General features: G+C 42.7%; 1 protein-coding gene across 4 annotated transcripts; it reads right to left on the reverse strand.

Annotated features, from left to right (window-relative positions):
• Window positions 1-754: 754 nt before the first annotated feature.
• Window positions 755-104322, reverse strand: PIK3CB (phosphatidylinositol-4,5-bisphosphate 3-kinase catalytic subunit beta). 4 transcript variants are annotated; one of them, XM_053389978.1, is made up of 24 exons: window positions 104038-104322; window positions 52290-52429; window positions 40748-40931; window positions 38530-38755; window positions 35268-35491; window positions 33336-33518; window positions 32719-32880; window positions 31889-31975; window positions 29765-30016; window positions 28297-28393; window positions 26186-26316; window positions 24654-24707; window positions 23244-23432; window positions 21560-21681; window positions 19767-19910; window positions 18557-18656; window positions 16357-16535; window positions 15182-15291; window positions 14409-14487; window positions 8076-8243; window positions 6404-6527; window positions 4971-5116; window positions 3540-3672; window positions 755-2224 (listed from the first exon to the last, which is right to left on the reverse strand). In XM_053389978.1, exons 3-24 carry the CDS (start codon window positions 40898-40900, stop codon window positions 2087-2089), a joined length of 3201 nt encoding a protein of 1066 aa, XP_053245953.1. In that variant the 5' UTR covers window positions 40901-40931; window positions 52290-52429; window positions 104038-104322; the 3' UTR covers window positions 755-2086. The 4 variants fall into 4 exon arrangements, with proteins under 4 accessions (XP_053245953.1, XP_053245954.1, XP_053245952.1 ...); XM_053389979.1 differs by lacking the exon at window positions 104038-104322 and adding an exon at window positions 73586-73939 and having other exon boundaries at window positions 52311-52429; XM_053389977.1 differs by lacking the exon at window positions 104038-104322 and adding an exon at window positions 73586-73939.
• Between the last annotated feature and the right edge of the window lie 39857 nt (window positions 104323-144179).

A 144179-nucleotide genomic window follows, 5' to 3' on the forward strand; every position in this document is an offset into this window, starting at 1 on the left:
CAAACTCCCATCACCCCGATAACTGGTCATGCAGTTGGGAGTCCAGCAACAGCTGGAGAGCCACAGGTTAGGCACACCTGGTGTGAGGTCCGCCTCTTAGAATTACATATAAAACTGAAACTGTCCAATGAAAAGCACTATATCTGATGCACATGGTATGTGTTGCATAGTAGTTAGAGTGCTGAGACCAGGGTTCAAATATCCACCCACAAAGTTTACTGGGTGACCTAGGTGTAGCCACACACACTCTCAACCTAACATCTCACTGGGTTATTAGTGAGGATAAAATTGAGAACCATTTGCACCATGCTTGGAGAAAAGGTGGAAGATGATAGATGATAGATGATAGATAGATGATAGATAGCTTCATGCCACTTAGATGGGATGTTTCACTGTCATAGGCACCAGAATACAAGCTGGATCTCCCATTGAAACACAAACATGGGAATAATTAAGCAGCTGGATTCCAGACTGATGATACAGTATAGTAAACGACAATACTGAAATAAATGAAATTTTACATCATGGAAAGAGTAATTGAAAGCTTCTCAGTGCTACTGTGTGTATGCTCACACACTTGTGCATGATTATTGTAATTAGTATAATTTCACATTTATGACATATTCCTCATTAAGCTTTGGCCTCTTAGCATATTCACAAATTGTGAATCCCCAACATGATTGCAGCTTAATATTAACACAGAACTCTATCCAACTGAATATAGTATACTTTAGAGAAACACAAACACATCTGACAAAGTAAAATAGACTTTAATGCAATTCCTATTTAAAATCATTGTTCTGATTCAAAGACAACTTTATATATAATTACTTTCATTCAATCATCACCAAAGTTAAGAACTACCAGTGTTCTTTGGCGAGTAAGCAGTAGTTAGAAGTCCACCTCGCCACTGTTTTAAAACATTTTATGTTTACATCTTTAAACAAGCAGTTCCTATTGCACTTTTAACTTGAATTACTCTTTTGTTATAAGCACCTTAAAGTATGGTACCTCATTGGATAAATTAAAATAAATCCAGTTTCTCCCATGTATCAACTTAGGCAAAATACAAACTTCCTTGACAAAACAAACAGTGCTGCAGGCATTTAAGTAGTAAAGAACAGGTCTGACTCCCTTCTGGAGTACTGTTTAAAAATGCTATAATATAGCATTTTTTAAAATCACAATCTCTTGGTTTTGAACATACACTTCCCTTAGTTTGAGCTGCATATAAAAAACCTGACTATGATGCTTAATGCTTTCCGTTTTGTGATTTACACAAATGTGTGCAGATAATATAGTTGTTATGGGTGGCCTGTTGGTTTTCCAGTGACAAACTCTTTATTGAAGTGTCTTCAAAAGCTTAGATGTTGCAGGCTTTCGCTGAACGTTCAATAAAATTCAAAAAGGCAGTAAATGTTGAGGTGGAATTTCCAAGAGCAAAAGGTTGTCCCAAACATATATGCTCTACATACATTCCAATACATTTATATCAACACAGAGCACTTGGGGCAAAAGAGTCTCTTTAAATTTTTTTCTTTTCATTATTAAATGTAGAAACCTCTCTTCTTCTGGCAGTAGTTCAAGACAATAAAGCAGCACCCTGCTGTACAATGAATGATCTGGCAGTTATTTACAGCAGAACAAATATGTTTGTGCCAGAAAAAAAAGTATATATACACACAACAATGTTCAGTTGCAGCAGAATTAAAGACATCAGAAACATCTCTGATGCTGTTTAGCAATCAGATCTTCAAAAAGTCTCTACCCATCTAGACCAAGTTAGAGAACACTGTCCAAACATAAAAAATCTCAAATATTTACAGCTTCTCAATGTATCAAAATAATAATAATATAAAAGCTTAGTGGTAGCTTTCAGCGTGCAAAGTCAGCAGAAGCGATCGAGGAATCTGCTAATGTTACAAAATCCCGAATCTTGTTGAAGCATTCCAAAGCAGAGTGCAAAATAAAATCAGGAATCGTTCAGGCAATTTCCTTGGGTCTGTTTTGAGAAAGAGTCTGTTGTTTCCCTTTTAATACTTTATTGTCAGGGTAACATTAAGCTTAGTGCAAATTCATGAACCACCTAGGATCGGTAATCCTTCCGGACTGTGTGTGCCATCCAGTTCACTTTAGTAGTCCAGCTTTCTCGGAGCGCTTCGTCAAATTTCTGCTTAAATTGCTTTAGTGCCTCTTCATCATTCTTTCCTAAGGCAAGGGAGTCCTAGGAACAAAAAGTAGTATTAAGAAGATTGCTATTTGCCTTGAATAACCAACCCTTGAGAATTATTTACTTGCCAATACTGCTATTCCATGGCAAACTGCCACTGTTTTGCTGCACACAGTAAGAATATGCTTCTTATACTCTATGAACAGTATTGTTTCTTCAGTCTGATACAAAAACAAATCTGCCCAATTTGAGGACTAAATAGCAGTGGTTTTCAACCAGTGTGCTGTGACACCCTAGGGTGCCATGGGCAACACTGGCCTCTGTCCCTCTTTCCTTCTCTCCTCTAATGCCCTCTTGTATCTCTGCCTCCCAAAGGCTTGCACAGCTGTTTGTTGCAGCAGCCCTAGCTACAAGCTCTGCAGGAAAGTGGTGCCTCTGGGGCTGGGCAGGGGGTGCTTCCCAGGCCCCTATGGGGGCAGCATGAAAAGGCACCTCTCTTTGGGGCAGCGGGGGCAGCTCAGAGATCAGGGGCAGCAGCTGTGGCTGAATGAATGAATTTATTAATTTCAGTCACAGACCAGTTCCAGCTCACATACAACATCAGGGAAATAATAAAACACGACAGGGATACATTTGAATTTGCAATTGGGTATAACAGGGACAATACAGATAAAGAAGCAGTTAAAATATATACCGTATTTTTTGCACCATAACACTCACTTTTTTCCTCCTAGAAAGTAAGGGGAAATGTCTGTGCGTGTTATGGAGGGAATGCCTACGGGTGGCATGCCTACGGATTTTCCTCCTCTAAAAACTACATGCGTGTTATGGTCGGGTGCGTGTTATAGAGCGAAAAATACGGTATAAGTTAAATCTTAATCACTAAAATATAATCTAAAATTGTCAGTTAAGGCCTTAGAGCAGGTGTGGCTACCCAGAGGACTCCCAAGGAGAGGGGAGAAGAGAAGAGGCTGAGGGAACCCTCCACAAGGAAGGGGTGAGGGGCTGTCAGCTCTGCAAGCAAGGGGTGACATAACTGGGCTCCTAAACCCCACAGTGGTGCCGCAGAAAGAATGTAGTTGGTCAAGGGAGCCGTGGACTCAAAAAGGTTGAAAACCTCTGCTATGGAGTATAGAGTTATCTAGTATTCAGATGAAAGAAAACAAACCATGTTGTTTGAGGTCTTGGATAGCCATCGTCCTTTGAAGTAGACAGAACTAGACTAGAGGGACCAATGACCTCAGCTTTTTATGTTCACAGCATATGAGGAAGACCACACCAGTTACATTAGGAGCATCACAGTGAACAAACTTTGAACATGGTTAGGAAAAAGCACAAATATCACCTAAGGTGCCTATCAGAGTTTTACCTTTAGATACTGGATGTCTTTAACAGAGGTTAACTCTGGAAGCCCAGCTGTTAACATCAGTGCAAAGAGAGTGATAAATAGGTTTCCATGTTTTCGCAGAATCAAGTACGCTTCTTCACAACATTGGCGGAACCTTTAACATGCACAAACAAACACATACTGTAAAGCAGGGCAACAAAAAGTAGGCCAGACCCCAGGCAGCCTGATCTGGTTCAAGAGACATTTTTTTGAACAGGATTGACTCATTGCTGTTATCTGAGGTAAATGAACTTGCTAACCCATCACCTGCACCCATCTTGCAAATTGACGTGGACAAACCAAGGGCTGTTCCCTCTTTAGGTGAAAAAAGGGATCCCTTGCAAATCACTTGTTTTTCCTCCTGCGTAGCAACAGAAAATACAAGAGCGGCACAATTCCAGTTGCTAGAAGGAAGGAAGCCAATTATAGTCATTTGTACTGCAGCGCCAAAGCAGATTAATGTAGCCAAGGAACAGGTGGTGACTGTATGGTTTATGGGGCGTTGTTCTATGGCATGAAGGAGGGAGAGGAAGGGGGAGAGGGAGAGGGAGGGATGGATGGAGGGAGAGAGGGATTCACACATATTGTAGCCCATGTGAAAGTACCAGGTTAACTAGTTTGCAAGATTTGCAAAGGGTTGCGATGGATTATGGTGCAGCGGCAATGTAAAGGCCCTTCAAGAAAGACTTGACTGTAGCAGAAACTGTTACTTGGTTTAGGGAAAGTCATACTGGGGTGATTCCATGAAGGAGGATCAGAAAACTGGACATTATTGTGGATATGCTGTTATTGGAAGCAAACATGTCTAAACTGCTCCCTAGTAATAGGAATACATATTCCAAAGATACCATTTCTTACACTTAATTCCACATGTTTCTGAGTGTGTTTGTACCTTAATATGTCTTCTGAAATTAAATTCTCCAGTGTGTTTACTATGCCTAGTTTTTTTTAGCCTACTAACAGGAAGATTAAGAAATTAGACTTGATACAATGGGAGTGTTATGTATTCCTTTTAAGTGTTTTATACCATCCTTCAATTATATTTCCCAGGGAGGTTTACAAAAATAGCAGGAAATTTTCTTTTTTTCCCAACAAGGAGAATGAATGAAAGAAAACCTTCATGCGAACACAAGTAAGCTGTGAGACTGTGTGTACATCATATTATGACAGAGAAACAGAAAGTGAAAAGAGATAAGCTGTGTGACTGTAGAGGTAGTAGTCCACTAAATTTTACTCAGAGCAGACCCACTGAAATGAATGAATTGCTTTAACAAAATATCAGTTTCAACACTGAGATTATATTGTGTGATTTTGTTCATAATTATGGCTTTGTTTTTATTTTACTGTTTGATGACTTCATTTTGTGGTCCACTATGATATCTTAGGAAATTATTTTGAGAATTAAGGACTCACCGGCCAAACTTTTCAGTGTTTCCAGTTTTCCCCTGCTGAATGACATGTATAAAATCATAGGTAAGGATGAAAGGCACTCGCTCCCTTTTAATTCCAAATTTGGATTTGAAGTTTCCAAGAATATGGCCAAAATCTATGTGAAAGAGCTGCGAAAAGGAATAGGAAGAGAAGTTAGTGAATAAATCAGTAATTTCATAATTCGGTTGCTCTAATTGTTAAAGCATTATTACATGCATTTTCTCCAAAATGCAACATGAATAATTTTTCTTCTAGCCCCAATGCTCAGAAATGGTTTGTGACTTAAAAGTTACTTTATTAGCAAGTAAATCAGCACAGCACCAGACATATGGCCCTAGGCAGAAGCCACCATTACATATTAATGAAATGCAAAACAGAGCAGGTTTCATAGTCCCCAAACATGAAGTTATTTTTTACATTTAATACCTGTGTAGGAAAACACCATGTAGAAAGTGGTTCTTAGTATTTATAGAATGGTACATGATTCAGACCTGGGTGGCGCTGTGGGTTAAACCACAGAGCCTAGGGCTTGCCGATCAGAAGGTCAGCGGTTCGAATCCCCTCGATAGGGTGAGCTCCCATTGTTCGGTCCCAGCTCCTGCCCACCTAGCAGTTCGAAAGCACACCAAAGTGCAAGTAGATAAATAGGTACCGCTCCGGCGGGAAGGTAAACGGTGCTGCTCTGGTTCGCCAGAAGTGGCTTAGTCATGCTGGCCACGTGACCCGGAAGTTGTACGCCGGCTCCCTCGGCCAGTAAAGGGAGATGAGCGCCACAACCCCAGAGTCGTCTGCGACTGAACCTAATGGTCAGGAGTCCCTTTACCTTTACATGATTTAGAAGGGTATTACACTTTGAAAGTAGCATTGCTGTTCCATCACTGAGTGAAGCCCCATGTGCTTTAGTTTGGGATAAAGCCCAGCTGTGTAATGCTCTTCCCCTCCAATGTGTGGCTGATAGTTCAGCTTTTGCCACCAGCTGAAAACCCTTGTCTTCCTCCTTGCCTCTGGAGGAGATGGCAGTTGAGATAAGCAAACTAGGTGGTATTTTCATAAGAAGCAACTGAAGCAATACGGATTTTATTGCTTTACTGATTTCTGTATTGTTTTTAATTTAATGTGACCCGCTTGTGTGATTTGCTTGTGATGAATCATAAAATCATAGAATTGTAGAGTTGGAAGGGACCCCGAGGGTTATCAAGTCCAACCCCTGCAAGACAGAAATTCCAACATGCGGTCCTCCATCCAATATGAAACCATACTGGACCCAGCTTAGCTTTGCAACTGTGCTAGCAGTTTTATTTATAGGAGGGACAAAGGGTGGGATATAAATAAAATCAATACAGTACACTAGGTTCCAAGCAAAACATTTCCCCAAGAGGATCATGTAGTGCTTTGTTTGCCTACCATGACCTTACCTGGCCATTCTTCCTGACCATAATATTGTCACTATGTCTGTCTCCTATGCCCAGCACGTAAGTAGCTACACAGTAGCCAGCACAAGATAGAGTAAATGTCTCAATGGCTCGATCCAAATCATCTCTGAATTGAAAAGAAAAAATGGATTTTATTGGTATATTAATGCATTTTGTTCAAATCCATGCTGCTTAAAATTAAAAAAGAGAAACTGGCATTTCTTGAATTGCCCCTTGCACAGCATAAGGTAAGCATCTTCCTAGATAGAAGGCAAACACAAAATCTACCTTAGAGTCTCTTTGAATATAACCAGATAATGAAACATTGTGTGCTGTGTTTTTATGGGGGCCTTCCAATATGTGAAATTGCTGTGCAAATTTAATTCACAGAAAGAACACTGTAGAGAGCTACACTTGTCCTTTATGAGATTTACTGTGAAAACATACAATGAACAGGCAATATGTTCATTGTTTGGCAACGGTAACGCATCAAGCACCTTGCTGACAACACGGAACACGCCTCTCACAATTATTGCCTGCAACTTTCAAAACTCTACTCAGAAACACAGTGCTGAGGATCAGTTAAACTGGATCTCAGGATCTGAATGACTGCCTGGCTTGAAAAGACTGACTGCAGCTTTAAGAAGGACACTGAAAGGAATGGTGACAGGGGACACTTAAAGCATCAGTGGCCAATCTTTTTGGAAACTGGGTGGTATCCAATGCTCTGGGTTCTGTTGGTGCAAAGATTTCCATTCATGCCATAGAGTTTCCACCCCTCTCTGTTTCCCACACTACCCCCCAAATCTGTTCCAGAGGGCTGATTTAGGAGGCCTGTGGGAGGGTGAGCAGGGAAAGAAAAGGGAGGGGAAGTTCAGGTGCACCCCAAAACCCCACTGCAATATATGGCATCTGTGCCTTGTGTCAGTTAACTATGACTAAAATAAATTCTAAGGAAAGCAAAATAGAACTAGTGGACAGGACCAGGGCTACTACTCTCTTGCTTTTGACTGAAACTGAATCCCAGGAAGAACAAACAAAGCCATCCATTTAATAAAAGGGACGGGTGAGGGGAGGAATTTCTCAAGGGGAGCATTAATGAAGAATGTTGGTTTTGATTACAATTTTAGGTGAACACTATATGGGTGGAAATGATCTCTCCCTCCCTCCCTGGATGTCATGAAAGATCAGAGCATCCTTTATGCCTGATAGACCAGATTCCAACATGGAATTCTGGATGTGTTGAAAAGTTCCACAAGGGTGGAAGTCAGGAGTTCCACACAGCCTGACACAATGAGGATCTTTTGGGATTTATTTTCCTGGGAGATCATGTCAGATAGGTGCTGCTTTTTAAAGAAAAAGAAGAAAGGCAGAGAGAGGGGGTGTTTCCAGCTTTAATTTTTATGAGTTAAATCACCCTTAGTAATCTTGTTCAGCTGAATTTAATTCCATTCACTAACTTGCATTAGTTTATGGCTTCTGTTAAATATCTTGTTTTGCAATATGCTACTTGGAGAAAGTACTCAAGGCCTGTGCTAACACAGTTAGATCCCACCACCAACATGCAAATTATGATAGCTCACCTCTAATGCATTGTAAAGGTCATTCGTGTGAACTGTGAGATGTCAATGTTTTATGAAAAATCCAACATCATTAAAAAAAATTTACAGCTTACCCGGAATTGTATTCTTTAAGCCAATTTAAGAGAGCATCTTTGTTGAATGCAGCAGCAGCAGCAACATTACTACTATTTAGCTGAATGTCTGCAATTGTCTCAGAAGTAGAAACAACCTCAATTAAGCCAGAATGATCTCCTGTTGCTAAACACCCATAAGGTAATATTCTGAGGAAAACGGAGAAATTATAAACAAATCAGAAACATGCTTAAAAATATTTCTCGGGACAAATATATAGGTTAATTTGAAAGACTGGGTAAAAAAACAACAACTATTGGAAACTCAACACAACATGTTGTCCAAGTTCTAGCTTTTCAAAGCAGAGGGAGAAAAATCATAGTCTTGAAGTTCTAATATTCTGACAACAGATGGTGCTATTTCTTTTATTTATTCCTTCCAAGCTGCTACAATGGTATGTTGGCATAACGGACTATGTGGAAGAAGAAAGAAGCATGCAGACCTCACCAGCACAAAAGAGAGACTCTTTGCAGTGAACGCAGAAGCAAGAGCCTAACCCTTATTGATTTTGTAAGGAAATTCAGTCACTTAAATATATGTGTCCCATTCGCAACTGACAAGTGGATCTTGCCAATTTAAAATCAGTCACACCTTGTACTTAAAAGGCATTAAATAGCTTCTGGTGTACCAGCCACATGGAGAGTCATTTGGGGAGCTTCATGAGATGAAGCTACTTACTTTAGCAAGGAACACAATTGTGGAAGGATAAAGCATCTGTATTCTGAAAAATGGATACACAGGATGGGGCAGTTGAATGAAGAAGTTCTTCAGGCTTTACGGGCTGGATAGTTTCATGTTTTGAATGGCACTGGAATGGATTTTTGTTTGGGATTTGTGGTATAAATTTGATTTTCTGTTAAAGGGATGGGATAAAGAATGGCAGAATTGCCTGAAGTGGAAGGAAGTTTTTTTTTAAAAAAACCAATTACCAGGAGCCTACAGAGTAGGATATATAATGCAACTTTTGTGGAGGATTAGAACATTATAAGAGAATTAAATGGATAAAAGCTCGATCTCAGCTTGATTTTCAAATAAACAACAACCTTTTACAGATTGCAAACATTCCTTTTGAAGAACGTTCCCACCAAAGCCAAAGTTCAGTTCAATGTGTTTAAAACCAATGACCAATGCAGAGTTATATAAGAGAATCTGTTACTCCATCACTTAGGAAGCTGGATGTTAATGCAAACACAGCCAAGCCATGTTCATTGGACAATTCCATTTTCAAAAATGCTCAGAGTAGAAGTCCAGCTATCCTCCTCCCCACTTGCTCCAAGTTTCCTACACTGCAGGGCTGGCAAACCTCTGGCCATTCAGATGTTCTTTTGTCTCCACCTCCCATCACGCCAACAAACACAGCAAACAACATCTCAATCTCTGCCATCGTGCTCAATTCAACATTTCCCCACATAATAATAATGCTGAACCCCACCACCAACTCTAGGCGATCGCACAGCAGCTGCACTTCTGAAACTCCTGCTGCCACGATCTAAGGAAGTGCATTTGAGCCCTTATTACGGCCTGAGAATCTTTGGGCGGGTTTTGTGAGGTTAAAGTGTGACGCTTGCTGCCTGCTGCACTTCGTGACATTTCAACCCACCCTTACTTGCAGTTTTCGCTGGGCACACTTCCAACAACTTCCCCTTCAAAAGCAGGCAATGATGAAAGCTGCTCAGCCCCCTGAGGATGGCAAGCTCACAACCAGAGGAAAAAACATCCTCGTCAGAGAGACAGCTTGACAGGAGTCAAGCTGGGGACAAATCCTCAGGGCCCTGGTCCACCTCATCCTTGCCTTCAACATCTGTCAGAGGGATTCTTTCGTCCCTATAAAAGAACTATATAAAGATAGCCTACTGACAGATCTATAAGCCACCCTGAGAAACGACTGCTATTTTCCTTCTGCAATGTCCCCCTAAGGTCCACCTATCAGTTCAAGCCCTGCCTCTTTCAAATAAATTTGATGTGGTTTGGTGCTTTTCTTACATCAGAATTAATCTTTGAATTTATAATCTTCTTTGTAACAAAGACAATATTTTACCACAGGCTTGTTGCCATATTTTGAAAAGCAAAAAAGAGGGCACATTTGCTGACTTCTACTTTTAACTATGAATCGCTATGACAACTCTCATTTTACACACCCATCAAAAAGAGGACATGTCCTGGAAAAAGAGGACACATGGCAACCCTAAGTCTGCTATAAGTTTTGTTTATCAGCCTCCACAATGCATAACTTTATTCTTTCCTTCATGGATTGTTGGGAGTGTGGGGTAGAGGGGGTGAGTCAGCTCAGGAGTAAATTGCTTGCATTACACAGAACTTCATGATGCTGGCCTTGCCATTTCCCAAAGGCCAGGTTATCGGAGCACCCTAGAACCCATTAAATGTATTATATTTACCACTGTCTGTATCATTCTTCCCTGATTTGCCCACTTTTATTTGTTCCATAGATATATCCTTTCCATAGCCATGCCACATTTTTAAGAATAAAAAGGAAACTTATTGCTCATTATTAGTGTTGTCCCTTTTTCCTTAACAGAAGATCAATCCTTTAATGGCTACATGGCAGGCAGAAATTCAACAGGGGAAGCTTTAACCTTCCACCTCCATGCTAACAGAATAATATGTCCTGTATTTCTGACTTTGGGGCAATGGTTGAAAGCATAGAATGCCAATATAAAAAGGAAAAAGTTGGCAACCCTATTAATTGAAGGTAAAGGCAAAGGCAAAGGACCCCTGGATGGTTAAGCCCAGTCAAAGGCGACTATGGGGTTGCAGTGCTCATCTCGCTTCAGGCCAAGAGAGCCAGCATTTGTCCACAGACAGCTTTCTGGCCAGCATGACTAAGCTACTTCTGGCACAATGGAACACCGTGACAAGTGCCAGAGCGCACGGAAACACCATTTACCTTCCCGCTGCAGCGATACCTATTTATCTACTTGCACTGGTGTGTTTTCAAACTGCTAGGTTGGCAGAAGTTGGGACAAAGCAACAGGAGCTCACCCTGTTGCGCGGATTTGAATCACTGACCTTCTGATCTGCAAACAGAAGAGGCTCAGTGGTTTAGACCACAGTGCCACCCCGGTCCCCTTTACCTTTTACCCTATGAACTAGAGTTAGTCTGATGACACACATCTGTACCCACTTTATAGACATCATTGCCAAAACTGGATCAAAAGCAGATATGGTAGTGCCAGACCAAGGGACTGAAGGCATGGAAAGCCAGGTAAGATCACCTTCTCTCCATTTGTCTGAAAGGGTGCACAGCCATCACCAATGCCCTGGAGGTATTAGCAAAGTGAGCCCCAAGCATTTGGAGACTGAGTCACAAGAATCCTGTTCCTCCTTGCAGTGACTGCTTTTGGTAATGCAGCAGGATACTGAACAAAAGTATGAGAATGAGAATATACATTGAGGATGACATTATTCGGCAGACTCTTTAGTTTCATAATTTGTGGGGGTTTTTCCCCCTTGGAGGGGAATACTTAAGCACCAGAGCTTCACAGGCAGAGAATTCTTAGAGTATGCCACTTTCTCAGCAGATTGTAAAACTCCATAGTTCCAATATTCAGAGGCTGGCCTGGTCATTCTGCTCTCTGCTTCCCTCTCTATGGAGAACAGGGCTTCAATGCAGTCATTGTCTTAGACCAGGCACCCTCAAACTCGGCCCTCCAGATGTTTTGGGACTACAATTCCCATCATCCCTGACCACTGGGCCTGTTAGCTAGGGATGATCGGAGTTGTAGTTCCAAAACATCTGGAGGGCCGAGTTTGGGGATGCCTGTCTTAGACCAACCTTCTCCAACCTGTGGGCCTTCAGATATTCTCAGAGTACAACTACCACCATCCCCAAACATTAGGGCATGTTGGCTGGCTGATGGCAGCTATAGTAAAAAAATATCTAGAGGATACCAATATAATGTAGATGTAGTGTTAATGAGGACCACCCTCCCCAACTCCCCCCCCCCCCGAGAAAAGCCTGGACAAACATCTGCTGGGGTGGCAGCTGAGGAATCCAGCAGAAGGCTCTATGTCTGAGCAGAAGCAGACAATGCCCCATTTTCTCCAACCTAGATAAAAAAAGCATTCAGTCGCTCCTGTAGGTTTTGGCTAACTTAAACTCCTCTTACAGATTCCAACACTGCAATTAAAAGGGGGTATAAAAATAAGCACAAGGATTTCTGATGGAGTTTATCACAGCTCATTTAGCCTACCATTCCTTTTTAAAAACAAAACAAAAACCCTAACATTATTTGGGGGAAAAAGATTGACACATAAGACACTTATTATAACAGCTGGTCAATCATTTCCTGGAAGATTTAAAAAGCAACCTTTGAACTGCCTCATCCTACTCCACTTCCTTAAGTCGGCCTCAGATAAGAGTGAATCAGAGAAATCATTTCAAATAACTCTTCCAAACTCAGCGCTGATTGCCAACAAAGTATGTGGGCGAGATTTATAAGCTCCACCCTACGTTAGGGAGGCAGCAAATGCAAAACAACTGCTCAACTTTCTCATTTTTATTGTTTGACATGTGCCAGATAGGGAGACCTTACCCTAACTCTTAGCAAAATTCAAGCTGCTTATTTGGAAGAAAAATATCTCCAAATATTTTTCCTGTTACCAAAAGAGATGGTAAATCAATATATGACTTCAGAGAAAATAAACACTCATTTGTTTACCCTGAAGAAAGCAAATAAACTTCCTGAAATAATCTATATTTAAATTCTTCTGATACCAGAGACATAATTAAAGAGAACCTCTTCGTGAATAGCATATTTGCCTGATGGGTCACTGTTTTACAACTGCTGCTCTTATCTGCGTGGGCTATGGCTGTGTGTCTGAAGCTCATTCTGTTTGTTCAACTCCTACAAAAAATATTTAAGATATGAGCTTAAGATCACCATCTGGTGTGTCAGGAATACACTTCCTAGCCTTGTAAAACATTGTGCACAGTAGCAAGTAAAATAAGCAAATACTGTAGAGTCCTATTAACTTACAGCACAATAATACTCCTATGTAAGACACTCTGGTCCAGGAGACAAGGGACCATGTATGCGACAAACAGCCAACAGAAGCACTTCAGAGCATTTGGAAGCCACACTGTTTATTCTCATGAAATGTTAAGAACCACAGTTTAGTGCAGGAGCAGGGAACCAAATAGACTTCTCATCTGGCTCTCCCTCCCTATTCTCTGGTCCACACCCCTTTAGACTGCTGCCCATGACAGGGCCTTTTTACAATGGCACTGAAGCTCTGAAATTCCCTTCTGGAAGATGTTTATTCAGGACTCTTTTCTGTTGAGGCTATTCTGAAGTCAGGCAAAGGTTGACTTCAGGGTTATGTTTGCAGTTTCAGGGTATGTTTAGGATCTCTTCTGAAAGTTGCAGGGCTCCTCCCCAAAGCTCATATTTTGGGGTCTTTACATTTTTGTTTTTTTAATGCTAATTTGATTGATTTGGGTTTTATGTTTTAAAACGGAATGCAACTATTTTAGTAAGTAAAATAAAACAGTGATTTGGAGAGGGAAGTGACTGCAGGTGGAAAAAGGGGAAACCACTAAATTTCAAGAGCAGGATTCAAGATGCACGCATGCATTTTGTTTAAACGTTTTTATGTACTCTGACATTTACTTATATATTTTGTTTATTTGGGCTAATCAAGTTGACTTGTATTTGCAATTGCACCATTTACCAGGAGTAGCGTCTTTCCCCATTTTATTGCTAAGTGTGCTTTTTTTGCAACTGTGGCCCAGCTCTCACAGCAATCCTGCAGAGGGCTAGAACTTGTTACTGTGCAGAGAGATGTACTGCCTCCTAGATATCTTTGCAATATATAAGGTGTCCCACAATGGTGGGCATTTTGCTAGCGATTGAATATTGACAGCACAAACCATGGTATCATACAGAAACACCTACAATGTATGGAAGGCTCCAGGAGGAGGTGTAGTCACAGACAGCTCTGCAATGCAACACTCAAACAGCTGAGATGCTGCTGAAGATGAGGGGAACTCAGTTCACAACTTCCTTATAGCAAAGTGGGCAGCAGTGAATCTGCATAAAGCCATACGCAGCTCAGGACCCAAATGTTATTTGCACTGCCAAAACTAACACAAGAATATAGAATCATACAATAAAGAATAATATCACCCCCTACCAAGAAGTTAAAAATGAACAATATAAAAAGTGCAGTCATCTGAAGCAGACTCTTTGCCATTTGTATGTCGTGCCCAACATGTTCACAGTCTAATTATACATCTCTGAAAAGCAAGAGCTTGGCAAGAACACAGAAAATCTAGTAACTGCAGGCACTCTCACCGAAGATCTAGACCAGCCTCTTTCCAAAGTAAATCCATCAGGCGTAACATCTGAAGTGTTAACATGTCTTGCCGTAGATCTGCAAAACAGGAAGGCACGATTTTATCAAATAGCTGCTACTAAGAAATTTGAATTAGAGACCAACAGTGTTATGTGCATTGCAACGAACACAAATTAATTCAAGGCAATTTGTTCAAACCTCTAATTCAGGGACGGAGAACCTTTGGCCTTCTGGATGTTAAATCAGCCACACCCACCATGGTTAACGGTGAAGAATAATGGGAGCTATATGATGGAAGCTGTAGTCCAGAAATATCTAGAAAGCCACAGGTCCCTGACCCCTGCCTTAATCACAGTGGTGAAGTTAAATGGAGCCATGAATAAACCCTCTTCTTCCCAGACTGTACAGTAGTACCTCGGGTTACATACGCTTCAGGTTACAGACTCCGCTAACCCAGAAATAGTGCTTCAGGTTAAGAACTTTGCTTCAGGATGAGAACTGAAATCGTGCTCTAGCAGCGTGGCAGCAGCAGGAGGCCCCATTAGCTAAAGTGGTGCTTCAGGTTAAGAACAGTTTCAGGTTAAGTACGGACCTCTGGAACGAATTAAGTACTTAACCCAAGGTACCATTGTATTGTGGTACAAACAGCACCGAAATGATAGAATTTATCCAGTGCTCTTTCACTTAACAAAACTAAAGGATTGCAATGGTAACAGTAGCACAATTAAGATAATAGCAGTAAGGGGGGAGGGGAGCTGTTTTGTTTACTTACCATCTCCATTTTTAAAGATGATCCCTACCAGATCTCCCCCAAACACTTTGTTGTTGTATACGATCCATAAGGGCTTCATTTTAGAGTCCATGTATTTACATTTCTCCACACTAGGCCAAAGTATAATAAATAATGTTAGTGACTTAAAAAGGGAAATGAACAATCGCCCTAAATGTAGCAGGGTAAAAATAACTCTGAAGGTAACTCAGTAACAGAACACTGCAACTTGGACAAATGCCTTAAAAAACTTTCATTTTGCTGCTACTGTATAAGGTACACTGGCAAGTTGGCATGTTCTGTATATGGGGTATGTCGCATATATAGAGAGTCAACTCAACTGCTCCACTAGTGGAAGCCAGCACAAGGTCTCCTGCTAACATAAATAGAGTCCCCCTGTTCCCCCGCTTTCCCAAATCTAGAGGGCCGGGAGAACCCTCAGAATGGCATATCGGGGAGAAGACAGGAATTTGTTCCATCAGGCAAGCAGAAAAGCTTGCATGGATGGAATAACCTCCTTAGTGATACATTGAATTCCACACTGAAACCCATAGATCTTGGATCTCTATCTGGCAGCTACCAAGGCAAGAAAATAAGTGTCCATATTAACTTAGAAAACATATTTCATTTTTTACACACACACACACACACACACACACACACACACACACATTCTCCCTATCTGGATTAGGGTCTGAAAGACAAAGGGTAAGTGTGGGTGCGAAGGAAAATGTGTGACATTGATTAAATGTCAACACATCAGCCTTAGCTTTGCATTTTCAGGATTTGTGGAGCTTGTGCCAACATGAGATAGCCTTAAACTGGTAGGTTTTCTGATAATTTAATATATCTTTTGTCAGTCACTGATTGCTGACTTGAAGGTGGCACATTATTATTCAAGGTATTGTAAGAACACATTTTAAGTACGAAAGGTCAATCACAAAAATCTTTAGTCCAAACCAAAACAGGCATCTTAACCTTAGGAAGCCAGAGATTTGCTTACATAGCCAGGTCAAAGCATGAGGGAGTTGTCAGCCACATGAAGACATGCCGCCTTGTGTGCCAACGCGTCTGCTGAGCAATGCAGCCAACAGAAGTCAAAGAGCAAGAGCCTTCTGCTTGTCTGCTTCCACCTAAGAGCTACAGCATACATAAAAGCAAGAGACCACTCCACTTACTACAGTTCTGAAAGCAAAACGGAAGGATTCAGAGGGGACTGAAGATTGGAAAGGGCTTCTTTGTAGGTCCTTTGTTTTAAACAGGTGTGCATTGCATCTTTTCCTTTGGCTCTGCTTTGTTTCACAGCATTCAGTTTTATTATACTATTCAAAGTCTTCATCTTATTCAGTGCTTCAACCTGAAATAAATTTGCAAAATAGATTTTAATTTCTAAATCTCTGTGAGGTCAAAGACTAAGTCAATCAAAATGGAAGGGATCAATCTTGTAGAAAACACTGCATTACCCTCGATTCTGACTGGGCAGCAATGACATCGAAAGGACCCCCATTATCTGCACTGCCCATCTGGCGCAAAATGAGCACCATGGGATAAAGCTGCAAAAAAGCAGCTTCCACACAGGTGCTTTTTTTAATGTGAAAAGGATCCTTAAGTACCTAGATCAGGCATAGGCAAACTCCGGCCCTCCAGATGTTTTGGAACTACAATTCCCATCATCCCTAGCAAACAAGACCAGTGGTCAGGGATGATGGGAATTGTAGTCTCAAAACATCTGGGGGCCCAGAGTTTGCCTATGCCTGACCTAGATCCAAAAAAAGCTTAATGCTTATGTCATCTCGTCTGTCAGGATCACCAGGAAAATATTTTGCTCATTCCATTAATTCAGATGCATGCCTGATTGTTTCAATGTGATCACAAGACTTCCCATCCTTAGCTATTTCTATCTGCCCTTGTGCCTTCAAAACCCAGATGAAAGCTTACATGCTAAATCCAAGCCAAAATAGAGGCTCTGTTTTTGGCAAACGTCGGTCACAAACACAGACCCCACTGCAACTTCTGCTTTGCAGTTTCTCCCAATTATCTCCAACTGTTATCTACTTACTGTTGGGAGTTTCTAGGAGGAAGCAGCTGCGATGCCTTGAAAATAATTAAGTGTTAACACTGCGAAAGTGTTGTGCACCTCTCTGCAGCTCCAACATAGATCGATTCCCTTATTATTAAGCGAACTAAGTTTGGGATAGGAGGCTGAGTAGGTTTCTCTGCACCAGTACTGATTCACTTTCAAATTTACAGTTTTTATTTTGCTGTAAAATTTACCTTAATGCATCAGGCACAGTTCAAGGGCTGAAACTTTCTTACAGATAAGCTGATTTATGCCTGGCAGGATGCTGTGGAAGCTGTATGGAGTTTGATTACAGAAGAGAGGCAGTGGAGACCTGTCAGGTCAGCCATCTGTCAAAACCCAAAGCTCCCTAATTTCCACAATTCCAGGAGCTGTGCAAACATCAGCAACAAGGGAACAAAATGCAACCTGTGCTATACAAACAGGAACTTTTTGAAGTATTTCTACTTTGTATTTCTTCCGTGTTTGCACAGTTGGGAATTTTTTGCGCCCCTTCTTTGATTGCACTGACATGCACTTCCTCCTCTAAAGTGCACAGAAATGTCACAGTCCCAAAGCCTATCATTGCTGAAATATGCTTAAGACTCCCATTCTTTTTTAGGAGTTCATTCAAACACATTTGTAAGAAAGAAGACATTTTCAATACTCCAAAGCTAAATGGTTTTCTTTTGCAATGCAGATTCCATTAGAACTGCTGAATTCAGGTAACTATGGTTGCACAGGAAAAAACCACACACACCTAAATTTTTGCCAACCTACAAATCAACTATAAATAGCACCATTTTCAAAATTATTTCATTAGAAAAGACCAGTGCTCTTATTTAATTGCATGCATGCAAAGATTACGACTGCTATGCTAGGTGGTGTTTAAGCCTAACACCAAAGAGCAGAATCAGATTGACTGCTAAAATTCCAGATTATGTCCAGGACACCTGTTTACACATCATAGTACCCATCTATCCTCTCTCTGCTCATCTCATTCCTATTCACAGGCAGCATTTACATGTCTCAGTAAACCATAGTTAATGATTTACTATGAACATGGAGATGGCTCCTCTCCTAGGATGAGCAGACACAACAAACCATAATCCCTGTCTTAGTGTTATGCCATGAAACCACAATATTAATCCATACTTTGTTTTTGGTTTAGTATCATGGTTTGTCCGATAGGGGAACAGTGAAGTGGGAGCATTCTCCATGTACATAGTAAACTGTTTCTGCGATGTGCAGTGTGCAACCTGGACCATCATCGCATCTCCAGGAGTGACTTGAAGGTAAGGATTTAAAATAAGCAATACCTGTCTGGAAAGTACTTTCATGTGAGCAATGCTTCCACGGCAGTAAGCTTCAAGTATCACACCAAACTGCACTGAAATGGCAGGTATGTGCACTTCTGATCTACAAGAAAAGAGGGGAAAAACCCTCCATGTATAAATACGTCTCTCACAGTCATTCTACATAATTAGGGAGTTGTACGATGGATGTAACAATATCATGTCAGTGTCTTAAAAATAAAGAAATTCAGAGTCAAGTGGGCATGTACCCTTTCATATGGGATAGCATGATACAACTGTGACCTCAACTCCTTTGCAAAACAGCTGTCCATCCCATGCTCCATGTGAAGCATTCTGAACTCTCAAATCATACCTCTCTGAACTCTCAAATCAAAGGAATAAAAATGAGTAGACATGAGTCTTGTCATGAAGTCAGTCAAAAATACAGGAAACAGAGTGGGAGTCAAACGTTTTGGCAGGCACCTTCCTATGTGGGAGGGTTTTCCCCTGACTTCTCTTCTACATTGTTAGCTTATTTTGTAGTAGGAGGAATGAATGCTGGAGCCTTGCCAGAGAGATGGGTTTCTGATGGGTTACAGTGCCGCAGCAGCATCTACCATCTTTCTGAAGTCCTTCTTCACTGCTGTTCAACGTGGCAGTGAGACAACTGGGGAAGAGCATAGCTGGAAGGGAAATCTCAAGCACTCTCCCTCCCATAAGGCAGACTGTATCCTTCTCCCTAATAGCATCTCTTATTTTACATAGACAGGCTAGGACTGTTTCTTCTTTGAAGGCAGAGAACATGTCAAAAGGTGGCAAGAAGAAAGTTAATCTAAAGCCAGGAGGTAGGTGGAGTTTTAGTTATTTTTGCTTTTATTTTGTAGAATTTATATGCTACTTAATTGTAAAAAAGCAAGCAAACAAACAAAACAGCCTGAAAACGGTTTACAAATTTTCCTACACCCTTGCTGGAAGATTCATCTAGATCCCTTTTGGTGCCTGAGACATTGGCTCAGTCTTAAGAGTTTCTCATCACATCTATTAGGGCTAATAAACTTGGTCTCAGAAGAGGAGATTCTTCATTTTCCAGTTTTTCTGACAGAACATATAAATGAAGGGACGATGAGACTAGTCTCAAGGACACCAAAATCATGGTATCAGTAAATTGCTACAGGAGTTCTGTGGAAGAGAGATAATTTATACGTTTGCGTGTCAATAGATGAGCAAGCCTTACCTCAAATGCCAAAACAGCACCTGTCCTATCCTCCTATTTGCCAGAGCTTTCTCTAGCAGGAACCTGGAGAGAGCACAGTCGAGAAAAGGTTCATATTTCAATACTTGCACAAGCTGCAGAAGATACTGAGAAAGTTCTTCATCACTGGAAGAAGATAAAGAAAACCCAAGAAACTAGCTTAGTTGTGGGAAGATGCATTAAATCAACAGGAGGGAAATTCTCAACATGAAATGCATCAGATTAGAAACATGTTCATGATATATGAAGCAAATGGATGATGTGCAATGAATAAAAGCAGAGGATAGGAACCAGAAGGATTTAAACAGCAGCAACATTTATTATCATTCATAGCAGATATCTCTGATAGATGTACAAAGTATTCAATATCAGTCATATGAATTTGTCTTAAAGATCATCAGGCAAGTTCAGTAACTGCTTTCTGGCTTTCCTGTGCTTACAACATCTTTAAAAAAATAAAATAAAATAAAAAAGCTAGTTTGCAGCTGTTTGGGTTTGAAATGAAATTTGAAGTAATGGGTTGTTTGTTTTTTTAACCTAAGGAGGAAACATTGTTCACTCATTTATTTGTGAAAAGGAATAACTATTACAGGTGACAAAATAAAACACTGCTGAACTACCAAATAGTTCACTGTAACTTAAGGGATTCTTATCTACTTACAGCCCAGCAAAAAAAGAAAGAAAAGATGTCCAAACAAATTAACATGTTGTACAGTGACTAAAACTACTCTCCTGAAAAGTATGTCAAATGAAAAGTCCCCCCCCAAAAAAAAATTACATAGGCATTCAATTATTTGACCGCATCAAGGAGTTAATAATGAATATACCTAGAATGAATTCAAAGAAATCTAAGAACAACTCTGTCAGCAGTACTGGTTCATTACACAAGTCTAGACCAGCCTGACAGAGCAAATCACCTTGTTTACATTTTACTGAAGTCAAAATATGTTGTTAACAATTTAGCCTTGAAAATAATACAAAAATGTTGTACATCACATCCAGTACTCTTGAGAAGTCAAGGAAAATAGGAGCATAGCAGCATTGCAACTGATAATATCCCATTTCTTTCCTGGAGCAAAAATGGCATTAAGCCCATGAATATTTTAAGTAGATAAATAAAAATAAAAAAAACAGCTGAGAAGCTTCTTGAAAAGACATAGTTTTTAACATCCACAAGCAAATTGGATGTACGCATGGCAAACTTAAGCACACTTACTCAAAAGTACGTTTCACAATTTTCAGTGAAGCTTATTCCCAGATGTTTGGATAGGATTGTAGACAGAGGACATCAGTGACATACATAGGTACGGAGGAGGGAAAATAGATTCAATTCGCATTTAAAGATGAACCTACCAAATCCACACTTTCTGAAATAATGCACAAACTGAAGCTTTGTCCTCCTTCAAAATCTGCACTTCTCTGAGTTCTGCAAAGCAGTTCTCCAGTTAAGTAATGTGTGAAAGCATTATATTCTAGGCAAACCTTTAAAAACCCATCAGCTTTCCTTAAGGCTTTTGACCCAGATTCCAAAGGAAGCCTTCTTCTGTCTCAACTGGACAGCACTTCCCAAAGGAGGACCACCCACTCCGGTTCCACTGATACGATCAGTAAACTGGGATAGCAGCCTAGCCCACAGCTGGACACTGAAGAGGCTGCCTGCTCCTTAATTTGTAAGATTTATTTCATGCAGGGTGAAAGTCACCGAGTCTTTTCATTGTGGCTGCATTTTAATTCTTTGAGTCAGCTGTTGAAATAAAAGTTGCCAGCAAACTCACCTCATCTGCCTTAAACAGCCCACGGCATATTCTCTTACATATTGATCTGGATAATTGAAATCCAATAACTCTAATGCTTCTCTGGGAGGCAGCTTGGACCATATCTGGAGAAGAGCCTGAAGCTGTTAAGGAAAATAAACACACACATAACTAAGCAAGACTAAATAGATACATGTTTAAGAATATCCATGGGCAGATTTCCTGAGGAAGGAAGGTGAAATGTGTTCAACAACTATATAGCATAAATCACAGGTACCCTTCCCCACCCCCAACTTTAGAGAAAGCTGTAATTCAGGGGGTGCATTTCTATTTTCATCTAGGTGGAAATGCAATTGGGAAAAAGAGGCTGGGAATAGCTGGCTTTGCTTTTCTAGCAGCAGCAGCAAAACAACAACCGCCCACCAGAGGGCAGAACAGAACAAGCACAAAGATCCGAGTATGGCTAATGAAGCAGCAGAGGAAAAATGGGCAAAGGAGGTGTTTGTGGGGAGGGCAACAAATCGGATGTGGCATCAGATAAGACACTTAGGATTATCTGGAGCTCCTTCTATGATGTGTTGCCACTTGATAGAATCATTCATTTAGTATAGTTGTCTGATCTTGACTGTGACAGAGGCAGGCAATTTAGTTCAACCCTGAAGAATTAATTACAGATTCTAGAAAGCTTGGGGTACTGGCTAGTTTTATATGGCAAACTCTCATATGCATCAACCTGCTGTCCACACGTGGAACGTGAGGGTCTGTCTTTTGCAATGATCCAGGTTATCTGCTTAGGACTAATTAACTGTGGACATTAGGCCTGGCCCAGGTAATATCTGGTTTTCAACACTGAGATGTATCAACAGTTAAATACTGTGATATGCTGATATATCATGATGTCTGACTCTGGAATGTATCTTAGCTGTTTCTTCCTCCCCACCTTAGGGGAGTCAGAGGGGTGGGGGGGCTTCCTCAAAGGCAGGCAGGCAGAGCCTGAGAAGCTTCTGTTTAGTGTCGGAAAGATGCTAGTCTTCCTGGATTTCAGAAGCAGAGTCTGGAATAGTCTCTGATACTTGTGTGCAATGCTTGTGCATCTTCTATGAAGTGGCACAATTACTATATGTAGGAATACCATACAGGTGATACTGACCCACAAAATGCATGTTTGTTTGGAAATATGTATATGGGGAATTAGTATGTGTGTAGTATTTCCATAGGAGCTGGCAAACCTAAACTGGCAAAATGGAAGCTTTAGCAGTTAAGAGCAGGGATAGAGAATTTGTAGCCCTCCAGAGTTGGTGGATTGCTACTCTAATCACCCCTGATGGTTGGGCCAGGCTGACTTGGGGTGGTGTGTGTGCAATCAGGAAAACCACAGGCACCCACCCCTGAGTCAGTGCCTTGTTCACATTAGGTTGACCCTATCTATAACAGTAGGTAAACAATCTCTTCTTTTTCAGATCAAGCACTGCTGACAAAGAGGGTGCAGAGCAGTAGCTATGCAAAGTCCACTAAAAACAAGGAAGAATGTTGTGGCACCTTAGAAGACCTAAGAAAAACAAAATCCATTTAATGGCAGTTGGTTTCACTGATGAGCAGTTAACGGCAATTAAAATAAAATCTCCCACATTGCTCCCACAATTGCTCACATTCTGCCCCTGGCATTACTATTATTGCTGTACAGGTATTTCTTTTTCCTCCTTACCTGAGCGACATCTTCAAGTTTGTTCCATTTGACAGAGAGCAACAGCTTTGGTAGGGATTGTGGGAAGTTTTCACGACAGTCATACCGTAAAGTCCAAATGAGATCCATTTCATTTTCACACAGCTGAGACAAGGGGTCCCTTTCCATGATCTCCTTTAGCTCAATGTAGAACTTTTTGCCACCACGGCCCTTTGGTTAAAGGTCGAGAACCACTGTTTACAAGTTATGCATATAACACTGAGACAAATGTGCCTGTTTCTATACTGCATGTCCAAATGGCATGAAGCTAGAACAGCATGAACTCTCCTTGCTAGCAACTAATGTGCATTATACAGGGTGAGTCTTTTAAAAGAGGCCCCATGGAACATGTGTACTCTGTATCCACAGGGCCTCTTTTAAAGGACTAACCCTGTATATATTTTAACACTCAACTTTAGCAAATGTGCACTTCAGCACTAGAGGGCACTACTGCTATTTCCCCATTTAATCTGGGAAATATTTCTGCTGAGCCACGCTGGAGGCTTATATTTGCTGCACAGGCACTGTAGATGTCTCTAGACCCACACAACTAATGAAAATTGAGCATTTCTAGCAACTTAAATGCTAGTATGCAAATGATGAAAAAGAGCACATGAAGCCAAAGCCAAAACTGAGGAACAAGTCACTAATACTTTAAAACTAAAGCAGTTTTGCAGGTAATGCTAAAAACTGACTTTTCCACTTCCAACATCTGTTATTGAACTGTAACAACCACCACCACCATCACCAAAGAGTTAACGTTTTAAAACAACTATACCGTACATGCTATCTCTTCTGACTTTCTATTCCACATTAATTAAACATGTGTACAGAAGACATTTCAGTGAGTTTCAAATGGAGCTTTATATATCATAAGTGGTAAAAATTGTTTATAAAGTCTGTACATTCAAGAGGCTATTAGCATGTGAATTTATTATCTACGCTCAAGTTGTGTAAAATAGAATGGGGTATTCTTAGAAGATCAGTTATTCAGAGGAAATATTTTGTTGATATAATTAATTCTTATTATTTTGCACATTAGTGAGGAATTTGTGCACTATGCTGAATGGCATATTATTTAAGCTATAATTTCACAACATTAAAATTATAGGCTATGACAACCAAGCTGTTCAAATTTGTTTAGGATTCCAAATTTGTAATCATATTAAAAATATGACCGTAATGTGGACTTGGCCTTCAGTGGGTTGTAGGGAAATGAACAGGTTTTGTGTGTTTACCCTGTCCTTTAAAAATGTAATTTTGAAAGTGCAGAACAACTTCACTACACCTTGAAGAGATGCTTTCTGGACAAGCAACGGGAGGGTAATAAAAATACATCTTGTTCTAAGTCTTAAATGGGGGAAGGATAATTGTTTCACCTTTGATACTTACTGCCATACCAGAGCTATCATTATTTCTTGCAATTTCAGCTGCCTTTTCAAGTATCTGCAACAACAAACACCAGACAGGAATTAAATGACAATGTTGGAGAACAATGAAATTAAAGACGATCAAACGGTATGATCCCTATAGTTTGAAAAGCCATGTAAGTAAATAAAATATTTATGCTCTTCTTTCCTAACCCCTTTTGCTAAGTGCAGTATATAAATGCGTGTACCTTATGCCACAATATGCCTACATAAACAAAGTGCATAATTCAACAGGGACTGGATTAGTGCACTGCATCTTCTAACGCACAACAACAGAACTGAAAACAGCCTCATGTACGAAAAAAATTAGCCCAGGAGCACGTAGACTCTGAAACACTATGGTCCCCAAAAGGTCAGATTTATTTTGGCTAGAGTTGTGCACTCTATGATCCCCCAAGGTTAAAACATTTCTCTTACACATTTCCATTTGGCAGAACTGTAATAAAAAATCCTTGGGTTCAACAGCCTTGATACATTTGCAGTAGAAGTAGGAAAATGGACATGGGTCATCAGCTTGGCTCAGATTATACTCTGGTCTCCAAGATGGGTACGTTTGTTGACTGTTTCTTAAGATGGAGTTATATATCACCCTTGGTTTAAATTAGCACTAATAGGAGAAGGGCAGTTATGCTGAAACAGTGGAAAGCTCCAAAATGGGGTACTCTGAGGAGGGAGCTAAGCCAGCCCAAGATCTGCTGGATCCTGAGATGCTCTTATAGCTGGTACCAGCTGGCAACAAGCTTGATCACTGCACCAGTCTGGAGTGGGTACAGGGATCAGGGTTGATCTGCCTGTCCCCCAGCCTGCCACCATGAGTGGCCAGGATGTGGGTCTGCTGCTCTGCAGAGCTTTGGTGGCAGCAGCAGGGAACTGGGATTGTTCTGTTAGTGAATTACACTTAGTCATAACCAAGGGAAATGTTAGTCATGACTAACTTCATTCCCACTGATTTTTTGTGACTAACTTGCAGGCTAATCACATACATTTCTACTCAGAAGCCCCAGTGTGTATAGAATTGAATCCTTTGTGAGCACTGTATGTGTGCGTGTGCATGTGCATGTGCATGTGTGTGCACATGTGCATCTGCGTACATGCAGTTAGGCAAAATGTTTTCCAAGTTTAGTCAACTTTTTGTAGACACATATTCATATACAGTGGTACCTCGGTTTAAGAACTTAATTCGTTCTGGAGGTCTGTTCTTAGCCTGAAACTGTTCTTAACCTGAAGCACCACTTTAGCTAATGGGGCCTCCTGCTGCTGCTGTGCCACCACTGCACGATTTCTGTTCTCATCCTGAAGCAAAGTTCTTAACTTGAGGTAATATTTCTGGGTTAGTGGAGTCTGTAACCTGAAGCGTATGTAACCCGAGGTACCACTATACTTGAGTGTCGTTACAACAGCAACAACTGAGGAGCAACTCTGTAAAGTTAGAGAGAATGCATTCAGGATCATGCATGGAGGAAAAGAAAATACAAGAACCCATAACAATCTTACCTTATCAAAGGGAGGGTAATAAATAGGAAATTTGGAATATTCTTGAAATTTGATCTGCAAAGCTGTTGCATTTTCAGTGTATGGATTTGTCTGTACAGTTCCCATTGGATTCAACATTTCTTCAAGTTCATCTAGGCAACCAGAATACACATTTTGTGTTTATATTTTAAAGCATTCAATCTGCAGCATAGCTAAACAAAATTCAAGTCTGTGTTAAATGTATACTAACAAGGCATGCCAGCCACATTAGCAGAAAAGCTCCCAGAGCCACAGTAAGAGAGACAAATAAAACCATCAGCCTCAAGTAAGCAGAGCCCACTTTTATTTCCTATACAATTTTAATTTTAGAGGTTGGGTTTTAAAAGTCACAAGGCAAGCTGGGAGAGGTGGTCAATGACTTTCCAACACACATTCTAACCATCCATGGCCCCCCACCCTGAAACAAAGTGCAATAATTTCATCACACTGTGATGCACAGAAGTGTTCTTCTACTCCTGGACCATTCCCATCTGAGCGTAAGAGATACCTTCTAATTCAATGTAGAAACAAGTTTACAAATCCCAGAGGTTGGAAAAGTCTACAGTGGTCTATTTCTATTTTAAATCCATAATAAAAATGTAGCAGACTTGCTATAACAGAAGTGACGAGGACATGAATTAAGCTCCATTCAGGATTATCCTTACTGTGTTGGATTTCAAGTTCTGATATCCTGTTTCAGTGGTAGATGTTGGACATGTCATTAGCTTCATACCGAACATGGTGACTGGTGTACAGTTATACCTCATGTTACATTTGCTTCAGATTATGTTTTTTTCGGGTTGCGGACCACGGGAAACCCAGAAGTACCGGAACGGGTCACTTCTGGGTTTTGCCGCTCGCGCAGAAGCACCAAATCGTGCCGGCGCCTACACAGACGTGGCACTTCAGCTTGTGAACGTTGCAGGTTGCGGACATGCCTCCGTCACGGATTACGTCCATAACTCAAGGTTCCACTGTAGTTATAAAGCTATTGCCAAATGTATGGTACAACAGGCCTTGCTCCCAGTTAAGTGTACGTGGCAAGTGTAGCCAATGGGGCCCTCCAGATGTTGCCAGATGTGGTAAGGGATGTGGTCCAACAACATCTGAAGGGCACAGCGCTGGCTACCCTTTCTGTGCAGAAGACTGCAGCCTTCATGGACTTGAGGACCAGTGAGGTTTGGAATAATGTACTGGCAGAACAGAGATAACTCTTTCCTTTAAACCAAGGAGCACACACAAGTCAATGAAGTGGTTTGGCACTATTTTACCAGAAATTTGATGTGAGGGTGGGGATTACTTTTGGGGCTGGATTTGTTTCTTTTTCTAAAGAGAGAAAAAGCTAGCAATTCCATTCCAGGGATACGATATCTGTTATAAAAATACCGACATTCACTTTTTGCTATGTTCTGCATTTTAAAAGAACCTCAAATTGCAAAAAAGGCAAAATGTTTAGTCAGCAGGAACTGGTAAGGATCCATTGAATTAATAATGCCAATTCAGTCTGTAGTCATGCAGTGATTATCCTATAGAATGGCTACTATTCCAGACCAAGTTATTTCATGCATTCAGCCAAAGCTGCACCTTAGCTGAACAGTTGCTCCAAGCCCATGTCAGATGAGTTAAGTGGAAAACATTGGAGTCTAAATTTGCCATAATAGTGCTTTTCCTGCACAAAGAAATTTCTTTATTTTACCTCAAGGTAACATTTGCATTTTTTATATTGTTGTTGTTGTTGTTTAGTCGTTTAGTCGTGTCCGACTCTTCGTGACCCCATGGACCAGAGAACGCCAGGCACCTCTGTCCTCCACTGCCTCCCGCAGTTTTATATTACGAGGCATATTTTATTATCCATATTCTATTTGCGTTTTATAAGCATAATCATTATCTTCATGTGCTCAGGAGACACTGAACTCTGTATTACAGGAAGTACTGAATGGATTGTGATCTGATGTTACGAAGTCTTCATTCAATTTCAGAGGGGCTTTTGTGGAAGTCTAAGCAAGGCAGCCCCTCTGAAATGGACGGAGGCTGTGCAGTAGCACTGCATAGCTGATGGCACAAGCAGCTTCTTATCACAAATTAAGCCTTACCAGGAAATGACGACCAGCTGTACAGTACGAGGTCTCCAGTTTTCAATTGTCCTTTAAAATCAAACACCATAGTATTGACCCATGCGACAGGGTAGTGCTGCAATGAAAAATCATACTGTTTGAAGATGAGGCCATAGTGGATTCAAAACCTTAACACAATAGAACAACACACACACATAACATACACAGAGAAAAAGAAGTTGTGATGTGGATTTGGAAAAATCCTAAATGCAATGTGCAAAGAGTTTTCTATAATAAGAAACTACTAGTCTGAACTATTCTTGAAACTGAATGTCCACAAGCGTAAATTAATATATGCAGTTCAAGCTAATTGCTCTCATATAGTACAACAGGCATGTCCAACAGGTAAGTTGTGGAAGCATGTCTGTGGAAGCACAACAACATTGGCTCAAAAGTTTTGCCCCCCCCCAAAATGGCCTCCCTCCTTCTTCCTAAAAAAAAAAAAAAACCTCCAAGAAATGGGCCTTGCTCATTCCTTAAAAAAGCTCAACTTTGACCTGAACCCCCCAAAACAGGGCTTTCCTTCCCCAAAAAGGGGGTAGATCACTGCGAGTTTTTAACTCTGAGTAAATCGCAGTCTCTTGGGAATTGGCCACCCCTGTAGTATAAGATGCTGGAACTACATGACGGATGAGATGCATCATATTACCTCTGGAGCAGGGTTTCCCAAACAGGGAGAGGGGTCCCTCCAGCTGATTTTGGACTACAATTCCCATAACCCCTGACCACGGATGCTGCTAAGGATGATGGGAGTTGTAGTCCAAAAACAGCTCAAGTTTCGGAAACCCTGCTCTGGGTCATGAAAATAGTTTAGGGCGTACAACACAGACACAACAATGTTGAGTGCAATTTTGTTTGTAATGAGAAACACCATGGAAAAGCAAGCAAAGCCTCAGCAAACTTGACTTCTATGCACAGTGTGGAAAAACTCTTGAGAACTAGGCTGAACACAATTTGTGCAATCTAGAATGCCAGCAGAACTACAGCAAATTGAATCTATGCTTTTTAATGTTTTTCCAACGTGGCATTTATTATCCTCTGGCAGAAAGCAATATGTGAATATATATATATGAGAAGCATTCACCTTTATTCCTTTTATTGTATTCAAATGTAGAACGGTATGTGAAATTCACAAATGGTAGAAATAAGAATGAAGTAGAAAAAACAGTAAGGCAAGATTATTATTGTTTGGTCCTATACCCCTGTTTAAAAATGAATAGTACATACTCAAGTGTGTGTGTGTGTGTGTGTGTGTGTGTGTGTGTAAATATATATATTTCTCTCTCTCTCTCTGTATGCGTGTATGTGTGTATATATATCAGCATACATCCCAACTTTCAGTCTGAAGTTTAGAATTTTAAAAAGCTATGGAAATGAAAAGTATGCAAAACACATGCAGAGACTTCCCAGTACAACGAACAGGAATGTAAAGAAACGAATCCATTACCACTTTGCCAGCTTTCCTAATGGTCTGGTATTTGGACGGATTAAGTGTCTTGCTTGGATTATTTTTTTTCTTTTTATCCATCACAGCATAGACCACAAAGCACAGCCTAGCCATTCTTGGCAAATCACAGACGTTGATATCAAATTCCAAGGGTTCGTTCCAAACATGGTCATTTCTCCCAGATATTTCTGAGCTTACGATAGGTTTACAAAGGAGCTCAGTTCCATGGAAGAGACCAGCCCTGACATGAACCTGCAAGAGAGACATGACAGGGAAGTATCCAAACACATTCCAGAGAGTAAGGATTATTTACCTAGAAGTATTTCCTGCTTAGAAAGAAGGCAAGGCAGCTTTAGAATATTTGCCCTAATTAGTGTTCTTATGCTACGTGCTAGAGAATTAGCTACACTGAAGATCTAAGCAATCTGTGGGTATTGCTTCTCATGACTGGGCACAAAGTTTACCAATTAGGAGAGTGGATGGTGACAAGAAGCATAACTAACCTCACACACATATTTTTGCTTATATTTCTAGAACAGGAATGATAATGGCAATTCAGGATGCCTTTGAATCTTTGGAGGCAATTATTACAACTGGGAAATGGTTCAATTTGTTTTTGAATTGCAAATTAGTATGCATGTACGGTATGTGATTATTTTCAAGTGCATATAATTGGCACATGCCTTAATATTCTATACTGTGTCCTAATGGAGTGATATTCCTATGTAAACATAGCTTTTTTAAAAAAAAAACCACAACGTATTTCTAAAGCTGTAGTCCTTTCTCTTTAATATAATTAGCAAACTTTTGGGGGCTGTCTAAGGTACCTTTGCCAAAAAGCACTTTTCAAAATAGTAATACAAGCAAAAAAGTTAGTCACTCACAATCAGATTTCCTTCAGAGCTTACGGAATGGGTTTTAGCCAGAACTAATGCTAAATCTCCCTGATTTTAAATGTGGTTTATTATAGACAAATCTTTGTGGCAAAATTTTAAATAGCAGCTTAAATGAAGCACTGAGCACTTTTTTTGGAAAATGTAGACAAAAACTTGCTGCACACATTATTGGTCCATTTTTTAAACAGATCATTGCACAATGTCTTTTTTGTCTCTTTTCTGTTTTCAGGAAGAAAAAGATTGCTAGGATTATAAATATGCATAATTTCTGCAATATTCATCCAAAATAACAAACAGGGAAACAATATTATATATTAATTAACTTTGTATACCACCCTCCATCTGTAGATCTCAGGGCGGTTCACAACATAAAAATACAATATAAAAACACAGATTACATAAAACGCAAAATGGTAAAACACGTTTCTTAAGAATAGCTTTGTGGCATTCTGCTTCTCCTTAGCAATTACTGCATTTGTCTCCCTTTCAGTAGATAAAAACTTGAACTGATTTTTGTTCAAAACAATTTGTCCTGAAAGGTCAGTGAATTGTTTTAAATATCATGTCAGTCATGCCACACTATGAGCCCATTCATATATATTTTTTTGTCTTCTCTAGCTGAAAATTCATTCATTCACTTAACTGTATGCCAAACAAACAAGGGAAAAATGCATGCCATTCTATTTCATAGGCAAAATGCATAGGAAGGGGTTTGTGCAGTAAGCTCTTACATGTTACAACCTTGGTTTAAAATGCATTCTTTTTACAGGAAATACCATTTCATTTGCTTCTGCATTCAGCATCTTCATTGAACTAAGTACAGAGCAAAATGCTTAGTGGAACCCGATTATACTTGCAAATCTTTTAAAAGCTGGAAATTCATCTGAACATTAAAAAAACATTTACATATTAATGCCATAAAATTAGGAATATCTTTCAGTTAAATTGCAGATTGATTAAGAGTTCACATATCACCTTACGTCATATTTCTGTCTACCTAAATATTTTTTTCAAGACATTTAGCGTCACTCTGTAGCTTTTGATTTACAGTTCAGCCAGAGATTCAAGCCAATTCCCGATTGTAATCATGTAGTCATTTAGACTACTGGTATTTAAATCAGGCCCTTGTTTATTAAATAATCAAATCAAATGCAGCCTTGACAAACAAAGGAAATTTGTTAAGACAACCAGCAGAAACATCACTTGTGTTGGGGAGGAATTTAGTTACCTTAGCTGTCTCTTCTGTGTTCAACTTGTTGCCATTCACTAGGACTACCTTGAAAGGATTGTTAATATCCCATACACTTTGAGTCAACTGTTGTAGAAAGGAAACAGCGATGAGAGATTTCCAGGCTTTTTGAGAAACGCATACATTTCAAGATCATGCTGCTTTAAAAAAGCCCTGCGCTAAATCAATAACTAATGTCTCTCTTCCGCAAAGAATGTTTCTTTTTTGCCAAGAATGGCTTATGGAGGTAACAATACAAACAATTACCGTATTTTTCGCCCCATAGGGTGCACCGGCCCATAGGACGCACCTAGTTTTTTTTGGGGGGGAAATAAAGAAGAAAAAAAATTATTCCCCCCCCCCAGGTGCGGGGCTGGGGCGGGGGAAGCCCGAGCTTCCCCCGACCCCAGCCTGCAGAACAGGCTGCTATCCGCAAGCCGTAGGAGAGCTGCGCGAAGCCCAAAGCCTGGGGTGTGCTGAGCACAGTGCGCCCCAAGCTTCTGGGTGCAGGCAAGCTTTCTGCTAGCCGCGGGAGAGCTGCGCGACTTTGCGCAGCTCTCCCACGGCTAGCGGATAGCTTCCTGAAGCCTGGAGAGCGAGATGGGTCGGTGCGCACCGACCCCCCTCGCTCTCCAGGCTTCAGCGAAAGCCTGCATTCGCCCCATAGGACGCACACACATTTCCCCTTCATTTTTGGAGGGGGAAAAGTGCGTCCTATAGGGTGAAAAATACGGTAACTAACAGTCAACTTTAAGCTGCATTTTTAAATGATTTGCTTGTACCTTCCAGACATGAATGCAACAATTCTTAAAATGAATGAGAAAACTCACACGTGTTTTTTTGGGTGGTAGAGGAACAGGAGGGTTGCCTGGTTTTCGGTTTATGGCAGCTTCTATAGCCACCATTTCCTGATCACACATTTTTTTTATGGTGCTGCATTCAACAAGAGTGAGTTGAGGAAGAGCTCTGCTCATCACACAACGATGGATATACTGAGAAAGGAAGAGAGGCAATGAATCTGTTATTTGCATGCTGAAAATTAAACATGAAGTCCTTAAAGCATGTTTTATTTAGGTCCATATATATACTTCAAAAAGGAAGGGGGGGAAAATCATTTGGGGTCATTTATGCTTTCAAAAAAGCAATTAACCAGTCAAGCACATTCACACTTAAAATATTTGCTGCAACTCTTGATTCATTTTCAAAAATGTTTCATATATGTGGGTGCTTGGGCAACAAAGCACCTAGAATAGGTATTGTAGAGCAAAACACAGAGTTCACATCTGAATTGTCCAATTATATATTTCTTCATGTATGACATTACCAAAGAAGTAAAAAAATAGACATCTTGGGAGAAAACACAAACTTCCACCCACTCAATATCTGATATTTTTTTTAAGACACACCTCCTAAACAATCATATTGCTTTTTTTAAAAAAAAGAATACCTGGAACTGAATTAATGGATGGTCCCCAAAAACATATTCCAGTCTTCCACTAACTTGCAGAACATAGTCAGAAGGATCAACTTCTTCATCTTCTCTTCCATGGATAGTCAAACGTTTACGAATTGCTAGTTCATTCAGCTTGATAGGGTTTATATTAGGAGACACCTGAAAACTAAATACGTCCTATTAAAAAGAAGAAGTAATAGCTATTACTTTCAAGTATGAATGAATATAATAATTCATTTTACTTTAGAGAATAAAACCCCCAGTCTATGGGCCATATAGGTTTTAATAAAAATATTTCCTGATTTATATAAAAAAATAAACCTGGTAGGTACCCATTTTACTATTTAATACGCAATTGTGCAAGATAAAATACGTTTTTTTCACATGAATCCTCATCACAGAGTCTACGCACAAATGCTTTTATAAGAGTACATACAGAGCTTTTATTTTTTCGAACACACTAAGAAGATGCAGGAATTCAAAAGCAATTATTTACAAATGCCTGCTTTCATTTTACATTTTATGATGATTATTATTTTTTGTCTACAGGCCTATTTATATAGCAGCCTTCTGGTAGCAAGCCAAACCTTGCAATGGAAAATCATAACCATAATGAAGAAGTCTGTCAAAATCAATTCAATATTTTCTCAGTTTCAAAAGTTATCTGTCTCAAAAAAGCTACTTTCCCTGAAGTTAACTGCCAGATACAGAGGCCCTCGCAATTCAATTTTTTTTAAAAAGGAGACCTTCTTAAACACAGTGTTTCTATAGATTTTTTTTTTTTTTTAATGTTCTAAACACTAATGTATGAAGGTCAAAATAGACTTAGATTAATAGCATACATTGAATCTCATGCTTTGGAACCCTTCAGGAAGATGACTCAGAAACTTCAACTGGTCAAAAATACAGCAGTCAGATTACTGACTGAGGTTCAATTTAGATCTCATATAACCCACTTTAAAACTGCTGCACTGGTTGACAGCTCATTTCTGGGTCCATTCAAGGTGCCCAGAAATGTTTTAGGCCCAAAGAAAGAATTGCTGCCATTGCACCACATGGTCAACTAAGTGTTACAAATACAGCTTGCCACTGTATAAAGCTAAGTTTTTTTTTTAACTGACTGCTCGATCAGACTTGATTTTAACAGTGTATATATTTTTATATACTGTTATTTGTATATCTGTACTGAATATTTATTGTATTTGTATATTTGTACTGAAATGATTGCACGACAGGCAGTATATGAATAGCTTAATAAAGCAAACAAACAGTACTTCAAATAGGGCAGATACCACTGGACATAGATAAATGTTACACAGAGAGGTGTTTATATAGGGTACATAGCCCCCTCACCACCTACACTATACATTTAAAGCAGTATCATACCGCTTTAAACAGCCATGGCTTTTGCCAAAGAATCCTGGGCGCTGTAGTTAGTTAAAGGTGTTCAGAGCTATTAAAGGTAAAGGTAAAGGGACCCCTGACCATTAGGTCCAGTCATGACCGACTCTGGGGTTGCGGCGCTCATCTTGCTTTATTGGCCGCGGGAGCCGACGTACAGCTTCCAGGTCATGTGGCCAGCATGACTAAGCCACTTCTGGCGAACCAGAGCAGCACACGGAAATGCCGTTTACCTTCCAGCCGGAGCAGTACCTATTTATCTACTTGCACTTTGAGGTGCTTTCGAACTGCGAGGTTGGCAGGAGCAGGGACCGAGCAACAGGAGCTCACCCCGTCAAGGGGATTCGAACCGCAGACCTTCTGATCGGCAAGTCCTAGGCTCTGTGGTTTAACCAACAGCGCCACCCTATTCATCTCACAGCGACAACTTTCTGAGTGTTTGACAATGTACATTTTGCAACTTGCAAGTGGGAATTACTTGAGGTAGCTGTGGAAGTGTTTTCTAACTATGGCCAATAATCCTACCCGGCAGTTGTCAAAATGAACAGCCACAACTAGATTGCCACCATAAAGTTTATCTTGGAGGTTTTCTTGTGTTGGGGGCTCTAGGTGCGGTGGGTAAGTGTACTTCAACCAGTCCATCCAAGACAGCCCCACAAGTGACTGCATCTTCTCTTCACTGATTAGCCGCATTTTAATCCGGAATTCTTTGACTTCTGGGTCTTGTAGGGCATCAAACTCATGGAGGCCTGAAATGATTTAATTAAACAATACATATTTTTTAAAGTGTCAGAGGCAAAGAATCACATTGCACCACACGGCCAACTAAGGTTTACTCCGAGTAGACCCACTAAAATTAATGAGCCTAATTCCATTATAGACACTAATTTCAATGGGGCTACTCTGAGTAAAATTTAGCTGAACTTAGCTAAGTTAGCCCAAAAAGTTGTTTCTTCTTTTAGTGTTATTACACAAACCAATTCAATGCCACATTTTCCATTAAAAATCCATTTAATACACACACACACACACATATTCAAGATACTACCACAGCTGTCATTTTGAACTTTCCATGTAGATTATTCTGCTGAGGAAGTCTGAGATTTATTTATTTTTTTTGTAAATCACAGCTATAGGTTTACCTTGTCTTCCACGGAACACTGAAATCATATTTTGACTGAGTACTTTGATAAGTATTTTGACTTTTATAGGAAAAAGACACAAAAAGAGCAAAATTGATATAGGCTGCTCATTCAAAGGTTATGAATTGCACCTTACATATGCATAGTACAGTACTGGAGGTGTGGGAAGAAGAACATTACATTTTCCATTAATACTTTAGTAATAACTTCAGTTGTATTTGCCAATGTCTAAGGCGTTTAAACACAAGCCTTCACTGAGGAGCACACGGCATAAAGCGCAGGTCAAGCAGGTTCGAAGAGGAATAACTAATTCTACCCTGAGAAGTACAAAGAACCAGAGAACTTGCTTTGTTCAAAACGGGGAAAATTGCCCAGTCATTCTTTTTCGAAATAATCAGTTACAAAAATCTATAAAAGAACTCTGTGCGTCAGTAGAAGCCATTGTCAGCGCAGACAAGTTAGGGTTCAGTTTGCTGTTGAAAGCTAAAAAGAACTTGTAGATATTGTGCCAGGAACTAACAACTGTCCATTGTTTCTGATGGGAAGCATGGCCTGCCTATTGATTATTTTTAATTTCAACATAAAATGCATCATTCCCTTTGCAAGCATGAAAAATTTTATTATGTTAAAAATTCAACAGCAACTGACTGGATTATGCCTCTGTGTACCAGCTGCTGGGAATTGCAGGTGGGCAGAGTGCTGTTGTGCTTATGTCCATCTTGCAGCCTTCCCACAGGCATCTGGTCATTGGCATGATCCGGCAGGATCACCTTATATTCTTATGACTTGTAGTTTCTGAATTCTTCAATAAGTAAATTTCTAGCTGTATATGGCAAGACAACCACTTGCATGCCAATGGTGGGTGGGACCAGAGGCAAAAGCCAACAGAGAAAATAATGTAAAGCTTACTTTTGTACAGGCAAGTTTCTACAAACATTTGCATGACCCTCTCAACTCTCCATCTAGGCCAGCAGTTCTCAACCTGTGGGTCCCCAGATGTTGTTGGACTACAACTTCCATCATCCCTGAGCTCTGGTCTTGCTAGCTAGGGGTGATGGGAGTTGTAGTTCAACAACATCTGGGGACCCACAGGTTGAGAAAGGCTGATCTAGGCAAACAAGAAGCATTATCAAAGTTTAAGAGCTACGGGGGAGCAATACTTGGGGTGCAAAACACAGCCAGTAAAAGGGTGTGGCAAGGAAGAGTAGAAAGGCCCAAACAGAGAGGTCTTGCAGGCTGTATCCAGCCCCTGGATCTGAGCTTCACCCTAGCCCTGCCTTAAAGGCAGCTGAATCAGAACATCCAGAAGAATTTTAAATACACACATAGAAAACATATTGGTTATTCAAATGCTGAAGTAGCAATTTTATGGCCTTTGCTAATGCTGCTGCAAAGATGTTCCTCTCCCATGCAGTCTGCTGCAGATGGTAGAAAAAGAGGATTTTCTCTGGCTTGCCCTTCTCTTTTGAAAGGCATGTGCACAGCGATTGGTTACTACCACCACTAACATGAGGAGCACCTGGTTATAAGGAATTGCTCCAACTCAAACATTGGGTCAGCAGCCTTTTTGGCCCAATTGCATTCAATAGATGTGGAGGCTTTAAAACTTCTCATGTGTATGTGCGTATGTGTTTTAATGTTATGCTGTAAACCTACCCATGGGCAGGATATCATTTACAAAAGAAACAAAAGTACAACTCCTCATGGGAGAAAAGCAATGAAACCGATAAATCTTACTTTCACTTTTGCAAACCATATGAAAACAGATATTTCTGTACTGTGTTTCCAGTGATCACTGACAGGTGTGTCATTGCCATCACTAAAAAGTATGTGAGCCTCAGCTTTCCTGTCAATTTTGGGAGCTGCAGATGTGTACAGAGGTTTCCACCCTGTTCTTAGTTCCAAGGTATTCTTTGGCTGCTGTATTGCTGAGGTCCCCTGAATGAATAGCATAGAGCCCTACAGACAAGTCCCCACCATCCTTTTCAGTAACAACCTTGAGCTGTGACAGACAGCAGAGAATTGTTGCTGACCTTACATGAAGCTGCAACACAAGACTAGAGCTCCTTACAACCACAATTTTTGTCTTGGCAACAAAGACTGCCCCAAGCCTGTGGAGCACTGGAAGAAGTAGAAGTTTGGTGTCTAATACATTTCTATCTTAAGTCAAGATAAGCTTGTTCAATTATACCTGATGGTGAAAATCATTCAAATGGGTTTTTAAGGAAAGAATATCCAATTAATAGGAGTTATTTACAGTCCAATTACTGGGTAATGTACATATTAATGTGCATCCATCATACCTTGTATGCACATCATTAATAGAACATTATTACTATCCAACATTTGTAACATCCTAACACAGAAACACATACAGCTGATTTCTGAATGCGTTCTTCAATATGGTATTTACTCTAATTATGATGCTATGTAAAAGTATTAAAATTTGGGTGTTTTTTTCATAGTTAATTAGAACGAGGGATACACATTCAAGGACAGAAAATGGTCATGTTAAATTTTATTTGGGGTTAATCTTACTATAGTTAAGCCCAGTCCTTTTAATGCTTTCGGGCTAATTTCAATCCACCTCAGTGCTCTTTTGGTGCTGTATCTCCATCTCCACAGCCAAGAACACCAATATTTACCTTTTCCTATGAGGACACCTATTTTAGAGTCCAATTTTTCCCCTGGGTCGCAGCTTCTTGTAATTAGTTGAAGGACAGGAAGGAATGGTCTAACGTCACAGAGTCTGCGTGTCTCATCTTCCAGTTCTTCACGTACCGCTGTTTGGTTCACACAAGAGAACATATAGGAGTCGATCTCCATAAGAAGATGAAACAGAGGGTAACTCTGTGCTTCCTTCCATAATAGCTGCAAATAAGCACAGAGACTGTAACAGTAGAATGCTTTGTTCACAAAACCCACTCACTGGAAAGTAAGACCTCTATCAACTGTACGCACAGCATTAGGTAGGTGTTTCTGTATCACTCATGCAAGCCCTTACTTCAGCTTAAACAAACTTCCTTCAATCAAACACAGCTGACTCAAGACTCCAGAGAATAGTGGTAGGTCATTCATCTATTTTAAATTAATACAGCCATTGTTTTTTAAAACTAAAAATCACTGGTCCTGAAAGAAAACTGGTTCTCTCTGCTGTAAAGACTGTGCTGGAACAAAGTGTCAAGAGTAAAAAGGTACACATGTCACTGTCTTTATTCATGTTTTAGTAATAAAAACAAGTGCTAAGAGGTGGGGTGGGACTTCTTTCCCAAGTTAGTTCTTCTGTATTGTTTTTTTTGACTGCTGGTTTGGCAAGATTGTTATAGGGTTTTGGCCATGAAGCATCTGAAAAGGACATCAATTTCAGGCCAGTTGTAGAACTTATGGGCCACTAAGATTTCTGCATCTATCAGCCAGTAAGCTAGTTAAACAAATGACATCTCGGCAAAAAAGAATCTGTCTACTAGTAAGAGAATATGTAGCAAGGTTCCCAGGGCCCCATAACACACTACTGGTGGCGGCTGTTTTCCATGGGGTTCTGTTCCTGCCCGCCCCCCATGTTGGCAGAGGACGCATAAGTGTGATCTTCCTCATTATATCCCCATTATGCCCTGACCCCTGGGGTGGGGGAAGGGAGGTGCGTTGGAGGTGGGCCACCCCAGGTGTCACCCCCAAGGGGGGTGACAAAATGCTGGGCGGCACTCACCGTGGGGCCTCCAGAGAGTGACGCAGTGGCTTGGGCGCCCACAGGCTCCACGCTGCCCCAAATGGTCTGCCCGCTGCCTCTTCCCCAGTTGTAGGGTAGCTGAGTGGGAGAAGGTAGGCAGACTCCTTGGAGACCCCATGGAGCGTCCTGCCCCAGCTGGCCCTGCCCCTATGGACAGCTGGCCATACCCCTGGGCGCAGGGTACGCGTGCAGCACAGGCACCTGATCAGCTTGCCCTGCCGCTGTCTGCCCCCAAAAGGACCCACACATTGGCAGTCACACATCAATTGGATGGGCGCAAAACGGTCACCTCCTGTACTTGTGAATTCTTTCCTGTAAAGTCCATGGGGGTGACTAGAACTGCATTTAAACATGAAGATTATTCCATTAGCTTTCCTGGTTATAATGCTAGCACTTCTGTCCTGCTTTCTAAAGTTCCATTTACACTGCAATACTTGCTGTGTTGTGAACTGTTTTGGGGTTTTTTTTATTGATATACTACTGCCATGTCACAATAAATCTCATTCGCACGAGTGGGTTTGGTGTTACACTGAATTGTGTCATCATTTGTGTGTGTGTGTGTGTGTGTGTGTGTGTGTTTTTCTATTCCCCCATGATTCCCCCATGAAAACTGTGGGAAATAACTGTATGCTGGAATGCCGCTCCAAATTTCATCACACGGCATGACCGATGAAAACCACGGGGAAATCACACCACAGGATTTTCCAGGTAACCAGGGTTGCATCTGAATTTTCTCTGGAAGCGATTAACACAGAAATTAACCCTAAAATTTCCATAGATTTCCATAAATGTCCCTTAATCCATGTGAAAGATCACAAAAAAATCAGGTAAGGAACCCCTGGAAAAATGGAATAAAATACTGTCTGAATGCAGCCTAGTTCTAACCAACATAGTTACAAGAATGCACACTGGGATGAAAACAACAATGAGATGATGCTCATGTAGAAGCTAATGTTTTATAGGGATCTGCCCTTCAAACCAGACCCCTAAGTCATGTTTCACAAAATTTAAATCAGGTTACATACTCAGGAATATTATTCTAAACACTTAAATTATATGAGAAACAAAATGCACTTCAATGAGAAGTAGCTAATAGACACTTTAAGAGCAATCCAGTTTTACCTGTTCTGTATTACCTGTTTTATAAGACTGATAGTGGCATCACGTGGGACATCTAGACTGATGTAAAATCCAGTGGGAAGCAGGAAGTCCACAGATATTAAGCCATCAGCTGCTATCTGTGAATCTACTGCCCAGATGTCTAGGGCATCTGCCATGGCAGGAGGCATAATGGACTTTAAATCTCATAACCATGTGGTCCTAGGAGAAAAATAAAGTTAGAATAATTTACTATGTTCACTTCCATAGGACTGCTTTTAAATCAGAATCAAATACTGCACAAACATCAAAGGGTACCAAACAGTGGCACCAGCACTCACATAGACAAAGTTTATGAGAAGACGCTGCCTTTTTAGGCATGACTTCTGGTCAGAGCTTCACTTAAGTTTGTCTAATGTAGAGTAAGGGAGGAATAAAGAAGGAAAGAACTGCAATATTCTGAAGGGTATTTTTCACATTTAAAAAACTTCCAGTCTAGTAGGCATTTGGAAATGAGGAGTTCTAGAAGGCAAAAAACAACACACACAATAGATTGCTATGCTAGCTCTGAGCTGTGATTAGAAATCTTTGTAATGGAGAGACTGTCCAACTGTGAAATTATAAGAAAATACAAATTTCAAGTTAGAATATCTTGCTCAGACATTTTTTTTTTGGGGGGGGGGGAGAAGCACAAAAGTGTGATTATGAGATGTGCAACTAGTAAATAATAATCCCAGAAGGTCGATTTTTGCTGCCATTGAAACAATAGTCTAAAGACAGCACAACCCCAACCCCTATTTTGCAATGTCTAGGTGCACAAAATACATCTTATAATGCATGTTATAGCCCGAGTTGAGAATTTACATTTACAAAGCTCAAGTACAAAGCCCTCTTGGACAAATATTTACATGGTCCATTGGATTCCACCATGTATGCAACATAATGGGTCAAAATTCTAAAAAAGGCATATTTAGCTTAGAAAAGGGAGAATGTCGTAGTAGCTTTCATAGTACCTAAAATCCTATTTTTATATAGGGCTATTTTTATATAGGGGTCAGAAAAGCAGAGCAGCAATTGGGTGTTCTAGAGATACTTGCAGAAGCACGAAAGCAAAGGGGTTTCAATAGGAACAAATCAATTAACAGTTTAGCAATGTGTACAGGGCTAAGTTCACCCATGCAGTAAAGAGGTATGGAAGTGGCTTCAAACTGCCACAGAGCGCAAGGCTGTGTACACAATACCAACTTAAAATACAGCAGTGGGAGCACAGTGGATGCACAGGACATGGGAGTGTAAGCCCAAATTTCCCTACACAGTAAGCCATTCATGTCAGAAGCTTACCCTCATCCCAGGAGTTTTCACCTCATACTTACAAAGATGCCACAATGGACATGGCGAAAATCACTGGAGCCTTGTGGGAAGTGAATCCCATGAACAGCATACCACACAATCTCTCTTCCATTTAATGGCTTTTTTCAAGTGGTGATCATGTCATAATGTCATGTGTGAACTAGATGTAATCCTATAAGCAATCCTGCTCTCACCAGGTGACATTTGATGCCTGCAATTTTAGGACTTGGGAACTGTTTCAGGGGGTTAAACGTTTTTCAGATGTCAGGGGCACTAAATTAGTACACAGGCTGAAAATCACAGGCTTGGGGAAGGGAGAAGTTCCTAAAGAGCAACAAAAACCTGAACCAAATATATTCCTCTTTTTTGTGTGGATACCATTTTATAAACTTCTGGTTTATTATTAAACTGTGCATTCAATAGGAAGCTGCCAGGAGGGAGGAAGTGTCCCAGGTGAAGATCAATTCGCAAGCGCTGAAATCAAACTAGCATTCGGGGGCGTGTTTTCAATATGCAAATACAACAACTGCACAGTAGAAAGGAATGAGTGAGCATTTTGTTTATCAACGAAACAGATTAGTTTATTTCAGAAATGACATCCAGTCGCCATTCTAATTTGTGCCACTTGTGGACAACATAAAGGTCAGAGAAGTGCAAAGTATTTATACAGAAAATGGCACTTGTCACAGCCATGAGACTGCTATGAGAATGAATCACAGGCCAAACTGTATAATGCAAGGCGATGCCTGTGAATGACTAACACCCTCACATCCAGCAGTTGAAATAATGCCAAAGATCCATCTGTGGCAAATAGTTACATGAGAGGAATTTTAAACAGCCCACAGCAAAAGGGGGGAAAAGTTTGTATGCAACTATTTATACCTAATGAGCCAGTTCAGACATCATGATGAACCATAGTTCACTGTGATGGGAATGAATGTTAGTGGGCCTTTGGCTCTCACACTCTCTTCCTCCTCCACCAAGTGCAAGAAGATATGCAGGTTTGGCTTCCATTAAAAAAATAAAAAAAAAAATTAACTGCAGCTTCTTGTTTTGTTATCTTTAACTATTGTTTGTTTGAAACAATACAACTTCAAAATCATTTTGATGAAGGAGAGTATAAAAATATTTTAAATAAGAAAGTTGAAATCTGTAAAGTTGATTTAAATCTGTAGAGTAGAACTGTAGAGTTGGAAGGGACCCCAGGGGTCATCTAGCCCAACCCCCTGGAATGCAGGAATCTCAACTGAAGCATCCTAGACAGATGGCCATCCAACCTCTGCTTAAAAACCTCCAAGGAAGGAGAGTCCACAACCTCCCAAGGGAGACCATTTCACTGTCAAACAGCTTTTACTGTCAGAAAGTTCTTCCTGATGTTTAGTCGGAATCTCCTTTCTTGTAACTTGAAGCCACTGATTCGGGTCCTACCCTCCAGAGCAGGAGAAAACAAGCTTGTTCCCTCTTCCACGTGACAGCCTTGAGATATCTGAAGATGGCTGTCATATCATATGTGATAGGTAAATGTGACAGGTAAATTTAAAAGTGTTGGTAGAAACACACTTTTTGTTCAGTGAATCACGCAACTGTTTGTTTTAATGTTTGTAGTTTCTGCAAGTACATTTTCTTGCGTGTTTATGCATTTATATACAAAATAGTATACAGTTTATATATAAAACAGTAGTTTGGAACTTTTCTATTTTAACTTTGCTTGAGTTGCTGCACTTGATGATGTAAACTCACCTGACATTTTAATACAGTAGAGAAGTATTCTACATAACGCTGCACTGAAAAACTGCCAAATATTCCTATTCAACTGTGTATTTCTTTAAAAAATATGTGTTACTTTTTTCTGAAGATAACATAATACATAATAATCACATATTCTACATAATTTGTGCTTGTGAGTTGCAGTACTTGGTAGGGGTGTCTATCACCTCCATGTGTAATTCAAATTACGAAGCAAATAGGAGTGATGGCATCGTTAACAAGGTATCTCAGGTGGGATCAGGGACTTGCTAAAGTTGTTCTGTGAACTCGGGTGCCCCCAAACCACTGCCTTCTTCCATTTAAAGTGGCCAAGCTGACTAGAGAAACACCCTAAACTTGAGAAGGGGAGTGTGTGTGTGTGGCCAGGGTGGGGGTGGAATCTTTCATTTTGTTGAACAGGTCTATGTTTTAACCACAGTGAATTATTTTCACAGGGCACTCCGAACACAGTGATTTGAGGGAAGGGTGTTGGTGCCCTTCTGAATCACTGTCTCTTTCATAACAGTTTAAAAATCAATACTTCAATCAATTTGTGTTCATTCTTAGTTTGTAAACCTTTAAGAGAGCTCAGTATAGGATCGCTCCAGTTTCCTTCAGTTCCGTTTCTGTTTTCACATGATTTATTTGTTCCTTTTTATTTCAATCCCTTTCTGTTTTCCAACAAATACCACCTACTTAAATTATTTTTTCATTCCATTCTTATTTTTCTTTAGGCTTCTGCAATATTTTATCCCATCCCACACAAACTGCCGTGTGTGTTGCTTTTCATTCATTTAAAATGTTGTTTCTCCCAGTTTTAGTTTGCTAGTTCAAGGCTTCATTCTCCTGCCTCCAGTTTTAGGATGCCTGTGATTCCATTACATTGAGTTCTTCCTGGTGAGTATTATTAATTTATATTAAAGTTTTCTCCCCCCTTTTCTAGGTCTAGTATCTTCACATACACAGAGACATACTCAGCTATGGAAGCTTGTCCTTGAAGTACAATCCCAGTTGTGCTGCTCATTGCCAACCCATCATTACCCAATTATCCAGGGGCACCACCTTGTTGCCACCAGTTTCCAGACTGATTTCTATTTAACCCACCCAGTGGTTTGCCCTTGTAGGAAAACCACTACACCTATTCTACTGAAAGTGGCAGACTTTGGGATATAGCCAATGCTTCAGCTCTTTGCATACAACATAATTTCCCCACCTGTCCCCTCCAGTCCCCTCTGCACCCTCAAAATCAGCACTGGATAGCAAGGGCATAAGAGGAAACAAAAGCCCTGCATTGGATACAACCATTTATCCCTTCAGAAGGGCCAACAAATTGCCTGCGAATTGCATCCAATTCTGTGAAAAAAATTAAAGGTTAGAAAAAAATTTGTCAAGGTTCCCTGCACACAGACAAAAACCCTGCAGTTTGACTGGTCCAGGAAGAGCCCTGTTGCCTTCAAGTTCCATCCATTTCTGTTTTCAGATTACCTGTTTCAGTCAATAGGATGGGAGAAACAGACTTTTGGATTTAAGAGATATGACGCAGACTTGAATAGCAAGCCAAATCAGAAAGACAGTGGATTCAACACAGTTCAAGTTGTTTTGTAATGCTACAGATACAACGTGAATCCTGTGGCTGGTGCACACCACTGGCGTTTACGGTTAACTTAGGTAAAAGATGGCATATATTGAATATCATTTAACAGAATGCCATTTTAAGACAGATAGTGAATTGAATAATCTTTGGCCCCTGCCGGGTCCAAGGCTTAGATCACAAGGCCACAATCCCACATACGCTCACCTTGAAGTAAACCACACAGAACACAGTGGGACTTTCTTCTGAATTAACATGCACAGAACTGTGTCATATGTACTATGGCCTAGTTCCTGGGGTGTTAAGTCCCATCCAGTTCAACAGAAGTTCCTAGTGGGTATAGGAAGCAGACTTATTATGCCAAGCCATTGGGACATTTAGCTCAGTACTGTTTATTGTTGATTGGCAGAAGTTCTCCAGAATTTCAGGCAGGAGTCTCTACCAGCCTACCTGGAGATTCCAAATATTGACTCTATGACCTTCTGCATGCAATGCACATGCTCTCCTATTGAGCTATGGGCCTTCCCCAAGTGATCCGGCTTGTAAGAGGCTTTTACTCCAGCATGGCTCATCAATGCATTGTGTTTACCGGAAGGCATTATGCGTTTCACAGTGCAAGAGCTATACACTGTTTCTCTGAAGGAGGGTATAAATAATTAAAAACAAAATGGCTTAACATTGAGCGGAAGCCCCTGCCTTTGTTCTGCACATCCCTTTTAAAGTACTCTTTAGTTTGCTTCCTAATTATTCTATTAAGAGTATGCATGGCATGCTCAGTAATTCGTAGCACTTCTCATTTGCTCTAATATAATAGAAAGAGATGCTGTAATGCCTTTTGGAACAGCATGCATCTGTATAGGTCAACTGCAGTTCAGAGGGTCAAGTTGTCAATGAATCAGTGTTCACAATGCTTATCCCAAACATGCAGAACTCACATTATCTCAAAAAACTCACATGCTCCATTATAAAGTTGATCTTAATAATGGTTTCTTTTCCTGGCACTTTGTACTGATTTTCAACATGACTACCTGACTCAGTCAGTAATGTAGTCTCACCCCTTTTCTAGCAACTTACAACTGTAATTAAATTTAAGCCATAATAGAATTTGGGAATAAAAATGGGGCAGAACTGGGGGGGGGTGTTAACTCATCCCTATTGAAGAGAGGGGCTCAATTATCAATAATTCTACCCAGATGCAAAACTGTAAAAGGAGGCACATGATTATTAGAAGTCTCTTTTCTTTCCAATACTTTTGTATCATAAAAGTAGATAAATATCTGTTTTTCAAATCTTTAGATTTTTGTTCTAATTTTAATTATGTTGTTTCATTCATCACTGCTATCTATGATTTACTGTTAGAGATAATTTAAAGGTGTTACTACACTGCTGATATGAAAAGTCTCTTAACATACAAAAAAGACACTTCTGCTCTAAAGTCTCCCACCACAGTGCAGGTTCTCAGTTGAGTGTCCTTGATCTTCTCCAAATCTTAGGTTCCTCTGTCTCAGACAATTCACAATCCCATGGCAAATTCACCCCACCAGTCTCTCTTTCTTATCTTTGTAACCCACTCACTCCCTGCCAAAGGAAGTGTGAAAAAGAAAAGGATTTCCCTAGGTTTGAATACCATAATCAATAAATGGTTGGGTCAACCAGAAAATCTTGTTGTAGACAATATTCAGCATTTGAGTAACTATTCTAGGAGCTAAGGATATTTTGCGTCTTAGTGAAGAACTGAAGAAAGAGGTGAACCTAAAAAACTGAACATCGGCTGCTGTGTCCCCAGTTCAAACTGTAAGCCACAGGACTTAAAATTATATTGGCTGCATCTGAGAAAGAGGTGAGAAGGCAAGGCCCTTTCTGTTGGCTCTGTGGGAGCAAGCTCCCCTAAGGCTCCTCCCTGAAATGTTTTCTGCACTGACTATGAATTACAGCTGGTAATTGAGCCACTCCATACAATACCTAGCGGCACACCAGATCAGCCTATCTCCAAGCATCCACACAAAGATGAAATCTCAAGTACAGCTGTACACATGAAATATCTTGCACACACAGGTCAGCCTACAAATTTTATCTCTACTGTTGTGTAAGAGCATATTCTTACCAGGCATAATTTCATGACTATGAAAAGTACAGGGCCCATAACTCTCAAGGTCTGAAGAAGACATGACGGAACAACCACCCATGAAAAAGGATGTCTCATATGAAAACCCCCCCCCAAAAAAAACCACAAACCCAGACCAAAGGAAATAGTATCTCAAGATGTTGGCAAAATGAGGACCTTGTTTTCAAAACATCCCAACACATTTTGGCCATTTGTTATTTAAAGGTCTTCTTCAGAGGTCAAATGAACAAACAGCTTGCAAATACATCAAATACAGCCTGCAAATAGTTTCTGTTAAATACATCATCTATTCAAATTAGTGGGTGACTGACTGGGTCTCCAGTAAAGGTGAACAGATGATACAATTAAAGTCAGAATGGGGAACTTGTGCACCTCTAGATGTTGCTGACAACATTAGGCTAGATGGAAAACAGGATAGCCTGGCATCAGGCAGCTTCCAACATACTTAATCCTCATGCCCAGTGGCTATATATGTGAAGAAGGCAAAGACTCTGATAAGACACATGGCTCCCGTGTAATTCCTACTTTGGCCCTCAAATTATCACCCAGTGAACTCTGTTGAACTTCTTTACAATAGGGGACTATTAACACAGCATAGCAGCTTTCATATAGGATGTCCCCCTCAGAAGTAATTAGGAGGAGTTCTTCCTTAGTAACCTTCAACCCTTATCAATGCTTCAAGTATGTTTCATTACAAACCCTGATATTTCAATAAGTGATCACAGACTTTAACAACTACCCTGGAGAAACTAACATACATAACATTAAACATACTGTACATTCTTGGTAAATGAAATGAAGTGACTAGCTATTTAATACTTCAAGACCCTGAAGCAGTTTTTTCTGCTGATGAAATTGGCTGATGAAATTAAGAACTAATAATAAATATTCTCACCATTGCTTTGCTGTCATTTGGGAAAACTCTATTGCGCCCTCAATTTCCAAATAGCATCTTCAGGATTAAACACATTTATTGAAGAACTTGATCCTATGCATGCTTACTTGGATGTTAATTCCCACAGAGTTCAACGGGACTTACTCCCAAAGTAGTATGCATAGTACTGCAGACTCAGTCTGATCACTGAATTGTTCAATATTAGCAAAGCTTGCTGTAGTCAAGAGAATATTTGATTTCCGGAGCTAGGAAAGACAGCCTTTGACAGGTCCTTCTGCACCATTACACAGAATATCCCCTTCTGGGATAGCAGTGAAGTTAGCTGGCAAGAAACCATTGTTTGAATGTCTGTGGCTACTCTGTCTTTCTCCCTTTATTTGGAGCTTCTGTGATACACGAAACCTCGCTCAGGAGCAAAATACAGTGGAAGCTGTACCACAAGTATGTTTTTCAAGACTTGTAATATTTGGCCAGGATAATTCTAATTGAAGAACATATTTATTATACTGAAGAACTGTGAAAGTACAATGTTTGGAGATGTTAAAACAACCACTAGGAATGGTTTTTATTTCATCCAGAAACTTAGATTTCGTACTAACCAACACTGAAGAACTTATTGTGCAAGCCTGTCTTTGACCACATGCATTTATAGAATGTATTTACAAGATTTTTATCCTCCCTAACAAAGATTAAGCTGGTGTACAGCTGGTGTGGCATAGTAGCCAAGAATGCAAGCTGGTGGATTGTCTCTCAAATCTCACCTCAACTCCTAGGTAGAATGAAGTAATATTCAATGTTTCTCATCTATAAAATGGGACAGTGATATTTACCTACAATAAAGGAAAGCCCTCCACAATCTGGTGCCCTCCAGATGTTTTGGACTACTACTAGCCACAGGATGGCCAATAGCCATGCTAGTTGAGGCTGACAGGAGTTGCAGTTCAAAACATCTGGATCCCCCAGGCTGGGGATGGTGGTGTAAGGATTTCTGAGTACATTAAGAGTACTCAACACTCCAAGTAATATAAAAATGCTAAGTATTACTATTATTGAAAACATAAATGGCTTATAAATGATTTTCATGAAGTCTATTCTGTTCTCATACCATCCACTGAAAAATAAACAGGAATTTGACAGTTGCAATCAATATCTCAACATTTAGTTCTAACTACCATGAATACCAACAAGAACATTCCTATTTCTTTGTTCCTTTATGTGTCTAGTATTAGGTCCCAAGTTTCACTTTAGCTTTTACTCTCTGACATCTATCCGCAGGTGTTATATATATACACACAGATACTTTTCCTGGTTCTTTCAGTTTTTCAGGGGGGGGGGGGAACCCTGGGAAACAGCCCATTCTCCCTAAGTATTAACCAATTTTTCAGGAAAAAAACTAGGGGGGGGGAGAGAGAGAGAAAAATAGGGAGATGTAGTGTTTACCCCTTCAATTTTCCATTTCTCCCTGGAGCTTCACATCTCTACCACAGGCCTGTTATAACTGCAAGCATCCTCAAACACCTTCAAACAGGAACACAAGCAATTGCTATTGACAAATACCACTGCACAGCAAGATCAAGTGTTGGGTTAAGACCAGCAAGACCCAGGCAAAAATCTACACTTGCCCATTAGGTGATGTTGGGCTAGTCAGAACTATGTATGCTCTCTAGAGCTTCCTGAGGTACAGGCAGAGGCAGAAATAAAATATTTCATTTAAAGGGGGGGCAGTCACAGAACGCTACTAAGTTCTTCTAAGAGTTGGTCGACTGAAATCAATTACTCTAAGTTAGTTCATCTACGTCAATGGGTTCACACTGAGTAGGTTTAGCATTTAGCATTGGTGCAACCCACTGTTTACGAGTATCAATTTGTTTTTGTAATTCACACAGGTAACAAATTTGTTGTTTGTGATCTTTCTTTCTATAAATTTAAAGGCTTAAAAACAACAACTTGACCACTCCTTTTTGACTGATCAAATGCCCAATCACGACCTTCAAGAAGCAAATCAAGAAGGATTTTTTTAAAAAAAGAAATAGGTAGTATTTTCTTGATTTTGCCTATCAACACTACGTTTATTGGATTGGAAAGGTATCTACTATGCCAACTGATTTAATGTGGGTCCTCAGTAATTAAGAGCCACAGAATTCTATTCTATTCAGGCTCTTTAAGTGTCAAAAACAGATGTGCCCCATAAGATAAATCAATGCTAAATGAGGAAAATGCATTAAAACAAAAACAAAAATGGGTAAATGGAGAATTCAAATTAAAAAAAGCAAACAAGCTGCAATTCATTACTCAGATGCAGAAAAGTATCTGCAGTAGTTATAAGACAATACAGAAAACTTATTTTATCCTTTAGCAGCCTGCCTGAAGTAGAAGAAAACCATTCCCCTATGTATCTTTTATATACCTTGTGAGTTTTGTTTTGTTTCAACTGAAGGGTGATATTAAAAAAATAATCATAATCATTATCTCTCCCCCCCCCCCCAAGATTCCCATTTACAGATGCCATACAAGAATAATCAGGCCTGATAAATATCAAGTTCCTTTAATGACTAATAGGATGAAGTAGTAGGTGGAACTATGATTGTTCCAGAACACTTCCTGTTTACAATTACTCAGAAAATCTCAGGAGCCTAGATTGGAACAGCTGCTTAGCTAGGCCTGAAGAATGAAGGTATCCAGTATGAGATTTCCTGCATTGTGCAGTGGCCCCAAAGTCTGACAATGGAAATCCAGGTTCATTTCTGCAATCAAACATCTGTCCACACAAACCCAGATGCTACATGGCAGACACATAACTGTCTCATTTTTGTTTACTGAGAAAATTAGTGGAAAATCAACTTTAGTCAGGTGAGGTCTGGAGCCCCCTGCAGTTATTTTTCTTCTCAAAATATTGGGTAAGTTTTGCAATGTCACACCTATGCCTTCCCCAGATATTGTTTGGCTACAACTCACATCAGACCCAGTGAGAATGTCCAATAATCAAGGCTGATGGAAGCTGTAGTCCAGCAACATCTGGGGAGCCAGATTCTTCATTCTTGATGCAACCTCTATTTTGTCTAAGATCTACTGAACTCGGGCAAATTGTTACAGTGCAGAGAAATGTTTAAGATAATTAACACAATGGTGTTTTGCCTTAAATAGAGTTAAATTTAAAAAAATGTAATAAATTCATGGTTTTGCTTGCCAGAATAAGACCTGTCCCCATGGGACAATAGTAGTAAGCCACTAGCAAGGCCAGCATGCCACACTTAAAACAGTGACACTGGAGAAGACCTTATACATGATACAGAGGTAAACCATGGTTAGCAAATACACTTTAAACCATTATTCCACATCATCATTTGTGGTTAATGATAATTGTTGAGGACTTATTCTTACCTAAATGAACTGCATAGGGTTTTCTAGCTCCGAGCGAGATTTTTAACATAACAGAAATATGCCCAGTATCCAAAGTCTTAAGTTTTTAAAATGACAGACACAAAAGTCCTTTATGCACATTTGTTCTATATGTGTGAAGGAAAAGCCAATCCTGTCTCCTGGGTGTTAAAAGATGAAAACAGGGCTCTATGAACATATAGCTGTAGGCACAAAGACACTTATACCATCACGGGATCTGATCACAAAGGGTCTGTGTTCAAGGAGCTTCATTCCCACCCACGTATAAACATACAAAAGAAAGGTTTCACCTGCTGATGCAAACCTGTTCCCCTCCCTGTGTGTCTGGAGAGGAAATACTGAGTTTAGGGTTAAAAGCTCTACTCTTTCCAACAGAGCATGCATTAAGAGCTGATCTATAATGACAGCTACCTAGACTTTTCCTCTAAACATGTTATTAAGAGATAAATAAGTAGCATAAGTATGGAATGGTACCTTGAAAAAGGAAGAGCTTACATTTTTGCTTTTTCCCAGAGAACTCTTCTAATTTCATTCTGGCTATGTAAGCTTATTTGTACAAACCATCTTTTCTCCTGGTTTCCTTGGAAGGCTCTATCAGATGTTCAAAAGTTAGCCTTTAAGAAAAGAAGAAAAAGAAAGGGGAATTGGCATGTTTTTAAAATAATTACATGAAATGAAATTTTAAATTATTGAAACTCCAAATTAGCCCTTAATAAACACACATTCAGCCAAAATACTCTCCCTGAACATTCCACAGTACAACATCATGTGAAATCTACACAATTTTACTGTTGATAACAATAATAATACTGTAATAGTAATAATATATTCACTAATTTATTGGCTTAGATGCAGGGAAGCCAACAAAGTGCTCTTCAGATGTTGCTGGAACCCAACTCCCCGTAGGCTTGCTCTGGCATAGACAATAAGTGGCACTGCAGTAAACTATTCAACACAAGGAACTGAGTGCTACAAAACAACCTGAATGACAGCTCTGGCAGGTCATGCTCCTGAAGGAAAAGGACTGCTAAGTTCTTACCTAGAGCATGTCCATATACTCAAAGCAACAGTGGAGAACCTCTAGCCTTCCATATGTTGTTCAATACAATCCCCGCCATCTCTTACCATTGGCCATGTTGACTGGAGCTCTGCTGAGGGGAGTTAGAGTAAAACAACATCTAGAGGTCTACAGAGGTTCCCCATTTCTGTTCTAAAGGCTCTAAAACACAAAGGTAGGAGCCAACCACTGCCCTGATATTTCCAGGGCGCTTTCACCCACCTGCTATGACTGTCATGGCTCGTCATGGTTCTACTACAGCAATATGCAGTGGGATGGATGAGGAGATGACCAGCTGAAAAGAGCAAAAGATGCAGCAGCTGCACACCCTCTTACAGTATCAGAAGTATAAACACTGTATCAGTACAAAGCTTTGCAATCCCAGGAAGGAACTGTACTTTGCCTTAGGTTTGTGGCCAACTGCAAGCCTAGTATAGCTATTCAAAGTCAGCTTCAGATAACTTGTGTACACAAATGACAGATCTCTACTAAGTCATTACACATCAGAAGAAACATACCAGATGTTAAGAACTTCCTTATGACCTTTCAGCCTATGATAATAAAATTAAATACACAGGATCAGTTAACAGGAAAGGAAGCACATTTCCCCACTATTTTTTGGCAGTCTGGCTCAAATATTGTTTATTATCATCAGCGAGGGTACAAGAACTAGGGTACAAATTGCTGCTTCAGCTGTAATCCATTACCTCTGAGTCTACTTATAAGTGCCACCACCAATATCTCTGATAATGACAATGGTAGACAGCAGGTAACTTATTGATCCACTAACAGTGAAGGCCATTTATTTATTGTTAAATATATAGTCAGTGAAGATTTCAAATGGTAGCCAAGTAGATATAAAATCTGCAGTTGAATCCTACCAGAAATAAGTTTCATCAATTTCAATGTGCTTTCTCTCAGAGTACAAGACTGCAGCCCTAATTCTTTGCATAACAGGTGCTCAGACTGCATTTGCACTTGTGTCTGCACTGTTGCAAAGCAAACTGTTCCACAACAAACCAGACCTGCATCAATAGTAATTATATAGCATCTCACTACCCATTTAGGGGGAAATTCCACTGATAGTTATACAGCATTTTACCAATCAATGTAATGTAGACACCGACATTACAATTTATCCCTCTGGATTACCCTTTTATATGGGTCAGTTTTCCACTGACCTGAAGCACTATGCAGATTGCACAAGTTGGTTGTGCAATTGTATGCATGCAACATGAAACCCCCACAGATCTGTACTACTGAACAAACAACCTAACTAGTAGCAGACTTTACTGGTTACAGCAGATGTGGGAAACCTGTGGCCCTCCAGGTGCTGTTGTAATACAATTCCCATCATCCCCAACCGCTGGCCATGCTGGCTAAGCCTGATAGGATTCAAATCCAGGACATCTAGACAACCATAGATTCCTCATCCCTGAATTACAATCTGCAGAAGAATGGTGCAAGATTCCCAGTTCCACCATCTTCAACTGACACTGCTAATACAAGTCCAGTATGAGTCAAAGATTTTAGACAGAGGGGCTGTGACCATGTATAGCAAATGATACTCCACAAATCTTCTCTGTGCTGGTTTGTTTGGAAATACACATTGCTGTTTCCATCCTCCACCACACTGGCATGCACACACAAGCACTCGCATGTGCGTGCACATGCACACACTTATCCTCAAACACTCAAAATCTGTCTCAATAATCCAGTTAACACAGAACACTCCAGCAAGTAAAAAAATCTCAAGTACGAAAGAGGAAACACACACCTATAGTAAAATCAGTTGTCAATTTCCTACATTCTTTCCCAAAAGAAAAAGAGAGAGAAAACCCTATATAAGTAAACACATCATATCATGGAACACAGTAGCATGCTATTAATATTACACTTGTATTACAGGGTAAAATGTAAACATTGCTGAAATCTAGCAAGAACTGATATTATTTTGCATTACCTTTCACAGGGATAAAAAGCTTCCAGTCCATAAAAACCCTTTTAGACTAGTGCAGCAAAGCTTTCACAAATAGGTTCTGCTGCAATCCAACACAGCGGATGAATTCACAGTTAGCTTCTCCTTGCCAAAGAAGAAAGCACTGCAGTCTCTTCTCTACCTTACAAAACCATCCTGGAAGTTAAACTGAAAATAAATCTGGAAGAGCCAGCAGGAGATGAGGGACTAAGCATTAAGGGCTGAAATTCTAGCTCTCAGCACAAACTCCACCAATTTCCATGAGGCTTACATAACAACTAAAAAAAAAAAAGAATTCTAGGAAAGATAAGGGTCTGAAACTCAAGCTTTTTAGCTGCAACAGTTTCTTTTTCCGTGTTCCAGGAAATGTATTTCCTTACCAGCCAATGAGATCATATAATTAGAATATGAAGGGATTATTTCTGTAAACAACAATAAACATTTCACAAGAGTAGGGAATATGAAATACCATTTAAAATGGGGGCACTCAGACACAACTATTTCACATATGCCAAGAATGTTTTCGTCAACATATTAATAATTATTTTACATTCAAAAAAAAGAAAGGAATACCTAGCTTTCTGACTACAATACACATACCAACTGTACAGTGGAAAGACTTGCATTAATCAACGGATAAGATATTTTACTACATTATATAGTCAAGACACATCACTGGTTTTGTTTTAACCACCTTTAGCATTTCTTTACTGATTACTGTATATGCAACACACACACACACACACGCACACACAGAGAGAGAGAGAGATACAAACATGCATCACTACAGCTAAAAAGAACTCTACAGTTTATTCAGAAATAATCCAAAACTACCCCCACCCCCCATAACCAGAATCAATTTACTGTCTTCACCTGCAGTTTTGCAAAAATTACAAATTCTAATAACATTTTCAGAATGAAACTTCTATTTTCTGTTCTCTGCAAGATCTTTCAGAGAGCCTTAATTCACTGCTACATTTCTGTTAACATTTTGAAATCGTTTGTGGGCAACAGTTTTCCCTAGTTCCCTATTTATTTCCTGCACTATTTTAGTTTGCATTTAAATAAGTAACAGACAGACTTGGAGAGTCACAAATATTGCCCTATCAATCTTGCTATCAATCTTTTATTTCCTCAAATTGCTGATCAGTTAAGGCCACATCCACACCATATATTTAAAGCATTATTATACCATGTTAACATTCATGGCTTTCTCCCAAAGAATCCTGGGAACTGTAGTTCGTTAAGGTTACTGAGAGTTGATAGGAGTCCCTTGTTCCCCTCACAAAGCTACAATTCCCAGAGTGGTTTAACAAGCAATCCCTCTTCCCAGGACCCTGGGAATTAGAGCTCTGCAAGAGCAATAGAGGTCTCATAACAACTTTCGGTAAGTAGCCTTAACAAGCTAGAGTTGCCAGGATTCTTGTGGGAGAAGCCATGGCTGTTAAAGAGATACAGTATACAGCAGGGATGTCCAACAGGTCGATCACGATCTACTGGTAGATCCCTGGGAGGTTTTGGTGGATTGCAGTCAATCACTGGGTCCCTTTTCTTAGCGTTGGTAAAAGAGAATCCAGCCCCGCCCCCTCACCCTGCCCTCCATTGTTGCACGACCTGCAGAACTTAAGAGAGGATGTTTGTTTTGCCAGCGATCTGTTGGTGAATGGCTGTTCCCCTTGAGCTTAGGCTTGAGTCCTCAAAATCGGGGCTTTCCTCCTGCCTAAAAAAAGCTCAACTTTGACCTGAACCCCCCAAAACGGGGTAGATTACTGCCAGTTTTTAATTCTGTGAGTAGATCACAGTCTCTTGGGAGTTGGCCACCCCTGGTATACAGTAATAGTGCTTTAAATGTATGGTGTGGGTGTGGCCTTAAGTTGAATTCACTTAAAGGCTTGTGCACCAGTGCAGGAGAGCAATAGCCACAATAGCACCTTCATTCCTTTCAGCAGATATAGAACAAGTTCTGCCTCCCAAGCAGATGTGAGGAGGGAGACTGTTGTGCTTATATTATGAGTATAACCGGTGATAGGATACAGAAGTAAAAGAGAAGTAGAAGCCCAAAGCAGTCTACTGAGAAGCAAACACCACATTTAAATCAGTATTGTAACCTGCACCTGAAATGCAATGTGGGTTGATAAAGGCAAGAATTTCCGTAGCAAGATCTAAGTGGCTTACCATGCATCTGTACCTGATACACAGCGAATTCTACCTATTCCTTCAAAGGATGATAAATATAACCAATTTACCATGAGGTCATATGTACATCTCATTAAGTAATCTTCTGAATCCACTCACAATGTACACAAATAGGCGAGGAAGCTCTGTTGAAGCCTCACAGTCAAAAATACAAATATTTTTGTATTTTTTTTACCCACAATAAGCTATTGTGGGTAAAAACTAACAGGGACAAATTAAGCTGTAGGTGAAAAGATTAAAATTCCTCTTCTTCCATCATTAGGAAAAGAAAAATCCCAGCAATGGAAGAGGGAGCCTATCCCTGTGATAGCTACCGTATTTTTTGCACCATAACACTCACTTTTTTCCTCCTAAAAAGTAAGGGGAAATGTCTGTGCGTGTTATGGAGGGAATGCCTACGGGTGGCATGCCTACGGATTTTCCTCCTCTAAAAACTACATGCGTGTTATGGTCGGGTGCGTGTTATAGAGCGAAAAATACGGTATCTTCTCCTAATACCCCATGTGGGACCCTCATGCACCTAAAATCTCCACTTGTGGGGTAAGCTGTCTCCCTCAGGAACAGTTCTGCCACAAGCTGCCTTTCAAAGTATCCCACTATGCAAATCAACTGACATCTCCATCTATTTGCAGCATAGGGCTCCAATTCAGCTTGGAACAATTAGAGAAGTGATGTGCACATGTCAAGCACCCTTGTTCTGAATTCTCATCCCATTCCTAGTAAAGCAAAGCGTGGTTTTTCTTCATCTTCAAGCAACACATATCACTGTGATGTTCTTTTATGTTTCCAGTTAGGATCATGATGGGTTTAATGAGTGCATACAACTTCTGAACTGGAACTTTCTTCTTTACTATACTTTTGCTTGGAAAGGAAATGAACATACAGAGTGAACTTACCAGGGAATATAAAGAGTGCTTACTCAGGTACTTACCAGAAAGCTGAATAGCAGATGTCAAATAAATTTTGCTCTGCTCACTTGCATGGTACTGAAACAGTATTGTGAAATATAATGAGCACAAAGCAAGTAATTAAACTGAGAAAGAGATTTTATTCACTCTTATTTCTAAGAAAGCTGTTTCAGATTTTAACCTTTGTGGAACATCACAAAGAGAAAGGCAGGACTTCGATGTAAAGGGGTATGGGTGAGGCTCCAGATACCAAATATCATCTTCTCCCACTTTTCTGAGTTTAAAAGTAACACACAAGAGACTAGTGACTCATTCTTATTACATTACTTCAATCTATTCTTTTTGACTGACTTGTGTCACGACTTCATTTTTATATTCAGATTAAACTAATTTTTCAATCTGACATTACCTTAACCTATTCTTACAGCTCCTCTTTGATTTACCATTGTATTGGAAGACTGGGCTCCTCGCTTGACTGATTCCCTTTCTTCTTATTAGGTGCAAAATCTCTTGTTCCATCAGACATCCACCATTTTTCTCTTCTTTCCTACCATGCCCAGGACATTGTCTAGGAACATTATTCCTTACTGTTCCTTCCTTCTTTTAAGAACATTTTAAAAGTCTTTTTTTATCTCTATGTTAACTCCTTAATATTTTAAACATGAGTTAGAATACATTTTTGTACCTTTGCTGCATTTGCCATCACATCTTTAGGATCAGGGTGGCTGCACTTTCAACTATGCAGTTCCCCTCTTCTACCTTGCTTTATTTAAAGAAGAAAAAGAAGAAGTACACAACTTTGCACAGAGATTGAGCTCATTGGATTGTTTTGTAATGCAGTGAACACGCTTTTAGGGCATACAGCAAAAAATGTGCTCTTGGGCAAAAATAGTGTACAAAAAAACCACATTTTTATTCAATTTGGTATTTAAATATATGTAGGAATGCTAGAGTGATATGTTTTCTTAAAGCTAGCTTCAGTAACACAGGAATTCCATCTGTGCTTTCAGACACAGAGTGGTATTTCATAAAACTTGTGAAATAATTGTATCATAACTCTGTATTTTTGCTAAAAGCTGGTTTTTCCTGGGACTTGCCATGCTGTATCAGTTCTCAAGATATAAGAAGTTTCTGTCTATTAAAAATTCCTGTTTCTCCCTGCTGGTTGCAGCAGGAACAAGACATTTAGAGACTAGTGATCTGAACTTTGGAAAGCCAGGCTTGTAATATGTCCTCATCGCCACTGACAACTACAAATTGCCCTAGGTGACCAGGTGGTGTCTCACACTCCCTGACACCAATGCAAGTCTAAACCCACTTTTTTAAAAAAGCCAAAAACATGCTCAGTTCAGCCTCAATTTGCAGTGCAAGACTACGCATATTTAACTAAGAAGCAAGTCCCATTTCCCCCCTGGAAAGACTTGCTCCCAGAAAAGCATGCACAGGACCACAGCCTTAAGCATGTATTCACGTACCAGAACTGCTGCTTTGCTTTACAACAGCCTCCACCAACCAAGTCCTGGCTAGGGCTAATGTGACTTGTAATCCAAAACATCTGCAAGGCACCATACTGATTAACATTGTTTAATGAAGAGCTGTGCCATTGTATCTTTTCTCCATAATTTAAGTAAATTGTGATAAAGAATAATAGAAATTCAATTTTGAATTCTGCCTTTGGAAAGAGATTCCTTTAGATCTATGTAGGACCTTCTTGTGTATTTATTTATAGGCCATGTTTCTAGTGAAATACAGAAGACAGCAAACAACGGTGAAAAAGAAACACATTTACAACTGGCTACAGGTTATAAATCAAGCTTATACACAACTCAAAAATCCACGACCATAATTTAAATTAGCAGTAGGCAGAGCCCATCCTAAATAGTTGCATCCAAAATGCCTGCCTGCAAGAGATTACCATTCCTCAGTGATAATAAGATACAATTCGTCAACGAGAAACAGCAATTTATCAGTGTTCAGAAATCACATTACATCATGTATTTAAGGGCTGAGCCCAAGTAGTAGAAACAAGTCTGGCCTGCATTCTAACAAGCTCTTACCCAAATAGGAGGTTGTGGTTACATTAAAATAAAAAATAAAAACTAGAATTCATAAATTTGTTGTTCAGTTGTATAACCCTCCAAATGTGTTTAAACCCATGTTTCTACACGTGGAGTTTAAAATGTAAACAGGTAGAGAGAATGCATTTGAAATGCACCAAGCAAACCTCATTTATCTGTGTAACCTTCATTTTAAAGAAACCACATTAAAGAAACCACATGTAACACTCAGCAAAGTTTTCATGAGTTTCAGTTTCATATCAAACCCTTCATGTTTGATAAAGGAAAATCTTCTTGTCAAGCCTATAGCTTGAAAATCTCTCTTTTTTCTCTTTTTTTGTTCATTTCTGGGACATAAACAAAGTGAAACAAATGAACAAACCCCCTGCCCCCAACTGTTTTTTAAATTCTCATATGGGTTGGTAGGCAGCCAACTATGATTTATTGTAGGGGTGGGGATATTATTAACTTCTGAGGACCTAGGTACCATGAGACTGCTGCCCCAGAAGCTAAGTGTGGGTAGCAGAAGCAGTGCATATTTTTCTAGAAAAAGAGGTGCCAGAACTCAACAGTGATACCCTCCCTTGTTCTCATATAATAGGAATAGCACCCACCTGAGGGGTGCTGAAATGGAGTTCCAGTGAGTTCCTGCTGGGGAAAAAACCCTGAGGAGAAGTAACCACAGGTCACTGATCATGGATCAAAACAGGCCACAAATTTATTGATCACAGATGTAAGGCTTTGGGATAGTCATTGGGTGTATACAGAATCACCCAGCCTGACTGCTGGCTGATTGTTGTTAGGGGTCAATCCTTGATGAGGATTGCCCTATGACATACATCCTCAAATACGTGCAACCCCTCAGGATTGCAGTATTGGAGGAGTGCTATGGCCCTAATTCCCTTTCTGGGCATTGGACAAAAGCACCTTCCCTAGGATCCCTTTAGTGGGATACCCTGTTTTCCTGGAGAGGGTGGAATGAGTGGCTTCCATCCTGTCCACACCCCCCCAACCCTGACTAAGGATCCAGGTCCAACTGAGATGCTGGCTCCTGTGGCGGCTGGAATTTAAGGCTGGGAAGTGGACCTGAGTGAAGCCTTTGCATTTGACATTCAGTAACACCTGGTTAACGTCTTTAGAAGTACTTCCTCTGCCACCCAGAAGAACAACTGGTTCAGCCAAATTTACCACAGTGCTATGTAATGAGCAGTGATAGCCCGGAAGTATCAAAACAAACACTCCCATGCACACAATAGGGAACTGACATCTTATGAGCTGGAAAAGTAAAAAGAAGAATTGCTACTCATGAAGATTAAGCAGCTAACTACAGTGGTACCTCGCAAAACGAATGCCTCGCAAGACGAAAAACGCGCAAGACGAAAGAGTTTTCCATTTTTTGAGTCGTTCCGCAAGACGAATTTCCCTATGGGCTTGCTTCGCAAGACGAAACATCTTGCGAGTTCTTGCGAGTTTGTTTCCTTTTTCTTAAAGCCGCTAAGCCGCTAAGCCGTTAATAGCCGCTAAGCCGCTAAGCCGTTAATAGCCACTAAGCCGCTAAGCCGTTAATAGCTGCTAAGCCGCTAAGCCGCTAATAGCTGCTAAGCCGCTAATAGCCGTGCTTCGCAAGACAAAAAATCCGCAAGACGAAGAGACTCGCGGAACGGATTAATTTCGTCTTGCGAGGCACCACTGTACTTTGTCTACACAAGTAATTCAGAACAAGGAGATGTTTATACAAATAAGGAAGCTGACCTTGAAACTGACCTGAAGGAGCTCCTGATATTCAATCCTTGGACCTGTCTGATAAGGGAGAGGCATTCAAAGGTCCTGCCACCTGGTCACCCATGGCAACTCAATAAACATGAGTGCTGCTACCAAGGTTTTAATAGCAGCAGAATTCTGCTTGAACAATAATGTTCAGTCCATCTCTAATGAGTGAAGTATCTGTGGCATACTTATTGAAAACTGCAATATTTAAACTTGATGTCCATCCAAGATGCTTCAAGTATTTTCATGCTACAGCAACAAGCATTCTATATTGTGATGTGAAAATTTCACAAAAAATATAGATATCAGCCACCTAGAACTTTGTTTCCCCAACTCAGTGCTCCCCAGATGTTTTAGATTACAACTCCCAACACTTCTGAGCACCAATCTTGTTTGTTGGGGCTAATGGGAGGGCAATGGGTTTGGGATTCCAGGTCAGACTTCCCAGAGTGTAAATATACCTTACATTCTACAAATCCCACGTCATACGGCAATAATCCCAAGGTTACATGCTTCTTAATTGCCACAGATCCTATACTGGCCTAACTCAGATGGTATGATTCATGAGTTAATGAACTGAGTTTATCAGACCCAAAACAAGCACTGCGCTTGCACTCTTTCATCTCTTCTATTGTGCACATCAATGCAATACTTCTAGGACAATGGAGCACATCCTTCCCCTGTTACATTAATTTAGAGTGAGTAGTAGTCACTTGCAAATGTCTGTAGATAAAACATCTCACTTGTCTATCTTGGCAACTGTTCACACCTCCTACAGATGTTGCTATATAGTTTACCTTGTAATAGGCTAAAATTCCTTATTTGTAGTATTTTATTTACAGTAATCAAGATGGCTGAACTCATAACACTATTCTATCCCTAACCTGGGTTCTTTGTTCCTCCATATGTACTCAACCATTCAGACATTTTCCATTAAATGGACACTACATCATGTCCTGTCCCACCTCATATAGCTTGAACCTCGTCCCAAAAGACAACTTGCTACTTCTCTTCAAATCCATCCTCAAAACTACCTGCCTCTTTTGTGAAATCTTTTGCCAAATCCTCTAGTCCTTACTCCCAACTGAAACAAAGCTTGAGTATATGCAACTATATTTGCACATACTCCTCTGCACCCTTACTTCTGCACCCTTTTTGATGATGTTTGGAATGCAAGCTGCCCATCTTTATAAAAAATGACATTTAATAATAATTGTATCTAGTTCCCTACATCACTATGGTCCACATATGATGAAGAAAGACATCTAAACTTAAAGATTCAAAATCAGTTCATACTTGAGTCTGTACCTAAAAATGCCCAGGAATCCCAGGTCATTCACATTTTAATATTTTTCAAATATTACCTTTGATAGATGTGATTCAAAAGAGGTGCTTGGACCTGAACTGAGGCTACCAGTATCAGTCAGATGCACAAACTGGATTTTTGGGGTTTCTTTGTTTTTTAGGATCAAAGCTTGAGCCTGAATATAATGAATTCCCTGTACATCACCACTAGTATCTATAAAACAGCTCCAATGTTTGTTTGTTTTTTGTTACTATTATTGGGGGAGCAGGGGCATTGTGAGTCACTGAACAGCTAGTGTACTTTCACTGAAGTGACTACAGAACATCCAAAATATTGTTGGTAATTATGTGGGAGGACCCAAGCTATAAATAAGATTTTATTTTCGGAGGAGTCATAGAGAAGATGGGGAAAACAGAATAAAGAATGTATCAGTTCAAACAATTAATGCAAAGGCACTCACAATTGCAGCTTCTTACATGTTAGACTCTTCCTGACTACTAATGCAAGCAGTACAGTATGCAAGAGACTATGTAAATGCTGTCGCCTGCATAAGCAAACAGCAAATGTTATCTGCCTGAGGTCAGAAACTGTTCATTTCAAGTCTTATTGCTCATCACAAGGCTCTGAAAAAGCTTCAGTGAATTGCACCAAGGCAGGAGCACTCAATTTTAATAGTCTGTCCTGTAGGTAATAGATTTTCAAAATTGCACTTTGTCACAAAACAGCTGGACAGATGTGAGGGGTGTCTCAACTTCCTCTCGTTGTCATCGGTTAGCTCTGATGGTCAGATCACAGATGGACTGCATGCATGATCTAGGCTTAAGCACTCAAGTAATAAAGGAGACTGGTGATAGAATTTAGTGTCCAAGGTCTGTGAGCAGCATCATGAAAGACCTGGAAATTTTTAATTGACACTTTCTCAGTGCAAATTTGTATCAGGCATTCATCTGTATCCATCTGTACCAAGCATTCATTGGCTGCAGAGCTAAATGCAACACTTACATAGAAATAATCACACATAAAATAAGCAATGACATTCTTTATCAATCCGATGGGTTTTTTAGTATCCAAAGTTGCCAATGCCAGCTACAACCAACTTTAAAGTAAATATTTTTGTTACACAAACTATAAGCCAGTAATGCTTTGACTTCGCAAATAAAGAGCATCAATGTAAATGGCTAACAAGCCAATGTTGTTTTTGTCAGCTTGACCAATTCTTAAGGAACTAATCCTACCACAGGCCTAATGGGAGAGGTACCTTCTTGTATCCAAAAACATAATACTGAATACACTGGAACTTGCTTTAAAACAGGGAGCGCTTCTGGAAGACCAGTTTGCTGCTATGACCAAGGCAAAAGGTGCTTTTGCACAACCTGAGTCTGCATCTGTTTCTGGAGAAAACCAATCTTGCCACTGTTGCATCTGCCTTGGTGACATCCAGTTCAGTTTTGCCCGGGGCTGCCTTTGATATGTGCCAAAAAAGTCAGCTGGTACAAAACAGAGCCACACTGCTGACAGGCGCCCACATGTCAGATCACCTAACACCAACATATATTTCAATGGCTCCCAAGCTGTTTCTGGGCCCATTCAAAGTTTTCGTGTTTAATTATGTTTAATTAATTAATCATGTTTAATTATGCTTGGGGCCTGAATCTTCTGAAACAGAAGATTCTGATTTTTCCCTATATGAACTTACCCACACATTTTGCTCATTAAGAAAGGTCTTGGTCAAGATCCCTCTGACCAGATTTACTAGCTATGGCAAGCAGGGTGCACAAAATAATCAATCCAAGCATTCATATTTAACTCGGCTGTGGAACATCTTGTACATGTGCTGTAGATTTTCCTTTGATTGATTAGGACCTCTCTCTCTCTCTCTCTTTGACAGCACAGAAATAGTTTCTTTTTTTCATAGTTGGACTAAAACTTATAAAAAAGCCAGATTAATACTGCTTTCTAAGAACCTGCCTAATGCCACTAAGAACCTGTCCAAATTAGAGTTTCCAGAAAAGAAGCTACCGGTGTCTTACTTGTCTAGGATCATATGCTGTAGTTCAGTTTGCTTCACTTCCATCAACTATATTTGCCATGCTAGGTTCTGTGACAATGGTGAATGGAACCAGGAACTCCAGAGCAAATGCATCCTGTTGAACAATGCAAGTTTGCAGACAAAAGCCATTATATGCACACCTGAACCAATATAAATTCACCCAGGCAGGGGAAAGATCACACAAATGAAACCTCTAATAGCTGTGCAATACTCTTTTGTCCACTGCCAACAGCTCACTCACTACCAGAAGAATTTTTTAGAAGTCACATTTAATGGCTTTAAAGCAATATACTTTATCACACCTCTAGCTGAAGTTACTGCTGTTGCTAAACATTAATTTAGCACCAGTGCAGTTGAGAGCAGAGAAACGAGACTGTTCCTTCCCAGAGGGCAACCTTGACCTTCTAAGGATTGCTTTGAAAAATAAGCTACATCTTTCATGCAATCCATGATTCTATACTTTGCTCCGAATGAGACAAGCTCTGAGAAAGGTGCAGTTGGATTATTATTATAAAGCAATTCATGGAAGTTTAATCAGAGCATGAATTTTAAATTTTACAAATTGCAAAAGCTGAAAACAGCAGCCCACCCAAGCAACCTCTCTCTCTGTCTCTATAATAGAGAAGTAGTTCTTCCATTTCCCACTCTCATAACGCACCACATGTTTAGCAGGTAGTTTGTGTCATATAAGGCAGGGGTAGCCAACTTGGTGCCATCCAGACATTGCAGGCTACAATTCCCATCATTCCCAACCATTCATGCTGCAAGCTAGGGCTGATGTAAATTGTAGTCCACAACATGTGAAGGGACTGTCTACCTTGATTGCAGATGAAAAAACAATAGAAATCTCATTGAAATATTAAGAACAGTCACATACCCAAGGAAATATAAGTCCATTGTCCCAGTGGTAATGATTCCCTCTTTTTTGAGTTACTGGCCTAATATATGGAAAGCAGGTAGTACAAGGAACCATTCAACCAGCTTCTTCAGACCTGCTTCCATTACTACAGGGATATGCACAGACTCAATCAACACAGAAGACAGGATTAACCAACACCCCAAATTTAAATGACATCAGGAACATAGGAAGCTGCCTTATACCAAATTAGAACACTGGTCCATGAAGCTCAGCATCATCCACACAGAGTGGCAGTGATTTTCCAGGGCTTCGGGCAGGAGTATCTCTCCTAGGCCTACCTGAAGAATTGTCTCTCCAAGAACAAAGTCTTTCCCAACCCGCCCTAGAGATGCTAGGAACTAAACTTAGGAAACGTAGGGACCATCTATACCACTGAACTACAGCCCAGCTCTGGAATGTGGAAGGGTCCATTTGTGAACGGGGCTCTTCTATAGCTATCCGAGATGGAGCAATAATAAATGAAAAAGGGTGGAAATTATGATGAGGCATGGCATTTTAAAACACTAGTAAAATTTAGGCATTGACAAATGCATTTTAGTTTGCTCAGAACCTCTGGATATAGACCGAACCAAATAAAACACAAAGTTTACTCAAGTGTTAGTCCAACTCATTTCAACAGAATTGCCTTCCATTAACATCTTAAACTGGTTTAAGCCCTGAAAAGGGGACAGGGGGGTGTAACAGAAAGGAAGGAGACTTAGGCTGGATCCTAAACCATGTGACCTTGTAACCCGGCATAAATTAAGCTGGCAAAATGGGTGGTGTAATTCAAACTCTGTTTTTAAAAGGTTTGTTTTCCCTATGCCAGCCTTACGCTGGCTCTGTCAGCATTAGCCCTGCTCCTGAACCAAGTCTGAATTTGGCATGATTTATTATGACTTCTCATACTTAGTATTGCTCCCTTAGGATCATTTCAATCGTCCATATTGGATTTCTGGATCATTACATTGTTTTACCTTGCTAGAGATCAATGCACATGCATTTCAACTTTGAGAGCAGGTTATCAGGTTGCTATCTAATATATTGTTATGGGACTCCACACATCTCCAGGAGCTGAGAAATTCTAGAGGCCGTGCTACCAAGGCTTGCTTTCCTTTGGAAACTGGAGACTTAAACCAAGTGATGCAAAGTTGGTGTATTTACAAATATACAACAGAACATAAGCAGAAACACATGGCACACACACAAGGCGTCAGATCTCCTACCTCACAATGGCTCTCTCAGGCGGCAAAGTGTGTCTAAGCCCCAGCTTACTTTCCAGCTCTCTACTTTGGTTTTTCCCTGTCATACCAAAACTTTTTTGTTTCATTACATGCATCCCTTTTCTGAACTCTGATCATTTTCTCATTCCACATCAATCTCAGAAGATTAGCACATAAAAAGTGGGAACCTACCAGTCATCCTGGGCCATTATGAAATACGGTCTTTAACGGCATGGAACCCTCAAGAGGTCAATCCTCAGACATCTCAGGCTGATATGTTGTGAGCCCCTTTGGGCACAATTTTGTAGGAAAGTAGCATACAAACAAACAGATGGCAATGATGATGGAGCTACCACAGGGGGAGGAGGGGAATCACAAAACCTCCCCACCCCATCAGGCTTTTAGTGGGAGTTAAGATTGCTCTGTAAATAAATATATCTATGGAGGGGTTTTTTTCTTCCTTTCCTTGATTTGTGAGCCACTTTCGAGACCTTTTTTGGCTGAAGAGTGGGGTAAAAATGCTTTAAACAAGTCAGATCCCAGACTGTGAAGCAAAACCTGACCACAGTATGGGATCTGATGGAAGATGCTTAAGTGATGGTCCACCTACAATAATCAGGCAGAAATCTTATAATGTGTTGGTAATATGGTAATAAAACAGAGGACATGGTTAACTGGGTGCTGCCCCTACCCCCCCCCCCCCCCGCCAGTAACCAATTCAAACTCCATTTCATTTTGTTCATGTAATTCTTTCAAATATGAGGCATCAGAAGATTTTCAAAAACTTCTACACATTGTTGTCAGGTCAGTGGCACAGATTAAAGTCAGATTTTAAAGTATGAGTTCCAAATCAATATCTCTAGCCTTCCCCCATTAAAGAAACAGGATCAAGAAATGGTGATAACTAATGCTTAGCTATAATTCTTAAAGCCAACTTTTATCTGATCTTATGTCGTAACCGCCCTGAGACCTGTGGGTATAGGGCGGCATACAAATTTAATAAATAGTAATAATAATCTGTTCCTATGAGGTGTCTCATAATCAACTGCTTCTGCATAGTAAAAGGACACACCTCCCTCTTGCATTAATGGGCCAATCACTTTGTAATAACACCTGCCTTCTTCGGTCTGTGCTTATCAGATTTCCAGAGAGAAACCTTGCACCTGAAGTTGCTTCCAGCCTTCAGCTCTCTGTCTCTCTCCCTGTTTCTATCCCACACCAAAACTGCTTCTTTTATTATTGCTGACACTCATAAACAGAGTATCTGTCTCAACCAATCTATGCTTCATGCATCTTATAAAATGAGTTCTGGCCCAGGGAAACCCATTTGTAAGTCATTTCAAAATCTCTCTGTTGGTTTTTCTGCAACAACCTAACTTAACCCTGTGGAATCTTCAAATGGGATGTTTCCAAGCCATGAAATTTCCCAACTACCAGACTTCATCCTACAAAGATCTGGCTCCTGTGAGAGATGGGATTCCCAAGCAACTGTGTCGCTGTGTTCAGATGAAGCATTAAACCATGGCTTAGTGCAGAGGTTGAGAACCTCAGGCCATACGTGATCTGCCAGGTCATTTTGGCCAAGCCACACCTGCCATCATATATGATGCTGGATGTGGGGCAGGTAAAGATGGGGCTTGGCCAAAAGGGACAATGCCTGCAAAGTCCCTTTCATATCGCTTCCCAAGCATCCAGTGAGCAGCTGACTGACAGACATCTGGGAAGTACTGTGCACTTTGTAATTCCTGTGCTCATTGCTTTCCAAGCACTACACACAGTGCTTGAAGAGCCCCTTACACAGCTGGATGTCAAGTGTTTAGGAAGCGCTGTGCTTTGAGAGGTATCACTTTTAGAGGTATGATGTCAGATGATTGACTGGTGGGTGGCCACACCCACCTGCCAAAGCTGGCTTGCGAGGGCAGGAGAGATATATATCTGGCCAGCTGGGTGAAAGCATTTCCTCACCCCTGGCTTACTGCTACATGAATGAGCTGCACCAAGCCCTTGGCCTTACATGCTCCCTGTTTCCCTTCCCATGCATCAAGGAGCACTTCCACGTTTAATTTCAGTTTCCTTTAAAATCAGCTTGTTGTTTCAGTCAAACTATTGATCATTGTTCACATTTGCATCAAACAACCACCAAGTTACCAAGTTTTATTACGGCAAAAGCCAGTGACACTAAACAACATCAAACAACCATGCATATGCTTTGCGCACCTACATACAGCCTTTTTTGCTCCTGCTTTTTCACCACACGTATGTCACAAAAGATTTCCAAAACCCACAACTAGCCATTGCTTCCTATTTTTTCTGAGCTGCCAGAATATAACGAATGCCAAGGTTTAAAGTTGGCTTCCAGATCCTGACTCATCTGGAAGCCATTAACCATGGTTTCACCAATCAGACAATACATGAAGCCATGCACAGGTACATTAAGCTCATCTGGACCTCAGCTTATTAAGTCTCAATTTGATTGTGCGAACATGGCCACTAACTACAGCTGGTTTAAACAAGCCAGCATCAGAAATCATGGTTTGAAGCTGATTTGTTTTGAAAGTGACAACAAATAGTGATAGTCCATGATCATGTTTAGCTGACTGAAGAACATGTCAAGTTTAATAGAAATTGGAAGTAATAGCTGTCAAATGCTGCCACATGTGCAAAGAGAGACTGTGCAGGTCTAAAGCTCGATAGGACTGTGATTATTCTTTATGATTTATTTATTTATGTATTTATTAAATTTGTAGTTTGACCTTCCTCCCAAAGCAGTCCAAGATCAGTTTATGCAATCAGGTAACTGATCATCCAAACCACAGGTCAGAAGCCGTCCACTACATTTGGCATTTGCTGCTACAATTTATACCAGTTAGTCTCCATTAACCCCTGAAATGAAAACTCTTTTCTCCTAATCAGTTCATAGGAAGTGTTTCTCCATCAACTGAAACATGAGCAGTACCCCCTCCCCCAAAACAACCTATTACTTCCAGCCGTTGCCCTGGAAAATTAGTATTCCTTACTGAATTACAGGCAGTGAGCTACAATGTGTACATTCAACCACACATCACACAGAAGTATATTATAAAAAGAAAACAAAGTTGGCAACCTCATGCTTAAACTACAGAAAGTGCTCTACACAGGCTTCCCATCAGACTGGATTTGAGTGGTGGACATGCATGTATTATACTGCACTGAGAGAAACACACTGACTGTAGATTAGTTAACAGGCCATGTTCAAGGTAGCAGATTATTAACATATAAAAAGCTCTGAATAGCTCAGAAGCAGGTTATCTGTCCCTGTAAGACTAGCAGCTGATACAATTTCTTGTGGCATCATGCTACAGAATATGACCAGGAAACCAGCATTTTCTGCTATTGACTCCAACTTTCAAATGCCCTCCCCCTCTGTTAAAGATGAAGCATCACATCCACTATTTGCTTCAGATGCATTGCAAACATCTTTTCTGCAGGCTTCCCCAAATCACTGGATTTCCCACCACCACCACCACTGGATTTCTGTGTGGTATTTTAACCTCAGCTTTTACTGTAATGCTTTTGTGTTTTTATGTTGATTTGTGCACCACTTAGACATTTCAAAAACGAAATGGTTTAGAAATAAGTTATTATGATTATTTATTTATCTTGGTTAATGCTTTGTCTTTCAGGCCAACATTTCAGAATACAGTAGTACCTTGGTTCTCAAATGCCTTGGTACTCAAACAACTTGGAACCCAAACACTGCAAACCCAGGGTTCCAGTTTACAAACTTTTTTTGGAAGCTGAACGTGTTCCGTTTTGAGTGTTCTGTTCTGAGTGTTACACTGAAGTTTGTTTTTGCTATTTATTTTATGTTTTTGCAGCTCTTTTTGCTTTGTTTTTGTGACTGTGTGGAACCCAATTCAGCTACTGATTGATTGATTGTGTGACTGCAGTACATTGTTTATTGCTTTCATTTTATGGATCAATGGTCTCGTTAGGTAGGAAAATTCATGTTAAATGGCTGTTTTAGTGGTTGTTTTTAAAAGTCTGGAATGGATTAATCCATTTTGCATTACTTTCTATAGGAAAGCATGCCTTGGTTTTGGAACGCTTTGGTTTTGTAATGGACTTTCGGAATAGATTAAGTTTGAGAATCAAGGTACCACTGTACTGACACACCCATTCTTGACAGCAGGCAGAAGTGTATCCTCCCCCCCCCCCGGGTTCAGCCAGTCTCCCAACAGAGTGACACAAACGTCAGCACCAACCTCCCCTTTATACCCACTAGAAATGCAGAAGGCACAATGGCCAGTTCCCCACCAGCAGAAATCCTCAACATAGAGTGTTCAGGGAGAGGGGAGGCCCAAGCCAGTCTGTGCTGGATCCCAAGCTGGTCTCCCAGTCATCATGCAACAACATTGGCTACAGATCAGGCCCAATTATTCTGCCATCCCACCAGTGGCAAAGCTTCATGGTCCAGCACCGGGGGTGGAGAGCAGGTGGGGGCAGGGCTGGCATGCGTTCTGGGGGCGGGGCATGCCACCTGCGGGGGTATGGCACCCAGAATGGGGGGGGCAGTCGCGATGGCACCCTGGGGATCGCGCTGCTGGGGGTGGTGCGCTCCCCCCGCACTCCTCTTTCTCCGCCAGTACAGCCCACACCTCCTGCTGGCACCACCATGAGCATCAGGGCTGTGGCTCTGCCTCTCCATGTAGCCCCTCCCACAAGGGGCGTGAGTTAGGATTGCACTCTTAAGCAGCTATGTGCGCCTGCACAAGCAGTAATGAAAGACAACACTAATATTAACACAGCATGCATTACAGGCACTCAGGTGAGCTCCAGCCCTATATGATACCAAAGTCAGTGACTGTGCATTAAAGCTGTCAGAAATGAAGTTGTGATCTTGCTAAGAGAAGTCTCATAATGAGCTCGTAGGAGGATTTGGAAACAGAGAACACAACTGACCCAAGCAACTTCCCCTTCCTCATTTAAGTGCTTGAAACAGATCAACTTTGCTTAGAAATACGTATCCAATGTGAAGAAAGATCTCTAGTGTCTGTCAACAAGAGAGTCCAGGAGTTAAGTATGTTGTACAGTTCAGCAAAGCAATGCTCCCAGAAAGTGTTAAGTCTTTAACAGTGGAACACTAGGAATGCCCATTTAACTCCATTCTCAAGACTAGTGAGGTTCTGGAAATTCTTATGCAACATCTGAACATGTTTTAAAACAACAGCAAGGAGCTGCTGAATGAGAGAAAGAAAAGAAAAGGGGGGAAAAGAACTTGAAACGGGGCTGGAGGGAAATAGCTTTTTGCCAGAGCAATCGAAGGCACCCTAGAACAAAATAAATACACAACAAAATAAAAGCTGTATTTAAATACGAGAACCCCAAATGTAAAACAAACTTGTTTTCAAAAATCAATTCTTACTCTCAGTCGCTAAGCTGTAAAATGGGAGGAGCTGTGCCTCGCAGTATGAAGTCAAGCAAGATTAGCCTTGCATGCAGAAAAGGAGAGATACTAGTGAGGGATAACATCTTAAGTTTAAACATTCACAGCTCGAGCGCTTATCGTTCCCCTTCGGAGGCGTCCCCAGCCCCTCTGTCTGAAGCCTTCACTCATCCCGGCCGATAAAAAGAGCGAGAAGTGACTAAATTTCACATGACTGCTAAAAGGAAGGCAGAAGCAGACGGCGGACTCCGCTGCCTGTTGAGCAAGTCGGTGTTGCAACCGAAAGGGAGAAAACCAAGAGAAATACCTTTGCCGCCTTTACTACGATGAAACACCAACAGGAACAACGACAACAGCAACACACTGCCATGTCCCACACAAGAGTGAGCTGTTCCCGGAGGGAGAGGGGCGGCGGGCGGGTAAGAGAGAAGAAAACAGGTCTCGGCGGGGGACAACGGCCCCAGAATCCATCCCGGATCAGCAGAGTCACGAAGGAGGAAGAAGCCCCACAGAAGCCAGCGGGACTTGACTGCTAAATAAACACGCCCGGGTCGTAAAAGTCCGCGCTGGGAAGGTTTCGACCGGAGCTGGGCACGCGCTCGCGCGCAGGCGCCGCCGCAATCAGGGGCTGCTTCAAACAGCCGATTTCCAGCGGCTTCCGCGCCACATTCCCCACCAAGAGCTCCCACAGCCCGGCGGCTCGCTGCGTCAGCAGACACGGCGATTCCAACCAGCCACCCACCCCTTCTCACATCCCCTCGCGCTCGGGTGGCGGGGCAGGGAAGCCGGGAAGCCCGCAAGTTCCCCTCAGACCCTTCCTCTCTCTCTCCTTACCTCACCAGCCCAGGTAACGCCAGTGGTTTCCCCCTCAGAAGCCAAGCGCAACCCGCGTTTCACACACTCACCTGGACGAGCAAGGGCGGCGGCGGCAGCCACAGCAGCTCCTGCTTTCCCTCAGCCGCCACAGGCTCTTTTTTCCTCCTCTGGCCGCTGTTCTTCGAAGCCAACGCGGCGGCGGCGGTGGCGGCTTTCCCTGGCCTGCCCCTGACACCGGCAACTCCTGCTCGTACGGTACCTTCCGGGGCCCAGGTCGCTCCGGCGCCAGCCCCCTTGCGGCGAGTGTGCCTGTCTGGCGAAAGGCGGCCGGGCGCGCGCACTCTCCCTCCCCGGCGCGCGGGAAGGGGGAGGGCGAGCGCATCACCTAGGCAACAGCTTCCCTCCCTCTTCTCCTCCTGCTCCTCCGCCCTCCCAATTCGTTCCGCCAATCTCCTGGGAGCTCGTGGCAGAAGGGCCAATTAAAAAACGCCCAGGGCCCCGCAAGAGTGCTTTCGCTTTCCTCCTCCGGATTTGGCCAAAGGGAGGTGGTTGGAATCTCCCTTCGGTTGGTACGAGCCGCCGCAAACAGACGTGCCTCCCTGGCAATGCGGAGTCGGTTGCGCGCGGCGCAGGTTAGCCCGGGAGACGACTCCGAAGACCCTTTGCCGGGGGTGGACGCGTCCTGGACGGGAGGGATCGCTTAGCTTTCGGGTCGTTCCATGGAGGGGAGAGAGGGTGGAGAAGGGAAGAGGTTCGTGTGCGGTGGGCAAGATCAGAAGAGCCTGCTGGATCAGCCCGGTGGCCCATCTAGTCTAGCATCCTGTCCTCAGAGTGCTCGATCAGATGCCGGCGGAAGCCCGCAAGCAGGACCCGAGCGCAAGAGCACCCAATTGAGTTGGGGAGGCAACTCCGGTCTTGGTTAAATTAACGCCCGCGCAGTCGGATTCCCCGCATTTCTGCTCGGAGTACGTCCCGCCTGTGGTCACTGGGTCTTGTGACTAAGGACGTTTGCACTGGACTGCAGCCTTCAACCACGATGCCGCACTCAAACTCAGCGGCAAAATTTCCAGTCCGGTGGCTGTCATTGCTTGCAGGGTATTCTTGGTTACTGCTTGATGGGCAACCTTGAGATTCTGCCCTCTTTCGAACGGGTGACCCATCTATACATTTCTGATGATTTACTTCATTGGATAGATTTATTTATTTAAAGAACTGTAGCCTTATTGGCTGCTGCTTTACTCGTTCTGCTCATGATTTTTTGTAATTATTATACTGTTTTTTATTATGTTATCCATTTGATGGTTTTCTTGCTGTATTAGATCACAAAGTGTTTTACATGCTGTTCTCCCCCATGAGAACTTTGAGTTAAAATGCGGGTTACACAGTTTCTAAATAAAGAATGAATTCCATCCCTACCACTCCCACCCCCACAGTTTTAATGCATGTTTAATCAGGAACTGATAAGCCTCAAGCTGTGGGAACAGCTAAGAGGTGGTGGTTAATCTCAACTGAAGCAGAGGCAGATATCAACACAGCTATCAAAACAGTACACATAGCACAATCATATACATGTTTTACTCAGAAGTAAATGTTCATTGGGGGCTTGCTGTCTACTACATGTACTTAAGAGTGGATCAGTAACTTTTAACAAAGATTCTTGTGCCTTCTTCCAAATTCCAGGATTTTGAAGGATAACCAACTTCATAGTCAATATGCTTAAGTCTAATCAATGCATGAAATCGTTAAGACCACAGAGTAAACTGTCCTGCCAGGTGATCAAGCCTTTGTTTCCCCACCCCTCCACCTGAGAAGCTCAGTGTGAAACCTCTTCCTACTCCAATAAGTTAGAAACTTTACCACTTTACAGCTGTGCAACTTTGTCTTAATGCTGTATGAAAAAGCACATGACACTGACCTTTTGAGAGTTTGTAAGTAAACCATTTTCAACTTGCCAAATGTGTGGCCCTTTTTTATGCTTTTCTCACGAACCTTCAGAGTCTTTCCCAGAGCACAGATTCAGGCCATCTGGATTGCCCAAGGAGTTTGGGCTGCTTATGAGAAATAGATTCATACAGAGTAGCCCCTTACTTCCAAGGAGCTTTGTTCTTCAGGCAGGCACTTTGGACTTCTGGCAGCTGACTGGAACTACACCTTTAGGAGCCAGTGCTTCCATAGACTCAATGGCAGCTCACCCTCTGCCTCCAATCCTGTGACTCTTGAAGGCCTGGGATATCCCATATACTGTATTTCTCTCTGGTCACTGACACAGCCTTCTTCTCTGTAACATTTGCTTTGGGGTTTGCACCATGTCCTTCTCTGAGCAGGATTCATCCAGCAGAGGCATGGCAGTTGAGATATCTTAAGTGATGTCAAAATCAGTGTGATTTTGAAAGATTCAATCCACCATCTGGATTCAAAGTGGTGTCTGAAAATCAAAGACCTGGTCCTCAATCTCAGGAACCACACTGCCAAATTTGGTGCCATCTCAAGAAGTGTCCAACTGCATAGAGAACAGATGGACAACTTTTCAAAATATATAGTAGAAGTAGATATAGCGATGATCTAATAGACTCAGTGATTGCTGTAGTTACCCAGTGCTGAAGGAGAGAAAAACACTCTGCATATGATTCAAAGAACTACCTGTGGAGGAATCCCAAGTGGGGGACAAGGAGGAATAGGGCAGGAGATGCACCACCACATCCCAGCCCCAAGTAGAGGAAGTGGGTGGATAGTGGCAGTGATGCAGTTCTTTCTTCTCTGACATTACTCTTACAACTGGCTAGTGTTTTCTGCTTGCTACTGCCAGTGGTTGCTTTCTCGCCACCTGCGGCAGGTGGGGCCTCCATCACTGCGCTGGTTGAGGCCCATGAAGAGGCATCTTTGCATCATTCTAACCCCTCCAGCATCAATTGGCAAAGACAGGACTGTGAACTACTCTGAGACGCCCAGGAATAGGGCTGTATATAAATTCAATTAATAATAATAATAATAATAGGACTACACTCTTAATTAAGGCAAACAAAGTAATCTTTCAGTTTTAATTTAGGGCTGTCCCAGTTAAGGAATTCTTAGTGAATCATCTGTTTTAACAATTTATTAAATTTACATACAGTACAAGTAAAAACAAGTTTGGAGATGATGCCAATTGACTGGTCAACTACTATATGTACATCAGTTTTGTCTGTAAGACTTTTTCAAAGCCTGATACATTTTCTTGTTGGTTCTGCCTCTCTGTGTTTCTCTCCTTTCTCGTTACTACGTAATGGAAAATGTGAAGCATGTTGGTGTACCCCTTCAGACTTTCCTGGAAAGGCTGGGCCCAGAGCCACGCTGAACTTTGAGAAAGATTTAATGCCATTTTCAAGCAGCGACCTAACGGGAACTTTGCATTGTGTTTTAAGAGAATGTACACTGCCTCAAAAGGAGAAATACTGCAGACTGAGGATGAATGTTAAGAGTGGTCCTACACAGAATGCTTTTACTAGATCAGGTATGTCCAACCAGTAGATCGCAATTTACCCTCCTCCCTCCAATGACAATGGGTAGATCAATGCCAGGTTTTTTTTATACTGGGAGTAGATCACAGTCTCTTGGGAGTTGGACATGCTTGTACTAGATAATACAAACAAGTCTGTATAAATGGGCACAAACCTAGCTTCAGAAACAACAATATTCAGGAACTAGTAGGAGAACATTTCCACTCCCAGAAAACTTGGTTGTGCAACTGATCTTGGGACTCATCTGCACCAAAAGGATCTAGGAGTCTTGGTTGACCACAAACTTGACATGAGCGAACAGTGTGATGCGGCAGCTAAAAAAGCCAATGCAATTCTGGGCTGCATCAATAGGAGTATAGCATCTAGATCAAGGGAAGTAATAGTGCCACTGTATTCTGCTCTGGTCAGACCTCACCTGGAGTACTGTGTCCAGTTCTGGGCACCACAGTTCAAGAAGGACACTGACAAACTGGAACGTGTCCAGAGGAGGGCAACCAAAATGGTCAAAGGCCTGGAAACGATGCCTTATGAGGAACGGCGAAGGGAGCTGGGCATGTTTAGCCTGGAGAAGAGGAGGTTAAGGGGTGATATGATAGCCATGTTCAAATATATAAAAGGATGTCACATAGAGGAGGGAGAAAGGTTGTTTTCTGCTGCTCCAGAGAAGCGGACACGGAGCAATGGATCCAAACTGCAGGAAAGAAGATTCCACCTAAACATTAGGAAGAACTTCCTGACAGTAAGAGCTGTTTGACAGTGGAATTTGCTGCCAAGGAGTGTGGTGGAGTCTCCTTCTTTGGAGGTCTTTAAGCAGAGGCTTGACAACCATATGTCAGGAGTGCTCTGATGGTGTTTCCTGCTTGGCAGGGGGTTGGACTCGATGGCCCTTGTGGTCTCTTCCAACTCTATGATTCTATGATTCTATGATTCTATGAAATGGACTCTCCAGTTGGACTATCCCTTTCCTCTCTACAGGATCATCTTAACACCAACTACCCCCGGGAAGGGAAGCCTGCGAACATGACATCAAGTTCCTTCTGTCCCAGCCCACTTCCATACTACAGCAGTGGCAGCTACTACCAATTGCTCTTTGAGAAAGAGCAGGAGAGCAAGAGAGGCAGACAGGGACAACATCAAACTCAGGCTGGGCTGGGTTTTCTGTCATTTTGAATGTGTCTGTTGTCACCATAAGGAAGTTTGAGGACTTCAATGGAAAGGGGGATACAGTATTAAATAAGGTGCTACATAAATGAGATGGTTTCTATAACCACATATCTGGAACTATGGAATAGGAGGCGCAGTATGACACAATTTTATTAATTGTTGTTGCTACTACAGTGGTACCTCAGGTTAAGTACTTAATTCGTTCCGGAGGTCCGTTCTTAACCTGAAACTGTTCTTAACCTGAAGCACCACTTTAGCTAATGGGGCCTCCTGCTGCCGCTGCGCCGCCGGAGCATGATTTCTGTTCTCATCCTGAAGCACATTTCTTAACCCAAGGTAATATTTCTGGGTTAGTGGAGTCTGTAACCTGAAGCGTATGTAACCCGAGGTACCATTGTATTACATTATTGTTATTTATTTATTAATTTTTCTATCCAACCTCCAACCTCCCCCCTCTCCTTTCCTCCCTCCTTCTCTCCTCCCTCCCTCTCTAAGCAACCCAGGGCGGCAAACCACAAAGTAATAAGCACAATGCAATGGAAACAAAACTTGAGCAATCACTGCCTCTTAAGCTTACCTACCTCAATGGATTCTTATGAGGATAAAAAATGTGGAGGGAGGAAACCTTGTATGCCACTCTGAGCTTCTTGGGGAAAAGGTGGAATAGCTATCAAATAATAATAAACATTGTTTTAAAATGATTAAGAATGCATAATGTTATTTAGAACAAAGGTTTTGTGGAATATTATAGGGCAGTGCTGTAGGACGAAAACCTTCCTATTATTGGGGTGGGGGTGGGTTTTGCTCCTTTTATGGGATACTTTTTTTTAATCCAGTGGTTTTGTTTTAATTTACTGTGCTTGAGTCTGTCATTGCTGTATTGTAGCTGATCTGGAATTGTATTGCATTTTTATGGATGGTTTTGAGTGTTGCCAGCCACCATGATGTGCACAAGCACCGAAAGGTCAGGATATAAATTTTAAAAGGAAGCATTGTTTAAATAGCAACATTGGCGAATTGGCCACTGGCAATCCAAAGGAAGATTTATTGTGAAAGCTACTTTTCCTTAGAAAAGCCTATTAGTTTTTCAGTAAATCCTGAACCTTAAATGAATTGGGATTTTTTAAAAAACAAAAACAATCCTAAGGCAATTGCCAGTTGCAGCACAAAACCTTTAACAACAACAATCAATGTCTATTTTTAAATCACCAGCAGCCAAATAAAGGAAGGCTGCCAATTTCCTGCTATAGTGAAGTAATTTTTTATTTCTTTAAGTGTGTTTTTAAATTGACTTGAGTAGAAACAGATAATTACTTTGTTCCATAAGTGAGCATAGCTTTGTGTTACTATTTATAAATAGTATTTATAAAAATATTATTTATAAATAATCCAACTGGAGGCTCCAGCATGAAACTGCTGAACTGCAATGCATCAAGTAGTTTGATACTATTAATCTGAGTCTGAATGGAGACAATGGTTTCCTGTCCCACTACAGGTGTTAGTACAATTGATTTAGCAAAGTTGATTAAGCAAGAAATCCTATAGCAAGATGAAAGGGATCCATCAGGTCTCCAGCTGAGCTCTACAGTGGCTTAACTGTCTCATGGTTGGCTCAGCCAGAGATATGCCAATGTATCTTCCTGATCTATGCTGAGACCAATCCTGGTGAATCTTAAACTGGCATAAACCCTGAAAAAGGGGTGCTCTGGGGTGCATTGTGGTGATGGGACCAGAGAGGGGGGACTTAGGCTGGATTCTAAGCCCATTCATCTTATGTCACATGGTGACCTGACATAAATTAAGCTGGAAAAATGGGTGCTGTAACTCAAACACTATTTTAAAGGCTTGCTTTCCCTCCGCTAAATATAGGCTGATGAATGGAATTTGGACCTCAGGTTTAACTTGTTCCTTGCATTATTCCAACTTTTGTGTGTTGAATTCAGGGCTGGTCCACTCACTATGCCAAGTGCTCTGTGTCTTATTCAGCTTTTCAAGACCAAAATAAACTCCTCGGTTCTTTCCATTGATAACTAATACCCGACAAAGACACCATAAACACAGAAGAAACTGCTCTGTGCGATATACATCTCTGGGGAAGGGACTCCAAATAACAGTATATTAGATAAGACCATGGGACACGGGTGGCGCTGTGGGTTAAACCACAGAGCCTAGGACTTGCTGATCAGAAGGTCGACAGTTTGAATCCCCGTGATGGGGTGAGCTCCCGTTGCTCGGTCCCTGTTCCTGCCAACCTAGCAGTTCGAAAGCACCTCAAAGTGCAAGTAGATAAATACGTACCGCTCCGGCGAGAAGGTAAACGGCGTTTCCGTGCACTGCTCTGGTTCACCAGAAGCGGCTTAGTCATGCTGGCCACATGACCCAGAAGCTGTACGCCGGCTCCCTCGGCCAATAAAGTGAGATGAGCACCGCAACCCCAGAGTCGGTCATGACTGAACCTAATGGTAAGGGGCCCTTTACCTTTACCTAGATAAGACCATGTTGACTTGGTTCTCTGCACTGTGAATATGAATGTGCAGAGAATAAGAAGTGCACTCTGCCTCTAGTCCTAACCAAAGCCTTTTATGAAAACCAACATGGTCAGGAAGCTGTCCTTGGTTCTGGGGTGGGGAGGCAAGAAATCCTCTCCCAGTGATGTTCCTTTCCAGTTCCATTCCATGTAGAATTGTACTAACAAAACCACTGAAAGTTCACGTTCCTTAAAATAGAACTCGGGTGTAGTTTGTACGCTTGACTCAAGGAACCCTTTTCATGTTCTGATTGGAAACTGTAGTAGAAAACCTGAAGTGCTCAACTGGCTTTGCTCAATACCTCTGTCAGGTGGCTTAATCATAGTAGCCAGGTGCTATTATATACAATCATGGTTGAAGACATGACTTGCTGTGTCACTGTGTTGTTGAGTGCCTTCTAGGTTTCATGATGGAAATGGCTCATGGGGTGAAGAGATTTCTCAGACTGTTCAATTCCTGGTACTGCAAGTAAGTTTTGGGGGTTTTTTAACTGGCAAAATTACAGGTAAAATGCACAATAAATTCTGCTGGAATTTTATGAGGACTTTTATTTTACAATTGCAATGTGGTGTGGAAATGTGTTGAACTGAAGAGTTGAATAAGAAGTTGAAATTTGACAGATTTGTCCATCTTTAATCAGACTTGGCATGTGCTCCCTAGTTGATTCTTAATGGGGTCAGATATTTTTTCACTGTGATTCTTCAGTGAGCTCTTAGAAAAGCACTTTGCTGCTGCAGGTATTACATTTGTTTACTGCCTTCCTCTAAAGATCCCAGGGCGAATCCCAACAGAAAAATTCAAAATGAGAACACAAAATACATAATAAAACAAAAACAAACCGATACCCTGCTCCCACTCTACTTTTGCATCTTATTACCATTCAACTTACATCTGAGTAAGCATGCACTGGATGGTGCTGCTAAAACAGCTTGACAGCAACAGTTCTTGCATGGGAACTCTGGAAATTTGATTTGTAAGAAGGGGAAGCTAGAGCTCACTAACAGGCAATTCTCTAAAACTTGCATTAGAAAGATCTATTCTCTGTGGCTTCCCAGCCTGCTCCTGCAAGTGGGCAGGAAGCCAGAGGCTGGCTGTGTCAGCAAGAGCACAGCTCCTCCTCTCATTCATCTGTTTTGGTCAGAGAGAAGGAAGGAAGCAAAATTTGCTTACACTATGCCTTGGTGGAAGCTCCCTCATCTTACACATGCTTTGGTCTTTGCCTTTCCTCCAGGGAAAACTTGAAGAATGGAACACTGAAGGCCAAAGGTGATGCTAATGATATCTTCAGCAATCGCCAACTGTGCTTTTAAAAAGGCACAGGGAAGGGTGGTTGGAGACAACCCTTTCCTACGCACCACAGCCCCAATGAAAATTTGGAGGAAGGAATGGAGTCTGCAATTATTTATATTTCATTTTATTTTAGGGTGGCAGCAATTCCTAGTTATGTGTTCAGGGGCATGTGTAGCTTGGCCCAAAGACTGCAGGTCACCACTGAGAAAAATAAATTTCCTTTGGGTGGGTTCCTTCCTGCTTAGAGGAGAAAAGCAGAAGAGAGGCAGAAGCCAAGGTGTACCCTCAAGGGAGGATTCCTGCTCCAGGGGGGAGGGGTGCATACATTTACACCTCACTTTTTTTTAATAGTAGAGTTCCTTTTTCAATACAGTTGCCAATAGATTAAGATGGCACATCATCCCATTGCAATAGACATGGTAACTCCAAAGCTCATGAAACTTACTACACCTACAGTGACCAAGTTGCATATAATGTATGCATTTGGTTCCAGGAATGGTCTGGAGGCATATGAGGCCATCACAAATCTGTGGATTTGTACAGTTGGAATATTGTGTACACTTGCGGTTGCATCCCCTCAAAAAGGACATTGCAGAGCAAGAAAAGGTTCAGAAAGGACAACCAAAAGGGGAAATGACTGAACCAAGGGATTCAGGCATCTCCCTTATAAGGAAAGGTTATAACATTTGGGGCTTTTTAGCTTAGAAAATGGAGAATAAGGAATGACAGAGGTGTATAACATTCTGCATGGTGTGGAGAAAGATTTTTTTTCCCTTCCCTCTTATAATACAGTGGTACCTCGGGTTACAGATGCTTCCGGTTACAGGCTTCGCTAACCCGGAAGTAGTACCTTGGGTTAAGAACTTTGCTTCAGGATGAGAACAGAAATCAGGTGGCAGCGGTGCAGCGGCAGTGGGAGGCCCCATTAGCTAAAGTGGTACCTCAGGTTAAGAACAGTTTCAGGTTAAGAACAGACCTACAGAATGAATTAAGTTCTTAACCCGAGGTACTAGAACTGGAACACTCCATTGAAGCTGAAGGTTGGAAGATTTAGGCAGCCAAAAAAACCACTTTGGCTTCATACAGTACATAGTTAAACTGTGGAATATGTAGCAATGACCACTAGGTTGGTTGGCTTTAAAAGAGGGTTAGACAAACCAATGGAGAATACGACTATCAGTGGCTACTCTGCACAATGGCTATGTTCTACCTCATTATTTGAGGCAGTATGTCTCTGAGTATCAGTTGGTAGCAATTGCAGGTATAGGGAGTGCTCTTGCACCCGAGTCCTGCTCACAGCTTTCCCATAGAAACATGGCTAGAGCAGGAAACTGATCTGCATGGTCAGGATGTTCTTATGTTCATATGAGGGGCTGTAGGCTGCTGTTAATCTGCTTTCATTTTTTCAGCTGCACACCAAAAATCTTTGACGAGAAGCATAATAATGGATATAGATGCAAACTCCTTTGCATACGAAGGGCATGTTCTTCAGACCACTTTAGTGTACCAAGTTTGAGCATGTTGACTGTGGCTGCCCCATACAGCACAGCCACCTCCACTGAAGAAGTCTTCATGTCAGGGTGGATTAGAAGGTCATATTTTGTTTTTTATTAAAGATTTTCTTGTTTAACAGAAGTAAGTGTAATGCCTCATATTTTTTCCATGTAACATTTTAAAAAAAAATAAGTAACTTAGTACAAAAAAATACATATAAACCAGCATAACAGGTTTTGGGGGGTATTTTTTGTAATGTTTTAGAACAAGATCAATTATAATGTCCAACCTTGTGCTGCTTTCAACCTGCTGAAACTGTATTGCTTTTTGCTCTTTATATTTGCTTTATTTTATTAAACAAAATTAAAATGGGGGAAAGAAGAAGGTCATATTTGGTTCCAAGATGCAGTTAACATAATGTGAGGGAATGGAGGAGGTTGGCTTTGGTGCTTCGAAAGTGCACCAGCATCACCATATTTCTGAAGCATTGAAGAGACTTTTGAATGAAGTGTATTTGGCTTTTAAACTGTTCATCGGTAACTTGGATGTTACTTGGGTTTTCCCAGGCCCTTAGTCTTTCAACAAATGGTAGCTACAGACAAAATGTCTCTTCTATTAGAATCAAGGAGACCATCACTTTCTTTATGAAGAAGCTGCATGGCAGAAGCATCTGCTCTTGATTTCTGCCTGGTGCCGAGAGAGGATCCAGTTCTAATGTAAAGATGTGGAGGGAAATGCATTACCCAAACCCCAGAAACTGAAACATGTGGAAGTTCTCCTTTTTAGTAAAAGCATTAGTCATTACCTTGTATTACTCATTACCCTTTTGCCATAAAAATATCCTCAGTATTTTCAGCCTGCCCAGAATGCCATGTGATTTCTTGCACAATGTGCTGAGAACAGAGTGGAAGTGCTGAGGACAATAGTCCGTTAGGGAATCACCTGAAGGAAGTTTATTAATGCGGGGGAACAAGTGTCACATTTGAAACGCCAAACCTAATTCACAGAAAGTGCCCCGTGTCTCCAGAAGAGGAAATGGGTTATTGCACAAATCATGTGAACTCAACTGTATACGCATAGTGGCTGTCACGTAGAAATGATAATTTGTAAATGCATTTATTGTGCTTTGTGCTGGAAGTGCAAGGGCAGGGGCTATTCAGTTTGTTACTTAAGGTTAATTTTGTTCCTGTTTAAAGCCAGCTGGAGGGGTTGCTCAGCAACCAAGCAGAATGAGATGATCTCTAGTTAGGTAGCCCATTGTCTGCCTAGCTGTGTAGTTCTGAGGGATTTTTTTTCTGTGTATGTTTGGCAGAATGTCTCCCTGCTATGTACAAAGTCGGAACTAAGAAAGGCAAATCCCTTTCTCCTCAAATTACTATATGCACTATGTTTGTGTAGTTGTCTCAGTAAAGTGCTATCAAGACTTTCCCATCTGGACTCCATCTACATCATTAATTGACTTTGCTAAAACTTTCCTCTCATTGCAAATTACAGGCATGGGAAGGGCCTCTTACCGTCTTGCTGGTGAGTGGTGGTTGCGGCCTGATGTGGCGCCACCTCTCTCCCCTGGACGCGCAGTGCCATTTTAGATTGTTTCCCCATCTCCTCCAGCCACCACATGGGCTCACAGGTTCGCAATTAACCCGTCCTTCCAATGAGCCAATCTGTGGTGGCCCGGGGGGGGGGGCAGGGCAGGGCCATCTACTTGCCCGACCGACCACTCAGCACAGCATCCAGTCGGATGGGAGCACATCTCCCTTGATGCTCAATCAGGACCAGTGCAGGGACAAAGGGTTAAATCCCACTAACCCCTAATCTTGCTGCAAACCCAGCTCAGCTATTTCATTAGAATCTTGCATGCTAGGACAAATTACATGACGAACATCATGTTTCATTTGACCAGAGTAACAGTGCATAGAATATACCATTTTTGTATGTTATTTTCGTGAATATCTGCATTTTTATGTACAATTTACCTAACACCTGCATTTTGGACACTTTACTTGGCTGGACAACTGCATTGCAAAATTTGGAGAAGCGTGAATTGCTGTGTTTCAGTTTGCAGATTGTTTTGGAAAGTGGGAATTAGGTAGATTTTATGTTACTTCAAAGCCAATGAAGCTCATTTCTTAAAGCATACAAACACAAACCAAACAATTCTCCTCCCCCAACCCAACCCACCTTGTAAGGTATGTACTGCTCTTTTATCTGAAAAATGCCAGGAATGACAATTTGTCTGGAAGGTTTATTGGATGACTGAGGAGACACATATTCATTCTCACACTCTAACTTGCTTGGACTACTAACAGCAAAGATAATCCTTCTAAAAATACACAGACGGCCCAATCCACAATCCTGTTAACCTAATTACAAATAACGGTACGGAGGTTTTCCCCTTTCCCATCATGTTCTGACTGAGTGAATTTTCAATCTGTTCTCTATCTGTTTTTAAAATCACCCAGAGATCACACCCAATTCCTTCAGTCCAATAGTTTAGCAAATAGACAAAAGTTGAGCCTAAGAACCCTTGTCATTCCATCCCACTTTGACACACTGATCCTAATAGCAATGCATTCTGGTCCATATTTCTGGAATTTGTACAAGAGAACATAAATCAGCTCACTCAAGTATACCTGTATGCTTTGCATTCCCCCTATTTCAACAACCAGAAACCCACCTGGCCCCAGAACCCCAATCCCAGCACCAAATTATATTGGATTTTCACAATGAGATGAGCAGGATCTGTTCATGTTAGATGCTTGTAATTGACATACTCTGTTTTCACAGAGCACTATGAGATATCAAGATGGGGGCCCTTCCATTGTCAGTCTGCAAGCAGCTCAGCTGTCTTCCAAGATTTCGCCAACCAAGGTTGCTTACGGCTCTGAAATTTCTGCAGCTGATCCTTTCGGTGCTTAAGGGTGTTGTTAGTTTACATTGTTTCTCTTTCCTCCGGCTTTATGCATTTTCATTTTTATTATCTAAGCTCTGAGGGCCTTTATGAATTTGCGCTGGTAAGTGCCCCTCCCCCAAACAAGTATCAGGTCACTGTTTTCTTTTGAGAAACTTGAAGCAAAGCAGTTTAGTTTTGTATTCTAGCCAGATGGGTTAAAAAAGGTTAATGCACAGATGAGCAGACAAGTCCAATGCTACTGCTATGCTGGGGGTGTGTGCTGTGGCATGACTACAGCTGGCATAATATGAATCCTGAGCTGCAAAGGGAAAAGCAAAACACTGCCAAGAGAACAAGAGGTAACACAGCAACACTGACAGCTTGGCCCAAGGTGTCCCTGTGCGGCTCAGTGGTTACAGTGTTTGACCAGGACCCTGGAAGACCAGGGTTTAAATCCCCATGCTGGAATGATCCTCACATGGTAACCATGGGTCACTCACCATATCTTATCTTATCCTAACCTACCTCACAGGGTTGTTGTGAGGGGAAATGAGGTGGGGGAGAATCACATTGGCCACCTTGAGCTCCTTGGAGGAAAGATGGGGTATATGGATGTAGTAACAGAAACTCTGCAAGTGCCAACCAATCTCACACTGCAGAGAGAACAGGATTTGAACTAAGCTCTATTCCTTTCCTACTAAGACTCTGTCCAGGTTTTCCTTTTGCACTCTTGGAGCTCCACAAGGGTAGGGTTGCTATACGTCCAGAATTTCCTGGACGTAGCTGGAATACTGCAGATGGAAGCAGTGTCCAGGCAGAAATCACAGAAATTCTGGGCGTATGGTAACCCATGTCGGCAGTATTATTTTGGGCTTTCCTTAAAAACAATAACCCTGCCGAAAAGAGAAGAAAAAAGCTCAACAACTTTTGTGTCTGGATTTTCACTTTTTGAAATATGGCAATATAATAATAATTATAATAATAATTTATTATTTATACCCCGCCCATCTGGCTGGGTTTCCCCAGCCACTCTGGGCGGCTTCCAACTGAATATTAAAAACAATACAGCATAGGCAACCCTATGCAGAGGATAAAGTGTCTTAAGAGATTAGGGTGCGCCCCCCCCCCCAACCTGGTTATATCAAAGCTCTGTTGCTGTTGGTGACCTCTGTAGAGTAAAAAGGCTAAACTGCTTTTCTGAAGCATATTTTGGGTGTTAGGTATATATGCGTGTTTACATAAAGATGTGGTTTGAATGGATACATGTGTGTGTGTGTGTGTGTGTGTGTGTGTGTGTGAGAGAGAGAGAGAGAGAGAGAGAGAGAGAGAGAGAATAGGAGGAGGAGGTATAGTGGGCCAATCAACCAGTGACACACAGTCTCTACCTCCAACGGTTAGCCAGGAGAGAATGCAGCCCCTGGGCTGGAAAAGGTTCTGTACTCTTAGCCTAGCTTCCCCTGGCACTGGGACCTTGCTACTCAGTCCTGTGATCAGGGAACCTGGCATCTGATCCTATGAGCTGCTGTCTCATGATGCCAGAGCTGACCACAAGCAATTCTTCCCCAAGATGGAGAGCTAAAATTATCATACAGCAGTACAGTGAGCACTTTGTTGTTGCTCGAGCAGTGAGAGGAATAGACTATTGAGGTGTTTGAGGCAGCTGTTCTTTCGTTGCAGCCTTTTCCTGCTTTCTATTCTCTGTGATAAACTTCCCTTTGTTTCTTCCAGCTGCACAACTGAGGGAGAAGGACACCAGAAAAGAACGGCTCAACTGACATCCGCACCAGACTGTAAATGCAGGTGTTGGACAAACGAATTTCAGGCTTTGATTACCGAGAGCAGGTGATGTCCATAGAGATTAGCAGCTCTTAGCAGTATTGGTTCTTTGCTAACACAGTTAACTGCAAAGTTTACTGCAAAGTATCTTGGGGAACAAGATTGCAATAGACAGTTTTAATACCTGCATAAGAACATATTGATTTAAAACCAATAATCAAATAAGCAGAGATGAAAAGCTTCATCTCTTTGGTTCAACTTTGTTCAACTCTTTGTTCAGGTAACACAAGTGAGATCAATGATGCAAACATGCTGTAAGGAAGACCTGTGTGCTTTTGACTATAATGGGCTTCTTAGAAGCGCACAAAAACCCTGCAATCAATTTATTTCATTTTTAAATGAATAAATCTTCAGTTCTATAAATTCAATACCGCTTAAAATCACCATGCCGCACATAAACATAAATGTGGGGGGGGGGGGGAAATGAAGCAGTTTTACAAGCTTGCCCATGATGGCACTGCCCTAAAGCTGTTCTCTATACATGCCCAGTGCCATTTTGCCACCATGGCTTCCAACATCACCAAAAATAATTTAAAAATTCAAATGAACTTCAAATGAACTTGCTCTAGTCTCTTATAGTGTGGCTACATAACCTCCATCAATATTAGCACCTGTCTTAATTCAGAGGGAGGTGATTGCAAAGAGAAGATAGGGCATATTAGATTACTCTAATCTACAACCACCAGCTGTGGAGTGTAGGTTTTTTAAAACCTTGCACAGCATTAGTTTGCTTACCTGCATGAACCACTCTTCTTAGATATATTATCTTAACTGCCCTGGTAACTGGCTGAAGAGCAAGGGCTAGATTTGTAAAATAAAATAATCCCTAGCACAGAGTACAGAATTAAGATACAAGCTTATTTCTTGCACATGGTCACTTATTTCTCTCCTTCTGCTACTGCCTTGATATACTGCTGCTCTGAAGTATTAATGAACTAAGGTTAAGTAGGAAGGGAAGCAGAATCAATAATAATTGCATCCCATTGATTTAATAATTATTTAATATCACTAGGGAGCATTTAGTTCTGTTCAGTAGTTTCCTCATTAGATTAAGTGCTGTTACTGGGATGCCTTGCTGGATCTCATCCCCTGTCTTAGAAGTACAGTGGTACCTCAGGTTAAGTACTTGATTCGTTCTGGAAGTCCGTTCTTAACCTGAAACTGTTCTTAACCTGAAGCACCACTTTAGCTAATGGGGACTCCTGCTGCCACTGTGCCACCGCCGCAAGATTTCTGTTCTCATCCTGAAGCAAAGTTCTTAACCTGAGGTAATATTTCTGGGTTAGCGGAGTCTGTAACCTGAAGCATATGTAACCTGAAGCATATGTAACCCGAGATACCACTGTATTAAATACCTTGCTTGTTCATGTGATCAGCACTGGGTCCCCTGCTGTCAGAACTCACAGGGTTTCCAATAATGCTCTGGTCTAGTCCAGCCACTCTTACTAGGTATACAGGCAATGTCCAATATATTGATGTTCAGCTATAAAAAAGGGTACTTTTTTCATTGAACTAAGTAGCACCGCAACAGCTGTAGCAGCTTAAACAAGGAGGGAAGCTATTATTGCCTTTAAAAAGTGCCAGTCAATAATGTTATTGCTTTTCTCCCACTTTCCTGCATCTATTTTTAAAGCTGCTATGCCGCTCTCCCTTCCAGTTACTGATTGATCTCATTAAAATATGGAGCACTCTTACCTACTCTCTTTGGCAATGTATCAGAGAGAACTTGGATGTCTCGATTTCTCCATCTCCCTCCTTTCAACTTTTACATTAGCTCTGCTAACAAAACAAACTGCCTAACAGGTGACTCATTCCAATGGGAGTGCTTTCAAATGTTGGAGAAGCGATATTCAGGAAGCTGAACCAATCCCTCACTTCCTAACCCATCACTTTCACGTTTCCTCCCCATGATTTATTGTATAGGCTGGATATGAATTCCCCTTGTTGCTTTTACGACACAGTGCATTCATCCCAGCACTTGTGATGATTCTGAACATTAATGTACACAAGCACACCCTTCAATATTGTCATGAATGCCTAACAGTAATTGCTATTTTAAGTATACATGGTTGCTATTGTTATGCTAGCTGCTTTGAAAAAATACATCGCTTTTATTTTCCATGTAAGACTACGCACAGGTTTCCACTGGAATTTGTTGCCTCCCATTACTAGTATTTTCTGTGGGAGTGTTCAATTAGATGCCAAGTTCCTGCTGTGTTTTTAAATAGAGTATTTTGCTGTTCTGACATGCAGAGAGCATTATGCAATGACACACCCTCCCACTCATCACATCTGCTCAGAGTCATAGTATCTGTATATGTAGGAGGCACAACAGTCTGTGTTTACTGCTATTTATTTCTGGTAGCCTTCAAAAAGGCAGCATGATTCAATTTCCATCTTTCCTAGGCAACAACCGACCTGTGTGCTAAATTGTACATTGGGCATCCCGAATATGTAAGGAAGTCAATCCCAATTGTTGGGAGGGGAGGCGCAGTCAAAGGTACATATTTCCATAGGTGGTGGTGGTGTGACATCATCAAACCCTTCTGAACACTGTCTTCAAAGAAATAAGCTTGATATACAACAAAATGATTGAACTGTCCCCTGCACTAGCATTACTTGGGTTTAGGATCCCATCTGCTCATGATTATCCTAAAGATGACCTCTTAGCCTTTCTATTGACTGCTGCGCATATGGAGATAGCCAGATGTTGGAAAACCGGTGATGGGCTGAACTTTGATTCTTGGTATAAGTAAGTTTATCATGACAAGTGACTTGTTTACTGTTGTAACAATTGTTTTCTCAAAATTTATCTTCTGTACCATGAAAATAAATAAAAACAGTATTTTTTATTTTTTATTAAAAAAACAGTAAATTAACACTTCCAAGGCTGGGAGTAAACACTGGCCTTGGCCCAGTATACCTGAAGGAGCGCCTCCATCCACATTGTTCTGCCCGGACACTGAGGTCCAGCTCCAAGGGCCTTCTGGTGGTTCCCTCACTGCGAGAAGTGAGGTTACAGAGGGCCTTCTCGGAAGTGGTGCCCAGGGCCTTGCAGAGCCAGGCAGAGGCCCGGGCCAGGTAGATAATGTGCCCCCCTTTTTTTACCCTGGAGATAACTGAAGTCTTATAAATAAGTAAATATATAAATAATTTTCAGAAAAGTTATGCTGACAAATAATTTTATTTCAAGGCTTGAACCGTATCTGCATATAAAGACAAAATGGAAAATATAGATAAATATGCTGACCGAGGCCCCCTTTGGAATCGGAGGCCCGGGCCAAGTGGCCCATATGGCGCCCCCTCTGTCTGGGCCTGGTGGCGCCCACCCTCTGGAATGCCCTCCTATCAGATGTCAAGGGAATAAACAACTATCTGACTTTTAGAAGACATCTGAAGGCAGCCCTGTTTAGGGAAGTTTTTAATGTTTGATGTTTTATTGTGTTTTGAATATTCTGTTGGGAGCCACCCAGAGTGGCTGGGGAAATAAACTACTACTACTACTACTACTATTTCAGCATTTCATAAAACACCTTGATTTGGCTTGGACCAATTTAAGGGCTGTTAGATTGGGTTCAGAAGTCTGGGTGTGCTTGGTTCCACCACCCCCATTCACTATCAAGAAATTTAATAAAATGCTGTAGTCATTGCAACGTCCTGCATTAGATGCTGTATCTTTTTAATGGACAAACCACGGTTTAGGAACCCCCTGCTTTGAAGCATTTGCAACTGCTTCTCAAATTTTGTAAACCTAAGTAATTAATGACAGTGCTAAGCAGCGCTAGATGCCGAATGACCCTCTGAGTAACCTACAAGACAGAAGGTTAACAAATCCTATTGTAAGACAAAACATGGTACATTTGCTACCAGCAGATGAGGAAATAGCCACCAAGCCAGAAAGCAGAAGAGGCCTATTGAGGTTCTGCTTGAGGGCTTTCAGGGACAAGAATGCTGGACTGCATAAACCTAGGGTCTGATCCTGCAGGCAGTCTCTTCCTATGATCACCAAGAACCTAAGGTCACCCACCTAAGAGATCTGGGAATCTCCAGAACCATTTCAAAAGCGCAAGTAATTTCATTGTTATCACTGCCATATATGGTCTCTGCCAGAGCTGCAGTGTTTCCTCAGATTTGTTCCAATTTAGAGTTTGTTGTTATGTATGTGTGTTACCTGCAGTAACATCAGCCAAGAAGCAGGGCAAGCCTATTCAAAGCTGCAGCATTCCACTCTATAACCAATGCAAGCAAAGCTGCTGGACCGAAGCACTGATGTAACTCCACCAAAGCAGAACAGGAATTGCCCTAAAGTATTCCATGGAGATCTAACTCTTATTGCACTTTGCAACAGGAGTGTTATTGTTTAACTCCATATTTAAATATTACATTTTAAACCCACACTAACTTTGCCCTTCTTCTGTGACTTTAAAAATGGGTTGCTTTCAGCAACAGCTATTCTCGCTTTTCTTTAAATCAGTACCAATCTGAAACTAAGGAAAGGTGTTCCAACTGGTCTTCAGTTAAAGAAAAAGCACTGAGCTCTTTCCACTTCCCCCTTACATCTCTTTGCCTGAATTCTGCTGGTAGCTGTCAACATAGTTAATGTTCTGAAGCTGAAGTTTAAAAGGGCTGAGCTTATTCAGCAGTAATTTTGCTGCCCACATCCCCTTTGTTTTGTGAGCCTCAAGTGTGAGGAAAGGGGGACCTTTCATGTGTAGGCAACAAGATATAAGAGGAGAGACATCCTTGAAGATAACCTGGAACAAATAGGAGAAATTGCTTGCATTGGACCACAACATTGTCTATTTAGAGAGCCAATAAGGTGATGCTCCTGGATAACAGGATTTGAATACCCACACAGTCAAGAAGCTCACTGGGTGACCTTGGGCCAGTCATTGTCTCTCAGCCTGGCCTACCTCACAGGGTTGTTGTGAGGTGATAGCCATATGCACCATCTTGAGCTCCTCGGCAGGCAGGCGGGGGGAGGTGGTAGATAAATGTAATACATAAAGACATATGAATTCATGGATATGGGTGAGAACATAGCAACTCTTGTGCCCCTTCCTGAACCGAACTCCACACCAAGCTTAACAATGCCCCACATCTATACTAGATCTCTTCCCCTCTACCTCCTGCGATTAACCCAGGGTAGAAATGAGGTGAGATGGAGAATGAAGGACATTAGGAGGTTGGGGAGGAAGGTAAGGTGCCAGATATCTTAAAAAGATGACTTTGAACGCATGTCATCTACAAGTGAAATATTCTCAGAGTCGAGTGTGGATTTCATGCTCTTTATTCAGCTCATAGTAGTGAAGAATGAAAGTTTCCCCAAAGTATCTGCTTTATATACATTATTTACACAATGGGCCACATATGATTGGCTAATTCCGGGATTCTCCCGTAGGCCAATCAGGTTGCGAATTCACTTCCACCTGGAGCTTGATAGGGTGGCTCCTGTGGACCAATCATACTGCTGCATTGTTCTAGGACCAATCAGACTGCTGCATTCTGAATCCTATTGTTCTAGGACCAATCCGACTGCTGCATTTTTGGATCCTATTCAACTCAGTACATAACATACAAGTATCAATAGTGGGGCAGCATATAAAAGTTTTCTTGCATAATCACCAGCATCACCACATTATTGTATGTGTTGTTCTTTAAAACTTATGCTGGGATGCAAATATGCCTAGAACTGAAAACTACGATACTTTAAATGTTGGTTCTGCTCAAGGAGGAAGCACAGTGATGGGCTGATGTCACCAAGTTGCTCTCTAATTCAGCATAATAGGCATGTGGTAAAAGTCTGCATGTTATTATTTACTAAAACCACAGAGGTCACAAAAGGGATAAGCATCCCCATCAAATACTGGGGGAGGGAGGAGAGGAGAGATGGAGCCAAAGAAGGTGCATTTATGGGCATACAAGTGGGGGAAATGTGGGTTTCAAAAATCGTTTATCACTGCTGCTAGTTTCACAGCATGCAGTCAGGCATTTCCATTTTCAGCACTGCTGCCTTGTACATTAAGATGAGGGTAGCTCTTTTTAAACATGTTCCAGGCTATGAAGGATGTGGGAAAGGATTGGATGGAACCTAAATAAACAGTGAAAACAGGATAGCTGGAAGATCAAAATGGAAGGCACATCAATTCATCCTTACCAGGTGAGAGTGAATCACATTCCAGCAAATTCAGGTTGCACAATCAAAATTGATTAGGAGTTCTTGTACAGCCAGCAACACCCCTACCCAAAGTATCAGACTTTTTGATGTAAGGAAAGCGACAGGAAAATGCAATGGAAAGTGAAGGTCCAAGCCAAATCAAGGTGTTTTATGAAATGCTGAAAAACTACTACTACTACTACTACTACTACTACTACTACTACTACCAGACCCATACACTAAAGATAGTAAGCAATAAACTCAAAATAGCAGGTCAGCCCAAGAAGACATGGCCCAGAAATGTGGCTTATTAATACATAAAATGCATAAATGAAATATTCACCAGTTGACAAATGGAATGCCACAATCAAAGATAGAATGAATAAGGCAGTCATTGGAAAGGTCATTGAAGTGGGCGGTTGTGACTGAGATGATGCCTTGGTCTTCCCTGTACCTCTTACACTGCCAATATTATTATAGGTATTTCCAGTTTTATTCTTTCCATCTAAATGCGGGGGGGGGGGAGAGAAATATTTCAGGAGGTTGGTAGGAGAGAATCTGCTGAAGCAGGAGACGGTTTGCCCTGTGCATATTTTCCAACTCTATGTAGGTGTGGACAGTACTTGTACCAGGAAGCTAGTCTTACCAGGAAAGATAGGGATCTGCCACCTTCTCTCCTCCCACACAGAAAATGATGCAGAGGGGCAGAACATGTACTAGTAGACATAACAAAGAGAAGGTAGAGTTTTAAGAGCTGTGTCATGTCTGACTGTTTCTTTCCTCCTGTCAAAACTCCTACACGTGTGTGTGTGGACAAACACCAATACAACACCCACATCCCGAGAATAAGACACTGACATTTATCAAGTGCTTTTAATACGCTTCTATTTTAATCTAGGACTCCTCACCAAAATCCTTTTATAAGTACTCTGATTCCTTGCAAGGATCTTTACTTCACAATGCGATATCCTGCAAGCCCCCCAAATAATCTGGATAAATTTTCTAATATTGGTTGTATAACCCGTTGGGTCCCCAGATATTGTTGCACTAGGTAAAGGTAAAGGGACCCCTGACCATTAGGTCCAGTCGTGGCTGACTCTGGGGTTGCGGCACTCATCTCGCTTTATTGGCCAAGGGAGCCGGCGTACAGCTTCCGGGTCATGTGGCCAGCATGACTAAGCCACTTCTGGTGAACCAGAGCAGTGCACGGAAATGCTGTTTACCTTCCCGCCGGACCGGTACCTATTTCTCTACTTGCACTTTGAGGTGCTTTCGAACTGCTAGGTTGGCAGGAGCAGGGACCGAGCAACGGGAGCTCACCCCATTGCGGAGATTCGAACCGTCAACCTTTTGATCAGCAAGTCCTAGGCTCTGTGGTTTAACCCACAGCACCACCCGCGGCCCTCTATTCTTGAACTGCATCTGGCATAATCCGTGACTGTCAGCGAAGATGGCTGCAGAGGATGGGAATTGTAGTTCAACAACATCTTGGGACCCAAGGCTGAGGAACACTGATCAAGAAAGCCACTGAGTTTCCCCATTTTAACTCTGTGGAATTGAATGGGGAGTTTGGTAGGGTATGGATTATCCAAGCAGTATTTATTTACTGCTTTTTAATTTTTGGCTTTCATCCAAAGGCTCCTGAGGTGGTTTACAGTTTCCATATTAAAACAGTGAAACCATTCATAAAACGAAAAATCAATAGACTAGTAACAGCAACAGACAAATCAACTTCACCTGATCCACCATGCATCGTAAGTGATATGCCTATAAGGTAAAAAGGTAAAGGTAAAGGACCCCTGGATGGTTAAGTCCTGTCAAAGGTAACTATGGAGTGCGGCGCTCATCTCATTTTTAGGCAGAGGGAGCCACAGTTTGCCCACAGACAGCTTTCTGGATCATGTGGCCAGCATGACTAAACAGCTTCTGGCACAACGGAACACCGTAACAGAAGCCAGAGTGCACAGAAACACCATTTACCTTCCCGCCACAGCGGTACCTATTTATCTACTTGTATTAGTGGGCTTTCGAACTACTAGGTTGGCAGGAGCTGGGACAGAGCAACGGGAGCTCACTCTGTCATGGGGATTCGAACTGCTGACCTTCTGATTGGCAAACCTAAGAGGCTCAGCGGTTTAGGCCACAGCACCACCCATGTCCCAGTTATGCCTATATGGTCTTGAGCACCTCTCTAGGGCCAAAGTTTCAACATTACATTACATTTCCAACAGATACACAGAACAACCCTGAAAGATGGAAACAAACAGTGGGAACTGGACAAGATTTCCCGGTAGACAGAAACCATCGAAGGGAAAATCCAGTCTCTCCACAGGGAGGATGCGTAAAATGTGACAGGTATGTGATGATTCATATGAGTAAGACAGGAACATTGTGCCAGGTACACCAGGACTTTTAAAGAGATAGCATTTTGGGCTTTCTCTACAGGTGGGTCATGAGGTCTTGTGAACAGAGAACAATAGTAACATGATTCAAGGAGAGGCAGAGAGAGAGACAGAGAGCGCGTGCGAGAGAGCGCGAGACAGCTGCAGACTGGAAGGCACCTTTCTGATTTCACATCTCTCTCTCTCTCTCTCTGGGAACCTGAATGCAATTACTGTGCTATGCTGTCCATTTTCACCTATACTCCACTGGTATATTTATAAACTCATATATTACAGAATCAATCAATTAAAAAATACAGAAATGCTATTATGTCCTGTTATGTACTGAGTTGAATAGGATCCAAACTGCAGCAGTCTGATTGGTCCTAGAACAATAGGATCCAAAAGGCAGCAGTCTGATTGGTCCTAGAACAATAGGATTCAGAATGCAGCAGTCTGATTGGTCCTAGAACAATGCAGCAGTATGATTGGTTGGCAGGAACTACCCAATCATGCTCCAGATAGAAGTGAATCCACAACCTGATTGGCTTACAGTAGAATTCCGGAATTAGCCAATCATGTGCAGCCCATTGTGTAAATAATGTATATAAAGCAGATACTTTGAGGGGACTTTCATTCATTCCTCCTCACCACTATGAGCTGAATAAAGAGCATGAAATCACTTCGCGACTCTGAGTATATTTCACTGGCGACGAAGGTGGGATCCCGCTGAGCTGACTGCCACACACAGCACCGCAGCACCGCCACCTGCCACACCGCTGCCTCGCACCGTGTTCCAGGCTTCAGCTCCGGGACACAAGGAACTCAGAATGGCAACCGACAACAGCTTCTCGCCATTCAACCCAGCATCTGGAGACTGGGAAGCGTACGCCTCCCGTTTCACCTTCCTCCTAGAAGCCAAAGGGGTCACCGACGAAGAAGACGCCAAGAAGAGGGCGATATTCTTCAGCGTCTGCGGAGAGGAGACGTTTGAAATCGCCCGGGCTCTCCTTGCGCCTGAAGACGTCGCTACTGTTCCATACAAAACAATAATGGAACAGCTGAAGGGGCACTTTTCGCCGCAGCCCTCAGTGGTGGCTCGTCGAAATGCCTTCTACGCTAAGCGGCAAGCCCCTGGGGAAACCATAACTGGGTTTGTGACCTCTCTCCGCCAAGCCGCCCGGTTCTGCAACTTCTCAGAGCTGGAGAACATGCTTCGTGACCGCCTCGTCGGTGGCCTGAAGGATGAGAAGCTGCAACGACGCCTCTACGCTAAGAAGGACCTAACGTTCCAGGTCGCTCTGGAGGAGGCCCTGGCAACGGAAGCTGCCGAGAGGTCGACGCAAGAGGCACGGCTGAGCCAGCTGTCCCAACCGAGGGTCCACCACGAAGACCTCACCGACGACTCAGGATCCGACAGGGAGGAGGTGCACCGAGTACAGCAGCGCACTCAAGCAGCCCACATACCACAGCTGCCTCGACGAGAAGGAGGGAACTGCGCAAGCTGTGGAGAAAGTCACGAGAGGAGGACCTGCCGTTTCCGCAACGCAGAGTGCAGGCAGTGCAGAAAATTGGGACACATCGCCCGGGTGTGTCGGGCTCGGCCCACCCGACGCCAGGCATCAGATGACCAATCCAAGAGCCCCAGGTCCCGGGGCCCAACGCACCAAGGCAACTCGACAGAGCTCACGGACTTCCAGGTATACCAGTTGCCCCACCCCAACGTAGAGAAAATTTATGTAGAGGTACAGATAGAGGGGGCCCCATGCCGCATGGAGCTTGACACGGGTTCAACTCTATCCATAATCTCGGCAAGGACCTTAAGGAAACTGTGTCCTACTGGGGGTCCCAAACTCAGGCCGGCCCCATTCACCCTCCGGGACTTCCAAAAACGTAAGGTCCCCACAATGGGGGTGGGGACCTTCAGGGTGCAATACCGAGGGCGGACGCGGCAACTGGACTTGCTCGTGGTCAAGGGCCCCTACATTAGCTTACTGGGATTGGCATGGTTTGGACCACTGGGGCTAGCCGTCACCGGGGTGAACCACACTAGCTTACAAGTGGACGTGGACGCCATATGCAAGGAATTTTCGGGGGTTTTCGATGGGAAATTGGGACAGTATACGGGCCCCCCCATTGCTCTACAGCTTGACCCCGCAGTACGACCGGTCAGGCTCAAGGCCCGCCGGGTCCCGTTCGCCCTGAAACCACGTATAGACGAGGAATTGGACCGGCTCGTGGAGCAAGGAGTGCTGGAGCCGGTGCCTAATGCCCCCTGGGAAACCCCAATCGTCACGCCCGTCAAGCCTAATGGTTCAGTCCGCATCTGCGCAGACTACAAATGTACCATAAACAAGGCCCTCACGGCCCATGCATACCCAGTGCCAGTGGTCAGCCATGTTCTTGCCACCCTGGCTGGGTCGAAAATTTTTGGCAAGCTGGACTTGGCCCAAGCATATCAACAGCTGCCAGTAGATGAGGCCACAGCAGAGGCACAGACGATTGTGACGCACAGAGGAGCATTCAGGGTAAAGCGGCTGCAATTCGGTGTCAGCGTGGCACCAGGCATATTCCAGAATCTAATGGACTCTCTACTTAAAGGGATTCCTGGCGTCACCCCCTTCTTCGATGATGTGTTGATTGCCGGGCCCACACCAGAGGAGTTTGAGGACCGCCTCCGCACCGTTCTGCACCGTTTCCAGACGGCGGGTCTCAAGGTGAAGCGGGAAAAATGTCTACTAGGAGTGCCTCAGGTGGACTTTCTGGGATTTATGGTGGACGCAGAAGGGGTCCACCCGACTGGGGACAAGGTACGGGCCATTTGTGATGCCCCAGCGCCCAAGAACAAGACTGAACTTCAGGCCTTCTTGGGACTATTGAACTTTTACCATTCCTTCCTTCCCCACAAGGCGGCGGTAGCAGAGCCCCTACACAGACTCCTGGACAAGCGGGCCCCTTGGGTGTGGGGCCAGCGCCAGGAGGCCGCATTCCAGGCAGTCAAGGACTTGCTTGTCTCAAACTCGGTCTTGGCACACTTCGACGAGAGGCTGCCGGTGGTGCTAGCATGCGATGCCTCGCCCTATGGAATTGGCGCTGTCCTGGGACACCAACTCCCGGATGGAAGAGAGGTACCGGTGGCATACTTTTCCCAGACACTCAACGCAACCGAGCGGAACTACTCGCAAATCGACAAGGAGGGTCTGGCAATCGTGAAAGGAGTAAAAAAATTCCATGATTTCTTGTACGGGCGGCCCTTCACCGTGGTGACTGACCACAAGCCGTTGCTTGGCTTATTTGCCCCTGAAAAGCAGACCCCCCAAGTGCTGTCTCCTCGCGTCCTCAGGTGGTCAATTTTCCTTGCCAGCTACCAGTATGCACTGATTCACCGTCCGGGGAAGGCGATGGGCCATGCGGATGCCCTCAGCAGGCTACCACTACCGGAAACAGGCCCCGACCCAGCACCTGCACAAGAGGTTATGAGCCTGGAGCTGCTTCCCGACCGCCCCATTCAGGCACAAGAAGTTGCACACCATTCCAAGAAAGATAGGGTCATCTCCCGGGTCCTGGACTGGGTGTGGAGGGGATGGCCCAGCAGCAGCCCCGGGCCAGAATTCGCCGGCTACACAACCCGCAAACATGAACTGTCGGCCCACAAGGGGTGCCTGTTATGGGGAAGCAGGGTCATTGTTCCCCAGCCCCTCCGCAAAAGGGTCCTCACAGCCCTACACGAGACACACCCAGGGGTAGTAAGAATGAAGGCCCTTGCCAGGAGTTATGTGTGGTGGCCGGGGATCGACGGAGAGATAGAGGCCTGGGTCAAACACTGCCAGGCCTGCCAAGAATCCCGCCCAGATCCCCCAAGGGCCCCAGTCCAGTCCTGGGAGTCCGCCCGAGCACCATGGTCACGCCTGCATGTGGACTTCGCTGGCCCCTTTCAGGGGAAAACATTCTTCATAGTGGTGGACTCCTACACCAAATGGCTGGAAGTCGCACTGGTACCGTCCACTTCTACGTCCGCAGCCATCCGGGTACTACGCAGGCTGTTTGCAACCCACGGGCTCCCTGACACTCTCATCTCAGACAACGGGACTGCATTTACGTCAGGAGAATTCCAAACCTTCACAGCGCAGAACGCCATCCGCCACATCCGTTCGGCGCCATTCCATCCTGCCACCAATGGCCAAGCAGAACGCATGGTGCGGACCACCAAGGACACCCTTCGCCGCATGACGCAAGGGGATTGGGAGTACCGCCTTGCCACATTCCTTCTAGCACAGCACAGCACCCCCAGCTCAACGACTGGCCGGAGCCCCGCTGAACTACTAATGGGTCGGCACCTTGCAATCAGATTGGACCGCATTCACCCCGATAGAGCTCAGGATGAGGTAGTGGTGGGGGAAGGCAGGAACCCCCGGACCTTCAAGGCCCAGGACCCAGTGTACGCAAAGAATTTTGGGGCAGGCCCAGCATGGGTACCCGCCACAGTCACCAGGGTCACTGGCCCCGTGTCGTACGAGGTGCTAACAGATGGGGGGCAATGCTGGCGCCGCCACTGCGACCAGATACGGCGACGATTCCCGGGAGAAAACCAGGAGGAGGAAAGGTCAGAGGAGTCCCAAGGGAACAGAGGGGCAGTGAGGCCCATAGAGCACGAGGGGCCAGCAGGAGAGGCAGAATCAGTAAATACAGAGAGGACCTGCGAGGCCGAAAGGACACTGGAACCAGAACCACGACTGAGCGAGCCGGTTGCCAGACCAAATAGCCCCATCACAGCCAGCATCCTTGGAACACGAGCCAGAACCTGAACCCCGGACCAGGGAACACCCCAGGCCGCAACGCACACGTAGGCCGCCAGCGTACCTCGAGGACTATGAATGCGACCTTCCGGGCAGGACTGGAACTTAGAGGGGAGGGGTGTTATGTACTGAGTTGAATAGGATCCAAACTGCAGCAGTCTGATTGGTCCTAGAACAATAGGATCCAAAAGGCAGCAGTCTGATTGGTCCTAGAACAATAGGATTCAGAATGCAGCAGTCTGATTGGTCCTAGAACAATGCAGCAGTATGATTGGTTGGCAGGAACTACCCAATCATGCTCCAGATAGAAGTGAATCCACAACCTGATTGGCTTACAGTAGAATTCCGGAATTAGCCAATCATGTGCAGCCCATTGTGTAAATAATGTATATAAAGCAGATACTTTGAGGGGACTTTCATTCATTCCTCCTCACCACTATGAGCTGAATAAAGAGCATGAAATCACTTCGCGACTCTGAGTATATTTCATGTCCATAGCAATTTTTGCTCCAGAAGGAAACCAAACCAGTTAGCACTGGCCTTGAAGGCTGTTATTGCATGAAGAGGCAGAGAGTGCATTAACAGTATGAAGGGCACCTTAGAATACATTTGCATGCAGACCAGAATGGCTTACATAAAAAACATACATGAAGTTTTATTTATTTTATTTATAATAAGATTAATCTATTGCTTGATTGCAAAAAGAAGCAAAACTCCAAGTGGTTTACAACAATATACAGTAACACGTTACAAACCTTAAAGTTTTATGGGGTATATATCCTGCTGAACCCAATATGTGAGATTCAAGGGATTTTCCAGATGCTTTAACTTACTTAATGGGGAACTGTGCAGCTGTTACTAAAACCACACCATTTCATCCATCAAGCATTTTCATGGCAGGGAAAATCACAGATTTCTCAACTATCAAACTACTGAGCCAAGTTGCTAGTAAACTGCAGCAAGTCGTTCCTCTAGTATTGAAAGCCTTGAGCTATAACATCATTAAGTCCCTGCCATGATCATTTTTAAACTGCTTTTGCCCCTCCAACTTTGGAGAGGGTGCATTCACATTTTCAGTACCCAAAATGCACACTTCCTACAATTAAAAACAAAGCAAAAACACAAGGCTGCTACTGTTGCCACAATGTCCCTTGTAGAAAGAGTGCTCCATGTACTTTTAATTACATGAAGATACAGCAGCTATTTTGTGACTGGTGTCCCCAGCACTCTTTCAAAATTCAAAATGTGCTCACTGGCCAAAAAGGTTGGCCACCCCTGAGATACATTATCCCGGAAGGTCTTGTACGGCAAGACTAGCAACAAGAAAAACATTGAATTAAGTGACTCGACCACTGGGTTGTGTATCAATGGCCTAGTTTGCAATTCACACTAAGGCTGCATTCAGGCAGTACTTTATTCCATTTCCTTACTGATTCATTTCCACATTTTGTCTGACCTTTCACACAATGTGAAACCCACTTCTCGAAACCCAATGGAAGTTTTGCACTCCCTTTCATGTTAATTGTTTCCAGAAAAAAATGCATTTGCAACCCTGTTGAGACAGAAAATCACAGCAGTTTTGCTTTGTAATTTCACATGATGAAATTTGGAGCAGTATCCTGGCATACAGTTCTTTCCCACCATTTAAAATTTACCATGACATGGCACTATTTCAGTCAAAAGCCACAGGTACTGCAGTGTAAAAGGAATGTTAGAAATTGGGACAGAAGCCAGTGAACCTAACAGGATAAAACCCATGCCTGAATGCAGCCTTAGTCAAACGTTGGCTTAGAGTGAATGCCTAAGAACAAACTTTGGTTACAATTTACAGTTAGTCTGGAGAGAGCTCAGTCACAAGCCTGGGTTCAGGCAACAGGCTATCTATGCCCAATCTTTGAACTTCACCCCTCCTAAAACAAAATTAACACAGCTGTTTGATACCTAATGGTTATCCAAAGTGTAACTTTCTCTCTAATGTTTAACAGATATTTTGTTAGGATTCTGGTTAACGATTTGATCAGGTATAACCATCTGAGTAGAAATGTCACAGTGTACCTTTTGCATTTTTTAGCTTTCACTGTTTACTTCAGGAGTTTCCCCCCTTCTCAAAGTGTGTGCATCCACACCTACCAACTATTTATGCATCTGTTGTGTGTGCCACAGTCCATGAAAAATAAAATTAGTTAGTCTTTAAAGTGCCACAAAACTATTATTAGTTCTTCTTCACTGAGTTTGCCTTGTTCTTTTCTCTGTATTATTCTTCCTGTTGCACACCAAAAATTCATAGTATTAATATCTTTGCCCACCTTATTTCTCTTATAGAAATATGTAATCTTTCTCTAAATTTCACCTGTGCAGGTTTGTAATTTCCAGTAGAAGAAGCTGAAAGGGACAAGGGCACAGAATACCATACACATGACACAATACTTCATAAAGAGAGGGGCAGTTGTTAATAAATGGCATTGGTCTGTTAATAAAGAAAAAATAAAGAATTTAAGTTCCTACCTTTGTCTGGGTTCCGATTCTGTAGGTTTCTTCTTCTGGGTTCTCTGGTTAGGTTTCCATTAACACAAGTAAGCCACAGAGAGGCATGTCATTCTTCCTATAAAGTCATGATTGCTGTACTTTTTTTCTTTTCAGCTCTTTTGTTGTATATCTGTTTGGAATACAGAAGAAGAAAATGGGGGTGGGGCTTCACCATACAGGTTTGTGTGAAACAGAAACAAAAGTGCTGTTAGGAGCCCTGAATCCCTGATACAAACACTCAAAACAGTCATCGACCGGAGACTGGAAGGGAATAGAAAACCCCACCTCTTTCCCTGCCTGGAGGAGGGCAGTGGCAAAGGACAGCAAAGAAATAGTTTAGCTGCTTTGATGAGTAGAAAGGTAAGAATGCTGGATGAATAGTTATAGCAACTGAGCTGTGCCTGAAAGATATGCAGAGATCTATGAGTGCAGTCATCCATTTGAAGATTGCCCTAAAGGCACAGAAGCAAAATAAAGATGCAGCATTACTTTAGACCAAAACATGCTCTCTAAAAATAACTACCCAGGACCTCTGGATGTAAACAACGGATTATGGGATGCTTACTCATGGGCAAGTGCCATTCACACAGACAAAAAAAAAAGTTTATTTAGAGTGCAAGAGCAGAAGGCTATAGTCATCCTACAATACCACACTGACTCACTCCTATTATTACCTCAGCTTGGACAGGGAGATCTTAGATAAATGAACGTATTTACTCTGTACATCTGTGCTCCATCCTTCAATACATCTATTTCAATGCACGGCAGCTAACAGAGCTACAATGCAGCAAGAACTTTAAAGCAGCAATGAAAACAGAAAAAAGAACAAAATGGCAGATGTAAAAGCATCACAGACTTTTAAGAGTGAGAAACCCTGAGGCGGCGGCGGGGGGGTGGGGGAGGCAGAATCTTTGCTTAGCTTGTATCAAGGTATTCTATTGCATTTTGTCTTCCATTTTATTTATTTCAGCCATTTATATTCCTCCGTTCCTCAAAAGACCTCAAGGCAGATACAAAGCTTTAGAATGCAAAGATCAAAACATGGAAGTCACAATACATAAATCAGTCTAAATGTGCTTTTCAAAATAACTTCACCATATTACATAGATCAAAGGTCTCATTATCAAGAGGACTGAAAGAGGAGGACAAGCTTCAGCCAATGCCAAAAGTTAGACAATGTTGATACCAGCCAAACTTTTTTTTGGGGGGGGGAATAATGTTCCAAATCTGAGGCACCACTGCCATCCCACCTTGGGAGCCCAGGCTTTATATCCTGCCTTTCTGCAGAATTAGGCTCCAAGTCTTCAGGAAGATCTTCAGCCAAAAGATAGCTGGTGCGAGCCAAACCTCTGGGTGGCAGCGGTGGAGTATGTTGCAAAGCTGAGGTGCCAATTGCCAAGAATGTCACCTTGTGACCTCAGACTTCTACACATTTAGCCTTCTGAAGACCCTTCCCTCAAGTTGCAGAAGTTCTACTCACACCACACCTGTGTTTCAAAGCAGCTAGGCTCTTATTTCCATATCATCCCCACTTTGTCACACCCTCCATCTGCTATTGGTTTGTTTCCTGGAGGGGTGGAGCCACAGCAGGAAAGCTAAAGGTTCAGATTCAGTCACAACATGAAATTATATTATTTTTCAAGAGAGGAAAAATGAGGGTAGAGTTACTAAATGATGGAACGAGTAGACCTGGAGTTGTAATTAGCTGATTGCCCAGCTGGTGGTGGTCCTAGAGCCTATTTAGAAATTGTTGTCCTATAAAACTTCCAGCAGCATAAGGAAGTAGAGCAGGGAGCTAATTAACTTTTTTTTGTTTTGTTCCCTTGTCTACTGAGAAGTCTGATCTCAAACTATCATATGTTGGGCTTATAGGTATGTTTCGCTTATATGCAGTCTTCTCAAGCCTCAGAAAAGACTATTTTCTTGGTTTGTGTCAGATGAAACCAACCAGGAAAGATGCATTCTAGTTGCTAGGAAAAAGGGAAATTTGACATTCCAAGGATTAGGAAATGAGACAGAAGCAGGGAAAGTGCACTGAAGGGGAGGGGAAAATAGCAGCTCTTTAGGACCCCAGGGATTCCTAACCCCCTGGTGTCCAAACAACTCACTCACCCGTCACAACTCTGACTTCACTCATTCACTAAAAACACTGAAAGGCAGTAGTAGTCAGGCTGACTCATCTCTCAGAAATCACTTTGCATGGTACTTGCACCTTTTGTTCCATAACTTCCTTTCTAGGAGAGCTGAAGTATTGCTTCTTTAAAAAATGAAAGCTCAGAGTCTGAGATCCCTGTAGGCTGCGGACTGAGTGCATCAGTACCAACAGCACCCATCGCTTGGTGGCACTGGACATGATAAAGGTAAAGGGACCCCTGACCGTTAGGTCCAGTCATGGCCGACTCTGGGGTTGTGACGCTCATCTCACTTTATTGGCCGAGGGAGCTGGCATACAGCTTCCGGGTCATGTGGCCAGCATGACTAAGACGCTTCTGGCAAACCAGAGCAGCACACGGAAACGCCGTTTACCTTCCCGCCGGAGTGGTACCTATTTATCTACTTGCACTTTGACGTGCTTTAGAAAACTGCTAGGTTGGCAGGAGCAGGGACCGAGCAACGGGAGCTCACCCCGTCACCGGGATTCGAAGCACCAACCTTCTGATCAGCAAGTCCTGGGCTCTGTGGTTTAACCCACAGTGCTACCCGCATCTCTTCACTGAACATGATAGCACTCTTCAAATGCCAGAAAGGCTGCCATGGAGAAGAGGGCAAAGATGACTTGTTCTCAGCCCAGAGACCAGGACTAATTCCAATAGGCTTAAGTTACAGGAGGGTAGTTTTTGTCAAACATTATGGACAAACCTAGAGGGGTGGTGGGGACGTGGGTGGCACTGTGGTCTAAACCACAGAGCCTAGGGCTTCCAATCAGAAGGTCGGCGGTTCGAATCCCCGCAATGGGGTGAGCTCCCATTGTTCGGTCCCAGCTCCTGCCCACGTAGCAGTTCGAAAGCACGTCAAAGTGCAAGTAGATAAATAGGTACCACTCTGACAGGAAGGTAAACGGCGTTTCTGTGCGCTGCTCTGGTTCACCAGAAGTGGCTTAGTCATGGTGACCACATGACCCAGAAGCTGTCTGCGGATAAACGTCGGCTCCCTTGGCCTATAGAGCGAGATGAGCGCCGCAACCCCAGAGTCGTCCACGACTGGACTTAACTGTCAGGGGCTACCTTTACCTTTACCTAGAGGGGTAATGGACTCCCACTTACTGGAGATCTTCAACCAGAGGCTTGGCAGCCAAGTGTTGGGCGTGTCCCACCTCATATGCAGGATTGTAACTGGTTTTGTGATGGTAGAAAGAGTCACAAACAATCTCTTTTTCAACAGGCCAATGAAGCTATGTATTGTACTGCCAGATATGGGCAAGCAATATCATTTAAAAAGAACAACAGCAAAGAATGCAGCATAGCACCAATGTGTTAAATAACCCAAACCTTTCCTGTTCCGGAATTTAAAATCTTATGTCCCCTTCTTTATTCATAGGTTTAGAACCTGCTGCGTTATGCATACCTTTCAGGTTGTGCTCTTCATGTTCTGACATCATTTGCCCTAAGGCGAATTAGTTTTATCCTGGAGCAGTTGACATCATGTCTGCATTCCACCTCTCTGCATTTCTAGTTCAGTTCAGATCAGAAATGATTGCTCATCTGAATATGAGACACTCAAGGCAAATTCAAGGAGCAGAGATACTGCAGTAGATAAGAGGGCTGTGGTGGCTGGTATTGTGACATCTATCTGTCATCAAGCTATTTGGCTGAGCTTAAATAATTTCCAGTGGTTATTGTCAGAGTGGGGGTGGGGAATCGAGAGAAAACGTTTGTTGATGGGTAAAAATATTTTTCCAGTCATGCTGTTCTTCTGTGCAGATTGACTGCCCCACCAAGTCTGGCATAGCTTGTTCCTTGACACACCCTGTGAGTGGAACCTCTTGTCTAAGATAAACTTCCCTTTACAGCATTTTAGATGCAATGCATTCAAACACAGCATTTTATGTACATTATAAATTTAACTTTATCAATCAGGTCAAGGTTTGGCTCCTACTGGCATGAAATAGGAACCTGATCAAAAGAAAGAAGTATCTGGCCCCGTCTTGGTTATTTTTCCTCATCTTCCAAGTTCCTCTATGCTATTGTTACAAAAGAAACTTGAAAGCCTTATAATCCCCTAATACACTTGCCAGAGCAAGGAAAGTCCATCAATTACTCTGGTGTTCCATGATGATGTAATCACCCCTTCTCTTTAAAAAATCATGGAACTGTGCTCCCTCATGTTTCCCCTTCACTGAACTGAATTGAATAGTACTTGTGACAATTCAGGTGCCTGGGATATCTTACTATTTGATGCCAAGGGTGCCGTAACAGTTATCATGACTAAAGTTACTACAAAACAGGAAGCGGTTTTGTAAATAAAATAGAACATCATCTGAATGCTAGCTGCAGCAAATCCAGGCACTCTTTTTATAGGTGCATTGGTTTATTTCCTGTGGTCTTTTTGTATGATCCCAATGTAAATTAAATTCCTTAAAATGAGAAAACTACTTTGTAAGATGAGGAATGGATATTTCATAGACATCTTCTAATCTTGGGACTAGCATTCGGTACTGTGGCTCAGTATTTATGGAATCAGATAGTCTTCCTTACAAATCTTTAAGCTATCTTCCAGTTTATTGGCAATACATACTCAACATAAGCATAAGAAAATGGCTAAACTAGCCTCATTGGTTCCTTAAAAGAGCTATTAGCCCCACCTAGTGGCCAAAACAGAATTCCAAATAGTCTGTCAGTGCATTTATTCTTGGATATATGGATAGTTTTGTGCCGCTCTCAGTTATTTCATTGAACATATGCAAGATAAGTTGCTCTAATTCTGCTATGCTGCTTCATGCAGATTTTCTATGTGGGTTTGTTTTCCCTTCCATGTTACACTGAGAGTACAAAAAGATAATACACAACTGTTCGTATGCCTGCAGTTAGAACGTCTTTATAATGGCCCCATATCTAACAAAAGGATTTTGCAAAGTTGTTTAAAGGTAAAGGAACCCCTGACCATTAGGTCCAGTTGTGGCTGACTCTGGGGTTGTGGCGCCCATCTCGCTTTATTGGCCGAGGGAGCTGGCGTACAGCTTCCGGATCATGTGGCCAGCATGACTAAGCCACTTCTGGCGAACCAGAGCAGCGCATGGAAACGCCGTTTACCTTCCCGCCAGAGCGGTACCTATTTATCTACTTGCACTTTGACATGCTATCAAACTGCTAGGTTGGCAGGAGCAGGGACCGAGCAACGGGAGCTCACCCCATCGTGGGGATTCGAACCGCCGTACTATATTAAACAGTGCAATATAATGTACGTTTACTTGGAAGGAAACCCTACTGTGTTCAAAGGAGCACACTCTCAGGTGAATGTGCATACACTGTTGCCAAAGTGTATTAAATAGTATAATGTAAGACATACTAAATATACCCATTTTCCATGGTTTGTAGTCAGAAACAGATAATCAGGGAGCCTCTGTATATGGAAATGTTCGGCATTTTGCATTTAACTTAGTTGCTTCTCATAAGTGGTTTTAAGAACAGAAGAAGAGTTCTTTCTGCTGAGTCTGATCAGAGGCCCAGCATTCTGCATCCCACTGTTATCAACCAGACATCTATCGGAAGTCCTCAAACCTTCTTCCACTGTTGGTTTCCAGTAGTATGCTGCCTCTGAAACTGGGGGGGGGGGATCTTTCATCACAGGGATAGCCAATGTTGTGCCTCATTGGACTACAACTCCCATCATCCCTGAGCATTAGCCCTGCTGGCAGCAGCTGATGGGCATTGTTTCTTAATCTGGAGGCTACCTCAGTGGCTACTTCTGCAGCATGTGAGTTTGTCTAACTGGCTAGAATGCCCTACATTAATTGTGCATTGTGTGAATAATATTCTCATTTGAATAATTTGCTGCTATTTACAAGTTTGGATATTTCACTACTTACCCTGGCTCCACAATTTTTACAATCTGCTTAATATTCATTAAAGAGCATTGGTCCCATAATATATCCACTCTATCCCTTGTGAAAACAATCTAATTTTTGGCCACAATTTCCTTTCCCTTAATCCTTTCCTCTATTTCTGAACTTCAGAGGCAAATGGCAGTCCTAATGCGGTCAAAATAGAACCATTAATGCAAAAGTGGGAGGTATCAACAGGCTTGGGAGAACCCAAAGTTTGCAGAAGTACAAAAAAAAAGCTTAATAATTTTTTTAAAGGAAATTCCCAAAACAGCCCGGTAACAGCTAAGCATACTCCGAGGTTGTGGAATTCTCATTCATTCATTCATATGCTGCTTTTGTATGAAATTGTCCACAGAATGGCTCACAACATGTCAAATGGGCAATACGCACACATGCACAGACATCACAAATAATCATATCAATAAGTAAATACACATTGACTGGGATGCGGGTGGCGCTGTAGTCTAAACCACTGAGCCTCTTGGGCTTGCCGATCAGAAGGTTGGTGGTTCAAATCCCCGCAATGGGGTGAGCACCCATTGCTCTGTCCCAGATCCTGCCAAGTAGATAAATAGGTGCAAGTAGATAAATAGGTGACGGAAAGGTAAACGGTGTTTCCGTGCACTTCCGTCACGGTGTTCCATTGTGCCAGAAGTGGTTTGGTCATGCTGGCCACATAACCCAGAAAGCTGTGTGTGAACAAACGCCAGCTCCCTTGGCCTGAAGCAAGATGAGCACCGCAACCCCGTAGTCACTTTTGACTGGGCTTACCGTAACCATCCAGGGGTCCTTTATCTTTACCTTTTTACCTTTACATGCTGACTAACTGTTGTGGCTGAGTAGGATGGGGGATGCAATAAAGATGTATGGGCATTAGGAGGTATACAAATTTAATAATTAAATGGATGAATAATGGTGGAAGATATGACTAAATGACTGGTTGTAGCACTGAACTGGAAAATTCCACACTGCAACATTTTGTTGCAGGTCTGACTTGCTCAGTTACTAATCTTTGCATTTTTTTTGTTCCTGCATTCTTATCTACCCCATGACTGCTTACTAAGTTTCCTTAGGGGACTTTGTTGAGTGATTTGTTAAAAGGAAATGTGAACATCCAGGCATATAGTGTCTACATGTTCATCCTATCTGCATGCTTACCGACATTCCTGTAGAACACAAAGATAATAGCGAGGCAAATTTCACTTTGCAGAAGTCATGCTGACATTGTGACCTTCGGCGGTAGAAATATTCTCAGCTGCACACTCAGGTTTTCTCAGGGCCTTTGCTTTCGATTTGAGCCCTGCATTTTATGCAACAAAGTGCCTGGTTCTCTGCTACAAAATTTCATTTTCAGTCCCAGTTGCTTCCTGGTGCTGTTGAGCATTGCACTGAAATTTTCCTTTGAAGCTCTGCCTGAAGGGGAGTAGCAACAGAACTTCAAAGCAAAGCTGACCCCATCTTTGTGCAGTCTGGCCATGATGCTTGGCAGCCCTCGAGAAGCAAGCAGGGGAGTTAAAAAGAAATATCCATGTAATTAGCTGAGTGAGTGAGTGTGAAACTTCCAAACTCAGCGCCAGCCAGTGCCAAATAATGGGAACAAGGAATGGCAGTGGAAAATGTTGCTAGGCAAAGATTTCTGATGCTTTGGTAAAACTGAAGGTCCAAAATGGAAGAGGAATGTTGGCACGTTTCAGAATCATACTGAAGAAATTGGCAGAAGCTTCTGCCATAGAGAGGTGCTTGTAGAGAATAACACTCCCTATTCCTAAACACCTGCACTCAAAAATATCTCAGAAGCTCTGCTAAGCAAGGGTAGAGATTGCCTGCCATATAAGAGGTAAGATGGATGTCCTCAGGGCTGTGGCATTATGTCACATCAGATTTTCTTGGATACTTCGTGTAAAATGGAAATGTAGCATTCTTGGGACATAGGACCCTCTGTTTCTCTCAGAGCCCTGATAATAATAATAATAATAATAATAATAATAATAATAATAATAATAATTTATTTATACCCCGCCCATCTGGTTGGGTTTCCCCAGCCACTCTGGGCAGCTTCCAACAAAGTATTAGAATACAGTAGTCTGTTAAACATTAAAAGCTTCCCTAAACAGGGCTGCCTTCAGATATCTTCTAAAAGTCTGGCAGTTGTTTTTCTCTTTGACATCTGGTGGGAGGGTGTTCCACAGGGCGGGTGCCACTACCAAGAAGGCCCTCTGCCTGGTTCTCTGTAACTTGGCTTCTCACAGTGAGGGAACCGCCAGAACGGCCTTGGCACTGGACCTCCGGGCAGAACAATGGGGGTGGAGACGCTCCTTCAGGTATACTGGGCCGAGGCCATTTAGGGCTTTAAAGGTCAGCACCAACACTTTGAATTGTGCCCAGCCTTGCCACCCTCCCGAGCCAGCCATGCCTGGTGTCAATTATTGCAGTGCCCCACCAAAAGAATATTGATTTCTCCCATGCTGCTCATGGGCTGAGTCCATCAATCCCTGGAGAGCTTCAAGAAAAGAGGTAGACAGGGAACTGTTTGCTCTTGGCATAGAAATGTCTAGTTCTCATGCTGATCTACAGTTTGTCCACATCCACTGTTTCTTTGGTTGTGTTTTGGTGCTTCCTTCATTTGAAATGAGTCTTGGAGCTGCTTAGACTGTTTCTGACATTTCAGTTGTTCTTCTTCCTAAACGGAAACAATTCAGAGCGGGGCATGCATTTAAACCAAGAGATTTCCCTTTCAAAGACCTCATAATCCATCTTGATCCCATTCGTTTAAAACAACAGTTGTATGTTTTCGTAACTTATGTATTAATTTATATAGAGGAAGAAAGATTTTCCCCTCCCCTTTTTCCTATTCCCACATACCAGGCTTGGTTCCTGATATTTATTTACTTTCTGTCATTTAATTCTGTGCCCCTTAAGAGGGTTTTAGATTAAAACCAATTTCTTCCCAATGAACTCCAGGCAGCTAAACTGGTTTAACTTCCAGTTAGCGGTGAGTAAAGATTACTAGAGGCTTTAGTTATTGTGTACATGCAGTAAGTGGTTGTGGCAGAAGTCAGAAATAACAAAGCCTGGAGGCATAATCTACCATGAAGATTAGTCATTAGGTGCTAACGCCAGGTACAAAGGGGGACTGGATCTGAACACCAATTACGGGTGACCATGAGCACAATGAGACTAAAAAGGTAAAGGACCCCTGGACGGTTAAGTCCAGTCAAAGGCGACTATGGAGTTGCGGCACTCATCTCACTTTCAGGCCAAGGGAGCTGGTATTTGTCCACAGACAGCTTTCAGGGTCATGTGGCCAGCATGACTAAACCACTTCTGGCACAACAGAACACTGTGACGGAAACCAGAGCACATGGAAATGCCGTTTACCTTCCCGCCGCAGCGGTACCTATTTATCTACTTGCACTGGTGTGCTTTGAAACTGCTAGGTTGGCATGAGCTGGGACAGAGCAATGGGAGCTCATTGCGTCGTGGGGATTCGAATTGCTGACCTTTTGATCGGCAAGCCCAAAGAGGCTCAATGGTTTAAACCACAGTGCCACCCGCTGAGACTATTGCCCTCCTGACCTGCTTGTGGGCTTCCTATAGGATGCTGTAATAGATAGGTCTTGATCCAGCAGGGCTCTTCTTAAGTTCTTAAGATCTCCTGCACTTGTCATATCAGAAGTAATAGAATGCATGACCTTTTTGCAAAGCTGTGCAGAAGAAAATATGGCTACAAAAGTCTCATTGTTCAACCAACTGAACATCCATCTACAGCAGATGGGATCCTTTACATGATTTAAAATACTTCTGATATTTCAAAAGTGATCCTCAGTCTTTGCATGATTACTTAGAGGACTTTCAGTATTTTTCAGGTTTGTACCATGCTGAAGAAAGACTGACGAGACAGAAGTATTGTTTCTGGGGGACAGGGGATGGGCAGGTGGGGAGGACTCCCTGGTCTTGAATGGGGAAACTGTGCCACTAAAGGACCAGGTGCACATCCTTGGGGTCATTTTGGACTCACTGCTGTCCATGGAAGCCCAGGTTAATTCCACCTGGTAAAATGGCTGAAACCCTAACTGTCTATGCCTTGTCTCACCAGAGTTGTAGATGTCCTAGTTATCTCCTGCTGGATTACTGCAGTGTGCTCTATATGGGGCTGCCTTTGAAGGTGGCTCGGAAATGGGTGGCATACAAATAATAAAATTATTATTAATAATTATTTCAAGAAAGCTTACAGCCTGAGTCTACACCTGTTTACTTCAGACCCAGCAAGCACAGCTTCCTCCCAAGTAAATGCACTGACCATGTCAATCCTCCAGCATGCTTACTCACAAGTAAATACTGCTGTGTGTTCAGTGGGCCTACTCCCAGCTAAACATGACATAGGATCAAACTCCCCACCTGATTGTGACGGATGCGAGTCGCTTGGACTTCATTCTTGAGGTTTATTCCAAGTAACTTAACTCCGAGTGCAGCTCCCTTGGGGGCAAATTCTTTGGAGGGGATGGCAGAGGGATGTGGTGTCATCTTTAGCTGTTAGAAATACTGAGGGAAAACATGAAACCCCAAAGGGGCCGACATCCCATACAGTTCCCTTTGTATCAAGTGTCTGGGCCTCCAGAGGGACTAGGCAGAGGCTGCTAATGCTGCGGACTGAGGGGAAGGGGGGCAGGAGAAAGGCGAACACCCATTCCTTATTTTTAACAGTTAAATTCTTGAGGGAAATAATAGATATCAGAGGTGGCAGGGGTGTCCTTTTCTATTAACTGTCTGTCTTTCCGGGAGATGGGGTGGGAGCGGGATGGACAAGGACTTGCAGTGATTTAACTTGGGGGGGGGGTGAGGCGGGGGAAGCTCTCAGACTGTTTCAATTAGGGCAGTCTATGTTGTCATATAGCTCCAAGGGATAACTGAAACTTTTTGGAGAACGCTTCTTAATTCACCGGCCCCCTCTTTTTTATTGGCCGCTGCCACATGGAGTTCATTTCACATTTCTGCTATAATGTAAGTGATATAGAAAAAATAGTTCTCACATTGTGTCAGGTCCACTGGTGCACAGGCGTGCTGGTTTCATTGCAGACAGATGATGCACTTGCTCCCCAAGGCTGCTACCTCCACCCATACCAGTCTTGGAGGAAGGGGGTGGAATTGTCTGTGTGTACACACACATCGTATTGCCTCGCTTGGTCATCTTTGCGCAAGGCCTGCTTACTCGCAACAGATGAATGTGTGAACGGATGCAAGGTGATATTAAAAGGTCTGTAATGTTTCACTTTCAAGTACAAGTGATCACTGGAGGTTGGTCCTCATCAAGTGATGGACAAGCATGGATGGACCAGCCCTTACATGAGAGGCGTTATCGGTGGCGTAGCATGGGTTGCCAGCATCCGGGGCCATGTGGAGGGAGGGTAGGAAGGAGAGAAATGGACGGAGTATGCCTGCACATTCAGCATCACCGAGAAGATCGCAGCCACAGAGATAAGAAAAGAAGAGTCACTCCATTGTCTGGAGAGGTCACTTCCTGGTTCACATGGACAGGTCGTTTTCAGCAGAGCCCAGCGATGGAAGTGCACATCTGTATTGAGGCAGCACAGGGTTTTGAAATTTTGTGCCCCTAACAATTTTGCATCCATAGCAACCACCCCTGCTATGTCGCTGGGAGTTGTCAAGTGCTGTGTGACTGCAGCATTGTAGATCATGGCATACACAGCCCTATCATATGCATGCTATTTTTTAAATCTTTTTTTAAAAAAGTTTTGACTGTTACCATTATTTCATCCCAAAATCTACAGGAGGGCAATATCTTTATCAGGCCAACCAAAATGTGTGTGTGTTTGTGTGTTCATGCACAAGTGTTTGAATTCTTCAGAAGGCTTCATCAAGCTAGACAGCAAAATAAACAGGGAGTGGGGGTGGGGAGAATAATAATTGGCTAATGTTGGAGCCATTGATGTATACCCTCCAACATCTCTATTTATACCCCACACATATTCCTGGGTTGCTCCAGCCACTCTGGGCAGCTTCCAACATACATAAAAACATAATAAAACATTAAACATTTGGGTCATTCTACATCAGTTCAATGCAGTCATGCCACCCACTGTCTTGGATTTTGATGAAACTTGGTGTACACCCTTCCCTTATGGTTGAAAGAAAACCCCTTAAATTCCCCCCCTCTATCTCTAGCCAATTTTCATGGTTTTAAATACCCCCAAACTGAAAAACAAGCCTGCACTTTTGGAAAAAAAACCCTCTGTAATAACCAATATTATTTTAGATTTTAAGATGAACAACTTTGTTTCATTAATTTTTTTCTATTACAGCTATGGATTGTAGGAAAGTTGTACCCTGTAGCCATTTTCCCCCCAAGATGTCCCCAAAATGTAAAATTTTGTTAGAAGACATAATAGATCCATAAATTTTATTCTTTGTTGAGAAAGAGCATGTCTTTGCAATAATTTTCACCATGAAAAACTTTCACCATGAATCCATCATGCCCTCATGCTGAAAATTTAGGTTTTCTATACCTCATTTTTCCACACAAAAAACTACATTTATACATTTTTTAAGGCATTTATAAAATCTTTTGAGTGCTGGTGTATTTTTCCCTGAAATCCTCATCATGTTATTGAGCTCTGTGTAAAATTTCAAAGATCATTGGTTTTGGAGAAAAAAATTAAAATGCCCACAAGGCTAAGGATCTCAAGAGGGACAGAAACACAGATTTCACGAAACTTTGAAGTGCTATAAAATTAAAACCATTCGAGATGGAGGGGGGGAAATGATAGGGGTTTTCTTTCAACCATAAGGGAAGGGTGTACACCAAGTTTCATCAAAATCCAAGATGGTGGGTGGCGAAACCCTTGTTTTTTGCATTGATTTGATGTGGAATGACCCATTTAAAAAAACTTCCCTATACAGGATTACCTTCAGACAGCTCAGGGGTCGGATAACTCCATACCATCCAGCGTTTATCGTCCAAAGGATGAAATCAGAAACCAGGGTAAAGGTGAAGGTAAAGGGACCCCTGACCATTAGGTCCAGTCGTGGCCGACTCATCTCGCTTTATTGGCTGAGGGAGCTGGCATACAGCTTCCGGGTCATGTGGCCAGCATGACTAAGCCACTTCTGGCGAACCAGAGCAGCGCACGGAAACGCCGTTTACCTTCCCGCCAGAGCGGTACCTATTTATCTACTTGCACTTTGACGTGCTTTAGAAAACTGCTAGGTTGGCAGGAGCAGGGACCGAGCAACGGGAGCTCACCCCGTCACCGGGATTCGAAGCGCCAACCTTCTGATCGGCAAGTCCTAGGCTCTGTGGTTTAACCCACAGCGCCACCCGCGTCCCTAGAAACCAGGGAGACTTCTCTAAATCAGGGGTGTCCCTGAAAAACAGGGACACTTGGGGGGGGGTCTGTTGATGGCGTCTGTGCTTAGTTTCAGTCTTAAGATGTAATGTGGAAGGAGGAAGCAGACAGTCAAATGAGACTTTGCTGTGTACACCAAACTCTCCAGGATGCTGGGTATTGTACCCACCACAGACCTACAATTCCCAGCACCCTTAAATGACAGTTCTTTGAGGGAGGGTGTGTGCTGTGTTTTATTAGGTGTTTTGCAGGGTTTGAGTTGCACCTGGGACTTCAGGGAAGAAGGTACATACAATGCTTGATATCCCCTCCCCATTTTGGAAAAATAAAATCCAGCTGTTACCCGGATCTGTTTCCTAAAAGATTATTTCACTATAAGCCATTTTGGATTTGTGTGCCTGAATGAAACAGGTTATAATTTTAAATTTAAATAAATAAGCAAGCAAGCAAGCTTAGAAACAAATCCCACTTAGCTCAAAACCCCAAGTATGCATAAGCTTTACCTGACAGCAAATCCCACAGATTCCCATTGGAACTTACTCCCCAAATAAGTGTGCCTATGGTTGCAGTCTAAAATAATCTCTCTGCGTGTAGGTGTGCATGGAATCCAAACTTCTGAAGCCAATGTTTGATCTGGATCTAAACTCCTCAAACAATATATTCATGATCCTTTCTGGCAATCACAAACTGAGTGCCATTCCCAGGGAGTTCCATACAATTCAGTACATTGGAATAAATCATCTTGTGAAAAGTAGCTTTTTAAAAATAATGTTCCATTTTTTTCAGTTAGTTTAAGACACAGCTACTGTAATTCTGCACAGAATTTGTCATTTGAAATTGTGTCTGTTCACACAACCTATAGCAAACATTTAGGATTTGCTTGGGGTGTGGTTTTCTTTCTTTTTTTCAGAAACCTGAGATCATTTGTTGAACTCTGCAGGGATCATTTTTGGCAACTAGTGTTGATTGCAACTTCCATTTTCTGAATGCGAATAGGATCAAGATCTCACTATGTCCCTAAAAGTTCTTGCAAGTAACTGTTCTTAAGGCTTCTAATCTGGCCCTTCTGTTAACTGCTTATGACATCCTGATGGAGGTAGAGTTATAAGAGAGTGGGGGGGGGCTGCACTTTTAGGGAGCCATTTAGAAAATCTGTCGGTAGAACAATTGTGAGATAAGCTAAAGGTTTAGAGTGCTGAGAAAACAAAATTTGTCCCAGTGATCGGAAGGTGTGAGGAGCTGCAATCAAAACACCTCTGTAGTGTTTGGACTCTTCTTTCCACACTGAACTCAGAAAGATAAAGTAATCAGGACTTTGCACTTCAGGCCAACTGCAGCTAGTTAGTTTGTACTTCTGCACTGAGCTCTAAAATGTGTAAGTGAATATCAGAAAGACACGTTGGGGAACTCTCCCCCTTTAATAGGAAACAGTTGAGGTTTTTCTACCAAATCTGTCAATTTTGAAAATGAAAACACGAGAGAGGCTAAGAGAGAGCGTCGTCCCCCCACCCCCCAAAGTTGCAAAAGTGCACTTTGGTGCAGATACTCAAAATCGCTCCTCAAGAAATGGCAATGCTGATGCGGAAAAAATTAATGACCTTTCTGGCGTATAGAGAAGTCAATGTTACTTTTCCTCTCTCTCCCATCTACTCCCTTTGTGTCCAGAAAATCCAAGATTAAAAAAGGCATTAAGGTTTTTTGGGGGGCTGGGGCTGGGAGTGTTTAAACGAACGGTTCACATATCCATTTCAGGGGAGTTTGTGGCAGGTTCATAAATCATTTTATTTATATTAACCAGTAACTTCTAAAATATGACAAATGGTGGGCTGATACACTCGAGAGTCAAAGCTGAAGCACAGTCCTGCAGCAGGCATAGGCAAACTCCAGCCCTCCAGATGTTTGGGACTACAATTCCCATCACCCCTGACCACTGGTTCTGGTAGCTAGGGGTGATGGGAATTGTAGTCCCAAATATCTGGAGGGCCGGAGTTTGCCTATGCCTGTCCTGGAGCATCCAAACTAAGGCCCATCAACATCTCTGCTGCCCTTTTATACTATTCATGCTGATTGCAGCATCTGGGCTTGATGAGGCATGTGAGCCTCACCTGCTCTGAGCCTTCTCCAGATGAGGAATCACACACCTCCTTCCAGAGCCAGCGAGCCCCACCTGGCCAGCTAGAGAGCTGGGTTGTGGGTCCTGGCCTGCTTCAGCCTCGTGGAGCACCCCACCTGCTGCTCCCTACGCCTCAGAACCTGCCGTGTTCAGGTAAACAGGGGCTCCTCTGGCTCTGGTGATGGGTCCTGCTGCTCTGGTTCCTGTGCACTGAAACCCATCCCCTCACCATCCTACATCACCCTGTGAGTACTTCCTACACCAACCACTCCTTCCCCATCCCCAGCTTGCCCCAGTGTGTCCCAGTCCCAGCTACACCCCTCACCATAGCTGCCAACTTTTCCCTTTTCTTGCGAGGAATCCTATTTGGAATGCCCCTCGCTGTAATCGTCTTCCTCCTCTCCACTGTCCTGCCATGACAATATTTTGCTTAAGCCCCACTGAAAAGTATGGGAGCTGCATAAGGTCTCTGCTGCTCCTGCTCTGTCCCCATTAATTCCAATGGGATTTAAGCCGAAGAACGTCCTGCTCTATTGTGCCCAGAATCTTTATTGCCAATAGCATGTCATGTGCTCTTCAAAACAGAGAATTACCACAGTCCCTGCCTGCAATTTACAATAATTGCATATGAAAACAGAGCAGGACCTGCCAGGTACTGACACATGAGAAATGCAGATGGGATGTGGGGAAATTATGAGGACATAGAGGAACAATAGCAGTTGGAAATCTCAGTTTAAAAAAGAAATGTCATGCGGTTTATCCAAAATGATGTAGAGCACAGTATGCTTAAACTAACAAAATACCATATAGTAGTGATTTAAGTGATATCTTACGCAATTTAAAAATGTTACAAAGTGCCTAACTGGATTAAACTAAGATGCATCTACTGATATCCTTTATTTCCCATGTTTGGGAAGTGAGTGTCATTTCTTAAGCAGCCAAAACAGCATCACCCACAAACATTTGCAAGTTTGAGGGAATCCTAAGGTTTGTCTATAAAGAAAAACTTTATGGGAAAAAAATTCTAAGTGGGGCGAACATTCCTAAACTCAGCCCAATGCAAACTATCCTCAATAGCCACAGAACACTGTTTGAGAGTTATGGGAGGAAAAACAGAAATATTGCGGCGGGACTGAATGGAATGGAGTGGATGATATCCTGAAAAGGGAGCACTCCACACTGCAATATTTTATTGCAGGTCTCACTCACCTAGGTTTCAAAATCCAGCAGCAGTCAGGCAGATAGATGCCTCTGGGAGCCCACAGGCAGAACATGAAAGTTCACCCCCTAGCATATTTAATTAGGAGACATCCTTTAAAACATTTACAGCAAGAATGCAGAACCTGTGATACTCCAGTTGTTATTGAACTCCAACTCCTATCAACCACAGCTGTCATGGTCAGTTGTCAGGAAAGATGAGAGTTAAGAGTCCCATTTAACACCTAGAGGATCACAGGTTCCTCATCCCTAATTTTCAGAGTATCTAAATTGACATATACAGATGTGCAGAGTTTTTTTAGCCGGAACTCGCCTCTCAGGTGGGCACCATCACTGGCGGAGGAAGGTGGGTGCAGTAGGTACGGTCCGTCCCGGGTGTCATCCCTGGAGGGGGGGTGACATCACCGCCCCGCCCCCCTGGGATGCTTGCCCCACCCCATGGGACACTCACCTCACCCCACCTCCACGGCCTGCTAGCCCTGCCCCCGGGTGCCGGAGCAGCTAGCTCCACCTCTGGGCACCATAGCTATTAAAAGAGAACAAGGGAGGCCTTCGTGGTGAGTTCCGGCACCTCTTTTTCTAGAAAAATAGCACTGCAAATGTGTCTGTACCAGCAATTCTCTATCTCCCCAGGTCTTTCCTTTTCACCTGGTATACTTCAAAACGACATGGAAAGTGTCCAGATAACAATTAATCGCTATGGCCACCCTATTCAAAGGAATTCAAAGCAAAATCTAACTTTGTTCAAATTGTGGTCCCAGTTCTATTCTTGCTTACTTGAGAGAATGGCCTATTGTAGTCACTAAGACTTACTTCTGAGTAGACATGCAAAGGATTGTGCTGTCAGGAATTTAAATGTTAGGGCTGACTCTTTCCCCTGCCCTCTGCTGGTTGATAGAGTCAATATTTACTGACAGCAGAGCCCTGGAGACCAGAAAAAACACCTCCGTAAAGGGGCACTCCTTAACTTCTGCTAAGTTTTAACACTCTCCCAGTGTAACTTAATTAAGCCTGCCCTGCTTTACAAAAATATTGAGCTGAAAAGAAAAATAAGGCATCTGGTTTCTTTATAATTACTCTGGGTAAGCATCTGAATTTGTTTATCAAGGGTCTTCTAGAACAGGGGCTGCCAACCTTTCGGGGGCCCATGGGTGCTTTTGCAAACCAAAGAAACTGTTGTGGGCACCGCAGACACACCACAACCCCACACACACTGCAGCCGTTTCTATAGAATGCATCTTCCAAGCAAAATTCAGCAGGAAGTGGGGACATGTGTCTGGAGATGCCAGACTGGTGACTCCTTCATAGACTTAAAGCACCATGATGCTACTACAGAAACAGTCAAGTCTTCTCCCCAAGAATTCTGGGAGCTGTAGTTTGTTAAGGATGCTGAGATTTGTTAGGAGACCCCTATTCCCCAACCAGAACTACAATTGTCAGAGTGGTTTAACAATCAATACTGCTTCATGTGGAACTTTGGGAACTGTAGCTTCTGGGGACGGAGAAATAGGGGTCTCCTAACATTTCCCAACCCCCTGAACAAACTACAGCTCCAAGAATTATTTGAGGGAAGCCATGACTGTTTAAAATGGTATCATAGTGCTTTCAATATACAGTGGTACCTCGGTTTTCGAACGTAACCCATCCCAGAAGACTGTTCAAGTTCTGAAACATTCAAAAACCAAAAACTCAATAGCCAATAGCTAGGCGTGGCATGTTTGGCTTCCAAGACATGTTCGAAAACCGAAGCACTTACTTCTGGGTTTACGGTGTTTGAAAACCGAAATGTTCATCAACGGAGACGCTCGAAAACCGAGGTACCACTGTATGGTGTGAATGAGCCCCTAATGTAGAATATTTGCATTGACTCTAGCCATGTTTGGTTTGGTAATGGAAACAGAACAAAATATAAATAAGCCTATTCATCTTATGCCTGACCAAAGGTGTAACCCAAATGAATGGAAGCTGCACACAAGCCTGATGCTGTACTGTTGGGCAGCTCCCATTGATTTCAATGGGGCTTGAAGAGGAGCATTTCCCAATGGCTTGTGTCCAAAGGGTATTACATGCCCAGTTGGACGTAAGAACCAGTGGGCCTTACCGCCTAGGGAAGTGGGATAGGATTGTAGCCCCAAGGAGCCTCTTCTTTCCACTGAATTTAACTGTGAATTTCTCTACAACAAAAAGCTGGTTATTGTGTTGCTCGCAAGGGTGGCTTTTTGTGAATGCATTTTTCTTATTTTCTTGTAACAAACTTTGGCTGACTTCTCTGGACTTTTGGACAGCCTTCTCTCCCCCCCCCCCCCCGCTTCCTCCAGCACTGGAGTGAAGGCCTGTGCAAAAGGGCTGGGAGTTGTCTGTAGGCAGCAGAAAAAAATTAACTTAAGTGTAAAATCCCCAATAATGAGATTTCCTAGAAGGGATCTTATGTACACGTCGAGCTGGACAGCCTCAAGGAAAATGTGTCAGTGATTTCTTCACAGTGTGCTGGGGTTATTGTTTTCTCTTTTTTATATTAACCCTTTCCCACCAGCCACAGTAACATCTAAAGTACAGTGGTACCTTGGGTTACAAACGCTTCAGGTTACATACGCTTCAGGTTACAGACTCTGCTAACCCAGAAATAGTACCTCGGGTTAAGAACTTTGCTTCAGGATGAGGACAGAAATCACGCGGTGGCGGCACGGCAGCAGCGGGAGGCCCCATTAGCTAAAGTGGTGCTTCAGGTTAAGAACAGTTTCAGGTTAAGAACGAACCTCTGGAACGAATTAAGTATGTAACCAGAGGTGCCACTGTATCCAGACATAAAGATGCATGCGGGAAAGAGCTAGTTACGTATCCTGAGCATTAGAACCTTTGAATGCCCGGCTCCAGAGCAAACAATGGAGTAGACTCTGAACATGTGCAGAGTATATTTCCTTCCCAGTTGCACAGCAGCACTGGGATTAGGTAATGGGCTAAGTCCCTGCGCTTTCTTCTCTCAGTCAATCCCAACTCCATCCCTTAAACCTAATGCAATGTTCACATACAGTTTTATTTGATTGCCATTAGAAGTGCCTTGCAGGTCCAGATGTTCTGTTCGTCCTTTTAGGTGACATAGAGCATGTCAGGCTTTGTTAGTCTCCTATATATATTTCAGCTGAACGTTAGAAGCATCCGCTCTTGATGGTAAAAAGAATATGGCATTGGAATCAATTACCTGGGCGGGGGGTAGGTGGATTCACTGGTGGCTGGTCTATTAGGGCAAATGGAGCACTGCCTCACCAACCTTGGTCAGCCTTAGCCAGACCCCACCTGCCTGCCTTTTTAATGAAATCCAGTCTCCCGGTTGACCTTGTAGAACTCAGAAAGGAGGTGCACAGGGCTCAAATTAGCATCACTTGGATCTGCCTGTCATTAGCTCTGGCTCCACCTACTGTTGAGCTCTCTGCTTTCTGCCCCACCATTCCTGATGCTCACCGGCCACCACTGGGTGAGCTCTCTCTTCAATGAGGGTCTTCAAGCAAAGCATGGGCAGCCCTCTGCATTTAGCAAGGGGTTGGACTAGAACAGGCATAGGCAAACTCAGCCCTCCAGATGTTTTGGGACTACAACTCCCATCATCCCTGACCACTGGTCATGTTAGTTAGGGATAATGGGCGTTGTAGTCCCAAAACATCTGGAGGGCAGAGTTTGCCTGTGCCTGGACTAGAAGATGGCTTACAGGCCTCCTCTCCAACTCTACAATTTGACATTCTCACAAGAAGAAGAAGAAGAAGAAGAAGAAGAAGAAGAAGAAGAAGAAGAAGAAGGAGGAGGAGGAGGAGAAGGAGAAGAAGGAGAAGCAGCAGCAGCAGCAGCAGCAGCAGCTCTGGCTCATTAGCTCTGGCTCCCAACAGAATATTAAAAACACAATAAAAGATCAAACATTAAAAACTTCCCCAAAAAAGGGCTGCTTTCATATGTCTTCTAAAAGTCAGATAGTTGTTTATTTCCTTGACATCTGATGGGAGGGTGTTCCATAGCGCAGGCGCCACTACCAAGAAGACCCTCTGCCTGGTTCCCCGTAACCTCACTTCTCACAGGGAGGGAACCACCAGAAGGCCCTCAGCACTGAACCTCAGTGTCCGGGCAGAACAATGGGATTGGAGATGCTCCTTCAGGTATACTAGGCCAAGGCCATTTAGGGCTTTAAAGGTCAGCACTTTGAACTGTGCTTGGAAATGTACTGGGAGCCAATGTAGGTCTTTCAGGACTGGTGTTATATGGTCTCGGTGGCCACTCATGATCCATTTTGTGAAATTCTTTATACAAAATCTCATTAAGGAGGTGAAACCTTCATATGGTTGCCTTGGACTGGTCCCATTACAGCTCCTCGTTAGATAGCCAAAGCTTTGATGTCAGCCTTCCCCTCCAGATGTTTGAGATTACAGCATTCAGCTGTCTTCAAACATCTAAAGGATATGCAGAAGTGGGTCTCTATAGTACAGGGCAGCATAGTTAGACTTAACATCAGGAGGCATTTCCTAATGGTATTGGTGTGTGCACCCCAGTCTCTGAGCAGTGAGAGACTTCAGGGGTTCCCGCACTTACCCAGGGGTTGGTTTCTTTGGAATGAAGACTCCAATGTCTTTAGGATGTATTCTTTTATTTACACACATATACATATCTGTGTATATGGGCTCACAGCATTAACACTCTCAGAGATCTTGCTTCACCATCCACCAGGGACACTGTAGGTAGCTGCATCCTGTATTGTAGATTCTACATACAGAAGGGAGAGTATGTATGCTTGAGACTATCTTCTCAGCTGAAGGCAGATAACAATGCTGAGGTCCATGAAGGTATTCCCTGTCTCCTGTCTGAACTGAGTGTGTGCCATACAATAATAGAATTATGGAGCGGGGTACAAGGAATAGCCAGCTTCATAATTCTATTATTGTATGGCACACACGCAGTTTGGGCAAGGTACAGGGAACAGGCTCCTGGATCTCATTGTTGTTGCCTGCCTTCAACTGAGAATATAGCCTCAAGAATATCCAAGACCCAAACATTTTCCTCCAGCTACATGCAGCAGAGGAATTTGGTAATAAGGTGCAAGCTGCCTTTCAGGGAAATTGGTGGGTCATTTATCATTCTAGAACCCTTGAAATGCTTTTGGGAAATAGTAAGTTTCCACATAGCCGTGGCTGGTAGGCACAGGTGTATCTGAACTCAAGTGTGTCCCTGTTGCAGGAGAAATAATAGCAAGAATGGCAGAAATAAAAATAAAACAAGAACTCGGTTTCGTTCCAAGAGGTTCTGTTCATCATTCCATGTTACACTTCCAGGAATCCTGAGTACAGTGACCACATTGGTGTCTACTCCCAAAACACAACACAGTGTGAAACACAAGAGACAGAAATACATATTACAGATGCAGGCACACAGCAAAATTCTGTAAAGTAACCAATGCCCTTTTTTAATTTTAGAAACAAAAATGTGAATTTTGTTGTAACAATACCCGGATCTCAGTGAATGAAGGCTTTGCATATTTTCCTGTTTTAATCGGTTGTATTATAAACAGAACTGACCCCACACTTGCTTTTCAATGAGGTTAAGGTGAAGCCCAGAGCATGGGACTGGAAATTGCTTCTTTGACACTTAAAACACAAACAAGAATGCCAGGAATCACGCTGAGTCAAACATCAACATTGGCCAAGGGAAAGGTGTACAGCACCTTGAATGATACTCTGGGCCTCCTTTGTTCATGGGGCACCAAGATGAATAGGAGAGGATGTGACCTCAGTCCCAGGAGCGTTGAGAACTTTCTTGCAACCCCCAGAGATACAAAGGGCCTCTTTGACACATTGCATTTCTCTTCAGTGCAAGTTCCTTGGAGAAATTCCATGTGGTTTAAAGTGTGACATTAGGGTAGTTGCTAAGGAACTTTTTTTCCAGGCTGAGAGTTACAGGACAGTGGAGAGTAGGGCCAGAGGCAAAAGTGGATGGAGAAACAAATGTAAATTTTATAGTAAGCTTGCTTCTACACATATGCACATGACCCTCTCTATTCTCCATGCAGACAAGCAAGAAGTATTATCAGAGCTCAAGGGCAATGGCTGGTGAAGAGTCATAGGCAGAGTTTCCCAAACTTGGGTCTCCAGCTTGGGACTACAACTCCCATCACCCCTAGCTAGCAGGACTAGTGGTCAGTGATGATGGGAATTATAGTCCAAAACCAGCTGGAGACCCAAGTTTGGGAAACCCTGGTCATAGGTGTCTCCTCCCCCTCCTGCTGCAACAAGCTCCCTTCCGTCCTTGTCTCCCAGAACCAAGAGAAGCATGAAAAGGGATGGGGGAGAGGTTAGCTGCATGCAGCGTGATGCAGGCGAAGTTTCCACTTTCTTGGGGAAAGCCCTGAGGAGGCAGGGACTTTCAGTCTCAGCAACTGATTTTCATGAAGGAAGACCACCGGGAATGAGTTACTCTTCTCATTGGCCAGACATTCAGTCAAGATTGTGGAGACTGTGTGTGTGTGTGTGTGTTTGTTTGATAATAAAGCCAGTGTGGTGTCGTAGTTAAGAGCGGTAGACTCGTAATCTGGTGAACCGGGTTCGCTTCCCCGCTCCTCCACATGCAGCTGCTGGGTGACCTTGGGCCAGTCACACTTCTCTGAAGTCTCTCAGCCCCACTCACCTCACAGAGTGTTTGCTGTGGGGGAGGAAGGGAAAGGAGAATGTTAGCCGCTTTGAGACTCCTTTGTGTAGTGATAAAGCGGGATATCAAATCCAAACTCTTCTAAAGAGTCAACACCGTCTTTGAACCATGTGATTACTCACAAGCAGGCTCCTGTGACACCCAGACTGAGAGGCTTGAGGAGCTGTACTTTGCTTCTGGGCTTGAGATGCCCCAGCCCCGCATTAGAGGATTGGATCAGACAAATATCTAGCACAGGGGTGGGGAACTTCAGGGGTGGTCCTCCAAGCCTCTCGGTCTGAACCACACCACACCCTTCCCCCAAGCCACACCCCTCATGGGCCCTGCTTTGCAACCTCCTCAAATGTTTCGCCTGGCTGAAACAGGTCCTTGATTTCTGCGAGTGTCCCTTGCGTGCCCGGATGGATGATAGAGAGGGGTGTGTGTATGTATATAGAAACTAGCCTGCCCACTGGTGCCTCTAGCCCCACCTGCCACTGGAGGGTGGTCCCTGGAAGGCTGGCCAGAAGAGAATGCAGCCCTCAGGTTGAAAAAGGCTTCCCACCTCTGATCTAGCACCACCATATACATGATTCTCCAATAGCTGAGGCAGAAACTCTGCTGTCTTATCTCATAGGTGACCATGACATCTGTGACTGTTCTTGTACGTAGGTGGGTGGAAGTGGTAGTGTGACATAACATTGTGATCTCAGTGATCTCACCCCAATCTCTGAGTGGTGCAAGAATCCAGGGGTTCTAGGTGCCTCCCCAGGGTTTGGTTTCCTTGGAATGAGGGCAGTGGAGACTGTGGTATCTTTAGGATATGTGGCTTATTTACATCTGAGGCTGTGATGGATGGGCTCAGAGCAGTAGCCTCCCAGAAGGTATTGCTTCTCCCATAGCCACAGCCTTGGATTCAAGCAGAAATCAAGCATGGTTCTCCCTCTCTGGTTTCCGCCACCTCCTAGCCCAGCTCTCTCATTCATCACCAGCCAGGTAAGGGAGGGGACCACCCATCTTGCCTCTGACCCAGAGCATCTTCTTTTTTTATACCAACAATCCATTCTTAGAGGGCATTATGGCCCTTGCCTGGCTACTTAAAAAATGTGATCCTCCATTAGATTTTAACCCTTGCTGGATCCAGGAATTAAAAGGGACTCAGGCAAAATATAGCCTAACCCCCACCCCAAATTCACAACAGGATTGTTCCCTAGTCTTAGCCAACTGGTTGGCTCCAACTGCTTGTGACAAAATCCCTTCTTAGTTCTATTCTACTTCATTCACTTGGGTATGGAAAGAGAATAAGTAGAATTAGAAAGTGCTGAGTGAGAAAAGAGGGCTGCTCTTCCCCCATTCCAGAAGCTAGGAAGAAAAAGATTTCCCCCACTGAAGGCTTTCACTTACCCGCAAAAGCCACTTTTTTAAAAGACTACTTCCAGCCCTGTCCAAAAGGCTTATTGTGCAGTGAAGTACCTGGGTTATTTTAGACCAGGGGTAGGTAACCTAAGGCCCGGGGGCCGGATGTGGCCCAATTGCCTTCTCAATCTGGCCCGTGGATGGTCCAGGAATCAGTATGTTTTTACATGAGTAGAAATGTGTCCGTTTATTTAAAATGCATCTTGGGGTTATTTGTGGGGCATAGGAATTTGTTCATATTTTTTCCCAAAATATAGTCCCACCCACCACATGGTCTGAGGGACGGTGTGATCTCAGTTGAAAAAGCTGAAAAGGGTTGCTGACCCCTGTTTTAGACTCTGAAAAAGGTTGCTGACCCCTGTTTTAGACTCTGAACTTAATGTATACATCCTTCATGAGATAATAATGTTGCACATCACCCTGATCTCAGAGCCTTGTGAGATTCCAAGCCTTCCAGGCACTTACCTGGGTTTGAATGTTAGGGTGGGTTTGGTTTCCTTGGAATGAGAGACAGCAGAGACTGTGGTGAGTAAAAGGAAGTAAAAAGATAAAATGAAAGTTAATAAATGTTGACTCGGGTTTTTATGTATACATTTTTTTTATTAAAAAGTTGTTCCATTGCAAATGGCTGAATTAGTTGTGTTTTGGGGGTGCAGAAAACAAAATCGCACTGGAGCCCCCCTCCCTGATATTTGCATAGAGGGGAGTACAGTGTTCACTAGCTTGTGCCCTTTTACTGATAGAATAAACTGACCATATTGGATTCATCCTCTCAAGAAGCTATGGCTAATTGCAACACTTTCACGATGCAACTAAATTAAGGATGTAGGGTGGGATTTAAGCAAGAGCACTTCCACTTGCACAATGGGTCTTTCCTCCCCCTCTCCTTCCCCACTTGAGCCTTCCAAAATTGGCTCAAGGGAGTGGGAGAACCTCAAGAACAGAGGGCTTGTTTCATCCAGCAATGTTTGTGAAGATGGACTGTTCATCGTAGCATGATGCTGAATTACACCCATAGTCAGCATCTACTGAAAGAGTGACTAATTTGTGGCCCTTCGGATGTTAGTCTTCAACACCTATTGATACTAGATAATGGAAGTTGTAGTCCATATCGTGTGGCAAAGGGCAGCCACCGATGACCTATAGAATTCTTCTCATGCCATCCCTCAGTCCTGAGGGTCCTCGACAGAGCTGGCTTTAAATAATGATGATGATGAGAGTTTTATTAAAGGATAGAAAAGAAAAGAGGGGGAAAAACAAGTTCAGGCTGATAGCAAATAAATGAATGCAAATGACATAGAGAAAGCTGCACAGAAGTGCGAGTTTAGGGAGAGAACCCAAACAAGAGAATCTCAGCAAATTACAGGTATTATGTATTAAGTACATCCTACCAAAACGACATGTGTGGCTTGGCACCCGGTCTAACAAAAGAGTCTTTGTTTGCATGCAGTACAAATGGGAACCAACTTTTTATAAGAGGATAAGGATTCAGAATGAGGCAGACAAATTTGTAAGACAGCAGACAGGTGATGCCTTTCCTATCAATGCAACTCCATGCCGGGACAAGCTTTAACCATTGATAGTTCCCTCTTGGGTTCTGTCCATTAAAGGTTCTGTTTTGCCTCATGGAAAGGTTAGATGCATCCAGAGTGAAACAGTTCATCTAATGAGAAAGGAATCAGTTTTTAAATTCAGAATTGGAGCCTCTAAATATTTTATATATATATTACAGACCAATTAATTCAGAATAGCACACTTCATTCCTTAATCCAGAATAATTAGCACCCCCTGGTTCACTAAAATGAACTGGATTTTTTTTTCTACCAAGAAATGTGCATGTAAAGGAAGAGGGAATCTATTCTTTTGTTTATTTATAACTTTAAAACATATAAACAAATGACTCCACAATAAACTGATACTAATACCAAGGAAAAAACAATGTACAATTTATCAAAACAACATTTCAACTCAAATTCAAAAGGCACAATAAGATTACAATCTTTCATTTACAGTCTCTAGCTTTACAAAAACAAATAACCTTTTGGTTACAAAAACCCTTGGCCATTTCAAGTTGAGCTCTTTATGCAGTAAACCCAATATCTCTTCTGAACCCATTTTAAAATGGCCTTCCCTCAACTACCTTTAAAGCCATATAATGAAAAAAATGTATAAATGGAAACCATCAACTACATGCTAAAAAGCAAATATTTAAAAATAAAAATAGCTGTGCTTTCTTGCTGATTAATCTGTATTTCTGGCTTCTGGTGGGGTGGGAGATGTATTATGGTTTTTCATCAGATCTTTAAGGACATGACTTCAGTCTAAAGCAGAAATGGGGAACTCCAGACGTTGCTGGACTACAGCTTTATTCCTGCCATGCTGGTTGGGGGTGATGGGACTAACTGCATCAGGAGGACCATGAGCTGCCATCACTGATCTAAAGGCACATCAAATCCTAGACTTGTCCTCTGATAATTCCAGTAAAACATCAAACCATGTTTCTGTAAACCTAATATCTTCCCTGCTGACCCTTCAGGTAACCTCTCAAAATAACATTATTTTTAAATGACCTCGTTCTTCTTCCTGTCTATCTAAATCTACTTAAAATTGCCCATAAGAGTTTGAAACACCTCCTTCCAGCATTCATGACCAGCAATTTCAAAAGCATTGTTAGAATTATTTTATCTACTCCCTCAGTTTGTTATTGATCCACACTCTTTAAACATGGATAGGATTGTTGCTCCTTCAGAAGTCTCATTGTGCAATCCTATACTTAAATTCTCACAAGTAAGCATCATTGAGTTCAGCAGATTGCAGTCTTAATAGTTGTAGGATCCAGCTAAGGATTGGTACTATTTTTCTACTTTTTTTATTCCATGAGAGCCTGAACTTCAATCAAATATATTAAATGATGGATAAAGGTGGGATGTCATCATCATTGGGATGGAACTGGCCATTTAACTGCTTTAGATACTTTTATTGTTTGATTATATACCTAAAAAGTGGTGTAAAAGACCTTTCTTTCGGACTAAGGGCCACCTTTCCTCAAGAGGAACCTTCCAGGGGCCTCATGCATGGCAACTGTGGGTGAAACAACGGATGTGATTCTTACTTTTGTTCAGCAGCCTACATTCCAGCAACACACCAATCAGAACTTTCTACATGGTTCAAAAGAAGGTCCAGTCAGGCAAATGCACTCAAGGAGAGCACAGAGCAGGGCAGATGAAGGGATGGCCTGGGGAGATGGCATGGTCAATGCAGAGTCCCAAGGGCCAGATAGAGAGGGCTACATTTGGCCTCCAGTTCTGAGGTTCCTCATCCCTGCTTTAAGAGTTGGTGAGAATCAGAGTGCTAGGCTACATGGACAAGGCATCTGAAACGATATAATAAGGAAGCTTTCTAGTATTTCCAGACACCTCATTCATGTCAGTGAAATTAGTTGCCCTGGGGCTATAGGTAACAGCTCCAATCCGACACAATGAACTTGACAAACAAGAAGCCCTCCCCTATCAACCCAGCTGTTTACAAAATATCTCACATGGGTGTGGTTACTGTCACTCACAGCCCCTCCCCATCTTTACAAAACAAGCTTCTGTCAGCTCTCTACAAATTTTTGCAGAGGAAAACATCTCACTAGAAACATGATTTCCAGCCAGGCTCAGTGCAGTGACAGCCAGCTTGGGCTGGAGGCGGAAGAGGCTTGTCCAGGCAGATAGATTAGGATGGTTGAAAATTCAAGAGTTGCACATACAGAGGCCCGATCTGGAGCAGATGTATAGGGAACCAGCAAACGTTCCTGTCTGTAATAAAGAATGTAAAGAACAATAAATCAGCAATATCTGATTGAGTTTAATAATCTGAATCCAGTTATACTGGAGTCCTAGGGTTTGCCCAATGGGATCCCAGTTTTAACAAAACAAATTTTCAAGGAACTATACTTAGAACTCCACAAACTGATATGGTTCAGATTGGGGTGGGTAGGAGGAAAAGAGGATAAAACATGGGAATTGCTAGGTTGTGGTTCTTCCCATTACACAAGTGTAAGTCCCATCATCCCTGCCCATTACACAAGTGTAAGTCCCATCATCCCTGCCCACTGGCCATGCCAGCGGTGGGTGATGTGAGCTGAAGCAATGACACTGAGAGGGCCAAATTTTCCCCATTCCATACCTAAGCTCAGCAAGCAGTTAGTGAAATCATAGAGGGAAAACATTATTTTGGCCACTGAAACTTATTTTCATTGAACCAATGGACATATAGTCTCCACAATTCCAATATGCATTTTCAGTATTAATATATCCATGATTTCTCCCTCCGTTGTGTTTTTAAATCTTAAACACAAGTTTAAGAGCACATTGTAATATTTATGGGAGAGAAGCTTAATTAAGGCCATGATACCCAAATCACTTACGTGAAATAATCTCATGGGTATCAATTGAATTGCCGCAGAAGAAGTCAGTGAAAGACTCTTCATTCCAATGGCTAAAGTCAATAGAAACCCTGGCTCTAAATATGTTTATTGAAGAAACTGGATTGTGGGTTTAAGATCACAGTCTACAAGAGTTGTAATTGGAAGATTGTAGTTTTGAAGATCAGGTCTAGGAAAAGCCTTGTTCTTCAGCAGTCTGCAATCCACAAATCCATGAGCCCAAATCCTAAGTTTATTGATTGAGATTTCAGTGATTCGCTAAGACATGTAATAATATTTAGTCCCGATCTCATCTTAAAAACATGAAGTTACCAACCTGTCGATACTTTCGGAATTGCCTGTTTGCTCCTTACTTTTTCCACGCAGGACACTAGCAAGAGCTTTTTGCACCTGTAATGAAGGCTGGTCTACCCATAAGGCCAGGTGAGGCAACAGCTTCAGGCAGCAAAGTCCACTGGGGCAGCAAATCCTGATGTTGATCTTTCTTCCCCCGTTGTTCCTGATGCAGATCTTCACTCACCCCTTCTTCCCTGGCAGGTACAGGGGGCACCTTTTTGGGGTTTGCCTCTGGTGGCAAAATGTATTCTGCCAGCCCTATCATGTAACATACATGCCCTGTGCATTTTTCATTTGCATTATTTTAGACCAAAATGCCACTTTTCTGCTTCCTAACCACCATCCCCAACATTCTCACATGAAAAGAAAAGCAGGCAGTGGGAAAGAGGCTTCAATGAGTCCTTTGGAGAAATGCCTGCCACCTCAATCCTAAACGGAGTTACTTGGGAGTTGCACACAAATCAATGAGATAGTCTTTGAGGATAGAAAATCGGCTTCCACCCAAATCTCCATACACGCATCCTTTAAATGGTCAGCTGTCCAAAAATCCCTTCCCCTGTGTTATTCTGTGCTGTTGCCAAGAGTTGAGGGACACAGCGAGGGGGAAATACTACTATTTACATGTTAAAGGGCTACCGTGAATAAGAAAGGGTGCTGTTCAAACAAACAGCAACATCATGAGGTTTTCTTTTTAATACGCTGAAAGAAATTGTTTACATTCAGCTGCGGCCTCTGTTTATAAAATAATGAAAATATCCTATTGCATATATATGGAGCAAAAAGCCTTCCGAATAAGATCGCCCGATTTTTTAAAAATCATCCCCTAGAATGACTATTTACCTTTAAGAGCCTGTGATAAACAGAAATTTAACTGCTGAAGTTTTCATCCTACCAGAAGGAGAATGTTGGCAACCCAGTCCCTGATGCGAGCAGTGGGGGATAGTGGTTAACGACCCGATCCTATGCATGTTTTCTCGGGAGGGGAAAGTGTTTCTGTTGAGCTCAAAGGAACTCACTCCCCAAAAAACAAGATTCAAAGCTGCAATCCTAGATCCACTTACTTAGGAGTAGGTACCACTGGATTTAGTAGTGCTTCCTCCCGAGTAAACGTGCCTCGGATCGAGCAGCTGATGTGCAAGTCCGGAGTCTCATGGCGATTGGAAATGCGCAGCTGCAGCTGCTGGTATGAACGCAGCCTGCAGCAATTAAGAATCGAATCCGGTTTGACTCTGAACTGAGTAGCGTTTGACTGCTGATAGCACTAGGCATGTCAACCGAACTCATGGGACTTACCTCCCAGGGAACACGCAGTTAGGATTCGACTTCTGCGTAGATGCGCATAGGATCGCTCTGCGCTGTAAAGGACCTCAGCAGTTTCCCCATACTATTGGAAGAAAGAGGGTGGGAAGGCATCGGCGACTTAAGCGTGTGTGATAGAAGCGCAAAATGAAACCCTTTCCGAAAGGTGGGAATTATTAGCCGGGTGACTTTTCAAACAAAGTAAAAGTACGGAAGCCAAACGCGCGCAGCCCCTTCCAGAGCCTCAGCATCATCGGTCGTGGTTTATCTTAATCCGCTGCAGATGGGCCCTTGCGCTCCGCTGGCACCTCCAGGACGGGCCACCGAAGGGACCTGCATGGAGCTGGGCCGAGCGTGTTTTGCTTTCCAAACCGCACAGAAGTCCCAGGGAAATCGAGGCTGAGGCTGACACTCTATCCTGATCGTGCAGAAACAGCCCGCAAGGACGAGGCTTGGCTTCCCCTTCGACTTCCTCGGTTTTTAATTCAGTTCCAACCCCTCAGCTCTAAATATCACATTGTTTAAAATTATGATTATAATCTCTCTCTCTCTCATTTTAGAAACTCAGTCCATACAAGAACTGATCGACCACATCCAACTTTCCTGGCAAAGTTAGCGTGTTGGGCTAGGACTTGGGAGACGAAGTTGACTGAAGGACCTTGGGCCAGTCACTCTCAGCCCAGCCTACCTCGCAGGGATGTTGGGAGGATAAAATGGGGAGGAAAAGAACCACGCACACCACTATGAACTCCTTGGAGAAAAAATGGGATATCAATCCAATAAATAAAAAGTCAAGTAACTGCCCCCACCCAGCTACCCATCCCCTACCTAAGCAGTGGGGCCATCTGGTTAGGGCTTTCAGGCAGAGGTTGAATGAGGTTGAAATCAGCAGAATGAGGAGGACCCTCAATCACGTGTTTTGTAGGAACTGAGACTACCATCCCAAGACGCCCTAAACAAGAGCATGACGTCCAAATTTTCTCACTGAACCACTGATACGGAAATAAGTGATCACCAGTGAAGACACCCAGGGGGAAATATCGGAGCCAGGACGCCCCTGAATATGAGCTACTGAGAATCACCAAGCGAGCGGTGTTGTGTTGCTTACATCACGTCTTCCTAAACGAGGACACTTTAAAATAGGTATAAACGCCGAGAGAAATCAATTCCTTCGAAGGGAGGAGGGCGCAGGATCGATCCCTTGGCTTGCTCTCCAAACTGACAAACCTGGCAGATCTAGCAGATGGTTCTGAGCACTTCCATAATCATAATCATAATCAAAGTAATAATAAATTTATTACATTTATATGCTGCTTTTTCTTCCAAGGAGCTCTAGGTGGCCTGCATGGTTCTCCTCCTCTGCATTAATCCGCACAACAACCCTGTGAGGTCTTAATAATAATAATAATAATAATAATAATAATAATAATGACACCAAACCTGGCACAGAGCACTACAAAACTTCAAAGATTGATATCCCATTTCCCATTTCAAAGACAGGAAGGAGGGTGTTTCGTTCCGTTCGTTTTTACCCAAGCCTATAAAGACTTTGGTAGCTCACAAATTTAATGTTTTGCGGTAGATCTGAAGTGACCGAAATATCAGCCTTTTATTTGTACCGCCTTTCCTTGTGTAGGTTTACACGGAAGTAAGTCCGGTTGAATTCAATGGGACTTTCAGCCTTCACTATAGTGTGTGTGTGTGTGTGTGTGTGTGTGTGTGTGTGTTGGGGTGGGGGTAGGGTTTTTCTCCACGCTTGCTCAGCTATCCCAGTAATATTTTCAGTGGCGTTTATTTTCCCCAAGCAAACGGTTCCGTTTTGCAGCCACTCGATCAGGGCATCCCAGAAATGCCCCCGTGCTTGTTCCCTTGTTGTCCTCCTTGAAATGCGCGTCCCATGGTTGTTTTCACATGGGTAATCGCATTGACATATTTCAAAAGGAACAATCATGCAAGATTTTCGAGGATCTAGCGGGGACCTGATTGGGACCAGCTGAAGCCTCCTTGGAACATTTTGGAGAAATATCAAGCCAGCCAGCCGCTCCCCTTTTTCCCCCTGATGCGCCTGCCCTGTTTTAATAATAAAAATGCCCCGGAATGAATAATGCAGACGGGGCCTTCCTTGCATTTCTCCAGTTCTGGCTCCACTGCAGAAGAGAGGAATCAATCAAGCAGATGGAGGGAATTTGAATATAAAAGGACATTACGGTTCACAGCATTGAAGCAATGCTCAGGAACAGATCACCCGTTTGATTCTACCCCGCCGTAATCTGTCCCACAGTTATCACGCAAGGATGCCAGACGACAGAGATGCCACCAAGAGGACATCATCTGGGCAGGCCGCTCCTCTCTCCGCCACACACCCCTCCTCGCGATCTGCGGCATAGCAGAAGGGGGACTGCCTGGTATCATCTCCTGGAGTCTTTTTTTCTGCTTGAAAAGCGCAGTACAGGGAAATCGGCGGAGCTTCCAGCCAGCTGGCACAGCCGGATTTGAACTCTGCGCTGCGGTTCTTGCGCAATTCCTTCAATTTCGCGGGGTGGTTGTTTTGCTTGAGGGTCGGCTGGGTGCGTGAGTCACATGCATTGTGCATGTATGGGTTGTATTTAGCCAAGTCTTACTCCGGCCCACCTAGCAGATCGAAAGCACGTCAAAGTGCAAGTAGATAAATAGATACCGCTCAGGCGGGAAGGTAAACGGCGTTTCTGTGCGCTGCTCTGGTTCGCCAGAAGTGGCTTAGTCATGCTGGCCACATAACTCGGAAAAACTGTCTGCAGACAAACGCTGGCTCCCTCGACCTATAGAGCGAGATGAGCACGCAACCCCAGAGTCTTCGGCGACTTGACCTATCAGTCAGGGGTCCTTTTACCTTTACCTTACTCAGGGTAGACATACTGGAATTAATGGACCTCAGTGAGCCATGCCCATTGATTTCAATCTTTGTTATTTGTTGTATATTTCCTTGCATTTATAACCCACCCTTTTTCTCTCCAAAGAGCTCAAGGTGGCCTACTTAGTTCTCCCCCTCCCCGTCTTACAGTATCCTCACGACAACCCTATGAGGTAGGTTACGCTGAGCGTGGGGGACTGGCCCAAGGTCCCCCGGAGAGCTTCATCATGGGGATGTGCACCCTGGTCTCCCAGGTCTTAGTGCGACTCTCTAATCGCCACACTACCCTGGCTCTTCAAATGGGTTCCTTTCAATGGATTTGCTCAACGTTAGTCTAACCAATGACTAACATTGGCTACAGCGATGTGTCTTTATGTCTCTTTACTTGGAAGTACGTCCACAATGTTTAAGGAGGCATAGGATTGCAGTCTTTACAGGTGTGCGTGTGTGGGTGAAATATTGCCACGCTTCTCTCTCCATATGGTGTCCAAGCAGCTCTTGTGTCCTAATACAACTACTGGGTAATTTTATACTGTATACGGTATTATTTACCGGTAATTGTGTTTGATAGGCAAGAGCTGATTCGAAATCATACGGAGGGAAAGATGCGCGTGTCTAAGCATCCCCACTCCTGCAATCCTTTGGCCCATTGGGAAGTAAAGATACAAGTATAACTCTTAATCTTCAGCAAGAGGTATAGAAATCGCTCTAATGAGGTGGCCTACTAACAAGGCCCAGTTTTAGCCCTCTGTAGCCTTCCAGTTTTGTTTTTTAAAAATACTGGGGACTTCTTAAGGTAGGCGGGTGTCTTGCAAGCGGCTCAGAAATCTCCGCTCAGTTCCATGGAGGAGTATTTGTGTACACACTAAAGTCACGAAGTGACCTGAGTCGTGGGGGCGGGAGGCAAGGAAGCCACCGGAAAGCTCCCGTGGAATAATAAACAATGATCAGGATTGAAAGCATCTGATTCAGAGCAGCAATGCCCTTCGCACATCAATACAGAGAGGAAACAATTGGTCTGCTTCTTTTTCCACCATCTTTCATCTCGCTGGAGGAAGAGGTACGTTTTCCTTTGATCGATAAGGAGCGCTCCTGTCCTGTGTACTCCCATTCACACAACGCCAGGAACCCGAAATACCTGGGATTCGGATCATACATACCCCTATCACGAAGAAAACACGTCTACGGGATCAAGAACTATTTCAATGCAGGGGTCGAATTCGATGGGATTTAGTTCCAAATGTTGTGACGAGTGGGGTGTCCCTGTTCTTAGTTGAGCTGACAGCTGGATCCATAGCCCAGTGAAACAGAATGACCACGCTTTAAATCGAGTCAACCCCAAATTATGTGTCTTCCTTTTCAAACCTCCTTGCAGGACGACGTATTTCTTACCTCCGAGTAAAAAAGCTTAAACATCATTAACTTCAGCAGAGGTTAACAATGTAATCCCATACAGGTCTCCTCAGAAGAAAGCCTCGCTGACTTCAGTGGAGCTTTCTCCCAGGAAAGGGAGCATAGCATCACTGGCTAAATTTACTGAACGTGTGGCTCTGGAACCACATTGCTGAGGATTTCAATTCCGCTGAAATTAATGCGTTTTGGTATCACTGGATGTAAAGAAGTATTTCAGTTTTGGAGGACCAAAACGTCTGAAGTTAGAAGTAAAGAACCGAATTAGGTAGTGCAAGCCTATGCAAATGGCCTTCTAAATAAATAGCAATTCAACAACAACAACAACAACAACTTGGAAATTAGTTCCACTGACTTCAATAGGATGTTGTGCACATTAAAGTTACACAGTGCAGGGAAAAATAGGGAAGCCTGTGGATCTTGAGGCGAGCGTAATCTCCGCTTTCGGGGAGGGCTGATCCCAGGTTAATTAATGCCAGCCAGTTTCCGCTGGGTTCAGTGAGCCCTTCATCAGGCCCTTCCGGACAACAGGGGGAACTGGTGCTATAACTTTTTAAAAACAACAATCGCCCCCCCCCCGCACAAGATTCAATTCTGAAAAGTAAAACTCAGAAGAACCGCAAGAACATGTGCTACAAAACCAGATGAATGCAATCCTAAATACACTTCCTGGGTTGCAGAATCTGTGTGTGCGCGCCCCCCCAAGATTCCGATGTGCTACAACTCCCATTATCCCCAATGTTTGGCCACGCTGGCTAGGCTGATGAGAGTTGGAGTCCAACAACATCTATAGATTCCCCGGTCCCGTACTAGAGAGTAAGACCCAGCAATGAATCAATGGAACGTGCTTAGGATTCTACCGCAGGTCTCTGTCCCTGCCTAGGCGTTGGCGCTAGAGCCTGGGCAGGAGTAATCGCATGGGGTGGTATTCAACTAAATTTTAATCTGAGTAGGCCCAATGAAATTAATGGGCCTATTTAGTCACATTCAGTCGGTGTACTCTGCGTAAAACGTAGTTGACTACACCCTAGGTTGTTAGCATGTTTTAACCCAATATCTATGAAAAAGGCTATTTTTGCCATACTCCTTCACTGAGCACTGAGGCTGGTACCATATGGCTGCAATCAATGCCCGGTTAATGCAAATAGCGCAACTGAAAGGAAAAGCAGCGGAACCTACACAAGTCAATTTAAAATTGTTTACTTTTAGGTTGTGTTTCCATCCTGACTCTTAGAGAGGCTTTTCCTTTGGACTCAGGATGTTCAAAGACTGACTAGGAGTTAGATCCAGACTTAGAAATTAGACGAGATCCGTTGAAATCAATAGGACTTAAATTAGTCTATCTTAAATTCCATTGATCACACTGGGTCTCAGCGTAACTAAATCTGGCTCTAATCCCAGATTGTTGTTTTTAATCTTTGGTTTCCTTAAAAAATATAGAGAGGCGTGCTAGAACAAGACATTTCTAGAGTTCCGGGTAACCCTGTTAAGTCTCTTGCAGAAAACAACAGAAAGTCTTGTGGTACCTTCAAGACTCACCACTTTATTATGGCATAAACTTTCGCGGACTGCTGTTCCACGTACACATTCTGATCGGTGTTAGACCCGGCTGCGAAGCATCTGAGCCACAATCCCGTACAGTCATGCACCCTACACTGAACTGGATGAAATTAAAATGCGCCTTCTCTATATATGGGATTTTGCAAAAAGAATATGGGTGTACTTAGCAATATAATTTCTCCTCCACGGATTGCATTCAACTAACTGTTACTCAGAGTACAGCCATTTAAATTAATGGTCATGGCTAATTTAGGCCTGTCCTTTCAACGGGTGTACTCTGAGTAAAACTAGGTAGAATACAACCCTATGTGTTTGGACTTGGGTCTCAATCTCTCTCACACCATATACTTGAAATCAGTAGGTTTAAGCAAATCTTTGGCTGTGACCTCGGTATTTAGATTTAAGGTACCTATCCAGCCAGAGTTAAAACAATTTTAAAAAACATTCATTTCCGTGGGTTTACAGCCCAATCCTATGCCATTTATAGGGAAATAGCCGTCTCAAATGCTTTAAACTTGGCTTATTTTCCTATCCAGTGTACATAGGATTTCGGAGTCAAGCGCATACTTACATTGCCAGTTGATATCAGAGGTACCCCTGGCCAGATGTAGTTACAGTTACAGTAGAGTACCGTAAGTCCCAATGAACACAGTGGAAGTTACTTCCGAGTAAATATAAGAAGGATCGGGCTGTTATTTCATGTTGGCTGATCCTCCCCACAGATATTGTAGCACACTTAGAACAGTTCGGGTAAAAAGTAAAATAAAAACTCTCTCTCTCACCAGGGTTCACGAAGAACCCAGCTAATTTAGAAATTACCTTTCACCGTTATGAATGGATACAGCATGGAAAGCAGCTTACACAACACCAGCCTAATAATTATGTACTTGATTGTTACCTCCCTTCCTCTTCCTCACTCCTTGCGTTGTGTTGACGTCTTCCCTGCGGAAGAGCTCTGGAGATGCCTGTAGCTCGCCACACTTTTGTGACATTTTGCCTGGTCTCAATAAAGCTATTGCCCAACTGAGGATTTTGGAAGGTTTGCATCTTATGTACTATCACGGCTACATCTGTTTCTTACAAGTGATAGCTGTTTCCAATGAACATAGTATTTGAGAACGGGGGACTCGATCATTTTAATAAAGGCATATGCCTCCTGTCCTAAGTGCCTTTACCACCAAAGGCCCATCTGGTCCAGCATCCTGTTCTTAACGTTGCCAACCAGATGCTCACAGGAAGCTCACCTGAGACTCTCAGCAGCTGGTAGCCAGAGCTACGCTGCTTCGACCAGCGGGGATTCCTTCGGAAACAAGTCCCGTGCGGTCCAATGGCGCTTACGGCGATGTAAATGCGCTATAAATTGCAGACTTATAGCACACGCCTATCTACGTCTACTCAGAAGCATTTCCCAGTGAATTGGCTGGGGCTTACTACCAGGAAAACACCGGAACAGGATTGCAGCCTTCATTTCTAAATGTTTACACATACACACAGGGGGAGAGCGAAAGTGAAATAAATACATTTCAGGAAAATTAATGTGCACAATCTTGCCAAAGTGCAGCATTTATTTTATTTTAATTTTTTTTACAAAAGTCCGATTGACTTAATTCTCTCCCCCACGCCCACCCCCGCATTCAAAATATGCTGAACTGTGCTGGAATCCTGCCTAAAGGGTCAAGGTTTTTAAAATTAAGTTCTGGAAGCAGGCATTATCGCGGCAGCCACTCCAGCCCTCCCTCCACTCCCCGCTCCTCCAGAAAGCTCAAGAGAAGTCCTAGGAGTTGGGAAGAGGTTGTGAGCAAACCGAAGAACAGTCAGCAGGGTGGAGAAAAACATAAAATGAAGTAAGTCAGCCTCAGAGCCGAAACGCAAGAGTTTCTATTCCCATACAGCGCAAATAAAGTCTCCCGGTGTCTCCTACACTCGACTCCCCCTGACATTAAGAAGACATGTATTGACTTTCCGAAGACATTTATGAATGTGATTAGTCCTCCCTATGCGATAAATCATAACCCGTCAGTTTTAATTTTTTGTTTGCTTTTTGCTTGAGGTTTTTTCCTTCTATACCAAGCCAGGAGAAAATCCACACGGAATCTATAGAGATGCTTTGAGAACGTAACCAATTGAACTGAACTGGCACAGGATCGTTCGCAGGCTGGCCGGTGTTATATTTTCGCTTGGTTTTAAGGGCTGCGGGATCAAGCCCTCAGCTCGAGCACTTAGCTCCGCACACCTAGCCCCAGAGTCGTCGTCCCCCCCGCTCCCGCGCACACTTAGAGGGCAAGTCAAGGCGTTTGGATGTAAGTCGGCGGAGGAGTTTATATGGAGAGGGGGTAATTTGTAAACGCACAAGCCGCGGCTTGCTGAAGTCAGTTTCATTTGCAAGTGAGTACAAGCTATTCCCGACCTCCGCTCCTCGGAGGGATTGCCTCGGCTCGATTTTCATCCCGACCTTCTAACTATGTTTACGGTTTTCCGTAAGACTTGCTTCTTAATAAGCCTGCTTGGGATTTCATGCCTAATTTGAGGTGCAAGGGAGAGTAATTCCCTATGAATTTGCCTTCGTTTTTACAGAGATAGCCCCAAAACTGCCCGGCCACCGTCCATAGTCAAGGTGCGTAGTTGTCCCCAAGGATAGTTGATTTTTGGTACTCGAGGCAGAAGGTTCTCCCCCCACCAGAGCCTCTCACCTTATATGGCAATTTTCCAAAAACGCAACAATAATAGTTAATGTATCATCATCATCGTCATCATCAATTAGCTATTTTCTGCCCTTTCATTGTACTAGCAAGGAGCTACTTTGAGGCAGTTAGCTCACTCTGCTTAAAACAATGGCGGGGAAATCGGACAAAAGAAAGGTGCTCAGGATCTGGGTGTCTAAAAGGCGCACCTTATGCAAGTCTCCCTAACCATTATTCTGCTTCCCTCATCCCGCAGGCAAAGGCGTCGGGACCCGGAAGCAGTTAAGTAACTGTCCTAGCGCTCTCTCTCTGTGTGTATGTGTGTTGGAGGGATGAGTTCGAAAGCGGGTCACTGATTCAAATGAACCCAAGGCTATTCCCGCTTCCACAGAACTCCTTGGCAACATTCTGGTGTGGAGCACTGAACTCCTCCTTAATTCACCCAAAATATATTCCCAGTGCGCAATCCTTTCCATGCCCGTTTAGAAATTAGCCCCACTGAGCACAGAACGGCTTTCTATCAAGCAAGCAGCCCAGGTTACAGATATGCAGTGTCCAACGCGGGTTAGAACCGGTTTTGGAACCGGTGCTCTGAGAAGGAAGGGTTGCACAGAGGCGCAAACTCACCCCCCCAATTCCAAAAGTAACTTAGACTTCTCCGAGGATACCCGGCCTTCATTTCAATGTCCAGGCCCGCACCGAAAG

Source organism: Podarcis raffonei, chromosome 5 (genome assembly GCF_027172205.1).
Source record: "Podarcis raffonei isolate rPodRaf1 chromosome 5, rPodRaf1.pri, whole genome shotgun sequence".
NCBI classification, from domain to species: Eukaryota; Metazoa; Chordata; class Lepidosauria; order Squamata; family Lacertidae; genus Podarcis; species Podarcis raffonei.

What these genes read in the sequence shown, in the direction of transcription:
- PIK3CB (XM_053389978.1), bottom strand. Translation starts at nt 40,900, where the DNA reads ATGCCTCCTGCCATGGCAGATGCCCTAGACATCTGGGCAGTAGATTCA. An exon ending in TTAGGAAAGCTGGCAAAGTG is followed by an intron (nt 28,394 to 29,764) that starts GTAATGGATTCG and finishes TTTTCATTGCAG; the next exon opens with CACTACCCTGTCGCATGGGT. An exon ending in CAGCTGGTCGTCATTTCCTG is followed by an intron (nt 26,317 to 28,296) that starts GTAAGGCTTAAT and finishes CTGGTTGCCTAG; the next exon opens with ATGAACTTGAAGAAATGTTG.